This window comes from Symphalangus syndactylus, chromosome 6 (genome assembly GCF_028878055.3).
Source record: "Symphalangus syndactylus isolate Jambi chromosome 6, NHGRI_mSymSyn1-v2.1_pri, whole genome shotgun sequence".
Lineage (NCBI taxonomy): Eukaryota > Metazoa > Chordata > Mammalia > Primates > Hylobatidae > Symphalangus > Symphalangus syndactylus.
The window spans coordinates 131591888-131696978 of record NC_072428.2 but is presented as its reverse complement, the minus strand read 5'-3'; the positions used below and the strand labels follow the sequence as shown (position 1 = coordinate 131696978).

The window sequence follows — 105091 nt, the reverse complement described above, 5'->3', positions numbered from 1 at the left end:
TGGATTTTAGTTCTCAGCTTTCAACAGACTAAAGGATAATCTAATCTAATCAAGTTGTTTGTTAGTTGATAGATCATCATTAATAATTCTTGATGACAGAGCACTGTGATCTTTGTCAAAATTCCAAAGGAATCCAAAGAACTGTATAACGTTGTTAACGTAATTCGATTCATTGAATTTGTGTGCTTATATCCATAAAGAAATGAAACAAGGAATACAGCTGAGGTTGAACCCCATCTCAGCTGTAAATCACATTCATGTATTCTAGGATAAAGAACATTCTAATAAAACAACTTTTAATCATCAAAGAATTATATTAATACCGTTTTCATTATATACCAGTAATTACGATAACATTGGTTCTGGACTGAGCTAACAAACACTTAAGAGCTAAAAAAAACTTATTCCATTTATATTTTTTGTTGACAAGATAATGGGGTGAATGATTAAAAGATGTCAGGCATAATAGATTACATTATGATAGGATTCTTGGCTGAGAAGTGGTATGGAAATACAGAAGGAGAAAAGCCAATTTGAAATGTTCAACTACTACAGAACTAGCTCATTTATTTTTATAAATGAATGAAGGGTGTCAAATTGTTGTGATATTTAAATTGTACTGGATATGTTTAAAATAGTGATGTAACAGTTTTTATTTTAAAATACCAATATTTACACGACACCAGCAAATACATACTTTGTCAACTATTTAACTTTCCATGAAAAATTTTAGATGTCAACTTAGATGATGGGTGAGGGGACACATGATTTTTCAAAATACTTTTGGGGGCACATGAGCAGAATGCTTTGTGGGCCACTGCTTTAAAACTTATTTCTCCAAGTACGGTTGAGGGACAACTTACAGAATCACTTGGGAAGGGTGGGTGACTTTAAAAATGCATATTCCTGGGCCCCATCCCCAAATTTGGGTTATTTGGTTTGGGGTGGACCCCAAATAAATCAATTTTCAACATGTACCCCAGGTGGCTCTCATGCAAACCATTTAGGAAGCACTACTTAAAAAAATAAAAACTAGCATTTTCCAGTATTGTAGCCATGGCTGAAGAGGGAAACAACCTCACATACCTTTCTGGACTGAGGATAGAACTGAAATAAAAGCTAAACAGGAGCCGGAGCTCACAAAATAGCAGCACCCGTGGAGGAGCCTAGAAATAGGAAAAGGTCACCAGGGAAGGAATGCACTTTCCTGGAATTCCTAGCACGGTCAAAGAACAGAAATGGAAGGGCCTAGGCAGGCCAAGCCCACTGTGGGCTCCCCACTGTGGTTGCACTTTGGAATAAAACAAGAAAGTCCATTTCCATCTTGAACCAGCCTGAGAAAAGTCCGTGTTTAGGAGGGCCGACCGTCACACCAAAATAAAACATGCGCTAAAGGAAGCTGATTGCAAAGCAGGTGACAGAGCACACTTTGGGAAGCACTGCTGGAGTCGGGGCAAGAGGGGTACTTGCCATGAAAATGCCCTGGGGACCCTCTGACGACACTGTTGGGATGGCTGAGGCACCTGTTCCCTTTTGGTCCCACCGGTGGCCTAAAGTGTGGTCTCAGAGCTTGTCTTCTGCTGCTCACTGGGTGGGGCTTGTGAGCATCTGTTCTCTCTTCCTAGGATCACAGAAGAACTGCAGCTTCCTGGGGAGCAGTTTCACCTCCACAGGCATCGCTTCATACTCCTCACTGTCAATGCTAAAAGAGCCCCCTGCTCCCTGGGGAGAAGAGAATATTCAGAACAGCTCAAACCCACATCAGTGGCCTACTGGAGTTGGAGGTCTCACAGCAGCACCAGAAGAAGTTCATCATGGAAAGCAACATCCTCTCTTGAAGAGTCATCCTAATGTTCTTTTACAAAAAAAAATTCAGTGCCTACTATGATGGGCACAGTGCTGGTTCTGGAAACATCCTAATTCTACCATCCATGAAAAAGGATTTATTTTCTCTTTTTGGCCCCTATCTCCTCCCAGAGTATTTTGGGATTTGAACAACATGGTTATAATTTTCAAATATGTATTAAAAGGCAAGGGTCCTGCCATGTCTTTTAAGGAACTCATATACATAGTCCTGTATTATGCTAATCCTTCACAAATAAAAATAAAGACAGCTGATTCTCTTATGACAAGCTATTGTATCTGCTGGATCATTTTCATCATTCTCTAAGACTTGCTTAGCTTGATATGCCTAAGGTATATCATCAATAATATCATTACAGAGTCTATGAAACCCTTCCATAACTCATGCATTTAATTCAATATTTATATCGAAACTGTGATGCCAGTCACTATGGGGATACCTTCTGTTTACCTATAGTCTTGTCTGAATACAGTAATATCATGGCCACATGTCTTCAAAGGCATGAAGAGCTTCTTTTTTTTCTGTATTGCCAATTGAATAACCTCCCAATTCCAGATTCTATTTCCAATTTTTTTCACTTACATAGGTTATTCTAAGCATGGCATTTCATAATACAGAAAAATTCAGTGTTGAACTGAAAACTGCTTCCAGATCCTTCATAAAAAATGTTAAAGTAAAAGCCACTATTAACATTTGCCAGCTAGACAATTCTCTATATGTCTTAATGTAGTAACCTGCATTATTTACATATAGAAAAATAAAAAGAGACCTAAAACTCACTTTAGGGAAGAACCTTGGTTTGAAAACGATGGGAGTCTTCAGAAGTCCAACTCTAAATCCATGACTCCGAAGGGGATTCTGCCATCCTTTTCAGCTCCCCGCTACTATGACCCAGAGCCTGGCAAAATGCTTGGCACACAATACGTGCCTAAGTGTGGGTCAGCTAACAGGAAGGATGGGACACCGCAGAGGGGCAGGCCGATGACGAACAAATCAAATGCTGTGACTACCGACTCCTTCCCCACTCACCTCCGGGATAAGCAAAGTGCACTGGCTGGCTTGGAGACACTCGGTGCCCTCGGCGTGCAGCTTGGGGTTTCTCACCTTTCGACTTCTGTGGGCACAGGAAAAAGCAAGCTTAAGACCAGTGATGGCAACTGCACTAGATTGCAACAATGTAGCAACTTCTTTCCCCCTTTTTATGAGCTTACATAAGTGGACAGATGGTCTATTAAGCCATAGAGTTCTGTAAATAATTTTTCCAACAGTGATTCTTGCTTAGCATTGTGATACATTCTAGACTGAATGTAGAGAACTGGGCATGAAGTTATGACTTTCTCCGAAATGCTCTTAATTTGATTTAAAAATGGATTGATTTAAAAACAATCCTTCCACATGTACCTAATTCGTAGATTGTTAGTCTCAAATTTAAAAATCAGAATGAAATTCTTTAGGAAAAGTACTAAACTTCTGGTATTTGGTACTTCTTGTGATTTATTACTTGGAGAAAATATTTTTACTTTAATGTAGATATTTCTTTTATGTATATGAACAACTAGTCTTAGAAGTTCTGATAACCCTTCCTATCTGTGGGTCCCACTCCTGTGGATTCAACCAACTGAGGATAGAAAATACATATTTTTGCACCTGTCCTGAATCCGTACAGACTATCTTATCCCCTAGAGAATACAGTACAGCACCCATCCACATAGCATTTATATTATATTGAGTATTATAAATAATCTAGAGATGATTTAATGTGCATAGGGAGGACGTGCCTAAGTCTATGCGAATACCATGCCACTATATAGAAGGCACTTGACAACCTGTGGATTTCGGTATCTGAGGGAGATCCTGGAACTAATCCCCCAAGGATACCGTGGGATGACTGTATTTATAACACGGTCTACTTGGCATACAATACCTACCTTGACTGAGTGACTATGGAGTAAAATTTCCAGCGCATATACAGACACACACTCCACCTCATGCAGATATATCTTTTAGGCAGTGGAAATACAATAAAAGCTAATCCAAGTAAATCAGTCTATTATTTATCATTTATTAACAACAGTAACTCTACGAAACGGTATCAGAGTTTTCTAACGCAACTTCACAATGTTCTCTTCAGATATCCAGAGGAAACAGACATTACTTGATTTCACTTCCTGTAGAGAACAGAAGGACACTGGCTGCCACTGGTGCTAACAATGCAGAACATAGTCACTTCGCCTAACCTTAGCAATAGAATTGGGGTCTCTATTTCTGGATACCAGTATCATAAAGGAGATTTGAATATTGCTGGTCTCACTGGCCAGACTTGTCAATGAAGATTGTGTGATTTCTGGACATTCCGTAGAAGGAACAGGATTTTCCCTTCTTTTTCCTATAGATACAGCAAGAAAATCAAAGGCTGCAGAATCAGCTATTCAGTCTCTGAAGAATTTATGCCAAAGGCGAGAACAACAAACTTATGTGCCCATGTAGATAATGAAGTAGCCATGGAGACCAGGCCGCTGCAGCAGAAATGTGTGATCCCTAAATGGGCACGAGAGGGAGCTCTGAGACAAAGCACAGAAAAGCAGAGCTGAGCAGATTACCAGTTGGCATGGGAACACACCAGCTCCTCAGGTGCTCTGAAGGAGGATCTATAGTATTCTTAACCAATAAATTCTGGCAGAGGTAGGACTTAACAAATCACAGGACTTGGAAGGGAAAAAGGCCTGGGAAATGTCCAAGGTACTCAATACCTTTTCCAGTTTTTCATGAAGGCCCTGGGAATAGGACGACATGGTGAACTGACATAAATAGTAATGGATACTGTGAAGTGCTTCAAAATATAAAAAGGCTTGACACACATTCTCTTACTCAAGGCTGAAAGCCAGTCCTGAGATCGGCAGAGATGATTATTTCATTCTGTAGACAGGGAAAGGATTCAGAGACGCTAAATGATCCGAGTCATGACTTTGGGTAAGTGGCAGAATCAAAATTTGCATTCAGCTCTTTGACCCCGAAACCAAAGTTCTTGATGCTGTGTCATGCTCCATTGAATTCTTTGTTTTCAATTGAAAAACAAAGACTGCTCTTACATTCTGATCCCCACAAAATGAACAGTGATGGCCAGCATAGGAGAGGGGCACTATACATGTCAGCCCATAGGAAAGAAATAACATCGAAATTCCCAAACAAGACAAGGCTTTGGCTGGATTTCTGTCTTAGACTTCATGGGGCACTCTGAATAGTAAAATCTGAGAAAATCACAAGCCTCATTTCCTGTGAACCCCAGTCCACTTACCCTATAGTTATAAAGTCTCCTTTGCTGATGGTGTCGGGTTCAATGCAGATATTCAGAAAATCTTCTTTGCTCTAAAAAGGTTAAGAACACTAACGTCATTACTCTTAAAATTTGGCTAATGCAGCCTGTTGTCATCCTCAGCTTTGATGGTTCATAGTTTGAAGCTATGTATAGATAGGGGACTCTACCTGTAGTGATTTAATTCCGAACCTATTTTCAGTCTTTTTTTTTTTTTTTCACTAACAGCTTTACTGAGGTATAATTTATAGAAAATTCATCTCCATTGCTTGGCTTTTTTTTTTACTACATAAGCAAACAGAAAACTCAGAGTGGGAGGTTCTGGACGTCCTGTCACTCACTAGTAATTATTAGCTGTTCTAGTCTCTAGGATTACTTCCCTTGCAGGCCAAGCTTTCAGCCCATCCCAGCAATCTCAATGTTCACTGTACATCAGCTTCACATCACAGCGTGGAATCAGCTGCTTGGTGTGGAGAGCCGAGGTGCCTGTGCTCCTTTAATGCTCTACATACAAATTGGGTGTGTAACCAGAGTTGAAAAACAGCAATCCATTTATTCTATGGTAATGTTTAAAAACTTTCCATTTCCAGCCACAGAAAGCTCTGGATGATTTGAGCTACGACAAAATGGCTATAAAAACAGACTTGGTTCTTGGACCACTTCCCATAATTTGCTATCAGTCAGTGACTAGCCATACAAACCTAGCCCTCTGTAAATCAATCCCACAACTTCTATGTCAGCTTCAAATAGAGGTCTTGTTTCTTTTGGGGTAGGTTCAAAATCTTCAGGCCCAGGATTTGAGGCCTCTGAGAGCCTTAAAGCCTTTGCCTAAGATTAAAGGGTAACTAACAAAGAACTGTCAACTAAGAATTACAAAACTTAAAGTGGATGACTTTGAAAGTTCACCTTTTATTTAACTACTTACTGAGTGCCAATCATGCACCATGAACCCACGGAGCTTGGGTTACACCAATGAACAAAACCCACATGAATTTCTGCCTACAAAGAACTTACTTTCTACTGTAGAGACTGGAGGGAATAGATCGATCATAGTAAAACAGTAAATTATAAACTCTTTTAGAAGATAAGGATGCCAAAACTATATTAGAGTTCATTAGAAAATAAGATCAAAGAAGCAGAGCAAGGAACATGAGGTGGCGCTGATGGCAGTGGCTGCATTATAAAAAAGGGGGTCCCGTGGAGAAGCCTTGGAGAAGAGACCTGAAGGAGGTGAGGGAGTCAGCGATTTGGCCATCCAGGGCAGTGGTTCTCAAACTTTAGCAAGTGTCACTGTAGAGCAGGTAACACTCAGACTCTGGTTTTTGTTTGTCAACTAATTTTTGGCCAGGCGCAGTGGCTCACACCTGTGATCTCAGCACTTTGGGAGGCCGAGGTGGGCGGATCAGCTGAGGTCAGGAGTTCGAGACCAGCTTGGCCAACGTGGTGAAACCCCATCTCTACTAAAAGTACAAATATTAGCCGGGTGTGGTGGCAGGTGCCTATAATCCCAGCTACTCGGGAGGCTGAGGCAGGAGAATTGCTAGAACCCGGGAGGCAGAGATTGCAGTGAGCCAATATCACGCTATTGCACTCCAGCCTGGGTGACGAGTGAAACTCCATTTCAATCAATAAAAATAATTTTTTTTTAACTCAGACTCTGGCCCCATCCCAAGTTTCTGGTTCAGTAGATCTGGGGTGAGGCCCATGAATTTTCATCTCGAGCAACTTCCATGTGACACTGACGTGCTGATCTAAGGACCGGACTTTGAGAACCCCTAATCCGGGGATGAGCAGTCCACACAAGGGGAACTACTGGGGCAGAGGCCTTCAGGTGGTGGTGGGGGAACATGTCTGACAGCAGGGAACAGCAAGGAAGCCCGTGTGGCTGGAGCAGAGCGAGTGGCAGGGACAACAAGTGAAGACAAGGAAGAGAGGAGCTACATCAGCAGAGCCTCATAGACCATGGCGAGGAAGCTGGCTTTTAGGCTGAATGAATCAGCCACTGGAGGGTTCTAAGGAGGGAAATATGTTCTGGCTTCATTTCAATAGGATCACTCTGGCTGCCGTGTTGAGAATTAAGACAGGAGTAGTATTGGAGAGGGAGACAGTGGGCTAGGAATTAACATTATAGATAAATGTGTAAGAATGATCCAGGGTTCAGGAGCTCCCAGGAGAAATGATCTGCTCTGACAACAGGACATTGAGAGGTAGGGCTGGGGGGTAGTTAGAGAGGAGGAGGAAGAATGGGTTAAAGCAGTGACGAGTCAGGAGGACAACCACCAAGTCACCAGGCCCAGCATACAAGGGGAGGAAAAGAAAGAAAACACAGCCACTGCTTAAAGGCTGTGGGAAAGGCAGCGCCCAGGGGAGAGCCACGCTTCAGCTAGAACAGAGTCGGGAAACATTTTCTGTAAAGAGCCAGAGAGTGAACACTGTAGGCTTGCAGACCACGAGGTCTCTCTCACAGCTATTCAACTCAGCCATGGTGACTGAAAGCAACCAGAGACTACACTCAAATGAATTAGCATGCCTGTGTTCCAGTAAAATTTGACTTAAAGACACTGAAATTTGAAGACGTAACAGAAAAATAATCTTCTTTTGATTTTTTTCAATGATTTAAAAATGTAAAAAACATTGTTAGCTTCAAGGCTATACAAATACAGGCAGCAGGATAGTCGGGCCTGTGGGTTGTCCTTTGCTGACCCCTGTTCTAAAGCTTTTTTCTGGAGGCACAATTAAGTTACCTATAAAGAAACTGTGGTTCTTTGGAGGTGAGCCTTTAGCTTTGTTAACAGGGAACAGGGCAGCCTTTAGTCTAGAATTAATTTTGACTCACTAGTGAGGCAATACCTTTCCAAGGACACTACCCAATGCCCCATGTCTGAAGAGGATTTTCTACTCTAATTGGTTTGAACACGAACTATTCCTGGCTTTGTGAGAGGACTGACTCTCCTGAGACTGTCCCGCCTGCTCACTGGTAACTCAACCTCCATCTTGGGTGGTGGTTTCTCACATGCATGCACCTGTCAGTACTCAGCTGAAGATTCCAGAGGAAACCTCCGTAAACCTCTAGCTTGGTTCTGGGTGCAGCTCTCCTCTCCATGTGGCTCTCTTGTATCCTGCCTTGCAATTCTAGCTGCCTTGATTTCTCAAAATTCTCAAAGACCCCTCAACTGAGGTGGGGCATGGGCTCTGTGTGGGCTCCCTCTCAACAGGCTGTGGCCTCTCTCCAGCAGTCACCTGGGGCAAGCGTCAGGCTCACCGTGTTCAATTCCTTGCTCTCTGGACTCACTGTCCTATACTGCTTGTCTCATACCAATGTCTCATATAGTTGTTTCATAGATTTTGTCCAATTTTTAAGGCGTTTAAGGTATAAAGCTGGTGCTTTTTGCTGCATCTTGGCCAAAAGTCTCACATTAACATTCAAAAATCAATTCATTTTATTGCTTTGACAGATTAAATGAGGAAACTTTATTATCTCAATAGATGCTGGAAGAGTACTTGATAAAATTAAATATCTAAGATATTTAACATGAAAGATAAAAATGCTTAGCAACCTGGGAATAGAAAGGAACTTCCTTAATCTGATAAAGGGTATCTATAAAAAAAGAAAACACATTAAATACAAGAATGAAACAATGAAGACTTTCCTCTCTAAATCAGAAATAAGAAAGACGATGGGGACTCCTGTTATTGCTACTTCTATTTAACCATGTACTGAGGTCCTAGCCAGTGATCTAAGTAAAATGAAGGATTGTAAGGATAAGTATTTGAAGAGAGAAAACAAAACTTGCACTATTTGCATTGGCCATGACTAAATCTGTAGAAAATTTGAAAGAATTCATTGAAAGAAAGTTAGAATAATTAATAATAATTTAATTAGGTTGCTGATTCAGCATTGATATAAAAAATCAATTGTATGTCCATCTACTAAATCAGATAGAAAATGAAATTTTAAGAGATATTATTTAGAATAGCATAAAAATTAAGATAACTGGGAATATATCCAGCAAAAGACAGGATATTCCAGAGAAAACTATAAAACTTCATTGAAAGACACTGAAGACCTAAATAAATGAAGAGATACACCCCGTTCATATGCTAGAGGAGTCAATATTGTAGAAATGTCATTTCTCTCCAAATTGATCTATAGGTACAATGCAGTGAGATCAATATTATAACATTTTTATGTGGAATTTAATAAAATAAACATTCTAAAATATTTATAGAACTCAAATGAGCTAAGAACAGCCAAGAGACTGTGTAAAAAAAGAGAAAAACAGAACTTATTATAAAACTAAAATAAGAGAAGCAGAGTATTAGTATAAATATGAGAAAATGGAACAACAATAGAAGAAAGAGACTAGAAACATTTACATGTATATAGACATGATATACGGCAGAGGTTTATTGACGATCAGTGGGGGAAAATGGAGATTTCAATAAATGGTGCTTGGACAACTGGCTTTCTATTTGGAAAGAACATAAAATGGGAGCTTTTCCTGCATCATTCACAAAACTCACTTATAAGTGGCAGTATTTCCTTTTTAAAGAAAAATGGAACTATGTTGCAAATCTTTTCACCTATTTTTCCCATGTCAATAGACAGAAAATAATACATATATAAAATAGATATGATTTTTAATAAATGTACCAAAATTTATTCAGTCTGATTAGTTCATTGCAAATATTTTACTATTATACGGTGAGCATAGTTGTATAAGAGATCCTGATTTTCACACATTCTACACTCCTACAGCTTCTTTCATACACTGAATGTGCTGCTTTTAATAAGTGAACATTTTGAGCTATTACACGGGAGCTACATTGCCTTTATTGTATTGCATTTGCTTTTATTTTTATAAAGAGTTGTGCAAAAAAGAAACAAATGAATTTGCTGCTACTAGTGATAAGCAGCACAGTATTGTATACTTTTATAATAGGCACAAAGATAAAAAGCACTTGGCATTGTGAGTGTGGCTAATCTTGAGCGAAATCACATAGTCACTGAACTTAATCCATTCACTGGTACTCAGTCATCAGAGAAAAGAACAATGGTAAAGAACATGAACAAAATACTCGGAATACATATTATTAAAGACTTGGTATAAAGGAGATGTATAATTACAAATGTTATCTTTCTCTTTTAAATTCCTCTGGAACAGAATCTTTTTTTTTTTTTTTTTTAGCATTCACATATCCACTTTCACCAGTGTTTTTCAGATTTCCATTATGTAAAAAAGGACTGCCTACATTATATATTCATCAGGTTATTTCAGTAGGATAAATTCCTAGAAATACAGTTAATAGGGCCGAAGGTATGCATATATTTTAGACACCTCATATATACTATACCAAATTGCTGAGACAGGATGTTCCAATCTGTATTTCCATCAGAAACACACACCACCACTAAGCTTTTTTTTTTTTTTTTGAGACAGAGACCACTAAGCTTTTAATCTATAACATGCTTTTTAGTCATGACAATTCAATGTTACTATTTTAATTTGCATTTCTTTGCTGAAATCACTGTCTCCTTACCTACAAAATGCAGATACAGATATCTACCTATAAGGATTACATAATATTATGTAAAATTCTTAGGACAGTGCCTCACATGTAGTAAATAGTCAGCAAATATAAGCTATTTTTTCATATGCTTATTTCTTTTATGAATTTTCTATTCTTACCCCTTGCTCACTTTTTATATTAGTCCTTTGCCCATTTCTCATTGCTTTATCCTAAGAGCTTGTTATAAGGAAAGTGAATTCCTGGTCTATCACATGCTAATATTTTTCCCAATATGTCATTTAAAAGTTTGTTTAGAATGTCGTTTTAAATAAAAAGACAAATGCATCAATATGATTTTTGCCTTAAATGTCATGCTTAGAGAGCCTTGTCCTCCTTAATTTTATACTGATAATCACTTAGATTTTACCCTAATACTTTTTTTTAACTTCGAACTTCTATTTTAAGTTCAGGGGTACATACACAGGATGTGCAGCCTTGTTACATAGGTATAAACATGTGCCATTTACTCTAATACTTTAATGATTTTATTATTTTACATTTAGTTCTTTAATCAAACTAGAATTTTTTTATAGGGTGAAGGGAGCTATGTTTTCCAAATGTTTTGCAATGGATATGCATTATTTTCAGAGTTAGAAAACATCTTAATACTCTGAATATTAATATTAGAATCAAACTTATCACTCTATTAATATTGGAATCAAACTTTTCACGACATTCCAACTCCATCTGCTAATTTTCAGACTGGCCTAGACAACTGAACAGACTAATTTGCATATAAGCTGAATGTAATTAGTCCACAGTTAACAATTACTTTCCTATTGGCATTCTCATTGATATAAATTACCAAGGTTTTCTCTATACTAGGGTCAGTAAACTTTTTCTGTAAGTGACCAGATAATAAACATTTTAGGCTTTGGGCCATACAATCTGTCACAACTACTCAGCTCTCCCCTGTAGCACAAAGGCAGCCACAGACAATATATTTGTGAATGAATATGGCTGTGCTCCAATAAAACTTTATTTATGGATACTGAAACTTGAATTTTACATATTTTTCTGTTCACAAAAATTATTCTTTTGATTTTCTTTGTATCATTTAAAATTAGAAGATTCTTGGCTTCTGGGCTATACAAAAACAGGTGGCAGACCAGTTTGCCAATGCCTGCTTTATTTCAATACTTTTGGGTGTATCGTCTATAGTAGCACCACCCAACAGAACCTTCTGCACTGACAGACAGGCTGTATACCTGTGCTTTCCAATATGGTGGCTACTAGCCACATGGCTCTTGAGCCCTTGAAATGTGGTGAGTGTGACTTAGGAACTAAGTTTTGAATTGTATTTAATTCTAATTAATTTAAATTTAACTAGCCACATGTGGCTAATAGCTACCATATGGGATAGCGCATACCTATAGATTGGGCCTAAATAAATCATATGTAGATATAGATACAGATGTATGTGTGTGGGTATTTTTCTCCTGAGGATCTAATTTGACATATTTAGTATAGTCACAAAAACCATGGATATTTACTCAAGTAAAAGTTCCACAATTTTTTTCCAGTGACAAATGGGAATAGCTAATTTTCATTTCTAAAGCTCTCTTGCCCTAAGTTCTCTGAATGCCAATTAAGCAATGAGCAGAACATGTGATCAGAGCCCCAGAAGCATTTATGCCACTCCTGCAGGTGGCAGCTTCTCCTCATTGCTGTTATTCCTTAAAGGCACACCACATCCTCTTTCTCCTCTGCCTGCCCTCTCTATCTTCACATGGTAAAAATAAAAATAACTGAATTAGTGGGAGAGGACTATAGCTATTGTCACTTTTCTTAGGTACCAAATGCTTTTCTAATAAAAAAGCACACTTACTGTCGGGTCAAGCTGATTGTTTCGTGTTGTGATGGACAGTTCAATGGTGGACAGCTGCACATCTTTCCAGACCTCTGGGCTCACCTCTTGGGAAAGGGCTGTGGGAATCCATTAGATACAGGTCAGTTTCTTCCATTAACATTTCACCACCCACCGCAGACGGCTAGCTGCTAGCTGCTCAGCTCAGCTTCTCAACCTTTCTGCTGACTCTTTGCCTTCATTTTATTTATTTCATGCTTCTTATACAGAGGTAAAAATGCCATCTCTGTGCCTAAAACATCACTACCAAAAGCAGTCACATTAACAGAAAGACTGTGCAGAGACTGCTATGCCCATTGATGGCACATTACCTGGGCCTGCTCTGGTGGCACACAGAAGGAGGAATTCAATGATCCCTGAAAGGCTTCTCCTGCTCTAGTTAAGTCTCTAAAACTGATTTTGGAGGTCTACTTTAGGGAGGGCACTTCTGAACTGCCCAGCGCCCTCCAATCTTCAGACACCACATTGCTCACCATCCTGTGGTTGTGCCCAGTAGGATGCAAGCCTTCGTAATATTCTCCTGTACAAAGAAGGCCTTTGTACAGGGGTCTCCTCTGGTTCACTGGGAGGTCTCTCTGTAGGTCCCGTGTATGAGATAGAGGCTTGATGAGTCTGAGGCCACTCCTTTTAATGTGGAGAGAGAAAAATTTTGTTATGCATATACAATTCCACTCTGGGAGTTTCTCTCTGCAAAAGTTATTTATTTGTCTACCTATACCTGCTAGAAAGTGAACTAATAATCTCCTCTTACTGGATGGAATGCTAGTTTGGAGCATGGAATCCTCAAGCTTTCTTTTCCTCTTAAAGCTACATCTTAAAAATGATGAAGTCAGCAAGTACTGCCTCCATTGCTCCCCCTAAAATGGGCTAACCACCACCGTTTACACTTGTCCAAAAAGAGGGTGAATGAACATAGGGTCATCCATAATAAATTTATCTTTGGCTTACAGATGGTGATGCAAAATGAAACTGAGGAAATCCAGCTGCATCAAGTACCTACCTCACTTCTGGAATCTTATTCCACACACAGGCCAGAATGGTTTAGCCCAGGCTCACAATCCAGCCCAAGGCTTCTCACTTCTGCTTCAAAGCCCATCACCCTCACACTCTTAATTTTTTTTGTCTTCTACATCCTGGCATCCCAAGTCTAGTGTCATCCTGGATCACATCCTGACCGCATGAATAATTAAAACCCTACCCCAGCCTCTCAGCCCTTGACATCACCTCTGATTCACCACATCCACCCATTTCCATGGCCACATCCTGGCCCCTAATGTCACCCAGAACTACTCCACTTTGGAAATTTAAAACCCTGAGATCCTACTCTCTAATCACATCCCATATTCTTCTGGTTGATTCTTTTGTGCCCATTGTGTCTCTTAGGGTGAAATGCTTCCCTGTTCTCAAGTTTCCAGGTGGTGAATTACAAAGCAGTAGCAATACTGGCTTCTCTCACTTCACCACTGACTCCTCCCCAAGTCTAGAAGGACCAGTGCATGGATCTAGCCCTTTCATTTCTCTCTGACAGCAGCTGTCTTTGTCTCAAACGTTCACTGCTTCTTCTAATTTTCATGTGGTGAAAATTAGCTTCTTCTGGTGGTCTCTGCCCTGAAGGAGCTGTTTCAATGTACACCTTCAGTTCACAGTGTTAGGAGATCAGATAGAGACCACATATCTGTGCTTTGTCCTCCACTCCTGCTGACATTTATAAAGATGACATTTTGATCTTCATCTGCCTAGTTCCTGCATTTGTTTTCATACCTTGGTTCAAACTAAAACGAGGAAGAGAGGGGTTTTATTGTGGGCCCCTGAAGACCTAACTGCACCAAGTTTTCAATCACATTGAGGATTCTGCTCCCTGACCACTCTTTTTCCCTCAGTGCCAAACTGATAGTCAGTTACTTTCAATCGCTTGCTTTTTCCACTTACTCTTGGCTTTCCTGTGTCTTTATTCTTCTACAATATGTCCTAAAAAGCCCCAATTCTGGATCAGCCTTGTCACTAAGTTCCTGTACTCTTACATCATGGCTCAGTATTACTAAAGGAGAAAATGATACTCCTGCTGAGTATTAATACAGGGAAAAGCAGTCACCCAAAGGAGCATTCATGTCTACAAATTGTTAGCCTCAGGTCTTCAGTGCTACTTGATAATCCTAAGCCTCCTCCCACATTCATCTTTCTTCAGGATACCCCATACCACTACCCACCGCCTTTCTGCCAGGATCACTTTGCTTCCTACACTTCAGTGAGAACATCAGGGACATCAGTGAGAATACCTTAACTTTCTCTAATCTCATTTTCATCTGGACCTACCCTTTACTCCTCTCCTGTATCAATGAAAAAAGGTGTCTCTTGTCCTGTCCAGGGACAATCCAGTACTCTAGATCCCACACCCTTCTACCTGCTCTTGGATTTTGCCAATTCAGTCATGCTTTCTGTCTCCCTTCTCACCTCCTCACATTGTTTTCTTTTTCTTCAGTCTAGAAACACATGGATATTCTCCACTTTTAAAAACTCCATATTGACCCCATGTTTCTCTCAGCTTTTGCCTTCCCTATCTCCTTCTCTTCAAAGTCAGGTTTCTTGAAGGAGTAGCCCTGTCCTTGCTGTCTCCACTTCTTTACATCACTTTTCTTGACTTTCTTCAGTCTGGCTTCAGCCACCACACTTTGGAGGCTGCCAAATTCGATGGATACTCTCGTCTATATATTTAAAGTCTTTGCTTTTGCTTCTCGAAACTCTTACTTTTTTCTTGAAATTCTCTCTTCTACTGGCTTCTATGTTAGTATTCTTTCCTGCATTTTCTCTTAGCACTTCTCAGTCATTTTTGGTGGTTCTTTAAATGTTTATGTCCCTTAGGGATATTGCTAGCCATCTGTACTCAATGGTAATTTCACCCAACCCATGGTTTCAACACTGCTCACACGCTTATGACATTTGAATCTGTTTCTTTAGTCCAGACCTCTCTGCTGAATTCCAGACCTAAATCACAATTGTATCTTTGCTTGTCTGTACCACAGGTATGTTAAACTCTACATAGATTAAACTGAAAATTTCATCTCTCTTCACAAACTTGATTTACTCTAGTATTATCAACATCAGTGGAAAACTCCAGTTACCAAACTCTAGTCCCTCATACCAGAAATCTGATAAACCTACATTCTTCTGACTTTTGAGGTTCTAACTTAACAGTTCTTTAATCTGTCTTCTATTGTCAATACTCACTGTTACCTCCTTAGTCTATATGTCACTTCCCACCTGACTACTTTAAGAATCTTCTATCTCATGTCCTTGCCTTGAGCTACCCACATCCTGTTTTTCTGTTTAGAAAAAAACAATTTTTCTAAGATGCAAATCTGCTCATGTCATGCCTCTGCTTAAGACTCAATAACTCCCCATTGCTTTAAGGATAAAAGTCAAATTGCACATCAAAACCCGCCATAACCTGCCCTTACCTAACCCACTGGCTTCACTTCCTGCCATTTTACTGCATTAATCATAATTAAAGGCCATGTCACACCACTGTGACTTCACACAGCCTTTAAATGTTTCAAAATTTAGTGTAATTGTCACCTCCACTGGGAAGATTTTCTGACCCTCATTAGATTTGGATGCCCCTCCTCTCTGCTCCCTTCTTAGTCTTTCTATCTTTCTCTCACAGCGCTTGCCAAACTGCTGATTTACTTACACTTCCCTCCCAGCATCTGAATACTTCTTGAGGGCAGGAAACCTTTCCCATTTGACTTTGTATCCCAAGCATATATCAACTATTGTTTGCTGAATAAATAGTGGAAACAGTTTATATTCCATTTAAATATGTAGCTACTCTGTTTCTTCCTAAATGCACTCACAACTCCACCAATGAAATTATTCCCTCGAGGAATAACCGATTTTACTAATCCAGTTTGCCCTTTGTATATAAAGACCTTGCCCTGCCAAGTTCATTTTTAAAATCATATACATTTACTTCTAGTAGTTTAGTGATTTTAGGGTTTTACATTTAATTTTTTAATCCAGCCAGAATTTTTTTAAAAGGTAAAAGAAGCTATGTTTTCCAAATGTTTTGCAAGGAACATGTATTACTTTTATAATTAGAAAAACACTCAGTAACTCTGAATATTAACATTGGAACCAACCTTCTCACTACATCCAAACCCCATCTGCCAATTTTCAGATTGGCCAGCCAAACTATCAATATACCGCTTTGATTTGCATAACAGCTGAATATAGTCTGTAGTCCACAGTTAAAGATGACTTTTCTATTAGCATTTTCACTAATAAAAGTTGTTAGGCTTTTCTCTATGCCAGTATTTTTTATTGTATCGTACAGAGTAGCACTGCCCAACAAAACTTTTTCTGATCATGGAAATGTTCCATATCTATACTCTCCAATACAGTAACCATCACCCATATTTAGCTAGTATAGTTTGAAACCTACTGATATAAACACAAACCTGTACAATTAGATATTATATATTCAGATACAAGTCTTCAATTCATTTCCAGGTACTAACATAGACAAGCATACAAATAATCAGTGAGATATATGTCATTATGTTCAAGGTCTGTCGGGCAAGAGAGTGAATTAATAGCAAAGGGAAGTAGAATGCTTAAGAGAGATTAAATATGGGTTTGGTAGTAGAGGGAATGAATTGGTAGATGAAGGGTGATTGCTTATCAAAACAGGAATGCATTTTGTAATTGTATTTAATCAAACATGCCCTGTTTTAGTGTTGAAGCATGCCACATTCATCTGTAGCAAGGAATTAAAAAAAAAATACCAAATATATGCATTACAGAGAAACAACAAAATAACACAGCAAATTTCTACACTGTAAATCACATTTACCTTAAGAGTGCTGAAAAAGTGGGCTGCTTTGATTTTTAGAGGCCCAAGATACCAGTACCTGTGAAAAGACCAAGATAAAAATCTGATAAGAATATCAAAAGAACTATCATATGATAGATACCATTCACGGCAGACAATACATTAGAATTACATCTCTGCTATGAGTGGCTATTCTGGTAGCTAGGAGGTTATGGCTTAGTATAAAAGAGTATTACATTCAATTTTAAATCCACATTTCGATGCCTTGTCAAGCTATATGTAATTAGTTATGCAGTAAAGATTCTTGCAGTTTATGAGAGATATATAACCAGGCTCCTTGAGTCACTAAATTCACAACATCCTTTAAACACATCCCTTAAGCCATAGAATACAGTTCAGTATAGAGTTGTCCCTCAGTCCAAAGTCTGCAGATGTTCAAGTCCCTGATATAAAATGGCATATTTGCACATAACCTATGTACATTCTCTTGTATATTTTAAATCATCTCTACATTGCTTATAACACTTAACAGAATGCCTACACATCACTTTATTTGCACGGATTCAACACAGAACTCGGTGTGCAGCCAATTCCAGTTTTGCTTTTCGGAATTTTGTGGAATTTTTTTTCCCCCAAATATTCTCTATCTGTATTTGTTTATATCTATGCATACAATGGGTCAAGTGTACGTTCAAAAGAGCTATGAGTAAAGGATGATGCAGCCATACTAAGATGCAAACACTGCATGCTCTGATGTGCTGATCCCAAGCTAAACGACTAGATCCTGTACACGATGTCCTCTCACACACACAAATGCACATAGGCACACTCAATTAAAAACGTGTAAACCAGCATAATTTCACATTACTCATGTTATATAGCTCTAAAATGGCAAATGTTAAATCTGGGAATAACAAGAATCTATTGCATATTGCTAAATACGTAAAAGCTACTGGAGAGAGGAAGACACCTAATCGGAATTAGAAAACAGCATAAAATAGATTCTTCTCTTAAAACTTGTCTCTGTTAACAAATCATTCAACATTAACTGCTCTCTATTGGTTCTGATCATATACATTTATTTAGCACCCACTATGAATGTGGAGGAAACAGAAGAAATATAAAGTATAAATTTCCCACCTTTGAGAGCTTATGATTTGAGAAAATAAGACCCAAATAAGTAAAAGCAAACAATGAATGACTATATGGAAAAGCATAAACTGATCACTGCTTATTGGTAAGGGGAATCAAAAAGAGCCAAAAAATCATTAAGGGCCTAAAATCATTGGAGCAGCCATGCCTATAAAATGAATGGCACAGAATAAAGTCAGGGTACAAAACTTAGAGTATGGGAAATAGGATAACAGCCAGAGAAAGAGGGAAAAGCTTAGAAGTAAAGATACATAATTATATAATTAGGGGTGATGACAGAATAAGTTGGGCCTGGAATAACAGACAAAGAGCTTAGATATAATCCAAGAGGGAATGCAGAAACATTCTAAATTATTACTCAGGTTGATATTGTGCTACTACTAATGAGGCCCTTGATCATCTGATTTTTTGTGTTAGTATTTTTTAAAATTTACTTTATAGTTTGCTTCTTTCCCTAGTTAGCCAAGTAGAAGGTCATCTCAACGCAGGCAGTTACCTTCTAAAGTTTCCTCAGTTTCCTTCATCTCTACCAATAGTACATTTTGCCACTGTCTTTGTAATCTTCCTATAGCCAGCTAGGAAATGATTTCTCATATCTCTACCATTTCTTTCTTAATACAAAGAGCAACTCTGTGGATGGGCCTAGCCAAGGTAGCACATAATGACAATCAGAATTTTAAAATTCTTTGTTCAGAAACCAATCGAGATATGGGGCAAGTATATAAAGTAGTCCTGAAGGCGTTGACCTGTACTGTGCTTTATTGTTGCTTACCACATTTTGGAAAGCAATTTGTCCTAACCAGACTTTTTTAGGGAAAGCTAAGCAGTTTCTCTTGGTGAGCTGCTGGATTTGAGATTTCAGATCAAACACAAGGTAATTTGTGGAATCCCATAATCATGGCACACTTGCAAATAAAAAGATGTGAAATACTTTAGAATGCAAAGTGTAATATAATATGGTAATGTCTCTCTTTTGACATTCCACTGTCAGGAATCTCATTAGCAAGAATAATAAAGTGAAACAAGTGAGAGAAATTTCTGTTAAAAAAAAAAAAAAAGCATGGCAGGCTGGCCTATGAAGTGAAAGAGCAATTTCTTGAGAGCTATGTGTGAGATCAGCCACAATTCATTTAAACTATACTCAAACTGTAAGCCCTCGATTTTAAGAAAAGGTAAAGAGAAAATACCACCACCCACCAGGTATGAAGCGAATCTCACATGGTGTCCCCTTCAGTCCTGCTCAGCAAGCCGTTGCCTACTTTACCTCTCCACAGCAAACGGAACACGACACACCCTCTCTCCAAGCCAAGAGTTTCATTGCATACAATGGATTCTCCAAAAATAAGTCAATTCCCATGAAAAGCCAATGCTGGCCCTCTAATTAGCTCCTTGATAGGCCTGTTTCTCCCATCTCACAACACAGCCAGGCGCCGTCTTTCTTCCTCCTCTAAGAGCAGCGGCCTGTGGTCTCCCAATCTGCGAGGCCTTCACAAAAATACCTCTCAGGAAAAGTCGTCTGACTGCAACAGCTCCGTAAGGCTGTAGCCCAGGCAGTCCCTTCCACCTGGTACCCAGCTAAGCAGCTGCAGAATGATAGGCAATCCAGTTCTCCCTACAGCCTAGCTTGAGCCTAACCTATGCTCAAATAGTGTGTCTAAAAATAGAGACATACCCTTCTCCTCTTCAGCTACTGCCCAGCTAGTATTGAGGAAGCTGCAACTTTCCCCAGCCTTTCTGCATATAGGACATAAACCTCTACCTGATTGTTCCTACCTCCATTATTCACACATAATTCAGCTTCCAGGCCCACCAAATTTATTCCCAGAAGATTACTGTGAGTTAAAACCTGAAAGGCAGGGACAGAATAAGATTTTTTTAAAAAACATCACACATCAATATAGTAATCCTTTACTTGCTAACTTTGACGCCAGCATCTCTGAAAGATCCCCATCGGAGGCCGGTCATTGCAAACACAGGCTGTTCCTTTTCACCCTGGAAGTTAAATACATTTCATTTAAATTCATGATTACAATCACTCGGAACTCTTTACATGTAAGTACTCAACAAATGTTCATGGCCTACTTTTCATCAAACCAAAATTCTAGAAAGTCTGCTCAAACATTAAAGACATTAACCCTGTGAGTGCTTAGTAAAAATACTTGAATAAGCCACACTGTAATATGAAGGTAATTTTTACACAACAGGTTTCATGAATCTGCTGGCAGGGGAACATACTGTTATACTTTGGACTGTAAATTTGAGAGTAACTAACTATGTTACCTCTTCAGCCAGTCAGTAGTCAGGTCAGCTAGAATTTCTTTTCTTTCATGTACTTGTCCAAGGCAAAGATAACTTAAGCCTGCATTTTCCTTATAGGATCAAGAGCTCTCAAGTCAGATCAGAATCCTGGTACTCTAGAATGTTTCACCTGAATATCTGAAAATACAGTCAAATACGTGTTACAAAAAGTCGAAATAAAAAGTGATTTGGATTTAGTCCAATGCTTTATGGCCAAATACTGCATATTATAATCAGTGAGTTTCTAATAAATCAGTGAATTAAGCAATATGTAGAAAAAATACACAATACAGCCAATGTCCCTAAGAGTTTATACTCCACCCTGAACCTTCCTTAAAAATTATAAATAATCTAGGTACCAGGATTCTAAATGGAATTTTTCCTGTAGCTCAGAATTTCATCTAAAGTCTAAGAGCTGAAAACTGACAGGCACCCAGTGCCCCCACACTCTAAAGAGAGCTACCAAATGCTACATAAGACTCCACAGAAGTTGCTAAAAGTGGACAGAACCAGCTTGATTCCCACCACAGCCAGGGCAAGCAGAAGAATAGGAACTGGAGGCAAATCCTTGGCAGTGCAAGTCGCTGCCTAGAGAAAGCATGCTGTCCTCTCCGCAAGGGTAAGAGTGCTTCCCCCAACACCACTTTCACTCCTCTTTCCACTATGCCAAAAGCAAGTCATTTGCTTTGGAATAACTAGGAGAATCAGAGAAATTTCTAGGAGAATCAAACACAATAAAAGAAGCCTGCAAGGAAAGGATGCTGGCCTCTCATCCCTTTGTCGAGTATCTGCTCGTGCAGTAGACTTGCATCTTCACTCTCTGTACCTGCTTTAGTAAGGGACAAGGGAACCAGAGAGAAATGGCAGAGAAAAAAAGGAGAAGGTGCAGCAACTCAGTGGCTGGTACAGCAAGGACATATTAGTTTTCTGGGTGCCAGTAGATATTGTGGAAGATAACAGGGCTTTGAGTCATCTTGACAATACCCCATCTAAGAGCCTAGCCCAGGGATGATAGTATCCAAGCAGTGAGAAACTGTGGAGGGAGCCAAGCCTGGATGCTTTCCACAGGAAGCTGAAAAAGGTGGAGCTAGAACACATCTCTAACATCAGAAAACTATGTACGCCATGGGGAGGAATCCCAAAGAATTCACACATGAACCCATAAGACAGCCAGCACAGGGGCATCAGCAACCAAGAGGGAATGGTAAGGTAAAGACTTTTCTCTAATCATTCCTTTATGTACCAACAATAAAGGAGCTAGAAATAGTAGAAAGCAGAGAGAGTGGGATGAAAAAACAGCCCAGACATTGAGGGTAAGGAAGATTTTTAAATTTTGTTTTGTTTTTTGTTTCTTTTTTAGACGGAGTTTCATTCTTGTTGCCCAGGCTGGAGTGCAGTGGCACGATCTTGGCTAATTGCGACCTCCGCCTCCCAGGTTCAAGTGATTATCCTGCCTCAGCCTCCTGAGTAGCTGGGATTACAGGTGCGCGCCACCACGCCCAGCTAATTTTTGTATTCTTTTAGTAGAGACGGGGTTTCACCATGTTAACCAGGCTGGTCTCCAACTACTGACCTCAGATGATCCACCTGCCTCGGCCTCCCAAAGTGCTGGGATTACAGGTGTGAGCCACCATGCCCAGGATTGCTTATTAATATAAGGAGGTGATGGAGGATATCAATGATACAGTAACATTTGAACAGAGACCTGAAGTACATGAGAAATCCAAATGAGGCCGGAGAGGTCACAGGGACTGGACTGTGTTTGGCCTTGAAGGCCTTTGAATGACTTCAGTGTTATTCGGAGATGGGAAGCTGTTGATGGGCTCTGCGCAGAGAAGTGACATGCTCTAACTCCTGACCACACACTGGCTGTTGTGCTGACAACAGACTGTAGGGAGGCAAGGGGAGAGGGAATGATAAGAGTTTGAGGACTCCTGGAATGATCCGGATAAAAGATGAAGGCAGCTGGGACCAGAGTGGTAAGAACAGAGTGGCAAGAAGAAATGCTTGATTTTGGATATATTTTGAAGATAGAGCCAACATGACTTCTTGCCCTGAATGGGGGAGTCAAAGATGACTCCAGAATTTTGGGGTGTAATAAGTGATGATTTTATCAAAGTGTAAGTGATCATTTAAAGACTATATTATTTCTTAGGAATGTTACATGCTGACCACTAAAGATTTACAAAATGGTATAATAACGTAGACCAATTGTTTTAAAGTGAGAATCCTCACAGAATACCTAAGTGATCCTAGGCAAGTCACTTAACTTTTGAACACTGGCTTCTACCTCTGAAAACAGGGTCATCTTTTGCTTAAACAACCTTCTCTACATTATCTCCTATGAGTGTATAAAGGGGCTGTCACCACTGTAACCTCACCTGCTAGCAGTGAGTGGCCAATAGTAAATAAAATTTATAATAAATAAATACATAAAATTTAAAAATTACTATATTTAGTCATAAAATGAGGTGACAGAATAACCTCATAAAGCTTTTACGTGAGCCAAAAATATCCCTACCCTCACTGGAATTTCACAAATGTCACCTCTGACGTATCTGAAGACAGATATGTTTTCACTCATCCACTCAGTATTGACGGAACTCCTACTCAGCCAAGCATGGTGCTGGGAGTTGAGGACACAATGGTGAACACACTAACATACTCCCTGCCTCGAAGCACTTAGATTCCCTCCCTAGCCTTTATGCTCTCCAAGCTAAACGTCTAGTCTTTCCATTGTTCCGCCATGATTTTAACAGCCTCATTATCTTGTTTACCCCAACCCCTCTGTTGTTTGTCAGTGTCCCTCTTAATTCTGTCATCTAGAACTGAATCTAAAAATTGTCTAAATTAAATCCCACTTAATGCCTTCACCTTAACAAAATTGCTAAGTATAATAGTGTGGTAAGTTTTCATACACCAGGCTTCTGATTTATATTGAGATACCTATTGAGTATCAGGGAAGTAGGTACAACTGTACAATGGGTGGGGGGAGCTAAGGAGATGGATGGCCAAGGAAAATACAGATTTTAAAACAAAATGTAAATTATTATTTTTAATTGATAAATCACACTTGTATATGTTTATGGGGTACAATGTAATTGACATGTGTATGCAATGTGGGATGATTAAATCAAGCTAATTAAATATTCATCGCTTCATTTACTTATCCTTTTTTGTGGTGAGACATTTGAAGTTTATTCTCTTAGTTATGTTTAAATATACATTATTATCAACTATAGTCACCCTGCTGTGCAATAGATCTCAAAACTTATTCCTCCTATCTAACTGCAACTTTGCACTACTTGGCCAGCATTTAAAAAACAAGGTACGGCCGGGCGCGGTGGCTCACGCTTGTAATCCCAGCACTTTGGGAGGCCGAGGCGGGCGGATCACGAGGTCAGGAGATCGAGACCACGGTGAAACCCCGTCTCTACTAAAAATACAAAAAAAAAAATTAGCCGGGCGTGGTGGCGGGCGCCTGTAGTCCCAGCTACTCGGAGAGGCTGAGGCAGGAGAATGGCGTGAACCCGGGAGGCGGAGCTTGCAGTGAGCCGAGATTGCGTCACTGCACTCCAGCCTGGGCGACAGAGCGAGACTCCGTCTCAAAAAAAAAAAAAAAAAAAAAAAAAAAACAAGGTACTTAGATTAGGGGAGGTTGGAAAGAACTGGAAAGAAGAGAAAGGAGAGAAGAAAGTGATTCTAGTCTAAGGGAGGGAAATAACAGTATACGTCTATAGCATCATTTCCCCAAATGTTTCATAACATGCTAACAAGTGTTATGTCTGAGGACGCTGCTGCTGCTGCTGATGATGATGATAGAAGATTCCATGGTGAAATAAATTGGAAAATACCAAACTTACTTGGTTTGAAGCAAGTTATGTTTACTGCAGTTCTTCTTAGAGTCTTTAATATGTTAACGTACATTACACATTTCCAAAAGAGGAAGCGCAATATACAGCTTTCCTGAGTTGTTAACTGTGCAGTCCTTCTTTGGGAGGACATTTTTGCATAATTAATATTTCGTGGTAAATGCTGTTCTAAAGCATGTAGTGTAGGCAAGAAGTGCTGAGATAAGTACTGAGGGTTGCTGACTGATCCTCTAACCTTGTTTTCTCTTTCTTCATCTCAGGGGAAGAATTTTTAGGAACATTCCATTAGAATTAAATAAAAAGCCTTGTCACCCCAAAGTTCCACTGATGTGGAGTGCTGTGTCCTAGCAAAAGGTGAGAATGGCTCTTCACAACAGGAAATGAGCCAGCAAGAAAGAATATGTGTGAGCAGATCTAGAGAATAATTAGTATTCCAGATAGGCATAGGACTATCAGGATTCAGAAGAGCCCTGAGGACCAGTCATGGAGAGACTAGTCCCTGTCGGGGTACACATGAACACAGAAAAAGCATGCAAGGTCAGATGGACAAAGTAGAAGCCAATAATAGACAAAGTGCCACTGTATCTTAACCCACTAAAAGTCTGGGTAAGCAGTCAAATTTTGAGATGGTTGGGTCAGTAAACAAAAAGAAAAAGAAAGACAAACACACAGTCAGATCTTCACAGCAAAGGAGATGTGCTGCCCCAATTCACAGACTCCCCTAGAAAGAGTAAATCCCTGGGAGAAAATGGCCTAGGGTTTGTGGAAGAAAATAATGGAGCGAGCGGGTTGGAATAAACGCTTAAGGAACACTGAAAAGAAAACAAGTCCTATAAACTAGATAGATGCCTAATCTGGAAATTTCAGGGATCCTAGATAAAGAGAAAGAAACAAAGTAGAAGGTGTTCTAAAGGAGTTCTGAAGCAGCTTCAAGCATCATCTTAAGAGAATGATCAAAGCCAGGGTCTAAAAAGGAGTCCATGTAATTAGCCAGGAATGGCAAATAGGGAAAAGGGAAAGGTTCTAACTCCCCATGAACTCCCCTCTATGCCTTATTTGGTTCTGGGTTGGCAGGGTCTTAAGAATCTAGTTGAAAAAACAAAAAGAAAAAGCTAGAAAGAATTCTATAAACCTTCCCAGTAATTAAAGCCAAGTTATCAGGCATTGTAGATGTCTATATGGGAAAAACTGCCCTTCAAAAATCATGGAATGGTTTCAAGTATGATGCCACCTGGACAAAGCAGTTAAGTGGAAAAACCAACAGACTATGAGAAAGAAAATCTAAATTCTAGTTACATCTCCAGCACAACTCGTCATAATCAAAGGATTCTTTTTTTCCCTAACCTGTCAAATGAGGATACAAATCTCACCTCGACTTCCTCACTGAGTGGGAAATTCAAGTGAAATGTGAACATAGATTGAACAATCTAAAAAGCTAAAGATAAGGCATTATTGTTCCAAGAACCATTTCTTTTATCTTTGGAGAATCGTCAGACATATGTTTAATAGGGTTGGATTGTTCTTTAAAAGAAGAAAAATGTATCAAGCTTTATCTATAATGCTTATAGTACAAGACTTTGTCTATAATCTTTTTCCCCATATTCTGAAATTAATTTTCAGAAATAAGGAAAAAAGAGAAAATGTATCCAACTTAGTTGGGTTCCTTAGAAACCAGAGTAGAGACTGTTGTACCACGTTTTCTAGGAAATGCTTTTCAGAATTTTCTTTCTGGGTTGTGTCATCAATACACAGAGCCTGTGGTAAACTTGATACTGGTTTCATCAATTCACAAAATCAGTATATTTCAAAGAAAAACCTAAAGGAGACAAGAGACATTTAAATATAAGCACAGTCCGGGCACAGTGGCTCACGCCTGTAATCCCAGCACTTTGGGAGGCCGAGGTGGGTGTATCATGAGGCCAGGAGTTCAAGACAAGCCTGACCAATATGGTGAAACCCCGTCTCTACTAAAAATACAAAAATTAGCTGGGTGTGGTGGCACGTGCCTGTAGCCCCAGTTACTCAGGAGGCTGAGGCAGGAGAATGGCTTGAAGGGAGGTGGAGGTTGCAGTGAGCCAAGATTGTGCCACTGCACTTCAGCCTGGGTGACAGAGTGAGACTCCATCTCAATAAATAAATAAATAAATAAATAAATAAATAAATAAATAAATAAATGCACAGCAAGAATTTCCAGTTAAATCTCAGATACTCTGGGATGGATTACTTCTAACGCATATATAAGAAAGAATAAATCACTCAGTTATTAAGAGATGTATCCTGATGCACCCCCTTTGGTAATAACAGTATTTTAAATAATATCTCTATAGATAACAATCTGTAGTACCTTTCCTAGGCTGAAATTTCAGCATAGCCATCCCATTTTGTGAAAACAAGTTAGCTTTATTATATGCTAAAAGATCAACTGCAATTTAAATCACTTTTATCATGATCAATGACATCATAGTGAAAAGTCCAGACATCAGTGCACAAGAAGAAAAGAAAAGAAAAGGCAAGCTCATGGGTTCACCAATTGTAAATATACATATAGCAAGCTCTATGTAACTAACAGCAACTTTTTAGGATTGAAGTTTGGAATCATGACACAGTGAGGACCCTTCTTTCACAAATATCAGGGAACCTGAATGAATATAAGATGTTCATCCTGAATGTAGCTGGTACATTTTAAGGCCAAATCTAAGAACATGGGGCTCACTATTTATAGGGTTGTTTAACTTCGCAGTTCTCCCTTCCTAGGAATTTGCCCTTTCCAGAAAAATAAACGAGTTTAGATGAAAAAGGAATCGCTATGTAACTACTATCCAAGTGAGAATATCTGTTTTCTAAGAATTAAATTATTTTTTAATAGAGAACCCTGATCAAGAATTGACAATAGCTACTGGACCTTCTTACCCCCAAGGTTATTTTGGAAAAGTGTCAAACCAAAACAATTGTTAAATGGTACAATGAACACCATTTATACCTTTCACCCAGATTCACCAACTGCCAACATTTCCTCCACATTAGCTTTATCTGTGTGTATATGTTCTCCAGTGATGTTAAATTTGCTAATAAATTGCAGACTTCATGACCCTTTACCACTAAATATTTCATCTTGCATCTCCTAAGAACAAGAACATACACAGACATAACCATAACACCACTGTCCCTCTCAAGACATCTAACATCAATACATAATATTTAAGATATTATGTATTATTGGAACAATTTCTCTAATTGTTCCAATAATGCCTTTTATGATTGCCATTGTTTCTCATTTTTCCAATTCAGGCTCTTGTACTGCAGTTAGTTATTTCTTTAGTATTCCTTAATCCTGAACAGACTATCTACCTTCTTTTGGATTTCATGACATTGACATTTTTTGAGGAGTCCAATTTTTGCTTTTAGAATTTGGATGTCTAATTATTCATGATTATATTCAGTTAGTTAACATTTTGTGCAACAAAATACATAGGTGATGTTATATCCTTCTCAATATGTCACTTTGGGAGGCAGACAATGTCAGTTTATCCATTATTCGTGATGCTAAGTTTCATCACTTGGTTAAAGTGACGTATGCTAGATTTCTCCATTATCAAAGTATATTTTTCCCTTTTAAATTATTAAGTAATCTGAGATACTTTGAGACTGTGGGCTTTGTTTCCCAACAATCTTTTATCCAGTGGTTTCAGTATTCACTGATGATCGCTACCTGAATCAATTATTATGCAGGTGATTTAAAATATGGCGATTTTCTATCATTCCTTCTGCATTTACAAGCTGGCAATCCTGAAATGTCACTGGAAACTCATGGATTCTTCATTTTTAAGGCATTATGATCCATCATTATTGTTCTTTGTAATATTCAAAGAGTCCCAAAATTGGCGAGTGGGACACCTGCAGGCTACATCTTTTGTGATATCTCCATCAGCATTTGAGTACTTTCTTGCCTTGTTATTGCCCTGCGAAAGCCATCCCTTCACAGAGCCTTGGTTATTTTTATTGGGAATGGTATTTAAAACCACCTTCTGGGTGCCAGGTATGATCACTGCTATTAGGTATCATTGCTTCTAAGTCTTTTTAAAAAATATATTTCTAAAATAATTCATCAGTTCATGTATAAATCAGTAAGAAAACATTACACAATAAGAAAAATGGGAAATTCTATTCCCACCTAGCATGTAGGAAAGTACAAAGAACGTTGTCCCACCCTAAAAATGAGAAAAAGCCAGATAATCCACAAAATCATAACTTTAAAAAAGCTCATCAGAGAGCTAAGATTACAAGATGACCAAATAACCTGAATTCAAAAAAAGACAAGCTACTCTAATAGTGATGAGATATGAGAATAGGTGGCAGGGCATGAGAGGAAGAGGTGGCCACCATACACACAGGTAAAAATCACTGTCCTAAGTATTTTATATTTATTTACTCTTTTAATATTCAAAACAACCATATGAGGTGGATGAATTACTTGTTGACCAAAGGTCATCAATAGATGAACTACAGCCTAGGCAACAAAGTGAGACCCCATCTGTACAAAAAAACTTTGTAAAAAATTAGGCATGGTGGTATGGGCCTGTAGTCCCAGCTACTTAAGGAGGCTGAAGCAGGAAGATCCCTTGAGCTTTGAGGTTGCAATGAGCTATGATTGTGCCACTGCACTCCAGCCTCAGTGACAGAGTGAGATCCTGTCCAAAAAAAATAAGTAAATAAAATAAAGGAACCAAAAACAGCATTTCAATTATATTGAGAGGAGATAGAGAGCAATTCCTATATACCTCACAGATGTTGTGGGTTCGGTTCCAGACCACTGCAATAAAGTGAGTATCACAGTGAGTCACAAAAACTTTTTGGTTTTCCAGTGCATAGAAAAGTTATGTTTATATTATACTACAGTCTATTGAGTGTGCAACAGCATTATGTCAAAAAAAAATGCACCTTAACTTAAAAAAAATGCTAACATTAAATGCTAAATTAAAAAATGCTAACAATTATCTGAGCCTTTAGCGAGTCATAATCTTTGCTGTAGAGTATCTTGCCTCCATGCTGATAGCTGCTGACTGATCAGGGTGGTGGTTGCTGAAGGTTGGGGTGGATGTGACAATTTCTTAAAATAAGACCGCAATGAAGTTTGTAGTATCTATTGACTCATCCTTTCATGAATTTATCTGCAGCATGTATGCAGTTCGATAGCATGTGACCTATAGCAGAAATTCTCTCAAAGTTGGAGTCAGTCTTCTCAATCCCTGCCAATGCTTTGTCAACTAAATTTATGTAATGTTTTAAATCCTTTTTTTGTCATTTCAACAAGGTTCATGGCATCCTCACCAGGATTACATTCCATGTCAAGAAATCACTTTCTTTGCTCATCCATAAGAAACAACTCCTCAACCATTCAAATTTTATAAGATTGCAGCATTTCAATCACATCGTCAGGTTCCACTTCTAATTCCAGTTCTCTTGTTAATTCTACTACATCTGCAGTTCCTTCCTCCACTGAAATCTTGAACCCCTTAAAGTCATCCATGAGGGTTGGAATCAACTTCTTCCAAACTTCTGTTAACATTGTTATTTTGACCTCCTCCCATGAATCATGAATGTTCTTAATGGCATCTAGAATGGTGAATCGTTTCCAGAAGGTTTTCAATTCACTTTGCCCAGATCCATCAGAGGAATCACTATCTATGACAGCTGGGACTATAGGCCCACACCACCATGCCTGTCTAATTTTTTTACAAAATTTTTTCGTATAAATGGGGTCTCACTTTGTTGCCAAGACTGTAGTTCATCTATTGATGACCTTTGGTCCCCAATTTATTTATTAAATAATAAAACTTGAAAGTCAAAATTATTCCTTGATCCATGGGATGCAGGATGAATGTCTGTTAGCAGGCAAGAAAACAACATTAATCTCCTTGTACATATCCATCAGGGCTCTCGGGTGGTCGGGTGCATTGTTAATAAGCAGTAATATTTTGATAGGAATTGTTTTTTCTGAGCAGTGGGTCTCAACAGTGGGCTTAAAATATTACTGCTTATTAACAATGCACCCGACCACCCGAGAAGCAGTAATATTTTGATAGGAATTGTTTTTTCTGAGCAGTGGGTCTCAACAGTGGGCTTAAAATATTCAGTAAACTATGCTGTAAACAGATGTGCTATCACCCAGGATTTGTTTTGCCAGTTATGCAGCACAAGCAGAGTAGATGTAGCATAATTTTTAAAGGCCCTAGGACTTTTGGAATGGTAAATGAGCATTGGCTTGAACTTAAAGTCACCAGCTGCAGCAGTTTTTAACATGAGAGTCAGCCTGTCCCAAACTTTGAAGCCAGGCATTGACTTCCTGTCTCTAGCTATTAAAGTCTGAGATGGCACATTCTTCCAATAAAAGGCTATTTTGTCTATACAGAAAATCTGTGGTTTAGTACGGGTACCTCCGTCAATGATCTTAGCTAGATCTTCTGGATAACTTGCAGCATCTTCTCCATCAGCTAATTGCTGCTCCACCTTGCACTTTATGTTAGGAGGAGGGCTTCTTTCCTTAAACCTCATGAACCAACCTCTGTTAGGTTCAAACGTTTCTTCTGCAGCCTCTTTACTTCTCTCAGCCTTCATAAAATTGAAGAGAGTTAGGGCCTTGCCCTGGATTAGGATGTGGCTTAAGGGAATGTGTGGCTGATTTGGTCTTCTATCCAGACCACTAAAACTTTCTCCCTATCAGCAACATGGCTGATTCACTTTCTTTTCTTCTTCTTTTTTTTTTTGAGAAAAAGTTTTGTTCTTGTTGCCCAGGCTGGAGTGCAATGGCACAATCTCGGCTCACCGCAACCTCTGCCTTTCGGGTTCAAGTGATCTCCTGCCTCAGCCTCCCAAGTACCTGAGATTACAGGCATAAGCCACCACACCCAGTAATTTTGTATTTTTAGTAGAGATGGGGTTTCTCCATGTTGGTCAGGCTGGTCTCAAACTCCCGACGTCAAGTGATCCACCCACCTCGGCCTCCCAAACTGCTGGGATTACAGGTGTGAGCCATAGCACCGGGCCACACTTTCTTATCATTCATATGCTCACTGTAGTAGCACATTTAAGTTCCTTCAAGAACTTTTCCTTTGCATTCACAACTTAGCTGTATGGCATAAGGCCTAGTTTTCAGCCTATCTCAACTTTTAACATGCCTTTCTCACTAAGCATACCTATTTCTAGCTTTTTTTCTTTTTTTTTTAAATGCCCAGCTAATTTTTGTATTTTTAGTAGAGGTGGTATTTCGCCATGTTGGCCAGGCTGGTCTTGAACTCCTGACCTCAAGTGATCCACCTGCCTGGACCTCCCAAAGTCCTGGAATTATAGGCATGAGCCACCGCACCTGGCCTCATCTCTAGCTTTTGATTTAAAGTGAGAGACAGGTGTCTCTTCTTTATGTGAACACTTAGAGGCCAAGTAGGGTTATTAATTGGCCTAATTTCAATATTGTTGTGTCACAGGGAACAGAGAAAGGTAGGGAAATGGCTGGTTGGTGCAGCAGTCAACACACATTTAATTGTTTGCCATTTTATGTGGGCACAATTCATGGTGCCCCAATTACTATAGTAACATCAAAGATCACCGATAACAAGTCACCATAACAATATAGTAATGATGAAAAAGTTTGAGGTATTGTGAGGATTACCAAAATGTGACAAATAGTCATGAAGTGAACACATGCTGTTGGAAAAATGACACTGGTAGACTTGCTTGGGGCAGGGTTGCCACAGACGTTCAATTTGTAAAAAGCACAATATCTGTGAAATGCAATCAGGCAAAGTGTAATAAAATGAGGTATGCCTGTATAACAAAGAGGTCAAAGATAAGGTCTAAAACCGATAAATCAAAAAGTAGTTAAAATTAGCCAGTTGTGGAGGTGGGTGCCTGTAATTTCAGCTACTTGGGAGGCTGAGGTAGGAGAATCGCTTAAACCCAGGAGGCAGAGGCTGCAGTGAGCTGAGATTGTGCCACTGCACTCCAGCCTGGGAGATAGACCAAGACTCCTTCTCAAAAAAAAAAAAAAAAACAAGGCAGGGCGCGGTGGCTCACGCTTGTAATCCCAGCACTTTGGGAGGCCGAGGCGGGTGGATCACGAGGTCAGCAGATCGAGACCACTGTGAAATCCCGTCTCTACCAAAAATACAAAAAAATTAGCTGGGCGTGGTGGCGGGCGCCTGTAGTCCCAGCTACTCGGAGAGGCTGAGGCAGGAGAATGGCATGAATCCGGGAGGCGGAGCTTGCAGTGAGCCGAGATTGCGCCACTGCACTCCAGCCTGGGCGACAGAGTGGCGAGACTCCGTCTCAAAAAAAAAAAGTAGTTAGGTATACTTAACACTACTGAACTGTATACTTAAAAATGACTACAATGGTAAATATTATGTTTTTAGCCACATTTTAAAAATAGGAGCAAAAGCATATTAATTAGTGATAACAACTAGAATTAACAGGTAAAATTATTTCCTCTGGGGACTAATACTTGGGGTAGGAATGGAAGAGCAACTATTGCTTTCATTACAACCTCATTTGAACTGCTACATTTTATTTTCTTTAACATGTAAGCAAGTATTCTTTCACAATTTTTTCAATATGTGATGAAAAGATTTACCTTGATCTGCAACACATCAAGTGGAACTGTCTCTCCTTTCACAATGGCAAGTGTGGCATCAGTAATATGTCTAAAAGAGAAAAGGAAATTATCATATTGTGAAAAATAGGCAACACCTCCCCCACCACACTGCCACATGCACTCATGCACACACACACACACACACACATATTCTCTCTCATTCTCTCTCTCTCTCTCTCCCTCCCTCCCTGTCTCCCTCTCTCCTGCACAAAGTACTAGTAGTTTATAGGGACTCAAAGAGAAAGCTTTGGCTAGGAGAAGTTCATACAAGGCACTGATCATTTATTCATTTAACATTTACTGAGTCTCTACATTGTGCCTGACTCCTATTTACCATTGGAAAATATGATACTTAAATAACTTTTTTATTCATTGTAAAAAACTCAGGCATTTCTAAAAACAATATTTATTCTTGCTCTAACAGCCAGAAGGGTAACTAAAGGGCAGAATTTGTTACAGTTGTCTTAGCAAAATATAATCTGGAACCTGAGACATATTTCTCTTATTTTCCAGGACTACTAGGATGCGCTTCATTTTAATTGCTGATTCTTTTGAACACAGACCGTTCTTATCTACATTCTGAGAGTCATTTGGAAAGTCTATAGGTTAAAAAAAGTATCATCAAAAGGCATGAACTATTGACATCCATGTAGCATGTGAAAGGAGGGGAAGCAATGATTAGGTTCAATGATTAGGTCTCAGGCTTTAATGAGTCTGTCTCTGGACTTTGAACTTCACAAATGTTCCTCAGTTTTTTCTCTTCTCTTAGGTGGGACAGAATGGCTAGAGTGGGCTGGAATTGGCTTTTTCCCTTCTCCCACATGCAAGGCTAGAGCTGACTAGAATTAAGTATTTCCCTTCCCCAGTTAAACCTTGATAATAATCCAGCAGGGTGGGCTCGGGTTAACTTGTTTCTCCTGAGGACAGGCCTTGTTAAGAAGAACAGAATACTGTGGCATATTTCAAAATGGTTCCTTTTCCCCACCAGTGCCAGAAGTATAAGGCGATTTTTCTGATATTTATTGTGAGCTCCTGGTTGAGTTCCTGGAGGTATATCTCACAATATTGTGGGGGACTCCTTATGACTGGATCCCAGTAGACTGGGACTCCTCTCAGAGCTAATAGCACTGAGCTTCAGCAATGTATCAATTACAGGTCAGGTTTTCCTACCCTGGCACTGGTTTCCAAAGTAGTTTCCAGTGTGTGTCTTCGTTAAGTCAAAATCCCCTGTATTCCCCTGTCTCTCCAATCTTGAGGGTAGCAGTTTGCTCTATGTCCTACCTTCTCCTTCAGATACAAGAAGAGTTGCTGAGTTTTCAGGTTGTTCAGCTTTTCATTTATTGTTAGGACAGAGTGACAACTTCCAAGCTCCTTACATGTGGAACTGGAAACTGGAAGTATAACTTCTTTTATGAAGTTAGATTTATTGGGGTATGATATATACACAGTAAAATTCATACTTTTAGGTACACTGTTTTACAAATTTTGACAAACGCTGCAGTCATATAACTACCACCATGACAAATATACATAACATTTTCAACATCCCAAAAAGTTCCTTCATAGTCCTCTGTAGCCAACCCAATCCCTGCACCTTCAGCTCCTGACAATTACTATGTTTTCTGTGTCTAGAGTTTTGCCTTTCCCAGAATGTCATTAAGTAGAATCAAAAAGTATGGAGCCTTTCCAGTTCAGCTTTTTTCTCTTAGCATGAGCTTGAAATTCATTTACACTATTGTTTATGAATGGATGTATCAATAGACTACCCATATTCCATTGTATGGATGTACTGGAATTTGTTTATCCATTCACCAGTTGATGGACATTGGCTTTGTTCCCAGTTTTTGGCAGTTAGGAATAAAGCTACTATAAATATTCATGTATAGGTTTTTGTACGCAAATATATCTTCATTTCTTTTGAATAAGTACCTATAAGTGTGATTGCTGCTCATATGGTAGGTATATGTTTAATTTTATAAGAAACTGCCAAACCATTTTCTAAAGTGGCTACCATTTCGTATTTGCACCAATGATATCCAAGAGTTTCAGTTGCTGCATTTATTTGATGGGTTTTTGTTTGCTTTTTTTTTCTTGCTTATGCTGTACTAATAGATGCATAGTGGCATCTCATGGTAGATTTAATTTGCATTTCTCTAATGACTAAAGATTTTCTTCTACAAGCTTTATAGTTTTAGGTTTTATATACAGGTTTAGAATCCATTTTATGCTAATTTTTAGATATAGTGTGAGGTACAGGTTGAAGTTTACTTTTTGTATATGTTCAACTGTTCCAATATTGTTTGTTGAAAAAAACTGTCTTTTCTATTATACATCGAATGGCTTTAGTGCCCTTGTTGAAAAATCAATTGTCCATATGTGTGTGGGTTTAATTCTGGACTCTTTCTTCTACTGATTTATGTCTCTTGTTTTGCCAACACCACACTGTTTTGATCACTGTAGCTTTAGATAAGTATTGGAATTAGATAGGGTAAATCCTTAAACTTTGTTCTTTTTCAAAATTATTTTGATTATTCTACTTTATTTTTCTATATAAATTTTAGAATCAATTTGTCAATTTCTACAAAAAGCTTTATGAAACATTGATTGGGATTGTATTGAATTTATAGATCAGTTTAGGAGAGAATGACATCTCAGTACTGAGCCTCACAATCCATGAACACAGAAGTATCTCTATTTACTTAGGTCTTCTTGATTTCTCTCTTCACTGATTTGTAGTTTCCATCATATAAATCTTACACATATTTTGTTAGATTTATCCGTATGTATTTCTTGTTTTTGTAAAGGTTTATCAGTGTTAGTGTCCTATTGCCTCTATTGTTACATAGCTATATTTTGGAAAAATAAATATGGTAATTATTATTAATAAAGTAAAAAAATTATTTTGTCTGGAGTTTAAGTACAACTACAAGTAGAAGTCATTTACAAAGTACTTTAATGTCCGTTCAAAAAAGGGCAGTTCCTAACCAAACAGGGCCCCTCTTAATCTATTCTGCTATGTGCAGAACTGGTTGATACTGTGAATTTCATAGAAATTGCTGCCGTCCCATGGTAACTGATTTGAATGACTACAAAACATTCTTTCCTTTTTTAAACAAACAAGCAAACAAACAAAACTTTTCTAGGTGAAGCAGTTAGCAATGGAATATAGAGGCTTATCTGTTTTGATTTATATTTGTTTTAATTATAGAATCTAGAATCAGTAATTGTAGTCAACCTATTTATTTACTGTTTGTCCCCCCTAAATGAATTTTTAATAAACATGAATAAAGTCCACTTTACTAGGCATAATTACACTTACCTAACTAGACCTATTTTAGCTTTTTAACAATTTTCTGAAGTATGTACTACTAGTGTGCATTTGATAAACACATGTAAGAGAAATTGAGGTTCAGAGAGATTGAATGAAATTACCAAGAGGACAGAGCCAGCATGTCACAAAATGAAATTTGTCTCCAAAGATGTGCTAACATAACCTGTAAGGCTGCTTTGGAGGTATCAAATGGATATCAATGGATTCCCAAAGAAAAAATCCACATCTAAAATCTGGGTGCTCTACAGGCCTCCCCATCAATGTGCTCAGGACTAAATGTAAACACCTAAGGAATCAAATCCACCTAAACCAGTGTTTCTAACAGTTAGGTACAACTTAAGATACTTTAAAATCCCAAGATATACACATTAACTCAAATGCTTGGATTAAACCCTAGCTGAAACTATTATATTTTCTCATGTTTCTCTATCAACTCATTTTTACACCGTTTTTTTCTCTCCAATATAGATGCTACTTGGGAAGTAGGCAGCAGTTTGGAATATGAGTTTCAGTTTAGGAGAAAGTAAGCAGCATGCTCACAAGTTTAAGTTAATTTGATATGAATATATTAATTCTGAAAAAAGCTATCAGAAAGGATCCTAAAGCACTGTACTTACTCTGAACAGTATTTAACACACTGAGAGATTTAGTAAATGCCTTTGAGAGGCTGACCTTAAAAAAAAAATTGTTGTAACTCAAAAAGTCTTTTTATATTAAATTTTTTTCCTAAATTGCTTGGCAGAAGACAGCTAAAATTGCAACCTATAATTTATCATTCTCCTGCCAATAACTAAAAGTTCTAAATAAAGCAGCACTGTAGCATGGAATAGCACTTTTCGGATTATTTACTTGCAACATTCCAAATTCAAAATTCTTTTTTCCTCTGTAGTAACTATGGTACAACAAATCTCGACAGCAGTGCAAAAAGCAAAGCCTTGTTCTTTTTAAATAGCCTTAGGCTTCTGCCATTTTATGAGGCCTACAGAACTCTGAACTCAGGACAGACTTCCTTGATTACCTAAGAGCCCTGGGGCATGCTTATAAATTGTTTTATAATTTTTTAAATTATAAATAGCAGCAGCAACAACAGTAGTTTAACTACCATGGAAAATCAGTTACTCTCGCAGACCCTGGGGGTTGCCACACACTGTGTAAATTAGCTTTTGGACAGGCAAGGGGTCTCCAAGGAAAATGGTCTACCCTTAGATCAATGACATACGCTATTTGGAATACTCGCTAAAGCAATTCAAAAAATCTGCACTGACACAAGTGGAAGACAAGCTCTCTAATGTAACCAATACCTGAATCAGACAGGATTCATCTTGGAGAAGCAAAAATATGAGCAATTAACTGTCATTATCTACTGTCCCTCAGAAATTCTAAACTGGGGATAAAAAGTATGGCCAACTGACTCTGGGAGGCCAAGGCGGGCAGATCACGAGGTCAGGAGATCGAGACCATCCTGGCTAACACAGTGAAACCCCATCTGTACTAAAAATACAAAAAATTAGCCGGGCATGGTGGAAGGCACCTGTAGTCCCAGCTACTCGGAGGCTGAGGCAAGAGAATGGCGTGAACCCGGGAGACGGAGCTTGCAGTGAGCCGAGTTCGCGCCACTAAACTCCAGCCTGGGCTACAGAGCGAGACTCCGTCTCAAAAAAAAAAAAAAAAAAAGGATGGCCAACTGAAATGGCCTCTCCTGTAGTTAGGCCTCAGGATGGCTAATGAATAGCTGAATAATCCCCATTATATTAAGGTTTGAAATATGAAAGAAGTTTGAATGAAGATCTGACATATATATATATGTGTGTATGCCTAGTGTTTTGAAAACTGGACTAAGATGCTTAGTAAAATATAGAATTGTCAAAAGAGATACAGTTGACTCCTAAAATTACAATAGCAAAAATAAATTCACAAAAGCCAGCCTTATCAAAGAATTCCAAAGCAGAAAAAAAAATCCTTAACCAAAACAGAAAATCATTTGGGTATTATTATTATTTATTCTAGAAGATTATAACCAGAAAAATCATGAGAAAATTTTCATTGAATCATGCAACAAATATTTACTTATTGACTTCCTCCAATGTGTCACAAAGCTTACGTTAACCATCAGGCAACTGATCTCTCAGCTATCTCTCCATTTATTTGGGTCTTCTTGACAACTATTTGCTCAAAATGATGTTATTAATCACTGTCAAAGCTCAAATTCAAGATTTCTATCTTCTTGAAAGAGCAGAGCTTTGTTTACATAATGCCTTCAAGCAAAAAAAGAACAATAATACCAACAATTTGCTTGACTCTCGAAAACACTGTGAGACTCACAGCAATTTAATTTAGATGTCAGAGCTACACTGCTTTCCCTGTCTACTTTGTCTACACTGCCTACCACTTTAAGTATTCCCAAAAGGATGTGGCTATATTTACTTGTTTTAGCTATTTTTAATATCAAGATCATGAAGCCAGGCTACTAGTTCAGTCTTCACAAGGGACTTGTTATTTGTCATTGCGTATACTTAAAGCAAACAAATGATCAGCACAAATCTGTCTTCACTAAAGAATCTTATAATGTACAAGCACAAAAACGGTTTGGGTCAGGGATATTATCTTCATAACTGACAAAAGGACATCAAGTATTCACCTCCCTACCTGACCTGGAGACTTATTATAAAAGTCCCACAACCAAGTTGGGAAACTTCCCAATGACCTGAAAGGTTGAACTCTGATCTAGGCCCTCCTCTTAATTATTTGAAGTTTCAGGCTATCAAAACTCAAGAAAGTTATAGCATACACATAAATTTTTCATTCCCAGGCTCGCTCACCCACAAATGCTAATTCCCCACATTGACAACCTACTGGACTTTGTTTCCACTTTCGGCAAAGAGGGTATGACTCAAACTACTGGTCTCTCCCAGTGGGATAAATCCAATGGGAATCTTACTGAAGGTAGCCTGGGGGGAAAAAAGAAGAGGAAAGTTTTATTGTTATGATCAGAAAATCAGGCTTAATGGAGAAGCACAGGTGTGTCCACTATGACAAATAACTGACCCTGTATCTGCCTCCCCATCTCTTTTCCACATCCCTAGACCAGTAATCAAATAAAGCTAGGTGGGTAATTTCTAAAACAAGGCAGTCAATGAAAACAAAATGACTCAGAATTTGGAAGAAATATTTTAGTACTCATTAATGACAACTGTTTGAAAGAAATTTGGTTAAGATAATGAGGGTTTTGAAGATAATAGATCAATGCACTAGTGCAACAGAGACTGTATTATGTTGTCATACTATTTGATAAAGTTGCAGATAAAATTCAACTAAAAATGTCTACCATTTATACAGTGACCAACGACAGGTGAAGGTACTTTATAAACTATCTTAAGTACAAATAAGTCAAAGAGAATAAACATGTTCAAGTAACAGATGGTACTGGCATAGTAGTTAACTTAATTAAATGCCACACATACAATAGATACTATAAGGTTCAAAACAATTCTGAGCACAATGTACTATTACCAAAGGGACTGAGAAGGATCTTCTAGCTATTGTAGAAAAGTGCATAAAATAATGTTACAAAAACACCCGTGTGCCCACAACCTATATTTAACAAATGTTAACATTTACCTTTTTGCCTCATATGTTTCAAGAAATAAAACGATAGAGATACAATGAAAGTCCCTTCTAAAACTAGTCTCCTCTCTCCCTTCCCAGAGGAGACCACTATTCTGAGGTTGGTGTGATTCCTTTTCATCCACATTATTATTCTTTTGTTACATATCTAAGCATCCATTAACAATACATAATATTGTTTTCTGAATTTTAAAACATTGTATAAATGCATAACATATCTGGGCAACCTACTTTTTTTTTTATTCAAAACTTTTGAGATTTAACCATGTAGATATTTATACATTTAGTTCATTCATTTTAACTGTTAGATGATTCCCACTATATGAATATGCCACAATTTCTTTATGAAAAAGTTCTTTGAAAAAAAGATTCCATAACAAAATTTTAAATAACCATTGTCAAAGTTATTGGATACCATCAATTACCAAACCAGAAAAGTCCCCATGTGTTAATATACGTGTTCTATGACATGAGTAGCAGTATTTTCTTTTCTAAAATCCAAGAAAGCACAATTTGTACCCGTTTTAAAATATAAAATGGAAAAAAAAAGAAAGCAATAAAAAAGAACAGAAAAATAAAAGTTAAAATGCAATTACTCTTTCTTTAATGCTCACCTCATCTGTTCGTCGAAGAACTCCAGTAACAACCTACAAATGTAATAATAAAACATTTTTATAAATAATATGTATTTCCTTTACAATAAAAGAATTGGATTCAATTTTCATAGACCATAAACTTAGTCCTGTTTTCTTCTTAGAAGCTCTGTTAAAAGATGCACTGGATCTTAAAATATATAGTATTCTCCAATATAATCAGAGCTAAATTAGATTTTATTTTTGACCTAGGATCAACAATACAATAAAAGCTAAGATAAAATAATTATAAAAACTCCAAGTTGTATTAGTAAAAATGTGTTTTAAGTTCTATAAAATGGGTATAAATATGATGTACACATCAATTATACAGAAAACCCTAGTTTACTACTATAAAGTACACATACAGGAAAAAAGCGCTTTGCTATACTCAGAGTGTGCACTTAACAAATCGTTCTTATTGACAAATATGAAGAAGGATAGTATTCTGTAAAAACTGTGAAAAATACCTAAATAAAAAAAATTTTCTCATAATTCCACCATGCCAGATAACCAACTATTATTATTATTATTTTGTTTTTCTTTTGCAATGGAATCTTGCTGTGTCACCCAGGCTGGAGTGCAACGGCATGATCTCGGCTCACTGCAACCTCTGCTTTCTAGGTTCAAGCAATTCTCCTGCCTCAGCCTCCCAAGTAGTTGGGATTACAGGCGCCCACCATCATGCCCGGCTAATTTTGTATTTTTAGTAGACACAGGGTTTCGCCATGTTCGTTAGACTGGTTTCAAACTCTGCACCTCAGGTGATCTGCCCACCTTGACCTCCCAAAGTGCTGGGATTACAGGCATGAGCCACCACACCCGGCCCCACATAACCAATTATTAATCACTTGTTTATATTTGATATTTTCCCTCCAATCCTTTTTCTAATCAGTGCATATTTTTGTATGACTGTAATTATACCAAATACACAATTTCTTTGAAAACATTTTGTAAAGTAAAACCTGACCCAGGTCTCCTCCCTTCATCTTCTCCTGCCTCACTGAATTTCAGGAATAATTGGGGCTGTTGAGAGGTCTACTTCCTTCTTTGTAGGCATGCTATCAATATTCTTCACACTTCATTAAAAAGCCATAAAAACGATTACAACATCATTAGCACAGCCTTTTTAAAAGAAGCTTACTAAGACTCACGTAATGACTAAGTCAAACATAGGACAGTACTCTGCTGTTAGCTTCTGATCCCTGAACACTGGTAAAACCAACAAATGGGGACAACAGGCAATCAGAAATGAGGTACGAATATGAATTATAGTATACAGGATTGAATAATTAAGCAGTGCGTGGGATCACCTGCATTGGGCTCTTTAGGGGTTTCCAAAATATAATGAATGCACTACTCTGCTGCTAGAAAAGAAGAGTACTTGCAGGGTAACATACTTACTGCCCTTAATGGACCAAAGTAAGCATTAAGGGTATCTTTATTAATAAATTTTATGCTTTAATAGTAGTTTTAGGTTCACAGCAAAATTGAGAGGAATACAGAGATTTCCCATATCCCTCTGGCCCCCTATATGTGAACCTTCTGCCCATTATCAACATCCTTCACCAGAGTGGCACATTTGTTACAACTGATGGACCTACATTGACACATTATCATCACCCAAAGTCCATCGTTTACATTGGGGTTCCCTCTTGGTGTTGTACATCTATGGGTTTCCACAAATGTATAACACTTATACATTTGTGTATAACAAATATACACACACACAAAATTTGTGTTAAACAAATTTGTGTATAACACAAATGTATTCACCCTTACAGTATCATAATGAATAGTTTCACTGCCCTACCAATCCTCTGTACTCTGCCTATTCATCCCTCTCTTCAACATCTGGTAACCTCTGACATTTTCACTGCCTCCATAGTTTTGTCTTCTCCAGATATCAGATTGTCGGAATCACACAGTATGTAGTCTTTTCAGACTATCCTCTTTCACTTAGTAACATACATTTAGTTTCCTCCATGTCTTTTCATGGCTTGATAGCTCACTTCTTTTTAGTGCTAAATAATACCTATTGTCTGAATATATCTCACTTTACTTATTCACTCACCTACTAAAGGACATCTTGGTTGCTTCCAAGATTTGGCAATTATGAATAATGCTGCTACATGTGCAATCATGTGGACACAGGATTTCAACTCCTTTGGTAAATACCAAGGAGCATAATTGCTGGATTGTATGTTAACAGTGTGTTCAGTTTTGTAAGAAAACGCCCAGCTGTTCCAAAGTGGCTGTACCATTTTGCATTCCTACCAACGAGAGTTCCTGTTGCTCCACATCTTTGCCAGCATTTAATATTGCCAGTGTTCTGAAATTTTGGCCATTCTAATAGGCGCATAGTGGTATCTCATTGAGAAGATGCAATATTAAAACAAAAGCAGATGCATGTATACCTCTTCCTATTAATGTAGTATAATATTATATGTAATGGAAATGACATGAGAATGGATAGCTGAATATCTATTTGTTTATTTTATAAGAAACATACCTATTGATGGAAATTATGATTCCATTACAAACAGGGCTACTTCATAAGAGTCTTCAAAATATAACAAGATTATCCCATCCACCACCATTTTTTCTTCTGTTATATTCAATATTATCAAACTTAAATATGATAATACAAAAATCCTTCTATATGCTGGGTAGAGGGTTTACAAAAAGCAATGAAATGGAAGTGCATGAGAAAAATTTAAAGCTATACTAGCTTTAGAGAGCAACAATCCTAAAATAATGAATTAAAATAAAAAATTTCTTTAAATTACAACATACCATTGCTCTAGGATTTAATTTCCATTTTTCTCACCTTCAAAATAGTTTCAAAGAGAAAAACAGTCATACCTCCTGCAGTGTCCCATCTCCTCCTGCAACAATGATCACATCTGTGTTTTCCATCAGTTCCAGGAGTTTCTTGGCTTGTCCCTCATAATCTGTCTGAAATACCAAGGAAGACTTTGGTGAGTTTATCAACCTAGAGCCACAAGGTTAAAGGTTTAAAAATGTGGGATATCTTCTTTAAAGTTTTACATTGACTGTCTTCGTAAATTTTACATAATTGATAGACATGAAAAAATAGCTATCAAAGCAATTATGTATAGTTGTTACAGTTTTACACTTTTAGAGCCAGAGGGACCTCAGAAACCATCTAGTCAGCTCCATACTTTGAAAATAAAATTCAAACCCAATAATTTGCCTGCTACACAGCTAGCTAGTCAAAGGCATCATTTCCAGTCCAGTGCAGATTCTATTACATCCTTTATAGGAAGTCAAGTGTACATGCAAATAGGGACAAGCAGATGTAATAACAAGAGCACAGATGTCAGAGCCCAAGAAACCCGGATTAAATCTCAACTCTGCTACTTTTTAGCTGAGTGACCTTAAATTCTATGGATCTTAATTTCCTCATCACTGAAATAATGTGTGTTGAGGGAGGGAATAATGATAGCTTCTCTGTAAAACAGTTGTAAAGCAGTATGTAAAGCAACTGGTAAGGTAACTGTTCATAACTGGTATTGCACTAAATAAAAGGAGGTTATTATTGTTTTGTTATGACCATACATAAAGAAATACAGGTATGATTCAAAGTAGTCACAAAACAATGCCTAAGACTTACCATTTTTATTGATACCATTTTATTTGAGATACATACATAGACTTAAATGAACCATTTAAGCCACCAATAATATGTATACTTCTAAAACCAAACACTGAATTTCAATAGACATAATGCAACTAATATTAAAATAGGAAACACTCCCTCCAATTGATATCACACTATACATACTAATAGACAAAAATTAAATATCTGGATTTCAGGTGGGCTTAAGCACCTATGGCATAATAAAAAATATATATATATATCTGGGCCAGGTGCAGTGGCTCACGCCTGTAATCCCAGCACTTTGGGAGGCCAAGGCAGGTGGATCACGAGGTCAGGAGATGAAGACCAGCCTGGCCAACATGGTGAAACCCCATCTGTACTAAAAATACAAAAATTAGCCGGGCATGGTGATGCATGCCTGTAATCCTAGCTACTCAGGAGGCTGAGGCAGGATAATCGCTTGAACCTGGGAGGTGGAGATTGCAGTGAACTGAGATCACACCACTGCACTCCAGCCTGGGCAACAGAGCGAGACTCTGTCTCAGGAAAACAAACAAACAAAAAAAAACAAAACAAAAAAACATACATACATACATATATATATATATATATATACACACACACACACACACATATATATATACACACACACATATATATACACATATATATGTATATATACACGTATATATTTACACATATATACATATATACGTATATATACACACACATATATACATATATATGTATATATACACACATATATATACATATATACGTATATATACACATATATACGTATATATATACGTATATATATACACATATATACGTATATATATACGTATATATATACACACATATATACGTATATATATATAATATACACATATATATACGTATATACGTATATATATATACACATATATATACGTATATACGTGTATATATATACACATATATATACGTATATACGTATATACTCAGGAAATTCCAGGGGTTTTAGGAGCTCTGTGCCAGGAACCAAGAACAGAGACCAGACATATATATATATATATGTCTGGTCTCTGTTCTTGGTTCCTGGCACAGAGCTCCTAAAACCCCTGGAATTTCCTGAGTGATAAAAATGTCTTTTGTTATTCATGGCAAGGCCCTCTCAATCTTGCCAGTTTGTGCTAATGAGGTGATTGGTGGGCCCCTGAATAGCTTCAAGATGGGAGCTGGTCACCAGAAGGACCAGCAAAGTGATTAGAGGGTTGGAACTTTTAGCCCCATCCCTAACCTCCAGGGAGGAGCGAGGGGCCTGAGATTGAGTTTACTCACCAATGGCCAATGATTTAATTGATCATGCCTGCTTAAGGGAACCTTCCTAAGCAATGGAGTGTGGGGAGCTTCCAGGCTGGAAGCAAATACCTCAACATTGAAGTATTGAGAGGAGGCACACCTACAGAGGGTATAGAAGCTCTATGCCAATCCCTCTGCCCCCATACCTTGCCCTATGTATCTTTCCACTTGTTGTTCCTGAGTAGTATCCTTTATAATATACTGGTAAACTAAGCAAAGTGCTTTCCTGAGTTTGAGTTACCGAACCTGAGGAGGGGGTTGGGAGAACCCTCGACTTGTAGTTGGCAGGTCAGAAGAACAGGTGACCATTTCCCCAGGATGTGAGACTGGCGCCTGAAGTGTGGACAGTCTTGTGAAACTGAGCCCTTAACCCCTTGGAGTCTGCACTAACTCCAGGTGTTGGTGTCAGAATTGAATTGAATCAAATTGAATTGAATTGTTGGACATCCAACTAGTGCGAGAAAAGACTCCAGTATCTGAGCCAATAAGTCCTATATGACATTAATTCACAGTGAACACAGAGGAAAAAGGAAGCCTCCTTAAAATACTACCATCTAATTTTAGGATGAATAGTTCCACTTTTATTCTAAAAATAAAATTATGGGCTTTATAGTTACATATTCGCAAATATTTGACTTTTAAAAAATGTATATATGTCAATCCTGATGAAAAGGATGGTTCATGAACACCCAGAAATAAGTGATCATGAGGAATTAGCCTGTGTTCTCACTAAGGCCAAGTGATTTCAGACTGTCCTCATTTCCTTCTTTGACAGATTAGCTACATCAGTAGATCTTGGAAATTAGACAGACACATTACATCAGGTCTTTAGCAAGACGCCTGGCAAGTCACTTGATGATATCCCTGTGGTCGAAGTGAAGAAATGTGGAAACAACATGCTAGAAAACAAGTAAGTGATGAGCTACCAATTGAATATCTATGTCCAAAATGTGATGCTCATTGGAATGATGTCAAATTGCTGGAAGATTCCTAGGACATTTCATTAAGGGTCCCCCTTCAGCCTTTTCTTAGGCAATACTTTGTCAACAATGGAAGTGAAAGGTAATTTACTAGATACATAAATGATACAAAGCTGACATTTGCTCCTCCTTACTTCTTTAACCTCATCCTCTCTTACTCTCACCCTTTGCTCATTTCACTCCAATTACACTGGCCTCTTTATCATGCTTCAAATATGTCAAATACACACATGCCTCAGGGCCTTTGGATATGCAGTATCACAGCTCGTGATACTTCTTCCTCAAGCATCTACATGACTAACTCATTTCCTTTGGGTGTCTGTTCAAAGCTCATCTTGTCAGACCCACCTTCCTTGACCATCTGCAGTAAAATAACACCCCTATTAGCCTTTGTCTCCTTACCCTGCTTAATCTTTCTTCTTAGCACTCATCGCCATCTGACAAATTATATGTTTACTGATATATTTGTTTCTCACCTGCATTCTTGCTTTCAAACCTTGAAATGAAGCTCTTTAAGGACAGATAGGGAATTTATTTTGTTAAGACTATATCCCCAATACCTAGAACAAGGCTTAGCTCATAGTGGGCACTAAATAAATATTTGTAAAAACAAATTAATAAATGTGAAAAGGTATATGAATAAAAGAATAAAAATTTTAAAAGATCTTGACAGATTTGACAGACCATAATTTCAAAGATTAATAGAGATAATATTAATATATTTGAGGCTCTGATCTTAGGAAAAAAAATCCCAAATGCACTAAAAGAGGAAGGATAAAAAAGTGGCCTAACAGTTGCCCCCTCCCAGAAAAAAAACTAGACACTAACCTTACACTTTTCAAAAAACTAACTCAAAATGGATCATAGGCCTAAAGGTAAAATAACAGAGGAGGGAATTTAAGTGATCTTGGGGTTGGTGACGAATTTTTAGATACATCACCAAAAGCAAGATCCATGAAAGAAAAAAAAAATTGATAAATTAAAATTCAGTAAAATTTAAAACTTCTGCTCTATGAAAAACACTATTATAAGGATAAAAAGACAAGCCACAGCCTGAGAGAGAATATATGCAAAATGCATAGCAAACACCTTGCATCTAAAATATATCAATAACTCTTAAAACTCAACAAAAAGAAACCAGCCCAATTAAAAGGGCAAAGATCTGAACAGACACCTCACCAAAGATCTACAGATGGATAATAAGCATACGGAAATACACTCAACATTATATGTCATTAGGGAATTGCAAATTAAAACAATGAGACTTCATTATACATTTATTTCAATGGCTAAAATCCAAAACACTGACAATAGCAAAGACTGACGAGGATATGGAACAACAGGAACTCTGGTTCACTAGTGGTAATAATACAAAATGGTACAGCCACTTTGAGTGGCAGTTTCCGATAAAACCAAACATAGTCTTACCATATCATCCAGCAAAAGCACTCTTAGGCATTTACCCAAATGACTAGAAAACTTATTTATGTCCACCCAAGAACCTGTACATTAATGTTTATAGCAATTTTATTCATAGTTGCTAAAATGGAAGGGTCCAAGACGTACTTCAGTAGGTGAATGGATAAACTATAGCACACTCAGACAATAGACTATTGCTCAGCAAAGAAATGAGCTAACAAGCCATGAAAACACAATGGAGAAACCTAAAATGCATATTGCTAAGTGAAAGAAGCCAATCTGAAAAGACTGCATATTGTATGATTCCAACTATATGACATTTTAAAAATAGCAAAGTATGGTGACAGTAAAAACAGCTGTGGAGGGAAGGATGAATAGGTACAGCAGAAGAACAGAGAGGATTTTTAGGGCAGTGAAATTAATCTGTCTGATAATATAATAGTGAACACAATGCATTATGCATTTGTCAAAACCCATAGAACTGTGCAACACAAATGCAAATGAAAACTATGCAAATGAAAAGAGCAAATGCAAATGAAAACTATGGACTTGAGTTAATAATAATACATCAATAATGGCTCATCAATTGTAGGAAATGTATAACACTAATGCAAGATGTTAATGATACAGGAAATTGTGGGCGGGGGAGAGAAGGAATATAGGTATTCTGTGATTTCTCTTGAATTCTTCCTTAAACCTAAAACTGCTCTAAAAAATAAAGTCTACTTTTTTATAAAGTGGCCTGATGGTACATAGCAAACAAAATAATGAGTCCAATATGACTCAAAATATGATATATCAACAACAACAAAAGAGTCTGAGCTTGAGCTGTTTGAAAGAATAGTATATGGAACAAGAGACTTGGTGGTCTTGCTTTACTCTTCCTTAGATAGCCCATACCTCATTTCTGGGTACTACTGGAGAATATCTAAGAGAACAATCAGGAATGTGACAGATTTGAAACCATTACCCCTGGGAAGCAACTGGAAATGTTTAAACCACAGAAGGCTCAAGGGAGCATCAGGATAACATTCTTTACTATTCCAAAGACTATTTTGCAGAAGAAAGATTAGGCTTGTTTCACATGAACCCATGGGATAGAACCAAGCCTGAAGTCAATGATTCTTAATCCAACCACACATTATAATCACCTGGGAATGAATAAACAAATGAGCAAGTGAATGAATGAATGAAATTATTTTGTAAATACAGACTCTACTTCACATTAGTTATATCTAGGGAGTGTGACCTGGGTACAACTTATATTTTTAAACATTTCTAGGTAATTTGATATTCAGCCAGAGTTGAAAACCACTGACCTATGTGTAAAAACTCTTGGGCAACAGATTTCTTCTCAAAATTAGGAAGAATATTCTAATAGTGCTGTCCTAAGGATGAAAACAGGTTGTCTTGGAGGTTTCAGGTCAAATGGGAGACAAAGCCTAAGGTAGAAAGCACATGCCTTAGAGTAGATAGACCTGGGTTTAAATCAGTTCTGTCACTACTAATTGTATAACAGGGAAGGTTTCTGGATGTTTGTATCTTCAATTTCCTCATTCACAAAATAAAGATGATAACACTCAACTTCACCGAGCTTTATGTGACTTCAATAAAACCAGCTATGTGAAGTGCTACAATTCCATTTCTAAAAGAATGGTAGGCTAGGTACCCTGCCATTGAAAATTAAAGCTACTGAGTAAAATAATGAAAACATCTTTGATGCATCAATAAACGAGAATAAAGTAAGGAACACTAAATATAAAACTAGCACCTACACAGTAAATGTTTTGAGGGCATCTAGTAAACCAGGTAGATCTGAATGTTGGTTTTCAAAGTTTCACCAGGTTCTAGGAAAAGGAAACAAAAATCCCAGGACCTGCTCAAGATTAGTGAATCTAGTACAGAACCACACCCCACTATAAACCAGGACCCAAAAGACTGCATGTGCAGTTTAGAGAGAATAAAAACAAGGTTGACTCACTCATACTCCTAGACTATTCCCAGGGCACTGCAAAAAAACCTTCATCTTCTGAAATTTGGTGCTAAATGAAGGGATAAACATCTTCCCTGAGAATCCACAACTTTAGGCTAGTCCTTACATAAGTAACCCAAATGCATGCTACCTGGATAATCTGAAAAATCTCAAGCTAAAAATTTAATTTAAAGAGTTCACAGGACTCTTACATAAATTATGCATTGAGAAAGACACAACATTCTGTGGTACTTCCGCTAAACTACATAATCTGAATCTAATTATAACAAAACAGTAGATAAACCCAAACTGAAGGACGTTCTTAAAAAAAAAAAATTGAGGAATTTTTTTAAGTTGCCTAAACAAATATCACAACTAAATACAAAATGTGATCCCAGATTAGATGCAGAACAAGAAAAAGTGTTTTTTCTTTTGTTATAAATGGCATTCATGGAACAATTGGAGGCTGAGGCAGGCAGATCACGAGGTCAAGAGATCGAGACCATTCTGGCCAACATGGTGAAACCCAGTCTCTATTAAAAATACAAAAATTAGCTGGGTGTGGTGGCGCGCTCCTGTAATCCCAGCTACTCAGGAGGCTGAGGCAGGAGAATCGCTTGAACGGGGGAGGCAGAGGATGCAGTGAGCTGAGATCGTGCCACTGCACTCTAGCCTGGTGACAGAGTGAGACTCCGTTTCAAAAAAAAAAAAAAAAAATTCTACAAGATAATAGTACATCAATGTTAATTTCTTGATTTTGATAACTGTTTTTGCAGTTATATAACAGAGTGCCCTTGTTTTTAGGATATAGATATTTAGAGATAAAGGGATATTTTTTCTGCAACTTACTCTCAAACAAGCCAGAAAATAATATGTGTGTGTGTGTATATATATATATATACTATATATGTATATATATACACATATATACTATATATATGTATATATATACATATATAGTATATATATATATATACACACATTCATACATATACACACACATACATGTAAAGAGAGAGCATGTGTAAACATGGTAAAATGTTAATGCAGTATTTGAGGAGTTTGGGTGAAGTGATATGGGAATTTGAATATTTCTGTACATTTTTTATAAGTTTGAGATTATTTCAAAATAAAAGCTAATCCAAAAGAAAGAAAACTCTGTAAAGAGTAGTGGTTTCTACTGAGGCATAAAAAGTAAACATTAGTATTTCTATTTATTTTTTAATCTCATCCTTTTAAATGTCTATTTTCTGTATACGTAATGTACATATTAGTACTTGCATATAATTGATAAGTATCTTAAATTGGAAAAAATCACAAATACATGAGTCACAGGACATTTGATAGTATAAGATGGGGTTAGATAGTGTAAGATGATAAAAGAGAATCATTACTTTTGCTAAGTATGAAAATGGCTCTGTAGATAAATATAAAAGTATTCTTATTTGTTTAAAAATACACATAAAAGTATTTAGGGATAAAATTAGAGGATATCTGTAACTGACTTCAGGGAACCGAGCTACCATGTGAAGATACATAGTGGAGACCACATGAGCCAGGGGACAGCCAGCATCAACTTGGAGACATGTGAGTAAAGCCATCAAAGACCACCCTTCTTCAGCCACGCCACTATGAGCCCAGGCGAGACTGCTGACCAATGGAATCATAAGCAGAAAAACAGTGAGGCCGTTTGTTCTGTAGCAATAGATAATTGGTATAGAATGTTGGAATGAATTAAACAGTCAAGTCAAGAGATGAGAAAATGGCCTTTACAATATCCTGCTTTCATGCTTTTATCAACAATACATCTAAAATCTCAGGAGAGAAAAAAGATGAAAATAAAGGGATATAAAAATTATACCAGGCAAAAACTAAAATAAGCAAGCTAGTGTAAATTACCAATAATACTAGATAAGATAGACTATCACAAAAGGCAGTATTTGTGCTAAAAATAGTCATTCTATGACGGGGTCAAAATGTAAGAAAAATGAAATAATCTGAAACTTTAGTGCATCTAATAACATAGTCTCAAAATACAAAATGCAAAAATGGACAAATCTATGTAGTGAAATAGACAAATCCACAATTATAGTGGGAGATTTCTAACACCCCCTCTAGATAATTTATATAGTTAAAACGGTAGAAAAACTCAGTAAGGACATAGAAGATTTGAACCCACACAATTAACAGACTTGACTTAATGAACATATATAGAACATAGTGCCCAATAACTGATATATACTATTTTTAGGCATAGATACAACATTTATGAAAACAGAGCACATGTTAGACCATAAAACAAATTTCAACAAACTTTAAAATGCTAGAATTTCATAGACTACATTTTTTGGCCAAAATGCAATTAAGTCTGAAATCATTAACAAAGACAATCAGAAAAACTTTAGATTTGGAAATTCAAAAACACATAGATCAAGAAAAATCACAAGCAAAATTTGAAAATATTTAAAAATAATAAAAATATTATGCATCAAAAAGTAGCTGAAGCAGTAGAGTGGATCTGTAGTTTAAATACATACAATAAGAAAGAAAGGTAAAAATGAAATAAGTGATGAAGTTAAAATGTCAGAAAAAGCACAGCAGAAAAGATTTTTTTAAAAAGTAGAATGACTGAAACAATAAAAAAATCAGAAATGAATGAAACATATAAATAAGAGGATCAATAAGCCAAAAAATCGTTCTTGGCAAGGGCTAAATTGACAAACCTCTCACAAGATTACTGAGGGGAAAAAGAGAGGGTACAAATAAACAATATTGAGAATGAAAATAAGACATTACATATGCTATAGAAATTTAAAAGTTAAATAGAAGATATTATGAACAACCTGATGTCAATTAATTTGAAAATTTAGATGAAACAAATTCCTTGAAGAATTTACCTTACAAAAACTAAGTCAAGAATAAAACCTGAGTACTTCTAGAACTGTTAAAGAAATTTAATGTACAAAGAAAATTAAAAAAAGATAAAAAAGGCTAGGCATGGTAGCTTACACCTATAATCCCAGTACTTTGGGAAGCCAAGGAGTGGGGATCGCTTGAGTCCAGGAGTTCGAGACCAGCCTTGGCAACATAGTGAGATCCTGTCTCAACACACACACACACACACACACACACAAAAGAAAATCTCCCCTCAAGGAAAGCTCCAGATCCAGATGGTTTTACCTGTGAGTTTCACCAATCATTAGAGAAACAAACATCAGTCTCACATAACCATACTAGGGTCTCTCATACCTGCCACATTACAGGTACTCAAATATATGTTAGTTTTCTTCCCCTTTCTCCTATCCCCAGGGGCAAACAACTGGAAAATCATGACAGAAAAGTTGGAAAAGAGGGTTCAACATTGCATGGTAAACTAGACTAAATGATACTTTTTAACTTCTATGATTTCCTGGAAGTGTACAATATTAGAAATTGGTCAACAGACTTATAACCACAGTAAGAGAGGTTTTCACTATATACACATGTATGTACTTACCTACATATATCTCATTTAAAATTCAACAAGTAGAGTCCTGCATCTTCGAAATAGTACAATTCCTTGTAATTTATGCTTGCCTCCTTTTCTTCTTAACTAAATCTCACAAATTCTAAAGCTTTACCATTTAAAATTCTTCACCAAAGATAATTCCTTACCAGAGAGAAAATGGTTTACCTGTTTGTGGAACTACTAAGAAATTAAATTAATTACTCAAACTTGAAGGTTGTGTATTTTCAGGAAAAAGAATTCTTACAGCTATAACAACTTTCATCTTCCAAGAGATGTAATTCCACATCCTATCTCTCAGATGAAAGGTATCAAGTTCTCCAAGCCTCCATCCAATCCTATTCTGAAAATGAAAAGCTGACACTATTTGGAAAAAAACAAAACTACATTTATTAATTGTCAGAACAGGATATAACATTAATTTCTTTGCTCTTGTGATGAGCAATTTTTGCTAAGAAGCCAAGAGAAGAGGTTGTTATAAGAGGCAGCTGTTTGGGTGAAATAAACATTCAGGAGCCATTCTTACCTTAACAATAGTCACATCCATGCCGGATAAATGTAAAATCGGGGCAGCATTTTTTTCAAATAGAGTCCTGGCTTTTCTGTAAACAAAGGAAAAAATACAAACATTTTAACACAGGTTATCAAGAGGAAGAACAAAAAGCCTTACAATCTTCTTCAGGGCAGAATAAGAAAGACTATACAATACGAGTTTCCTTTATTTGTTCAAGTACAGAAAGTTTAACAACAAGTAATGAGTTGATATGAATGGAAAAATAGAACCTTAAACTCTGGGGCCTCTGAGAATTTGCCGTTTATCTAATGCAATAAGCTCTTATCCATTTGGGAGGCTTATAGTTCACACTGCAGTTCCTCTAGGGGAAGAACAAACACTAGATATGGTTCCATTCAGGCAACAATGCTTGATTCACTCAAGTATTCATTGAGCACCTACTGTGTGACAGACACAGGTGGAGGAGCTAGGAATACAACATGACAAAGCAGACAAAACTACTAATTCACCAGAAGCTTGTCTGAAACTCCCAGGCACTGTCATGCCTTCTCTGTGCTCCTCTAGTACTTTATACACATCTCTGTTAGTGACTTTCACACTGTATGGTGATTAGAGACTTCCAAGACTGTTGTCAGGGCTAGACTGGAAGCTTTCCAAAAATAAATACCAAATCTTATTAATCCTTGAATCTCCTGACCTCTAGGATTATGTATGGCATACTTAGAAAGTACTAAGTATCTGATGAATTAATGCACAAATGAATGAATAAAACTGCCCCAAATGTAGACACGTAAATTCTAAAGAAAAGGAAACAACACGATGTCTTATAAGAAGAGAAAAAACAGCCTTCAAAGAGTTTGCATATTTCAAAAGTATTATGCATATCATTCTGACAGTGAACTCTTGTCCAATTCAGGTCAGAATTCAAAAACACAGTCTAGGAATCTAGGGATGCAGAAGTTGCAAAACAATCTCTTCCACAAATGGCACAGTCTCAAAGTCAAACTAACGTTGAAACATACCAATTAGTTGACCTGTCTTTTACTCAAGTATTTCAACTATTACATAAGGAGAAAAAAAATCCAGTACTTTCAATCAATGTCAAACACCTAACTTTTATATCCACATTTACTCAGTCCTCTTTCTTATTTTTAAACTAAAGATGTATCCTTTGACCTTAAGGATACTTTATACAAGAACTTAAGGATATTTTATAGAACAGACATTGTATATTTAGCTACAAAGGCAGCTAATGAGGAACACGTATAGTTACGCACAGGCCAAACTCAATATTGTTTAAACTAAAAAGAACCACCAAATGGCATATAGAACACAAATCATTTCTTATTATGAATTAAAATAGAAATTGAGAGGCTTGCACAAATTTTCATAAGAACCATCCAAAAGAATATCTCAAACCAAGGGCCTGAGTGTATTATAAGCAAATTAAATATTTTCTACCTTTCTACTGCTCTGAATGATTATTAGAATGAACATAAAAGGGTAAATGATAATTTCTCCTTTCCAGCTCACCACTTCTGGGGGCTTAACCCAACATTGAAGCACTGAGCTAGTGATACTGCAAACAATTCTCCTTCCAGGGTTGCTTTCGTTACTAGATTGGTAGGAAAGGATCAGTTGGAAGTGGATCAGATCTATTTCCTAAAAGTAAAATTCTGAAGAAGTCTCAATCTGCCATATCAATCACAACAAATCTGTAACCTCCTCTGAGTTAGTTTAAGAAATCAGGTTAGAATATTTGGGTCTTTATTCACATCTTTATATGATGTTATGAGTTCAGAAAACCTTTAAAATGAAGGTGAAGACTTTTTTCCTTCTAATGTTCTATATAAAAGATTGAAAAACAAGTGTTACTAGTAAGAAATAAATTATTTATTACATAATTAAGGGTGAGATAGCACCGAGGCTAAATAAAAACCTTAGGTACTTATAGCAATTTCCAGACTCAGGCACACACAAAAAATAATTACTCTTTTATGTATTATTTATTAATGCTAAATACACAGTTATCTTATTTCTTAAAGCTCTTACATAGTTTTAAACCAGTACTACATAATGAAATAGCTACATGATAAATTATAAATTATGTGCCAGGACAGAGCCATGATGACAAAAATAGTGCAATTAAATAGTGAAATCTTTTAAAAGAAAAAAAAAGGATGCTGGAGAGTTTCAGACTTTCCTAGAAGCACGCAGGGATTCACCTTGCTAAAGGAGACAACGCCTTTAGAAAAGACTTTCCTTCAGTGGCAGTATTTTAGTTTACCTTTAGATAAAGATGTTATCATTTTAAACAAGAATCTACCTTTAAAAATGCAAATATATTTATATGTAAAAAGAACCTAAAATTGCTCTGAAAAATTTGCTTATTAATTTTAAAAATGTAGATACCTCTTAGAAGCAGGAACTCAAAATAACTGGCTATTGCTTAAACGAATTGCCATGTTTCATCAGAAATTGGCAAGTTGTTAATTTATTAGGTCTCTTAAGGAATAGAACAGTTACACTGAAGTAGGCCAAAGGAGAGGTACAAGAGCTTATGGGAAGGATGGGATAGTGAAGTGAAGACTGTTCTGAACCTAACCCATGGTCAAGAGTAACAATTTCAGCAGTTTATATTTCTTACATTGTGCGCTTATTATGAAACGGAAATTGTGCCTAATAAGCATTATCTCATTTAATACCAAAGGTCCCTATTCCACATAATAATTTTTAAAGTATGTACTATTGCCTTTCTGATTTTACAGATGAGTAAACTGGGGATTTAAGAAGTGAATTAACTCCCACAATATCACAGAGCTAGTAAGCAGCAAAACAGTAAACAGACCAGGTTCCTCAAACTCCCAGACCCAGGAAGAGTTCTCTGTTATCTTCAGCCACAGTCCACCACTGACAATTTACTTATCTTGGGTATTTTGACTATGTTATATTAGGGCTTGTTGATTTGTTGGTATGATTTAGTATTGATATTAAACAAAAATGATCAATAGGCATTATGACTGGTGCGTTTATGGGGGAGGGAAGCGGCTCTAACAAAGCCCAGCAGATATGATTCAGTTAGGCAGAATAGTCTGTTTAGACAACATGAATTAAACTGCTGAATTACAAAGAAATAAAGCAGGATGTGTCCTCCTGTCTGTGAAGTCACACTCACTGCCTCTCAATAAATGACTAGAAAAACTGACTTCGGAGACCCTGTGTTTTACTCCAGACAATATTATGCCTACCACTTACAATTAGCCCAAACTATCTTTCTTGTTGTTGTTCTTATTACCTTGATGTCATTTTACTTAGATCTTATAGAATCCAATTTAATACATACTTACTAATTTTCTTTTTTCTTTTTTTTTTTGAGAAAGGGTCTCACTCTATCGCCCAGGCTGGACTGCAGTTGCGTGATCATGGCTCACTACAGCCTCAACCTCCCGGGCTTAGGTGATCCTCCCACCTCAGCCTCCCAAGTAGCTGCAACTACAGGTAAATGCTACCATGTGTGTCAATTTTTGTATTTTTTCCAGCTAATTTTTGTGTTTTTGTAGAGACAGAGTTTCACCATGTTACCTAGGCTGGTCTCAAACTCCTGGGCTCAAGTGATCTGCCCACCTCAGGCTCTCAAAGTGCTGTGATTACAGGTGTGAACCACTGCACCCAGCCTACTAATTTTCTGATTCCCAAAAAGCCAAAAAGAATTGTTCTGGACATTAGGGACATAAGAGATATCACTTTTTAACACTCAACCCTTTAATTCTATTTTTTTCAAAATAAAATGATAATTATTTATTCTAAAGCCATCAAGGTCTTTGTATTCACCTTTCCAATTGAATAACAGTTACATCTAACATTGTAAAAAAAAAAGTTTTGCCTATTTTTCCTTAACAGACTTTGAGTCTCCACACATCCACTCCCCACCCCCACATACAGCCTCCCCACGTTTTAGTGTGGTTCATTTGTATAATCAATGAACTGCCATGATCAAATCATTATACACCCAAGTCTCGACTATTCTTCACACCTTAATTCCCACAATTCCTACATAACATTTCCAGGCCAGCCAGATCAGTTAAAGGCTGTCCAGTGTCATAACAAAGCCATAACTAGGTCACTCCTGTCTCCAGGCCCCTGCCCCATGGGCCATTTCCTCAGCTGAGAAGAATGGGTAGTCTTCTCCTGCCTGCTTCCTCCCAGGCCTAGCTCAAGGATCATCCCTTTTGGAAAGAACATTTCTGATCTCCCAAGCCCACAGTATTCTTGGCCATTTCTGAACATCCTGTGGACAGAGATGGCCTAAGGATTTACGCCCTAGCAGTACAGCAGTCGCTCCCGAGGGGACTACTTCCAAGCAAATAAGACATCTTTGTAGGTGTTAATCCTGGAACGATTATTAAACTTCAATTAGACAAGTTTGCTAAGCACCCATTAGTTTTATAGTTATTTCTCATTTAACTGTTATTTCTACATTACAAATGAATCTTATTGCTAGAAGAGTACTAAACCTAATTCTTCCAATTCCACACAATCTCACTAGCTGCCTGATAGTCTGTTATTTCTTTCCCCCTTAGAAAAACCAAGTATATAACAAGTCACAAACGGAACTACCCTTTGCAAGCTGCAGGATTGAGAAAAACAGTGGCCTTCTTCACTTGTGCATTGGGAGGAATGAGTTGATTGCCAAACACCTAAAAAAGAAAAGAGCAAAGTTTTCAGTAAAAGTCCATTTATTTGGTAAATGTCACATGTATTCTTTCATTCCAAAAAAAATGTACTTGCAGCACATATGGTATCTACCCTTGGGGAAAAATATTCTTTCATGATCTCATATTAACAAAAACGCCATCAACAACAACAAAAAGTAACATTATTTAATGACAATAAGCTGTATTTTGTATTGGAATAAAAAAATCCTGCTTTATCTACTAGAGGCAAATAACATTTATTTTCTCTATAAGATATAGCTAGGTTTATTATAACATATAATTAGTAAGGCCATAGTCTGTCAGGAGAGAAGTTTAATCTATGTCTTCAGTTTTCAGAGTACAATATTCTCTCCAGCTCATCACTAAAATCTGTTCATGAAGAATCTTTGTGTTACCAGTTAATCTTCATATGTTTACACACATACAAAATAAACCGAATACTCTATTTGCCTTCTCTTCTTTGCAACCCTGTATGATAACTAAATAGCAGCAACTGGCAGGGGAAAAGAAATGTAACTAATATATACCAAGCACCTTTTATTTGACATTTTTACACACATTATTCTTAGTTCTCAGAAACCAAGGAGGTATAAAATAATCCATTTTCCAGATTAGAAAGCCCAGAATCAGGAAGATTAAGTTCCTGAAAGTCACAAAGTTGATCAATTACAAGCCTGGAATATTACATCTTCTAATTCCAAAGCCTTTCTAAGCTCTAAAGAGAGGATCAAGGATGAGGTAGAATTAAAAGGCAGAGGACTAGATGTGAGGAGTCTAAATGAGAAATGAATGGGAACTCTATTATGTCTGAATTGGAAATGATGGTCAACAAAAAGAATAAGAATAGGAAAGTACCAAAATGGGCAAAACTTGGGGTCTTGAATGGTGGAAGTAGGCCTGAACCAAGAAAGCAGAATTCTAGTATGGAAGTACAAAGTGAAGATAGGAGGAGGAAAAAAAGTAATGCAAATATTTTTTATTGAATAACTTACTCTAAATCTGCTATCTCCCTGACAGTTCATTTTGGAGCCTTTCTTATTATTGTCTATTGCTTGCTTTAGAAACAAAAACAAAAACAAAAATACTTTTTTTCTGAAGTAGAGAAAAAGACACACTATTTCTTTGTAAGAAGTTTCTGGAACATTATAATTTCTATTCTGTTTTCATTCTTACTTAGACTTTAATATTTTGCTGCTAAATCTGCAAGTACTATAATTTTTCCTTTTTCTATCTATACTATTTCTGGAATGTGGCAGAAATGATATCACTAACCATTCTCTCTGGCCTACCAGATTCCATACCTATGGTAGTAAGATTATTCCTCCTTGCCCTCATTTCTTAGTGTCTAAAGTTTGTTCCTACTTGCAACTCAAATCTCAGATTCGCAGTGAGCTAAGGAGTTTATGTGAGACTACATTAAGTTTATGTGAGATTTGTTATTAAATATCATATTTTCAAGAATTTAGACTGTAAAAGGAAGTACACAGATAGGAAAATTAGCCAGCAGAGGCTATAAGGACAAATCCACTTCCATTTGTGAGATGGAAGGAACTAAACATGCAGGGGAAGTGGAGAATTAGAATAGAAAGAAATAAGGCCTGGCAAGGTGGCTCATACCTGTAATTGCAGCACTTTGGGAGGCCAAGGCGAGTGGATCACAAGGTCAGGAGTTCGAGACCAGCCTGACCAACATGGTGAAACCCCGTCTCTACTAAAAATACAAAAATTAGCCAGGCTTGGTGGCATGTGCCTGTAATTCCAGCTACTCAGGAGGCTGAGGCAAGAGAATCACTTGAACCTGGGAGGCGGAGGTTGCAATGAGCTGAGATTGCGCCATTGCACTCCAGCCTGGGCAACAGAGCAAGACTCCGTCTAAAAAAAAAAAAAGGAAAGAAAGAAAGAAATACATGAGAAGGAGAAAATAACTAAAGGAACATCATCCCTGAAAAAGTATGAGGAGAGAGAATTTAGAACAGAGGTGGAGGCATTTATTTTCAACAAGAAAGGGAGGGCCCTACAATCACACAGGTCTACTCTTCCTTAAAGAGAGAAAGAAAGGGGCCAGGTGTGGTGGCTCACACCTGTAATCCCAGCACTCTGGGAGACCAAGGCAGGTGGAACACAAGGTTGAGATCGAGACCGTCCTGGTCAACATGGAGAACCCCCATCTCTACTAAAAATACAAAAATTAGCTGGGCATGGTGGTGTGTGCCTGTAGTCCCAGCTACTCAAGAGGCTGAGGCAGAAGAATCACTTGAACCCAGGAGGCAGAGGTTGCAGTGAGCCAACATCACACCACTGTACTCCAGGAGGATTTTCCAGTAACTAATGACTGGCTTGGGACGGGGATCACCTTTAATTTAATATTAAAGTTTATTTGAATTGATTTCTAAAGCAACTTAGAGGCATATGAAAGATAATACATTTAAACAAAGAAGTAACCAAATTCGTAAAACACAGGTTTAGAACAGCTAGATAATAATCGCTAAAAAGAGGAATTATAGTATATACTGTAACAATTGCTAAAGAGAGGAATTAATTTATAGTATCTATTGTAACAATCGCTAAAGAGAGGAATTAATTTATAGTATCTATTGTCACTGTCATCCATTAAAACATTTCAGAAACAAACATGAGGTCTGCCACCTACTTCTATTACTAAATGCTTCACACATTTGCCACTTTTGATTGCCATGTTTCTATTTTGGTATTTCTGACATCATAAGCTCAAATGATACAAAACAAAAAGGAAACTCAGTCTCAGAATTTCACCTGCAAGGTATAATGTACATTTTTGCAGTGGGAGGAGCAAAAATGCTGTCTTATATTTGAAAGGATTTATAATCCAGCTATAATTAGCCATATAAATGAATATTTAAGTAAAATCTCATGGAATATAACAGTGTACATGATATGGATCAGTTGAACTTGGAGATGAGCTTTAAAAATATGAATCAACAATTTTAAGAAGATTTGACTTTTAGAGGTAACACTTGTTCTGAACTGATATCCTTGGGGGTTATTCGGATCAGGGATGATTCAGGGGTTAGCCAAATCTACAAAGACAACTGCAGACACAAATTCCCAGAGCTTCTACCAGTCCAGTTCTGTGTTCTTGGGATCAATCCAGAAACAAACAGTCTACAGGGGTGGGCGTCAGAACTGCTCTTCACCAGATGGTTAACTTCCTGGAGTTCTACTCAGAGTTGGCTCCCAGTGTGATTCATCCTGATAGTGCTAAAAAATAGCCAAACTGCACAGATGCAAGACACTGTGCGAGTCCCCTGAAAGAGCTTAAGTTTTCTGCACAAAGAAGATAAGGAGGGGCTTAATTTTATCACATTAAATAGTATTACCTGAGCTTCTTGACAGGCTGCTCTCCTTAGTAGGTTATCACTATCAAAGGAAGGAAAAGAGAATAATCATTAGCTTTAATAGATTATAATCCAAACAAAATTTGTGAGCTTTTTAATTTTTTAATATAGGCACCTACCTCTTCTCTAAAAACACCCTAGTGAAATTTCCTTAAAAACCTGATAACAGGCCAGGCGTGGTGGCTCACGCCTGTAATCCCAGCACTTTGGAAGGCTGAGGTGGGCAGATCACCTGAGGTCAGGAGTTCGAGACCAGCCTGGCCAACATGGTGAAACCTCCTCTCTACTAAAAATACAAAAATTAGCCGGGCATGGTGGTGGGTGCCCGTAATCCCAACTACTCAGGAGGCTGAGGCAGGAGAATCGCTTGAACCTGGGAGGCAGAGGTTGCAGTGAGCTGAGATCATGCCATTGCACTCCAGCCCGGGCGACAGAGTGAGACTCTGCTGAAAAAAAACAAAACAAAACAAAAAAACAAAAAAAACCTGATAACAAGTTATCATCACATTTGAAAAATACATCCTCTGAATAAAAGTTTGTGTTAAATATTTCCATATTATGGTAACCAGAATAATGCCGCATCCCCCCAAAATTTCCACATCGGAATCCTCAGAACTTGAGGATATGTTACTTTACATGGCAAGAGGGATTTTACAGACATGATTAAACTTAGGACCCTGACATGGGAGATCGTCCTGGATCATCCAGATGGGCCCAATCTAACCACAAAGGTCCCAAAACAGAGAGTTTCCCGATTGTGATCAGAGGCAGATGCGATTATGGAAGAATAGTCAGAAAAATGCAACCTTGCCAGCTGTGAAGATGGAAGAAGGCTCTGAAGAGTCAAGGAATGTGGTGGCCTCTAAAAGCTGGAAAAGCAAAAGGATTCTCCCCCAGAGCCTCCAGAAGGAACATAGCCCTTGCCACACTTTGTCTTAGCCCAGTGAGAGCTGCTTTGGGCTTCTAATTCACAGAATGCAAGACAAGAAATTTGTGGTGTGTTGAACCACTAAATTTGTGGTAATTTGTTAAGGTAACAACAGAAAACTAATATACATATCCTGCATTTTTCTTACCCAGTGGAAATTAGGTCATTTGCCACAAGTAAATTTGATGTTCAGTTTCTTCTGCTACTGTCTTATCTAAATCACTTGTTTTTGATATCACTGTCAGAAAATAAATCATAAATGGAGAATTTTGTCATGAGGCAAAATTTTGGCTTCCAAAAATGAAAGCATTCTGTCAGAATGTGATCACCTATTTAACATCAAGGTCTCTAAAATAGGTTTCTACCATAAAAGCATTTTAAATGGCTCCAGTCACCTACGGGGCTCTAGAATCTTCATCTAAGAGCTTGTGCTAACGCACATTGCTGGCCCTGCTAAGATAGTAACTTCAACGTGGTTAACAAAAATTAAGAAATCAAACACCCAGAAAAGATGAACAATAACCAATCTATAGAAAAACTTGAAAAAAGGTTATTTTGCTTATATTCTCTTTCTAGACTTTTTTAATAACATTGAAAACTTTAAATTTTGCATTTTCACAGTAATTCAAAAGGCAACAGGCTCCTCTGGGTGATTTGACATTTACAGTGAATGAAAAACAATAAGCAAGCTTTGCTTTTGCCAGAGTTGCTGTCAAAGGCTGCTGTTCAGTGATTCCATAGCCAGGCTGCCGAACAACACCTGAAGTTCACAAAGCAGGCGGCTTCACTAAGAGAACACCATCCACAGGGAAGTATGGATGCTGTGAATCTGAAATCTGAAACCTAAGAACCGCAGGGCACAGTGGCTCACGCCTGTAATCTTAGCACTTTGGGAGGACAAGGTGGGCAGATCACTTGAGGTCAGGAGTTCGTGACCGGCCTGGCCAACATGGTGAGACCGTCTCTACTGAAAATACAAAAATTAGCCGGGCATGCTGGTGCATGCCTGTAATCCCAGCTACTCGGGAGGCTGAGGCAGGAGAATTGCCTGAATCCAAGAGGCGGAGGTTGCATTGAGCCAAGATCACACCATTGCGCTCCAGCCTGGGCTACAGAGCGAGGCTCTGTCTCAAAACAAAACAAAACAAAAAAAACCTAAGAACAATGTTTTACTGAAATTGTCATGACATCAGTACCCCAAAAGCTGATGTTGTTCGATAACAAAGATTTTTAGGAGACTCATCGCTTGTGAAATCCAGCGCAAGTCAGCCCAGTCCCTACTGGCTTAAGTGACTCTGCTCCCCTGTGCCCAGGTGGCAAAGAGTGTTGTGCAACCTTCTCTTCCTCCGCACCCAGTATTCACAAATATTCAAGTTTTTTTGAATGACTCCCCACAGGAAATAACACACATTCATGTTTCACTTTTCTTCTTGCATCCCTCCCAATAAAATGCTCTCACTGAATCATTCTAACATCAGTAACAACAACAAAAATATACTACAAGATGAGGTAAATTCAGGGTAGAAACTAGTGAAATATCTTGAAAATAATTAACATGTCACTAACTCCTTATAGCTTATTGGATAATTTGCATTTATGACCTTATATACAATGAAGTGGTAAAACACTGAACCCACAGTAACCTCTGGATAACAAAATAATATGAGGTTCCTCATAGTAACCTGGGCGTTGTCACTGACCCTCCCCCTGGACTGTGCTGACCCCTAGTCCAACTTGCACAGGCCCTGGGAACGCAGCTTCCAGCCTCTCCGGACTGTGCTCCTACCTGCCACTGCTTTCAATGCTTTCCTTTAGTAGACTAATTACCTTGTACCTCCAATCTCTCCTACAAACTCGCCCTGTGGATTTTTCTGCCTAAGCCCTCTATGCTTCTGTAAAAGCTGCAATCCCATCTCTATATCCTGCCCATTTCCAGGCTCCTCCTCTACTGAAGGACAGGTCTCCGAAAGGCAACAGGCTCCCCTGGGTGATTAGTAAAGAACATCACCCTTGCCACAGCTCAGCCACACTGATTTCCACGGACCTAGCTGAAAAGACAATAGCCCTGAATATGCACAAGAATATGGGGTAGCACCTTAGATCATTTTTTTCCCTAAGTTCTTTGTTGCTAGAAGTAAAATTCTGATTATTAGCTTGTGATTTCATATATTATTAAAGATTTCAGCTCTCCTGAGTTTATTAATTTTGATTAATTTATCAGAATGCTATTCAAAATAAAAAGCTTTTGTGATAGTTAATTCCCTGAATTTAATGTGCCAAATGGAATATCCTGTCAATGCCACCTGTAAGAGAGCCAGAATATGTACCAATTTTGATATTACAAAAGAAAATCTCATTATAATCATACTTAACTTTGGGTCGGGCACGGTGGCTCACGCTTGTAATCCCAGCACTTTGGGATGCCGAGGTGGGCGGATCACCTGAGGCCGGGAGTTCGAGACCAGCTTGACCAACATGGTGAAACCTCATCTCTACTAAAAATACAAAATTATCCAGGCATGGTGGCACATGCCTATAATACCAGCTACTTGGGAGGCTGAGGCAAGAGAATCGCTTGAAGCCAGGAGGTGGAGGTTGCAATGAGCCGAGATCGCATCATTGCATTCCAGCCTGGGCAACAAGAGCGAAACTCTGTCTCAAAAAAAAAAAAAAAATCATACTTAACTTTGTTTAATATCAAAAATGGTGTTAACCATCTTGATCTTGCTATCTGAACCCGACTACTCCTAAAAATCAAACACATCCTCAAAGAAAAAAGATTTCTCCCATTGAGATAGTCTGATGATCTACAGCAAGCTCTGAAAACTATCTCAGCAAAGAAATTCCAAAAATATTTCAGTAATATCAGCATTGTCAGAATAAAAGACAAAACTTAAAATTCATAGAGCAACTACCTTGTACCAAGTACTACGGCAGTTGTTTTCATAAACCTTTAATCTTTGTAACAACCTTGCAAGGTAGGCATTATCAGGTAACAGAAAATATTCTCATTTTACAGATCAGGAAGCCAAGACTCAGAAGGAAAGTGAAGTGCCCAAAAACACAGAGTTACTAAGTGGTAGTGTCAGAGGTGTTTGAACCAGAGTGACTCCATCTTGAGTAAGGGCTGGGTAAAAAGAGGCTGAGACCTACTGGGCTGCATTCCCAGGAGGTTGGGCATTCTAAGTCACAGGATGAGATAGGAGGGCGGCATATGATACAGCTCATAATGACCTTGCTGACAAAACAACCTGCAGTAAAGACGCCGACCAAAATCCAGCAAAACCAAGATGGCGATGAGAGTGATCTCTGGTGTCCTCGCTGCCCATTATATGTTAATTAGAATACATTAGCATGCTAAAAGACACTCCTACCAGCACCATGACAGTTTACAAATGCCATGGCAACATCCGGAAGTTATGCTATATGGTCTAAAAAGGGGAGGAATCCTCAGTTCTGGGAATTGCCCATCCCTTTCTGAAAAAACTCATGAATAATCCACTCCCTGTTTAGCATATAATCAAGAAGTAACAAGTATAAGCACCTGAGTGGTCCATGCTGCTGCTCTGCCTATGGAGTAGTCAACCTTTTAATCTTTTACTTTCTTTTTTTTTTTTTTCCCGAGGCAAAGTATCACTCTGTCCCCCAGGCTGGAGTGCAGTAGCACTGTCTCAGCTCACTGAAACCTCCACCTCCCAGGTTCAAGTGATTCTCCTGCCTCAGCCTCCTGAGTAGCTGAGATTACAGGTGTGCACCACCACACCCAGCTAATTTTTATACTAGTTTCACCATGTTGGCCAGGCTGGTCTTGAACTGAACTCCTGACCTCATGATCTGCCTGCCTTGTCCTCCCAAAGTGCTGGGATTACAGGTGTGGCCACTGTGCCTGGCCTACTATCTTAATAAACTTGCTTTCACTTCACTCTATGGAGTCGCCCTGAATTCTTTCTTGTGCAAGATCTAAGAACCCTCTCCTGGGGTCTGGATTGGGACCCCTTTCTGCTAACAGTAGAGTCGGAATTCAGACCCATGCTAGCCTGGCCCTAAGCAGATGCTTTTTCTTCTAAACTTCAGACAATACTCAATGGGCAATTATTCATGTAGTTGTATGTTTTATAGCACATTTTTTAAATTGCATAGTCTCATCTTATTTAAATTTTTCAATTTATATTCACATAATATTTTTTAAAAGGTCAGGTGCAATAATGCTTCTGAAGGTACTTGTTGAAACAAACTCATTTAACACAAAGTGCTGCTTATGGCACATAAATATGATTTAGTCCTGCCCTGAAGAAGCTTAGAATCAAGTGGCAAAGAAGAACAGCTCTTGGTAAATATTGGTGGCATAGTAAAACGTGTTTCTTGATAAATAATATGCCAGGCACTGTGCTGGGTGTCTTGGACACGCTGGTGAATAAGCCCAACATTCCCTGTCCTAGTGAAGTTTATAGTTTAGTAGGGAACGATGACAATTCAACAGGTAATCATGATGCAATTTCACTTTTAGGTAATCCATAAAAGGGGCACATAATGGGGGCATCTAACCTAGTTTTGAGAGAATCAGAGGCTTTTTACAGGATATGACATTGAAGCTGAGATCTAGGGGAAAAATAAAAAGTAGCCAGGCAAAAATAGGGAGTAGAATCTAGGCAAGAGAAACAGCATGTCAAAGCCTGCAAGTGCTAGAACATGGCCAATTTAGGAAAGAGAAAGTAGTTCGGGACAGCTGGAGGCCACACGCCATGGGAGGAGCCAGTAAAGGCCAGGTCACCAAGGACATTTTCAGCTATTTAAGTAATTTGGATTTTATCCTAAGGGCCATAAGGAGCCATTAACAGGTTTTAAGAGAATTGATGTGACCAGGTTTACATTTTGGAGGGATTATTCTGGCTGCAGTGTGTGAAGAAGGCATTGGTCAGAGGTAAGACTGAATCTAGTGAAACTTCAGAGGCTCCCTCAGTGACAGTCAGTGATGATGACTGGAACTAGGATGGTGGCAGAGGGGACGCAGAGAAGAGGACAGATTCAGCAGATATTCAGGAGGTAAACTTGAGGGATGGCTGGTGGGAATTAAAGAAAAGGTGAGGGGTCAAAGATAGGGCCCACATCCTGCATTAAGCAATTGGTGGAAGGCAGTACAATTCACAGAGATGGAATGAAGTAGAAAGTGCAGGTGTGAGAGAGAGGAAACTGAGCTTAGTTCTGGGTCTGTCTATCCAAGATGGGGTGAGAACCTAGGTGGAGGTGTCTAGGCCACAGCTGGAAATGCAGGTCTGAAGTTCCATATAGCAATCTTAGCTATATGTTGATAGAAGGAATGAGAGTGGATATGATGATCTATACGAGTAGGGTGAGAAGTAGGAGGAAGAGATACCCTGATCATGGACAGTTGACAGAGAATACCAAATGAATTTCAAATAAAATGACCCTGTACTTCATTTGAAAGTCAAAGGAAAAATCAGGTAGATAACTGAGGAAAAATTTTCCTTATCTTCCACCATTCCCCCTTGATGCTGCTTCTGCTCTTCGTAAACTGCATGTTTTGCTGTTCTTAAGAGACACAACAAACTTTACATCTTCAAGGATTTGATCATTTTATCCCTTCCTTTTTAAAAAAAGGCCAAGCACAATACAACCCATGCCCTTACCCCACCACACAAAAACTGTTTTCCTTATCTTCCTTCCTAGATTATAGACTTCTTGAAATCATGGATAATTCACCATTTTCTCATCCACAGCCCACAGCACACTCTTGTAGATAGAGGGTACTTGGTAAATACTTGTTTAATAAATAAGTGGCAAATGTTTGAACAGGAGAGATTGACTCACTGTGCTCAGACAGGCATGCTTTGTCCTGCAGGAGAAACTGAAGGTTATTCTTTGTATGAGGATTTGGCATTCTGAAAGCACAGATGAGTGGGGATGGTTCTCCAGTGTGATGATCACCAAAGGGCAAGGGTAAGAGTCGTTATGGTGTAGTACAGGATGAAAAACTAAAAAATTCCAAATGCACAAAAACGTTACCAGATCAAGAAGCTCCCAGGGTGTGTGGGTGTGTAGAGTGTAATGGAAGTAGTACCCTCTAAAGAGGCTAAGCAGGGAGTTCCTTTTGACACACCAAGAAGCACCACAAGAACTGGCCCTGTAGCTAGAAGAACTCTGAGTGTGGACATCAGAAAATTCCAGATTACTAATGAGTCAAGAATCTGAATGTGAACTGAAGACCTCATTTCCAAGCCAACCAAAAAGAAAAGTACACTCTATAAATTCTAAGCCCATGTTCTTTCCACTACACCATGCTGTCTTCTGAGAACTGAAGTTAAATACAATTTAAAAGAGGTGCTACAAAACGTAGTCATATCAAAAAGGGTCCCTGCAGATCTGCTCAGTATTAAAATGCAGGTTCTTTGACAGAAAGAAATTAGAAGGCTCTGGATTAGAAAATGAAAAAAAATCTGCTAATGTCACTGTGCCTGAGGCTTGAAAAGAATAAGAACATGCCTGCTACTATAGGTAATGGGATGCTCTCAATTTATTCCAAGCCATAAATGTTTTATTTATTACTTTAGGACTGCAAAATAAGATAAGTTGTTATTCCAATAGCAACTTTACATGGAGAGAAAAACCACATTGATCCATCCTATTTCCCAAAAAGAATATTTCCCACTACAGTCTAGAGGCAAACTGTACAGCAATTTCTACCACCAGCTTTTCCCTTGGTGCATGCAAACACAGTCTTTGCTTTAAACAAAATAGATTTCAAGTTTAGATGTTTATAACAACCACTTCAATTTATCCAGGCTTCCTAGAATAATTAATCATGATATTGCCAGTGGCTGTGCCCATGGTTGCTCATGAAGCAACAGGAATGAAAGAAATGGAAGCAAAGACAAAAATGAATCTCAGAAGTATGTGCAGAGAGAGACAGCTTTTCTAAACTATATATTGCATAGCTCTCCCCATATCCCGGACTCCCTACCCAAACAGATAATGGCTGCACTGAACCTCTATCATATGTGGGAAAATAGTGACCAGCTCTGCCTTTCTGACAGAAAGACAGCTGATCCAGCAGGAGGAAATGCATCTTGCTAAGGGAGAATGCTTGATCTTCTGGGCCAACAGAATCTCCATTTGGATAGAAGGTACGCAGTGTAACAGGTCAGAAAACCAAGGGAACAATGAAAATGTTAATGATTTTTAAAAGGATTTTAGGGCCTACCAGTCTGGTCTTCCCCATTTAACCAAAGAAGGTTATCTCTTCTTGTTCTCCAAACCACACCATCATGTACTACCTGCCACCAAAGAAATTTGTATCTTCTTCCTCTCCCAAGCCCAGTGCAACAAAGGAGTTTCCTAATGTCATGAAAGCATAAAGGGTCAGGAAGAAATCCTATTGACAACCATATATTAAGTGGTGGCTGTCTTCATTTCAATGCCCCTTAGAGTGCTTAGAAGATGTGAGTGAAAATAAGGGCCACAGAGGCAATTGCATTAAAATTTCAACATCTGCATTGCTGATGGTGAAAAGTTCAGCAAAAGAAAAACAGCTAAAAATTCTACTATCAAATGCAAAGGACAAATGTACAGCACTGTCTCCTATAGTACTAAAAAGTATATCAACTTGCGTTCAGGAATTTTTAGGTCAAATGTGTGAACCCAAAATATGTGAGACAGGTCTCATTCAATGTAGAAAGTTTATTTTGCCAAGGTTAAGGACACAGCCACGACACAGCTTCAAGAGGTCCTGAGGACTTGTGCCCCAAATGGTCGGGGTACAGTTTGCTTTTATACATTTTAGGGAGACATAATAACAGCAGTCAATACATTAAAGATTTACACTGAGTGTCAGGCCTCTGAGCCCAAACTAAGCCATTGTATCCTCTGTGACCTGCACACATACATCCAGATGGCCTGAAGCAAGTGAAGAATCACAAAAGAAGTGAAAAGGGCCAGTCCCTGCCTTAACTGATGATATTCCACCACGAAAGAAGTGAAAATGGCTGGTCCCTGCCTTAACTGATGACATTACCTTGTGAAATTCCTTCTCCTGGCTCATCCTGGCTCAAAAGCTCCCCCACTGAACACCTTGTGACCCTCACCCCTGCCAGCCAGAAAACAACCCCCTTTGACTATAATTTTCCACTACCTACCCAAATCTTATAAAATGGCCCCACCCCTATCTCCCTTCACTGACTGTCTTTTTGGACTCAGCCCACCTGCACCAAGGTGACTAAAAAGCTTTATTGCTCACACAAAGCCTGTTTGGTGGTCTCTTCACATGGACACAAGTGATATTTGGTGCCATGACTCAGATCAGGTGACCTCCATTGGGAGATCAATCCCGTCCTTCTGCTCTTTGCTCCGTGAGAAAGATCCACCTACAACCTCGGGTCCTCAGACCAACCAGCCCAAGGAACATCTTACCAATTTTAAATCAGGTAAGCGGCCTCTTTTTACTCTTCTCCAACCTCTCTCACTATCCGTCAACCTCTTTCTCCTTTCAATCTTGGTGCTATCTTTCAATCTCTCCCTTCTCTTAATTTCAGTTCCTTTCCTTTTCAGGTAGAGACAAAGGAGACATGTTTTATCCATGAACCCAAAACTCCGGCGCTAGTGATGGACGCAGGAAGACAGTCTTCCCTTGGTGTTTAAACACTGCGGGGACGCCTGCTTGATTATTCACCCATGTTTCAGAGGTGTCCGATCACCATGGGGACGCCTGCCTTGATCCTTCACCCTTAGTGGCAAGCACCACTTTTTGGGGGGCAAGCAACCCCCACCCCTTCTCTCCGTGTCTCTACCCTCTCTTTTCTACCTTCCTGGGGGGCAAGCACCCACCACTCCTTCTCTTTGTGTCTCTACCCTCTCTTTTCTCTCCACTTTCTTGGGCGGCAAGCACCCCCCACCCCTTCTCTCTGTGTCTCTACCCTTTCTTTCCTCTCCACTTTCCTGGGGGGCAAGCACCCCCACCCCTTCTTTCCATGTCTCTACCATCTCTTTTCTCTAGGCTTGCCTCCTTCACTATAGGCAATCTTCCACCCTCCATTCCTCCTTCTTCTCCCTTAGCCTGTGTTCTCAAGAACTTAAAACATCTTCAACTCACACCTGACCTAAAACCTAAATGCCTTATTTTCTTCTGCAATACCGCTTGACCCCAACACAAACTCGACGATGGTTCCAAATAGCCAGAAAATGGCACTTTCAATTTCTCCATCCCACAAGATCTAGATACTTCTTGTCGTAAAATGGGCAAATGGTCTGAGATGCCTGATGTCCAGGCATTCTTTTACACATCGGTCCCTCCCTTGTCTCTGTTCCCAATGCAACTTGTCCCAAATCTTCCTTCTTTCCCTCCCGCCTGTCCCCTCAGTCCCAACCCCAAGTATTGCTGAGTCTTTCCAATCTTCCTTTTTTATGGACCAATCTGACCTCTCCCCTCCTCCCCAGGCTGATCCAGGTCCCAATTCTTCCTCAGCCTCTGCTCCCCAACCCTATAATCCTTTTATCATCTCCCCTCCTCATACCCGGTCTGGCTTACAGTTTCGTTCCATGGCTAGTCCTCCCCCACCTGCCCAGCAATTTCCTCTGAAAAAGGTGGCTGGAGCTAAAGGCATAGTCAAGGTTAATACTCCTTTTTATTTATCCGACCTCTCCCAAATCGGTCAGCATTTAGGCTCTTTTTCATCAAATATAAAAAACCGAGTTCATGGCCCATTTGGCAACAACCCTTAGATGCTTTACAGCCCTAGACCCTGAAAGGTCAGAAGCCTGTCTTATTCTCAGTATACAATGTATTACCCAATTGGCTCCCGACATTAAATAAAACTCCAAAAATTAAATTCTGGCCCTCAAACCCCACAACAGAACTTAATTAACCTTGCCTTCAAGGTGTACAATAATAGAGTAGAGGCAGCCAAGTAGCAACATATTTCTGAATTGCAATTCCTTGCCTCCACTGTGAGAGAAACCCCAGCCACATCTCCAGCACACAAGAACTTCCAAATGCCTAAACCGCAGCGGCCAGGCATTCTTCCAGGACCACCCCTTCAGGAACTTGCTTCAAGTGCCAGAAATCTGGTCACTGGGCCAAGGAATGTCCGCAGCCTGGGATTCCTCCTAAGCCATGTCCCATCTGTACAGGACCCCACTGGAAATTGGACTGTCCAACCAGCCCAAGGCTCTGACTGACTCCTTCCCAGATCTTCTTGACTTAGCAGCTGAAGAGTGACGCTGCCCAATCGCCTCGGAAGCTTCCTGGACCATCACAGATGCTTTGGGTAACTCTTACAGTGGACGGTAAGTCCGTCCCCTTCTTAATCAATACGGAGGCTACCCATTCCACATTACCTTCTTTTCAAGGGCCTGTTTCCCTTGCCCCCATAACTGTTGTGGGTATTGACAGCCAAGCTTCAAAACCCCTTAAAACTCCCCAACTCTGGTGCCAACTTGGACAACATTCTTTTATGCACTCTTTTTAGTTATCCCCACCTGCCCAGCTCCCTTATTAGGTCTAGGCATTTTAACTAAATTATCTGCCTCTGACTATTCCTAGGCTAGAGCCACACCTCATTGCCACCCTTTTCCCCAGTTCAAAGCCTCCTTCACATCCTCCCTTTGTATCTCCCCACCTTAATCCACAAGTATAGGATACCTCTACTCCCTCCTTGGTGACCGATCACGCACCCCTTACCATCCCATTAAAATCTAATCACCCTTACCCTGCTCAATGCCATCTAATCACCCTTACCCTGCTCAATGCCAATATCCTATCCCACAGCACGCTTTAAAAGGATTAAAGCCTGTTATCACTTGCCTGTTACAGCATGGCCTTTTAAAGCCTATAAACTCTCCTTACAATTCCCCCATTTTACCTGTCCAAAAACCGGACAAGCGTTACAGGTTAATTCAGGATCTGTGCCTTATCAACCAAATTGTTTTGCCTATCCACCCCATGGTGCCAAACCCATATACTCTCCTATCCTCAATACCTCCCTCCACAACCCATTATTCTGTTCTGGGTCTCAAACATGCTTTCTTTACTATTCCTTTGCACCCTTCATCCCAGCCTCTCTTCGCTTTCACTTGGACTGACCCTGATACCCATCAGGCTCAGCAAATTACCTGGGCTGTACTGCCACAAGACTTCACAGACAGCCCCCATTACTTCAGTCAAGCCCAAATTTCTTCATCTGTTACCTATGTCGGCATAATTCTTCATAAAAACACACGTGCTCTCCCTGCCGATTGTGTCCGACTGATCTCTCAAACCCCAACCCCTTCTACAAAACAACTCCTTTCCTTCCTGGGCATGGTTGGACACTTTTGCCTTTGGATACCTGGTTTTGCCATCCTAACAAAACCATTATATAAACTCACAAAAGGAAACCTAGCTGACTCCATAGATCCTAAATCCTTTCCCCATTCCTCTTTCCATTCCTTGAAGACAGCTTTAGAAGCTGCTCCCACACTAGCTCTCCCTAACTCATCACTCACTCCCTTTTCATTACATACAGCTGAAGTGCAGGGCTGTGTGGCCGAAATTCTTACACAAGGACCAGGATCGTGCCCTGTGGCCTTTTTATCCAAACAATTTGACCTTACTGTTTTAGCCTAGCCCTCATGTCTCCGTGCAGCGGCTGCTGCTGCCTTAATACTTTTAGAGGCCCTCAAAATCACAAACTATGCTCAGCTCACTCTCTACAGCTCTCATAACTTCCAAAATCTATTTTCTTCCTCATACCTGACACATATACTTTCTGCTCCCTGGCTTCTTCAGCTATACTCACTCTTTGTTGAGTCTCCCACAATTACCATTGTTTCTGGCCTGGACTTCATTCTGGGTTCCCACATTATTCCAGATACCACACCTGACCCCCATGACAGTATCTCTCTGATCCACCTGACTTTCACCCCATTTGCCCATATTTCCTTCTTTCCTGTTCCTCACCCTGATCACATCTGGTTTATTGATGGCAGTTCCACCAGGCCTAATTGCCACTCACCAGCAAAGGCAGGCTATGCTATAGTATCTTCCACATCTATCATTGAGGCTACCACTCTGCCCCCCCCCACTACCTCTCAGCAAGCCAAACTCATTGCCTTAACTCGGGCCCTCACTCTTGCAAAAGGACTACACATCAATATTTATACTGACTCTAAATATGCCTTCCATATCCTGCACCACCATGCTGTTATATGGGCAAAAAGAGGTTTCCTCACTACGCAAGTGTCCTCCATCATTAATTCTTCTTTAATAAAAACTCTTCTCAAGGCCACTTTACTTCCAAAGGAAGCTGGTGTCATTCACTGCAAGGGCTGTCAAAAGGCATCAGATCCCATTGCTTAGGGCAACGCTTATGCTGATAAGGTAGCTAAAAAAGCCACTAGCATTCCAACTTCTGTCCCTCACAGCCAGTTTTTCTCCTTCTCATTGGTCACTCCCACCTACTCCCCTACTGAAACTTCCACCTGTCAGTCTATTCCTACACAAAGCAAATGGTTCTTAGACCAAGGAAAATACCTCCTTCCAGCCTCACAGGCCCATTCTATTCTGTTGTCATTTCATAGCCTCTTCCATGTGGGTTATAAGCCGCTAGCCTGTCTCTTAGAACCTCTCATTTCCTTTCCATCATGGAAATCTATCCTCAAGGAAATCAATTCTCAGTGTTCCATCTGCTATTCTACTACTCCTCAGGGATTGTTCAGGCCCCCTCCCTTCCCTACACATCAAGCTCGGGGATTTGCGCCTGCCCAGGACAGGCAAATTAACTTTACTCACATGCCTTGAGTCGGGAAACTAAAATACCTCTTGGTCTGGGTAGACACTTCCACTAGATGGGTAGAGGCCTTTCCCATAGGGACTGAGAAGGCCACCATGATCATTTCTTCCCTTCTGCAAGACTTAATTCCTCGGTTTGGCCTTCCCACCTCTATACAGTCCAATAACGGACCAGCCTTTACTAGTCAAATCACCCAAGCAGTTTCTCAGGCTCTTGTTATTCGGTGAAACCCTCATACCCCTCACCATCCTCAATCTTCAGAAAAGGTAGAACGGACTAATGGTCTTTTAAAAACACACCTCACCAAGCTCAGCCACCAATTTAAAAAGGACTGGACAATACTTTTACCACTTTCCCTTCTCAGAATTTGGGCCCATCCTTGGAATGCCACAGGGCACAGCCCATTTGAGCTCCTATAAGGATGCTCCTTTTTTATTAGGCCCCAGTTGCATTCCAGACACCAGCCCAACTTGGACTGTGCCCCAAAAACTTGTCATCCCTACTATCTTCTGTCTAGTCATACTCCTATTCACCGTTCTCAACTGCTCGTAAATGCCCTGCTTTTGTTTACGCTGCCAGTTTACACTGTTTCTCCATGCCATCACAGCTGATATCTCCTGGTGCTATTCCCAAACTGCCACTCTTAACTCCCCCTTAAAGTAAACAAATAATCTTTGCTGGCAGGGCTATGCTGAACCTCCTTGGGCACTCTCTAATTGGATGTCCTGGACCTTCCCAATTCTTAGTCCTTTAATAGCTGTTTTTCTTCTCTTATTCAGACCTTATGTCTTCCGTTTAGTTTTTCAATTCATACAAAACTGCATCCAGGCCATCACCAATCATTCTATATGACAAATGCTCCTTCTAACAACCCCACAATATCACCCCTTACTACAAAATCCTCCTTCAACTTGACCTCTCCCACTCTAGGTTCCCACACCGCCCCTAATCCTGCTCGAAGCAGCCCTGAGAAACATCACCCATTATCTCTCAATGCCACCCCCAAAAAAATTTTTGCTGCCCCAACACTTCAATACTATTTTATGTTATTTTTCTTATTAATATAAGAAAGCAGGAATGTCAGGCCTCTGAGTCCAAGCTAAGCCATCGTATCCCCTGTGACCTGCACACATACGTCCAGATGGCCTGAAGCAAGTGAAGAATCATAAAAGAAGTGAAAAAGGGCCAATCCCTGCCTTAACTGATGACATTCCACCACAAAAGAAGTGAAAATGGCTGGTCCCTGACTTAACTGATGACATTACCTTGTGAAATTCCTTCTCCTGGTTCATCCTGGCTCAAAAGCTCCCCCACTGAGCACCTTGTGACCCCCACCCCTGCCAGCCAGAGAACAACCCCCTTTGACTATAATTTTCCACTACCTACCCAAATCTTATAAAATGGCCCCACCCCTATCTCCCTTCACTGACTCTCTTTTTGGACTCAGCCCGCCTGCACCCAGGTGATTAAAAAGCTTTATTGCTCACACAAAGCCTGTTTGGTGGTCTCTTCACATGGACATGTGTGACACTGAGGCCAAGGCAGGCAGATCACTTGAAGTCAGGAGTTCGAGGCCAGCCTGGCCAACATAGTGAAACCCCATCTCTACTAAAAATTCCAAAAAAATTAGCTGGTCCTGGTGGCATGCACCTGTAGTCCCAGCTACTTGGGAGGCTGATGCAGGAGAATCGCTTGAACCTGGGAGGTTGCAGTGAGCAGAGATCACACCACTGCATGCCAGCCCAGGTGACAGAGTGAGGCTCTGTTTCAAAAAAAAAAAAAAAAAATTTATGTTGGGGTATTCGATCTGGAAGGGCAGGACAACTTGAATTGAGACAGCCAAGTATAAAGGGGTCCCCGAGAAACCCCAATTGGCCTGTGCACTGGGCGGAGTACATACTGGGGTGGAGCCTCCAGAAGTTCCTGCCTTTTGCAAGGGGGAGACTGGCCTCTCCTGTTCTGGGGTGGAACCTGGAATTCAGTCTGCAAGGCAAGAAGGCTATGGTAGCAGGACTCTCACTCTGCTGACAGTCCCTGTTTCCTTTTATTTTTGCCTTTTTGCCCAATAAATTCCATTTTTCTCACCCTTCAAATTGTCTGCAAGCCTAATTTTTTGTGGTCAAGTGACAAGGACCCTGTCTTTAGCTGAACTAAGGAAAAGTCAACAGAACTGGGGGGTGGTTCTAGGTCACAGGTAGACTTAAACATAGTCTGATTGGCAATTGGTTGAAAGTTATCAGTAGAAAGCAATGTCTGAATTAAGATAAGGGATTGTGAAGACCAAGGTTTTATCATGCACATGAAGCCTCCAGGTAGCAAGCTTCAAAGAAAATGGATTGTAAATGTTTCTTATCAGCCTTAAGGTTGGCAATGATGTTAACCCTGGAAAGACAGAATAAGGCCTGTCCCTCCGACCCCTACTCTTCCTTTCATGGCCCAAACCAGTCTTTCAGGTTAAATTTCAGAGTGCCCTGGCTGAGGAGGGAGTCCACTTAGATAGTTGAGGGGGCTGGGGAGACCTTTGAATTTAATTTAATTTAATTTTATTTTTTTGAGACGGATTCTCGCCCTGTTGCCCAGGCTGGCGTGCAGTGGCGTGATCTTGGCTCACTGCAAGTTCCGCCTTCCGGGTTCACACCATTCTCCTGCCTCAGCCTCCCGAGTAGATGGGACTACAGGCGCCCACGACCATACCCGGCTAATTTTTTTGTATTTTTAGTAGAGACGGGGTTTCACCATGTTAGCGAGGATGGTCTCAATCTCCTGACCTCGTGATCTGCCTGCCTTGGCCTCCCAAAGTGCTGGGATTACAGGCGTGAGCCTCCATGCCTGGCCTGAATTTTATTTTTTTTTTAGATATAGTGAACTCCAAGTTTCTCTTCAAAGAATCAGTATGTCAGTATGTTCAGCTCCTTATTCTTTGATTCTCCATTTTAAGGTTTAATTTCCTGGTTCTCTTCGGCCCCTTGTCTCTACTCTAGTATCCAGTATCTAGTATCTAGTATCCCGCCAGTTCTAATCAGTAGTTCAAATCTGTTCCCCTGGTCATCTGCTTTGACCTGAGTTACCCCTGGTCACCTGCTCCATCCTGACTCATCCTGAGTCTCCTGTTCTGTAACTGCCCTTCCCGCCAAACTACTCACCCTGCCACTCTGGCTGGTACCCTTGCTCTCTTTAAAATAGCTGATCGGAATTAGCTTAGACTGTGTGGTCCAACCCTAGACAACAGGGGAATGACACAGCAGTAGGGGCTACCTGCGTCAGGAATAAGAACCCCTTCTCCTCCCTTGTTCAGGTGTGCTCTCACCATTGCTCCATCCAAGAGTCATACCCTTCTATAGAAGTAAAAATAGCCTTGCTGAGAAAATTAAATGTATGTTCCAGTGCTATTTCTTTGATGGCACTGAAAATTTATTTATATATTTTTGGTTTACAAATGGCTCCTCTGAATGAATTTCTTTAGTTAGTGGTATATTTAACAAGGCAAGGATCAACATATTTAATATTAATACAAAGCAAGCCAAGAGCATTTTTATTCCAAGAAGTGGGGAGGCATTAAGGAAAGAAGGGAGGAACTCAAGTTCATAGTTAGCAAGTTCATTGTTTAATTCAGCATTTAAATTGACAAAATAGCTATTCCAAGGAATGAGGAATGAACCAACACAAACAGGGCTGCAGCATCTTGTGTCTCAATAAAGTCAATCCTCCCAGCAGCCTTTTGCCAAAATATGTTTTACCTCATTACATGAGATTGTGATTGACCCCAGAGATATGAATTTGCCCACTGTTTAACCATGGCCTCCAAATATTTACAGCAATTTTCAGGTCTAAAATCCCTGTTTTTACTATCATTATTTTTATTTTTTGTGAAAGTTTGAAAGCCCTACAAGCAGCCAGGCCAAAAAAAAAAAAAAAAAAAAAGGCCTTTGTAAAAGGCATCTAAGCCCAATTTCCATTTCCTGGAAATCTAAATTTTTCAGATTGGAAGAGTCCTTAGAAATTATCTAGTCCAATGCTTGTCAACCTCTCCACACACCCTGAAACCCCTGAAACAAATATATGACAATATCCCATTAGTAACAAAGTTCAATACAGCAATTATTCTCATTTGGGCACACACACTGAGCACATGTAATTCTATAAGCTCAGGTCTCTAAGTGCCAAGTGATTCTGATATGTTCACTTAAGCAGGATACTGTCATCTCCTTAGAGCTCCCAGAAAATAACTAATTGACCTAGTCTGTAAAAGCATCTGGCCTGGTGATTTGCCCACTTGGACAGAAGTTATTAAAAGGTTTAGGTCTAGAACTGAAGTCTCCTGCTTCTCAACATGGCATGTTCCCCCTCAATACTCTGCTTCTCTTCTGTTCTCTACAGACATTCTCAAATGACAAAAATGCAATCAAGAAAGCACTGTCCACTGTTTCGCCATATGTACTGGCAAATGCCAAACTTACGGTCACCTCAATTTATGATTTATCACTATAGTGATTACTACTATTTTTCTTTCCTGCAAGTGGGTCTAGGAAAAAGCCCAGCTAAACCTAACCCCACTTGAATTCATTAATTCAAGAACACTTATTAGCCAAAACACCACATCTGCCCTCCATGGGAAGCCTCACCTAAAATAACCTAAATAACCTAATAACTTCACCTGAAATAACAGCTAAAGGCTGCAGTGAAGCTCCAGTTTGGTACCTATTCTTTCTCGCTCCCTGAAATACAGTATAGAAATCCCAAAACCACATCTTCCCTTCTTATCAAATCCCAACCACTGTACTCTACACTTCTATGCACTCAAGTGGAACAAGCTACTACTTGTGAATACTTCAAGTACCTTCTAATTTCTCAGATTTTCTCCACACAATTTGTTCCCTCTCCAGTTCGGGATGGGAAATGACTTAATGAAAAATGGTATTGCCTGGAGGCTTCTCTCACATAACTAAGCTAATCATTTTGGTCTGTTCTGCAGAATTTTTCATTAACCAAAGGATAGTTCTGCAGTTTATCCCCTTATTCTATTGACCAAGAGAAATGGAAGTGGAGGAAGCCTGTCTTCATAGCTCACTTTTTCTCCTGTTAGAACATGAAATTTTTCTATTTTCACTCTCTTATCCTAGCCTCAGGTCTCCACGAGATACCAATTTCTGTTCCTAATATTCACAGGAGCCCACGTTAGTCAGCTGAGTTCTGTGGGCACTGGGGAAAAAGTTCTGCCTCTGACTGGCTGCTATGTTTATGCTGAAGTCCAGACTGTACCACCATCAGGCAAAGCTCTGTGTACCACTAATGGGCATCCTTCTCTGAGCTTCTACCACCAGCCATTTTTTCAATGATTTCTACCCCTAATTATCATAAGCACTGACATTCTTTCACAGTCCAGTCACTTCTTCCATTTTTCTGCTCTTTTTTTCATTTATTTGCTTCCATCCAACACTCCAATTTAAATACTTTATGCCATATACTGTTCTTCCATATACTGTGTAACATTATCTTTACTGGGCAACGAAATTACTAGTTCTTGTTGTGCCATCAGCCATCATATATTTGCATATGCAATTATAAACAAATATATATAATGAGACTCAATTACATATAAGGTACCCAAATCTATTTATATTTAAAAAAAAAAAAAAGGAGAGAAAACAGATTGCATAGAGATCTTGACAGCTACTCCAGAAGAAAGAATAGAATGAGAGAGTCCCTATGTCCCTACATCCCTCTGCCTCACAAGTTGTTCTCTATAAATAGCGTGCATGAAATGATATTTACTTTGGGTTCCGGAATACATGACAGATCTGGACAACTTCCGGCCTATAAACACATAAGTTAGCAGCTACTACTGTCAATCTTGTTGCTGTTCTGGGACATGAAATGTTTGAGATGTCAGTTACTACCTACAGAGGGGCTAGTTTTAGCATCAGCTGGATTATTCTCTCTGTAACGCTTGGAACATGTAAAACCACTGATATAAAACTCCCTTAAAATGATGTGAAATCAACAAAACAGAATATAAATTAAATATACTGGCTGCCCATCTCAGCCCACCACTCCCAAGACAGAGAGGAGGAAGCAAAATAAATATATAGATTTTTTTTTTTTAAAGAAATCTGTTTTCTGGATAATCTAACAAAAGAGTTGAAAGAAAGGAAATATAATTAAACTTCATTGTACTTAAAATAAAAATTTAAAAAGGTTCCCCTATTCCTTATCAAATCTGGGCTGACAGGCATGTTATTTAATTGCCCATAAATGAGCTTCTTTAAATAGCACCCATTAATACCCCAATTTCAGCATCAGCCTGTGCACAGAGAGAAAAAGATAAACTTTGAAATGGCTAAAAAGCAAAACAAACTGCTTTCTTAAAATGTCAGCAGAATCTGAAATGAGGAAAAACCATGAGGGGAACAAAACCTCCCTACCTTCAGCTGTGGATGAAGCAGCTAGGCCCCAGACCATTGACTGCAAAGTCAGAGTCTAATCTGAACTGATGTCAAGGTAAGACACCTGCTTTGTCAGAAACCCCAAAGATACTGAAAAATGGAGCACAAACCATTATTGAAACCATAATCTGCACCAAAAGTAAATCTATGAGTCTAGTCAAGTGTGGCTCATGCATAATTTACCCCTGGCATCTAACACATTTCCCCCTGGATAGCCTGTTGGGGTTTCAAACTCAACATATCTAAAACAGAATATAAAATCTCCTCCTTAAACCAATTCTCCCTGGCAACTTTTTAATTTCTATATCACCAGTTATCCTAGTCTTGAAGCCAAAAAATCATTTCTACTACCTTCCTTTCCTTCAACCACATGCCCAGTCAACTACCTAGTAATAATAATAACTAGCATTTATTGAGGGCTAACTATAAGCTGAGCACAGTACCAGGCACTTGACATACCTATTTAATCCTTGCAACTAACCTGCCAAACAGGTGTAATTATTCCCATTACACTTATAAGGAATCTGAGGCTCAGAGGTTCAGGTGGTTAACTTGATAAAGGCCACATAGCTAGTAAGCAGCAAAACTCAAAGCAGAGACACCCCTTGCCTTTGGCACCCATGCTCATGTATTATTCACACTATCACGATCTCACATCCACCCATAAGTTCTTCCATTCGTAATGCCATCACTCTGGTTTAGGCCTTTATTATCTTTTGTGTAAACTATTTAAATGCACTCTTAACCTTCAGACTTTTTTCCTTCAAATGTATCCTGCACAGGTGTGCTGCATTAAACTTCTTGAATGCTACTTTGTTCATGACATTCTCTTCCCTTAAAAATTTCCACTGTTCCCCAAATACTACAGACTTCCTATATCCAAAGCCTTCCATCAACTGGATTTTCCCCCATCCTCTTGAAAACATGCAACTTTACAGTCAAGTCTAATTCTTCCCCATTCTCCAAAAATATGGAGTGAATTCCCATTTCCTGCTTATAATTAAGTAATTAATATCACCTAGAATACTGTCCAACTCATTCTGCAGGGCTCAACTCAAATGATATCTTTGTAAGGATGCTTTCTGTGATGAGGAGAGAAAAGACTAAAGAAGTAGAAGAAAAGAAGTGTTATTTCTGCTTGAGAGCTTTCTATCAGGCATTGTTCCAAAAAAAATCTGCATGACCAATGAAATGGATACTACTATTATCTCCAGTTTACAGATAGAGACTTGAAACATAGAGCAGTTAAGTAACTATCCAGGGTTGCTTTGCTGTGTAAAGTCAAGATTCAAATCCATACTATTGGGCTCTAGAGCCCCGTTTCTTAACCATTTTGCTCTAGTGAACTCTAAGAAGTGATCCTTCTTAACTTTCATGGATGGGTCAAGCTTATCACATGAGAATCTACTGGTCAATCTTAGTATCACCAAAAACAGGACACCTAGACAATATATGCCTCTTCAAGTTATACAAGTAAGCAATTCACCACAGGCCTATAAGCATCCTTGCCAAATAAACTGCACTGGAATCTAATTATGGCTCCACTCAGTGCTTCTCAAACTTTAATGAGCAAACGCATCATCTAGGGATCTGGTTAAAAAGCAGATTCTGACTCAGTAGGTTCAGGATGGGGCCTAAGAGTCTGTATTTCTAAGAAGCTCCTGGGAGATGCTTATGCTGCGGGACCACACTGCGAATAGCAAAGCTCCAGAACGTGGATCTAATCACCAGCTGACAAGACACAGGAGGGATAGAGGAGCAAATTAAGCAACACATGGCTGGGGCTAGAACACAATGATGAGGCACTTGCCTCAAGGGCACCATTTAAGGGTGTGCCAAAAAATACAGTAATGGAGATAAATATTTTAATATGTATTTTCCAAAATCAAAAATGAATGCAAAAAAGTTATAATGATATAATAACATAATTTTAAATAAAGTCAGGGCCAGTATCACTGGTTTTTCTTCTTGCCTCAGGCTCCCATATGGCTCTGCACAGCTATGCAGAAGCTATCTGCCCAGTCGAGGGTATGAAAAATTCTACAGGGCAAACATAGACCTAGTTTCTAAAACATGTAAATATTATCAAAAGAAGGGGAGTTATACTTTGAGAGACTTAAGAGACAGAAACTCATTTTGATACTGATTTGAACAAAATGTACTGTAAAACAATTTGGGGACAATAAGAAAAATAGAAACACAGACTGAATATTAGATAAAATAATTATTTTTGTTTTTTTCAAGTTCATGATAATCATAATGACACTGATTTTTTTTAAGTCCTTACCTATTGGAGTAAGGTACTGCAGTATTTATGGGTAAAATGATATAATATCTGGGTTTACTTTAAACTACTCCAGTAAAAAAAAAAAAAAAAAACAGTAGAGGTCATAGATGAAACAAAATTAGTGAAATATTGATATCTGCTATAGCTGAGTAATGTTACTTGGGGATTCACTATACTATTCTCTAATTTTTATATGCTTAAGATTTTCATAATAAAGTTTTTTAAATTAATCTTTTTTCTTCTTTAGGCACCCTTAACATTTACTTTGTACCCGTCAAACAGAACATAGCACATAGTGCCTTATATATCTCTAATAAAAATAGGTACTTTTTTTTTTTTTTTTTTGAGACAGAATCTCACTCTGTCACCCAGGCTGGAGTGCAATGGCGCGATCTCGGCTCACTGAAACCTCCGCCTCCCGGGTTCAAGCGATTCTGCTGCCTCAGCCTCCCGAGTAGCTGGGATTACAGGTGCCCACCACCATGCCCAGCTAATTTGTTATATTTTTAGTAAAGACGTGGCTTCATTATGTTGGCCAGGCTGGTCTCGAACTCCTGACCTCGTGATCTGCCTGCCTCAGCCTCCCAAAGTGTTGGGATTACAGGCGTGAGCCACCACGCCTGGCCTAAAGTAGGTACTATTTTTAATATGTGCCAGGAGCAGTGGTTAGTGTCACATTAATATTGTGACATATTGCACAGGTAAATAAAGGTGAAGTTTCACAGATTAAATAACTTGCCCAACATCACACATGCAGAAAGTGGCAAAGGCAAGACTGAAACCCAGAACCCCCTGGCTCAGAAGCTCACCCTCTGAAGCACTATGGTATAACAATTTCTCTTATTCCAAATGGGTTTTATGATAGAAGGTAATCTCAGCCTACAGTTCTTCATCTCTCTCATGGTCCTAAGACACAGTGGCCATTTTGAGAGGTTAGGATCAGGACTGTCTGGCTTTGTATGATGGCTCTGATACCAGCTGTGTGACCTTGAGTAAATTACTTCATCTTGCTGCCCCTAAGTTTCGTCATCTATATAGGGCTATGAATCTCACATGAGTATGAGATTAATAACCATCTCATAGAGTTATAAGGAAGATGAAATGAGTTAATAAATTTAAAGTGCTCAGAACTGTGCCTGGCACATAGCAATCACTGATTAAGTATTAGCTATTATTATTTTATTTTTGAGAGGGAGTCTTGCTCTGTGGCCCAGGCTGGAGTGCAGTGGCGTGATCTTGGCTCACTGCAGCCTCCGCCTCCCAGGTTCAAGCAATTCTCCTGCCTCAACCTCCTGAGTAGCTGGGACTACAGGTGCACACTGCCACGCCCAACTAATTTTTGTATTTTCAGTAGAGATGGGGTTTCACCATGTTGGCCAGGACGGTCTTGATCTCCTGACCTTGTGATCTGCCCGCCTCAGCCTCCCAGAGTGCTGGGACTACAGGTGTGAGCCACTGCACCCAGCCTATCGTTATTATTAGTAGTATATTCTCAATAAAATCAAATCACACTGAACACATCCCTCAGGCAAACTCATAACCATTTATTTTTACTGCTTCTAAGAAACTATTTTTGACCATAGAACTTGAAAGGTGGCTTGCAACAATGCTTAGAAAAGCCAATATACAGTAATCAAAATTAATGTTCCTATGTTTAGAGAAAGAAAACTCCAATATTAATTAAAACCCTTAAACACAAGGACCAGGACCATTGCTATAGTAGCACACTTGCTCTGCAAGCTTAATGTCAAGGAATTTATGGTGTCTGTGGATTTTAAAATCTCCAGGAAAGGAAAGTACCAGGATCCTAAGCTGAGAAGCTAGATGCTCCATAGAAATAAATGGGAGGTGCCGAGCATGGTGGCTCATGCCTGTAATCCCAGCACTTTGGGAGGCCGAGGAGGCTGGATCACTTGAGGTTAGGAGTTCAAGACCAGCCTGGCCAACATGGTGAAACCCCGTCTCTACTAAAAATATAAAAAAAAACTAGCCGGACATGGTGGCACACACATGTAGTCCCAGCTACTCAGGAGGCTGAGGCAAGAGAATTGCTTGAACCTGGGAGGTGGAGGTTGCAGTGAGCCAAGATCGTGCCACTGCACTCCAGGCTGGGTGACAGAGTGAGACTCTGTCTCAAAAAAAAAAAAAAAGAAATGGGATGGCCCTGGGTCACAGGCCGAGGTGGGTAGCAGAACTGGTGTCAGAAGCACTGAGCCAAAGGAGTAAACTGAGAACCATGTGCCAGAACTAAGCAGGAGCCAAGCTATTGTTAACTGCTCAGCCAAGGGAGTTAGTTGGGGAGTTGTGCCAAAGCTCACCAGCCAAAATCATGGGGAGACAGACCAGAGCTGGGAAGAGCGAGGATAAGGTCCCCAGTGATGCAGGAGTAATCTGAGCCCAAATCAGACGGAAAAGGCTTCCGACACGGCTTGCTGCTTTTAACCACGTATGGCAGGCCTCTTTTGTCGTTATGTTGGGTCAGTCTTGAAACTATACTTTTCCAAGCTGTCTTGTTACATATGAAAGGCGAAATAAACAAAAGGCTCAGACCTTAGACCACCTGGCAGATCCACATCTCCCTTCCCACTGGCGGTCTCTCAAGTCACTCACAACCCAGTCACCAGCAGCACTTGGTTTTAACTTCCACAGGGCTGAGTATGTATTATATCAAGTTTACTCACAATTACTAGCATTTATTGAACCCTTAAATCTAGCAGACAGGATGCTAACAGCTTTCCAGTTACGTCACTTAATCAATCCTTCAGTGACCCAATGAGATATTATTATTATCCCCATTTTACAGATGAAGAACCTAAGGCTTAGAGAGCGCTGGGTCACATTGCTAGGAAGCGTCAGTTCAGTCTGACTCCAGAGACAACTTTATACTCCACTGCCTCCTTTCTTATGCTACTTTTTATTAGCAGACTCTTTGCTACTAAAAGGACCAGAAATGAGTGAGAGACTATTGCAGGTAAACTGCTGACATGATAAACCGAACAACCTGGAACATAATCTTCCCCAGGGAAGCTGGAAAGCTTGGTAAAAGCAGTTGAAGAGGAATGAGCAATCCTTAAACTGTCTTTACTTTCAGCAAACAGGGTCATTTTCTCCTCTGCAATTGCTCTTCTCGAGTTGAGAGCAGCCCCTGCTGCTCCTGTCAACTGCTGCAACCTGCTGTGGGGAAATTATGCAGAGGGGAAAAATACCACAGATCATTTTTTTTCTTTGAAACGTGGGGGAAGGGAGAAAAAGAAGGGGGTGGAATTCTCAATGGAGAAAAAAAATTATCGATAAGTAAAAATGGAGTAGAACCTCCAAATAAATAATATCTGATATCAAAAGACAAACTAAGAGCAGTAATCAAAAGGGGTCAGATAAAAAGAAATTAAAATATGCAATTTTTCACAAATCTGTTACCAAAAAATATTTGTCTTCTATTCATACAAAATGTCAAGAGAAGCAGTATCTGGGCTAGAAAAATATGATGACTCCAAAATCCATATATCATACCTGAAAACAACCGTGTGGTTGTGATCCTTTAGAGAGTGTGTAGAATGAGAATGGAACATGAGGGACACTGACATTCAAGGCACAAACAAAGCAGGAAGATATCTAAAGGTACCTAAAAGGATAAGGGCCAAGAAAATCAAATGTGCTATGAAAAGTATCCCTTTAATTTAACAACTAAGAGGCCATTAATGACCTCATCAAGAGCAGGTTCAATCAGATGATGGGATACAAGCCATTTTACTAAGCTTATTCTGAAACGGAGGTGGGACTGCAAGTGTGAGGTACACTTCTGAGGATGGTGTCAATGGAAAATGAGAGCAGGTCACCAAACACATGGGAATACAGACTTGAGTGAAGATGTATGAGCAAGATTCTGACAAATAGGGGAGAGAGAAACTGAAAGTCTGAGACTAAAGATACAAGTGAGGAAATGGACAACCAACGGGAGGTGAAAGAATAGGATGAGAGTCAGAGGGGCTGACCAGGAGGATGGCAGCCTCAGCCACTGAGACAGAGAGAAAGAATGTCAATATGCACTCTGGGGTAACTGCCCATGTTTTTTATATCCTCTTTGAACTAGGAGTTAGGCTGTCTAAGAATAAGTATAGAGAAGATAGAGTGGGTAAGGAAATTCATGAGTATTTCAAAATAAATTTTGTAGAAATTGAAAGAGTAACCTATGAATTTAGGGCATAATTTCCTTCAGAAGGACTCAACAGCCTAGGTTTGTGAATTCCTGATGGTCAATCAATAAGGTTGATATTTGCCCTCTGCACACTCATCCTTTCATTCTCTTGTTTGTTCCATCTTCCATAAATAAAATGTGTGTCAAATGTCTTCTGTGTACTGGGCCTGCAGGACAACACTGAGCAAGACAAACAGCGCCCCCGCCTGTAGAGTCTTATGATATAACAGAAGAAACAAACAACAGAAAATAACAATAGCAGTGAATAATATATAGGAAGAGTTCATAGTACTATGGAGAAAATGTAAGACGATTGCCTAATCCTGACTAGAGGGGACAAGGAAGGCTTGCTTAAAGAAATCACATTTGAGACTTGGAGAAATGATAGTTGCCTAAGGAAGAAGAGAAAATCAGAATGTTCCACAGAGAACATGTGCAAGGACATTCCAAGAAATCCTGAAACAGAAAGAATATGTCACTTTGGAAGCTCGGAAAGGTCCACATGTTAAAGCATAAAATGTGGCAAGTCTAGAAATGTAGGCGGGGCCAAGCACATGTAGAAATGGTAAGAATATTGTGCTTGAGTCTCAAAGCAATAGCAATCTGTACTTACAAAGGATCACTCTAGAAACGGTGTCCAAAATAGATTAGGAACAGGCAAAAGTAGGTGCCAGAACAGTGAGGAGGCTATTATTAAGAACCCAAGCAAGCAACAATAGTAGTATGGACAAAAGCCATGACAGTGAGGACAGGAAGAAGAAACTCAATACATTAAGAGATGTAGAGGGAGCAACATCCTTTAGAATGTATGACCTGGATGCGAGGAATGAAGGAGGATAAAGGATGATGCTTAAATTCCTAGTTTGGGAATTTTTTTTTTTTTTTTTTTTTAAGACGGAGTCTCTCCTTGTCACCCAGGCTGGAGTGTGCAGTGCAGTGGTACGATCTCGGCTCACTGCAGCCTCTGCCTCCTGGTTTCATGAGATTCTCCTGCCTCAGCCTCCCGATTACAGGCATGCACCACCACACCCAGCTAACTTTTATATTTTTAGTAGAGATAGGGTTTTGCCATGTTGGCCAGGCTGGTCTTGAACTCCTGACCTTAGTTGATCTGCCCGCCTCAGCCTCCCAAAGTGCTGGGATTACAGGTGTGAGCCACCAAGCCTGGCCTGGTTTGGGAAATTGGATGGTGAGTGGTACCAATTACTCAGAAGGAACAGGTTTGGCAGGAAAACTTTTTATTTTTCATCTGTTAAGTTTGAGGCACCTGTGAACCATCCAAATAGACAAGTAGCTGAATGTATATACAGGTCTGGAATTCAAAAGAGGTCTGTATAGAGACAAAAATCTGGGATATGGCTTCATATTGCTGGTAACTGAAGACATCATGAGTGATAAGATCATGCAGGAAGAGGATATAATGTGAGAAGAAGGCCTAGGGCAGAGTCCTAGAGAACTACTCCTCTAATGCCTGAGTAGAAGGGCAGAGAAGAGTAACAAAGGAGGCCAGGCACAGTGGCTCACGCCTGTAATCCCGGCACTTTGGGAGGCTGAGGTGGGTGGATCACCTGAGGTTGGGAGTTCAAGACCAGCCTGACCAACATGGAGAAACCCCATCTCTACTAAATACAAAATTAGCCGGGCATGGTGGCGCATGCCTGTAATCCCAGCTACTCAGGAGGTTGAGGCAGGAGAATCACTTGAACCCGGAATGCAGAGGTTGTGGTGAGCCGAGATCGTGCCACTGCACTCCAGCCTGGGCAACAAGAGCGAAACTCCGTCTCAAAAAAAAAAAGGAACAAAGGAGAAGAAGAAGAAACAGCCAGAGACAGAGGAGAAAAAAACAGGAATTTGGGAGTCAAAAGACAAAGAAATGAAGCATTTCGAGGACAGTCAACTGTGTCTAAACCTGAGTGGTTGATATGGTTTGGCTGTGTCCCCACCAAATCTCATCCTGAACTACAGTTCCCATAATCCCCATGTGTCATGGGAGGGGCCCAATGGAAGGTACCTGAATCATGGGGGTGGTTACCTCCATGCTGTGCTCATGAAAGTGAGTTCTCACAAGATCTGATGGTTTTGTAAAGGGGCTTTCCCCCTTTTGCTCAGCACTTCTCCTTGCTGTCATCATGTGAAGGAGGATGTGTTTGCTTCCCCTTTTGCCATGACTGTAAGTTTCCTGAGGCCTCCCCAGCCATGTGGAACTATGAGTCAATTAAACCTCTTTCCTTTATAAGTTACCCAGTCTCAGGTATCTTTATTAGCAGCGTGAGAACAGACTAATACAGTGGTCAAGAGGAATGCAAAATAAAACTGGTGAAAATAATTATAATGAAAATTGGAGAGGATGTGGCATGAGTGGGAGATAGGAAAGCAGAGAGAACCTATTCAAAAAGTTTAATCAGCAGGGTGTGCTGTGATGCACCTATAGTCTCAGCTTCTCAGGCAGCTGAAATGGGAAGATCACTTGAGCCAAGGATTTTGAGGCTGCAGTGAGTTATGATCACACCACTGCACTCCAGCCTGGGTGACAGAGCGAGATCCCATCTCTAAACACAACAACAACAACAAAAACAAACCTTTAGTTGTGAAAACGAGAGGAAATGAGAGCTTAAAAAGCCCAAGAATGACACGTGAAAAATAGAGTTGAGGAACGTATGATGTGTTGGATGAAGGAATCTACGAGATGAAAAAGATGAAAAGCAAGGAAGAGTGATAGATTGGGAAGAAAACAGAGGAGCCAAGGGACAAGAAATCCTAATAACACTGAAGAGCAGAAGTAATGGAATGAAAAAACTGGAATAATAGAAGGTCGTAATGACAGAATGGGATACCGAAGTTCCATATTTCAGAAGTGGAACAGGGGCAAGTGATGATAAAGTTTAGCATTCAACCAATGAGAAGGGGGTGAAGTTGGAAGAAGGTGGAGTAGTGAGTCAAAGTCACAGATACAGAAGAAGTCAAGGAAAGTGGGGGCAGGTTGTTAGGTAGGTCATCCACATGGACACTCACAGTGTCCAGGAAGATAACAGGACTTAGAAATAAAATGACAGTGATAAGCCAGGTGCCAAAGCCTAAGCTGAATGTAACTGAGATCCCAGAAGGCTGGAAGATTTAGTTTTATTAGATAGCCAGATAAAAGTCTTGAAGGATGGAAGATGTATAAGATGGAAGATAAATGGTTTGGAATAGCTACTGAAGAGCCAGGAGAATCCCAACATCCTTACACCCTGATCCCATTTGAAAGGACAGAGATGGGAGCAAGATGACAGATAAAAGGCAGGGCTAATGTGCATTGCATCTCCCACCTGGACAGACAGAACAGTGTGTGGAGAATCACACTGTGATCTTTTGTTCCAAGAACCACCACAGGAATGTACCAGGAAAACTGAAAGAATTCACAGCTCCTTTGAAAGAAGCAACACACTGTTGCAAATGCTGCAAGACAGACAAAAAACTGTGATTCCCCAAAGTGTGAGGGGGGAAAACCAGCCTCTGAACACATATCCCCACTGGGGAATTTGAAAATCCAGATCATGGGAGAAGGATTTAACCTTACCTAGAGCTGGAACAAATTTAGGGAACTCTGTGAAATAAAAAAGTAGAAGCAGCAGCGGGCAGAACCTTGTAGGCACACAGTTTCCAGCTCAAGCCCAAAGATGCGATCCCTGACTATATCTTGCAGGAGCCACCAACATTGTGAGCAGACAGGGAGAAGCGTGGCCTGAAAGCCTTGCCTGCTTTCTCAGCGGGGAAGCTTATGACCTGGGGCAGGTCTGAGTTCTGTGCACAGGCTGCCTGGATCTAAACTTGGCACTGTTAGCAGAGCACTCTGGAAATGAGACCAGCCTCACTAAATGCGTGGGAGCTGGATGAGGCCTTTCACTACCAGTTATCCCCTACTTCCCTGGTGAACTATACGGCACAACAGAAGCAGCCATAATGCCCTCTGGAATATAACCCCACCGGCCTGAGAACCACCTCCCCATACCCCACAGTGGCCACAGCAAGCCCTCCCCAAGGAGAGTCTTGGCTCAGACCCACCTAACCCTACCCCCACCTGAAGGTATTTCTCTATGAGCCCTGGTAGCTGAACACAAAATATAGAAACTCTTGGGAGCTTTATGACCCCACCCATCGCCTGAGAAACCAGAATACTTGCCCCAACTTAGGGCAAGTTCAAATCCCACTATTACTACCGCAGCTGGTGTTCTCTTGCAAGTGCCACCTCCCGGCTGAAGGCCAACCAACTCAGGCCATTACCGCAACTCATGACAGAGTAACACTGCTCCCAAGAAGGAGAAAACAACAGCTAATACCACTGCCTGCAACATCCTGGCTAACCAAACGTCCTGAGTCTATCCATGTGACAACTTCACCGCTTGCATAACCAGCATTCAAAAAAGCCAGCACACTAAACCTACCTACAGCCAAGGATCCTCACAGAGGCTACATCATTCCCCTGCCACCTCCACCACAGCAGGTGCTGGTACCCATGGCTGAGAGACCTGAATATGGATTACATCACAGGACTCTTTGCAGACATTCCCCAGCACCAGCCTAGAGCCCGCTATCCCTGCTAGATGGCTAGATCCAGAAGACCGGTAACAATCACTGCACTTTGGTTCTCAGGAAGCCCCATCCCTAGGAGGAGCAGGAGAGCACCACATCAAGGAATCACCTCATGGGACAAAAGAATCTGAAGAGCAGGCCTTGAGTTCCAGATCCTTCTGCTTGTGGGTAGTTTCTCACAGCAGAGACAAAATTGCAGCACTGGACACAGTAGGGAAAGTTGCACCTAAACCCCAACAGGCAGGCAGCCTCTGTGATCACATAGGGCCTTGGAGAAGAGGTCCTTGTTCCCTACTGGCACTCCACCACAGAGGAACTCAAACAAATCAGCAAGAAAAAAACAAATAATTCCATCAAAAAGTGGCCTAAGGACATGAATAGACAATTCTCAAAAGATATACAGATGGCCAACAAGTATATGAAAAAATCTCAATATCACTAATCATGAGGGAAATGCAAATTAAAAAAACAATGAGATACCACCTTACTCCTGCAAGAATGGCCACAATTAAAAAGTTAAAAAATAACAGATGTTGGCATGGATATGGTGAAAAGGGAACACTTATGCTGCTGGTGGGAATGTAAATTAGTACAACCACTATGGGAAACAGTATGGAGATTCCTTAAATAACTAAAAGCAGAACTACCATTAAGTCCAGCAATCCCACTACTGGGTATCTACCCAAAGGAAAAGAAGTCATTATATGAAAAAGACACTTGCATATGCATGTTTATAGCAGCATAATTTGCAATTGCAGAAATACGGAACCAACCTAAATGCCCATCAACCAACGAGTGGCTAAAGAAAATGTGGTATATATACACCATGGAATACTACTCAGCCATAAAATAAAATGAAATAATGACACTTGCAGCAACCTAGATGGAGTTGGAGACCATTACTCTAAGTGAAGTAACTCAGGAATGGAAAGCCAAATATCATATATTCTCATTTATAAGTGAGAGCTAAGCTATGAGGACACAAAGCCATGAGAATGATATAAAGGACTTTGGGGACTCGGGGAAAGGTGGGAGTGGGGTGAGGAATAAAAGACTACACACTGGGTACAGTGTACACTGCTCGGGTAACGGGTGCACCAATATCTCAGAAATCACCACTAAAGAACTTATCTATGTAACCAAAAACCACCACCTGTTCCCCAAAAACTATTAAAATAAAACAAAATTTGTAAAAAACCATAATAAAATGACCTGATGGGGAGAAAAAAAAAGAAGAAGAAAGAAAGGATAAGGCAGCTTCCACTCAAGAAGACTACAGGGTAAGATTTTCTCAGGGTAAAAACAAGTTGGGTATAAAGAATGTGAGCACTGTTCTGTGAAAAGGTTGGAGATATATAGGCAAAAAAAAAAAATGGGGGGAGGGCAACAAAAGGAAAAGTATCACAGCTTAATAAAGGCCATTTATAATGAGCCCACAGCTAACATCATACCCAATTTTGAAATACTGGAAGTTTTTCTTCTAAGATCAGGAATAAGACAAAGATGTCCACTCATCACTTCTACTCAACATAGCACAGGAAGTTCTAGCCAGAGCAATGAGGCAAGAAAAAGAAATAAAGGCATCCAAACTGGAAAGGAAGAAGTAAAATTATCTCTATTCACAGATGACACGATCTTATATGTAGAAACCCTAAAGATTCTACACCAAAAAAAAAAAAAAACAGCTGTTAGAACTAATAAATTCAGCAAAGTTGTAGGATACACAACACACAAAAATCAGTTATATATTTATATCCTAAGAATGAACAATCTGAAAAGGAAATTAAGAACACAATCCCATTAACAATTGCATCAAAAGAATAAAATACTTAAGGAATAAACTTAAGCAGGTAGGTAAAAGACTTATATGCTAAAAACTACAAAACACTGCTGAAAGAAATTAAAGAGTACAATTAAATAAAAAGACATCCCATGTTCATAAATTAGAAGACTTCATATTGTTAAAATGCCTATTCTACAAAACAATGTACAGATTCAATGCAATCCCAATGGCATTTTTTGCAAAAATAGAAAAAACTATCCCAAAATTCATACGGAATCTCAAGAAATCCCCAAATATCCAAAACAATCTTGAAAAAGAACAAGGATGGAAGCCTCATACGTACTGAATTTAAAATATATTACAAAGCAATAGTAATCAAAACAGTGTGGTATTGGCATAAATACAGTTATATAGACTAATGAACAACAGAAAGCCCAGAAATAAATCCTCATCTATATGGTCAAATGATCTTCAATAGGGATGCCAAGACCACGCAATGGGGAAAGGACAGTCTCTTCAACAAATGGTATTGGAAAAAGTAGATATCCATATGGAAAATAATGAAGCTGAACCCCTATCTTATACCATATAAAAAAGTTAACTCAAAATCTGTTAAAGACCTAAAGGTAAGACCCAATATAAAACTCCTAGAAGAAAACATAGGGAAAAGCTTCATGACACTGGATTTAGCAATGGTTTCTTGAATATAACACCAAAAGCAGAGGCAAATAAAAGCAAAAGTAGACAAATGGGCCTTAACCAAAGTAAAAACAATATATATCAAAGGACATGATCAATAGTGTAAAAAGGCCAGCTACAGAATAGGAGACAATATATTCCAAATTCTATATCTCACAAGGGATTAGTATCTGGAATCCATAAAGAACCCCTACAAGCCAACCACAAAAACAAAACTCAATTAAAAATGGAAAAAGGACTTGAACAGACATTTCTCCAAAGATTTTTAAATGGCCAACATGCATGTGAAAAGATGCTTGACTTTCTTAATCATTAGAAAAATGCAAACCAAAACCACAATGACATATCACCTCACACCCATAAGGATAGCCCATATCAAAGAAACAGAAAATAACAAGTGTTGATGAGGGCGTGGAGAAACTGAAAACCTTGTACACTGTTTGTGGGATTGTAAAATGATGAGCCACAATGGAAAACAGTATGAAGGCTCTTCAAAAAATTAAAAATAGACTACCATATGATCTAGCAAACCCACTTCTGGGCATATATCCAAAATAATTAAAAACAGGATCTCCAAGAAGTATCTGTACACTCAAGTTAATTGTAGCATGTTTCACAATAGTCAAGAGGTAAAAGCAACCAAAATGTCCATTGACAGATGTAAAGGCCATACCTCTTTAAACGTAAAGAATATATCTTTACATTTAGAGATAATATAGGCCAGGCGTGGTGGCTCACACCTGTAATCCCAGCACTTTCAGAGGCCAAGGCGGGCAGATCACCTGAGGTCAGGAGTTTGAGACCAGCCTGGCCAACATGGTTAAAAAAAAAAAAAAAAAAAACCTGTCTCTACTAAAAATGGAAAAATTAGCCAGGCATGGTGCACACGCCTGTAGTCCCAGCTGCTTGGGAGACTGAGGCAGGAGAATCACTTGAACCTGGGAGGCAGAGGTTGCAGTGAGCCAAGTTCACAACACTGCACTCCAGCCTGGGCGACAGAGCAGGACTCCATCTCAAAAAAAAAAAAAAAAGAAAAGGTAAAGATAATATAAACATTATGGACATTATAAGTGAAATAAGCCAACCACAAAAATACAAATACTATATGACTCACTGACACAAAATATAAAGTGGTCAAATTCCTAGAAACAGAAAGTAGAATAGTGGTTGCCAAGGACAGCTGGGGTGGGGCGGGAATGGGCAGTTGTTCAATGGGTACAGAGTTTCAGTTTTGCAAGATGAAAAAGTTCTAGAGATCTGTTGAACAACAATGTGAATATACTTAACACCATTGAACTGCAGATTTACAAATGGTTAAGGTGAAAATGTTTACGTCCTGTGTTTTTTCACAATTTTTTAAAAAGGCTAAATAGTATCAAATCATGCAAGAGAACAGTCTGAGAAAAAGAAGAGCAATAGGACAACAGGAGTTTGCATTTGGGGCAGTAACACTGAATGTCAAGGGTGGAGACAGAGCAAAATGAGGCCTCCAGGCTGCCACCACACTTCTGGCTCAAGCTGTTTCAGATCCAATTTAGAACAAGGCCTCTGTTAGTCCTGAAGACTTAATGGTCCTTCTTTAAAGTCTCAAGGCTACATGGGCAAGAACTTATCATGGTTCCTCTAAAGACATCCTGAACAGAGTACACAGTTCCTCAAATCTTCACCTAGTCCTAGAAACAGCAGTAATCCTCAGTGGGTGGGAGTTTCCCCCGACTGACCTAGCCATGGCCTAGATTGGATGCTCCTGCAAAGGGGCCTTGAGGACTCAAGTGTAGTTAGAAAAAGGAGAAGCCAAACATTCCATGCTCCATTTGTTAAAATATCTGCTCCACCCTTTTCTTAATTACAAATTTTAAGCTTCTTATGTCTGCTTTTTTCCTTAGATGCTGGCTAATGGAATTTGAGTGCCTGGCCTTGACAATACTTAGAAAGAAAAGAAGGGGAATATATTGCAATTTTTCCACAGCTGCAAAAAAAGCAGACATCATGTTGTATCAAAGTTATTCTCACAGTGAATTGAGAGTGTTCACAAAATATCAATATGAATCTCTTTTCCAATATGGAGACTTCTAATTCAAAGAGTAACTGTTCTGATTTCTGTTCAACAAAGCAGTCATTTAAGACATCTGGATTTCAGTGTTGCTACATACTTAAAATGTAGTCCTTAATCTCCAAAAGACTGCAATTTGATTGGCTGTCTTCATAATTTGTATAATTTTTATACAAAAACTTCTCTGTGTATTTAAATCTTATTACCATATTAAACTAGAAGAGGAGCTCTGGCACTTTCTTCTCCCTCCATGCATGAAGACTAATAAAATCCATGACTCCTCTGAATTCTTTATTTAAACAAAAGGTTTGAAAGTCTGCTTCTCATTTAAATTAATGTAGGCTAATGGGATAGATGAGGATAGTCACAGGGGATGGAAGAACAAATTCAGCAAGTGTCCCTTGATGACAGATCAAGAGACTATAGTAAGAAACGGAAGGAATAAAATGCCAGTGAGACATGAGTTCCAGTCCTTGCTTACTACTGGGAAAGGAAAATAAATCTTGGGGCCCCCAAATCACTAAGCTAAAGAAAGTCAAGCTGGGAACTGCTTGGGGCAAACCTGCCTCCCATTCTTTTTTTTTTTTTTTTGAGACAGGGTCTCACTCCCTCACCCAGGCTAGAGTGCAGTGGCCCGATCTCGGCTCACCACAACCTCTGCCTCCCAGGCTCAAGTGATTCTCCTGCCTCAGCCTCCCAAGTAGCTGGGACTACAAGTGCACACCACTACTGCCTGGCTAATTTTTGTATTTTTAGTAGAGACGGGTTTCACCATGTTGGCCAGGCTGGTCTCCTGACCTCAAATGATCCACCTGCCTGAGCCTCCCAAAGTGCTGGGATTACAGGCATGAGCCACCATGCCCCACCGCCTCCCATTCTGTTCAAAGTCACTCCTCTGCTCACTGAGATAAATACATATCTGATTGCCTACTTTGGAGAGGCCAATCAGAAACTCAAAAGAATGCAACCATTTGTCTCTTATCTATGTATGACCTGGAAGCTCCCTCCCTACTTCCAGTTGTCTCGCCTTTGTTTCAAGTTGTCCACCTTTCCAGACCAAAACCGATGTTCATCTTACATATATTGATTGATGTGTCATATCTCCCTAAAATGTATAAAACCAAGCTGTGCTCAGACCACCTTGGGCACATGTCAGAACCTCCTGAGGCCGTGTCGCAGGCGCACATCCTTAACTTTGGCAAAATAAACTTACTAAATTGACTAAGACCTGTGTCAGATTTTGGGGGTTCACACTACTAACTTGGGAAAGGACTTATCTTTCTCTAGGATGTCTTAATTTCTTCAACTATAAATATAATGAATAAAAATAGCTTCCTTTCTGATCTCTCTACTTTATTCTCTGTCCACTGGATATGAGTATGCATGTAGTTCCAGCTCTGATTACAAGAAGTCTTTGTTTTTGCTTTGAATAACATTTATTTTTCTTTTACAGCACATGTTTTATAGGGATAAGCACAGCTGAGCAAGATTTTAACCTGAGGCCCTTTGGGGCTGTTTTGCTGCAGGTGCAAAGGTGGGATGGGCTGTCAGATAGTTACCAGTGTTTTCCATAGAGCCAATGGCCTCCCCAGGTCAGCAGGCAGAGCCCAGCTGTAGTTTTCTTCCAATGATTTCGAAGCGTTTTAAAGAACACCGTCATCTTCTAGAGATTTGCTAGGTTAGTAGAGGCGGAAAAAGAAAAAAATATAATTTATCCATGGTCTTCATGTAATGCCCCTATTACTCTGTCTTCCATTCTTTTATCCTCTCTCACTCCTTTTTTTCCCACTCACTCCTCTTCCTCCTTACCACTTCTCCTCTGGCCTCAGCTCATCTTCTCCCTTCTTTTCCCATCATCTTCATCTTCTCATCCACCCACACATCCACCCACCTTTCTTTCTTCCTTCACGTATTTCCACCTAACCTATACTTCTTCCCTCTCTGATCACTTTTTCTTCATTGCAATAGAAGGAAGAGGGAGGGGCAGAAAGACAGGAAGGGAATTCCAGGCTTCCTCTGGTTTCTCTAACTCCTTACAGCCTCACTGTACCACTGTTTAAGAGTATGCATTTGTCTATCCATCATAATGTAAATGTCCCAAAAAATAATAATACGAAGGGCGAGTTCAAAATAGAAGAAAATACCAGGTCCTCAATAGGAAAAGAAACAGAAAACATGGATAGAAAACTCAATGAAGAGGCAATGTACATGGCTATCTAAAAATGTTCAACTTCCTGAATAATCAAAGACATGCATATTACAAAGAACTATCATTATTGACCAAAATAAATTTTTAAATGATCATATTCACTGATGACATAATAAAACGATAGACACTCATACACTCCTTTAAAGAAGGTAAATTAGGAAGACTTTACTAAAAAACAGTGACACTATAGAATATCTTTATTCTTCATGACATTTATTATTTGATGATGCTTATATTCATTTGCTTGTTTATTAGCCTAATCCTACTGGAATGGAAACTCCATGAGAGTAAGGACAGAGTTCTGGTCACTGCTGTATCCCATGCCTAAAGTAAGATCCGGCACACAATAGCTGTTTAAGAAATTTGCTCAATGAATAAGTTAAATAGCAATTAAATATTTTTTTACCCAAAATTTTTACTTATGGGGAAAAAACCCAAAACGTAATGTTAAGTAATATTAGCAGGATAAAAGGCCATATATAATTGGCATTATCCCAATTATGTTCAAACATGAGTATAAATTTTAAAAAAAAAACAATACAATTAAACAATTTTTTTTTTTTTTTTTAGACAGGGTCTCACTCTGTCACCTAGGATGGAGTCCAGTGGCACAATCGTAGCTCACTATAACTTCTGGGCCCAAACAAATCTCCTGCCTCAGCCTCCCAAGTAGCTGGAACCACAGGCACATACCACTACACTTGGCTAATTTTTTTCTTTCCTTTTTTTGTTAGAGACAAGGTCTCACTATGTTGCCCAGGCTGGGCTCAAACTCCTGGCCTCAAGCAATCCTCCCGCCTTGGCCATCCAAATCGCTGGAATTATAGACGTCAGCCACTGCAACTGGCTCAAAAACAAAATTTTAAAGTAGATCCCTCTAGGTTGTGGAATGGTGGGTGATGTTTATTTTTAAAATTGCAATGTACTAAGTTTTTGAAAATGAACTTAATTATTTTCTAGATAAACAAAAATTTAAGCAAAATTTTTTATGACTATCTGTTAGTGAGGTATATAGACCAAGAAAAAAAAAAAAAAAACTGTTTCCACTTTAAAGTCCAGTTCTTTTATGACTCCCTTTAAATCTCATTGGTTAAAATTCCTCTCAAGGGAAGAAACATCCTAATTGAAAGCAGCAGTGAAGCCAGTGCCAGGGAGATCATCTTCCTGTGAATCCCATACACTGTCAGGCTGACACATGATTCCAAAGGCCCAACTAATTCTTGAACTCCTCTCCATCTGGCCCTAAATCACTCCTTCATTCAAGAGCCCTTTAATAAACACCTACATGGTAGGCTCTGTGCTGGGTGTGAGGGCAGAAAAGAACGGGTCTCATGCGTTCTTTCAAGTGCTCACAACTGTCAAACCCACAATGCTAACACAATTATACAATTATGATTGCAGTACAGTGGGATAAATGTCGAGGAGTCAGCACAAGGCTTTGTGAGAGTCTGCAAGAATGAACCTAACCTGGTCTAGGGCTGAGGGGGTGGTGCACAGTCAATGAGGTCTTCCCTGAGCCTTGAAGAATGAGGAGGAGTCACTAAAGTAACGAAGGAGTTTTGTGGATGCTACTGTCTGAATGCTGTGTTACCCAAAAATGGTGATGTGGAAGCCCTATCCCCAGTGAGATGGTATTAGGAGATAGAGCCTTCGGGAGATAATTGGGTCATGAGAGTGGCTCCCATGAAAGGGATTAGTGTCCTTATAAGAATAGACACTACAGAGATGGTCTCTCTGCATTGTGAGGATACAGCAAGAAGACAGATCTCTGCAAACCGAGGAAGAGGGCTATCACCACGCACTCAACCATGCTGGCACCTTAACTTTGGACTTCCAGCCTCCAGAACTGTGAGAATTAAATTTCCGTTGTTTAAGCCACCCAGTTTTTGGTATTATTTTTTACAGTAGCCCAAACTGAGAGTGTACAAAGGCATAAAAGACAGTAAAGTGTGTTGACAGAAACATACATAGATAGTTGAGGGGAGAATTAGGTTCATGTCTGAGACCCCTATAATGAGAGAGATTAACAAGAGAAAAGCATACATGTTTATTTAACCTAAGTTTCAGGTGACACAGGAACCTTCATAAGAAAATGAATACCCAGAAACAGGTAAATTCGTGTATTTTTATGCTAGGTTTGATGCAGGGTGGACAGCCATGGAGAAGTATGACTGGAAAAAGGGGGTATGATCTAACAGTAATACGCTGGGGAGAACTTAGCAAGGCCTGTTTGTTCAGATTCTTCTCTGTGTACCTGTGTCTTCAAAGATAAGGGCATTCCTTTCCTCGATCCTATACTTACAGGATGAGCACCTGTCACCGGAGGGTCTTATACAGAAGAAGGTCAAAGAATTCTTTTATGGCCTGCTTCAGGGGAGAAAAGTGGGAAGCCACAAAGTGACTTTCCTGCTTCAGTTGTTTCCTCTAATGCCAACAAGTCATATTTTGGGGCAGTGTGTCCTGAATTCCATCAACAGCGGAGTAAAAATTGGAGTGTCTAGAACAGGGGTTCTCAACCTTTAGGGCAGAACTTGTTAAAAACACAGAATCCTGGGAACTGCCCCCTCCCCCAAGAGTCTCATTTGTTCTGGAATTAAGCTGTCATCTTCACTTGTTAACAAGTACTCCCATGTTGGTTGTAATGGAGGTCACCACTATACCAGACTTTGAGAAACAGTGGTTTAGAGATAAAGGACTGAGGACCAGGCGGGATTAGAAAAGACCTTGAACCCACACTAAGGACTTTGGCTATTCTGAAGACAATGAAAAACCTTTAACAGGCTTTAAGCAGGTGGGTGATATAATTATATTTGAACTGTTAAAAGACCACTTTATAGCAGAATGAAAAATGAACTGGAAGAAGCTAAAATTAAAGCTAAAGAGAACCATGAGGAAGTTATTGCCATAATCTCTAGGCACCTAAAAGAACAAACCAAGATAAAGGATGGATTTGGAAAGCTTTAGAAAGTAGAAATTGGCAGCAGTTGGTGGTCCATTGACTGTAGTAAGTGAGAGAGGAGGAACCAAGCCAGGTTTTTGTGCTTGGGTGACTGGTTGAATAGTGATTTCAGTCATTTAGATTTGAGTGGTAGGTTTGTGGAGAAAAGTAGTGCGGTTTAGGAGATACTGAATTTGACACGCCTGTGGAGCATCCAGGTGGAAATTTTTTCTTACTAGATAGTGAACCCCTCATGGGCAAGTTCTGTCAATCCATCTGCAGCACCAGAACCTAGTAAAGAGCCAGAATGAATGAACCAACCAACCCATCAAATGGATCGGATACTATTGGCCCCATTTTGCAAAGGACTATGCTGAAGCCCAAGGGACGGAGTGAGGGAGGGTCCACAAGTTAGCGACAGCTCTGGGACTCGAACCCAGGACAGCTGACTAGCGCAGTGACCACGGGATCCGCGCGAGGCCCTCCCTCGCCGCGCCGGCCAGGCCCGCACCCCCTACCCTCAAGCCGCGCCGCTGCCTGCACCCACGACCCCTGATGCTTGGGTCCCCGCGGCTCTCGGCCCAGCGCGACTCCAGAGGCTCCGCCCAGCGCCCCGGGCCCCCATCCCGACTCCCGCCCCGCTCGCGCGCCCAGTCCCAGCGCCCCGCACTTCGCTCCCCGCCTGGGCGCCGCTGCACTCACCACGGCTGGTCCAGCTCGCGGCTCTGCCTTTCCTGTGTGCTCTCTCCAGATTCCCCGGCTCGTTCAAGGGAAACCGCTGCCGCCGCCCTCGGGTTCCGCCGCGGGGCTACGAGCGGGAACCGGCTCGGATGCTCAGGGACGGTGGGGGTGGCAGGGCCCTCCGCCTTGAGGCTGCCTTTCCCCGCGTTCCCTCGTTTATTGGCTCACTCTTCCTTTCATCCATCCATCCTTTGCGCAACAATATTTGATGGGAAGCCTGCCAAGATAACACTGTTTTAGCACCTGGAACTAAGTCGGAAAATAAATTAACGAAATGAACAAGGGGCCATTGGAGATGGTGCTCCGTGCCACGAAGAAAATGAAACGGGGTGATGGAAGGCAGGGCGGGTAGGGGGAGAACTGTGTGAGATTAGGCGGCCTGTGCTAGGCCTTCTGAGTAAGGGGCCATTGGTCTGAGACCTGAATGTCAAGAGGGAGCAGCTGAAGCAAAGATCCAGGGGAGAGAGCCTGGAGAGGGAAGGGCCTGTGCAAAAGCTCAAAAGCCTGGGGCACTCTGGCGAGTTGCAGGCCGGTGTGGATGAGGCAGAGAGAGCTAAGGAGAAAGGCCAAGCAAGGAAGCGGGAGAGGTGGAGACAGGCCACGGCGGCCAGGAGTTTGGACATGACATTAAACAGGGCGAGAAGGCATTGAGGGGGTGCAATCAGGGGCTGGTGGGACTGGTTTCCATTTCACGCATCTCTCTGGCCACAGGTGCTTGATTGGATTCTAGAGAACAAGAGAGCAACGGAGAAGCTAGGCCAATGCCAACCTCCAGACAGTTTACACTCTGTACTCGCCCCCCAGATTGGTGTGGGGACAAAGCCAGGTCCTTCGGTCCTTCTTCCTTCCAGCATTCAGTCAGCCAACTTTTTTTTTTTTTTTTTAAGACAGGGTCTCACTCTGTCACTCAGGCTCTAGTGCAGTGGTGCAATCTCAGCTCACTGCAACCTCTGCTTCCCAGGTTCAAGCAATTCTTGTTCCTCAGCCTCCCGAGTAACTGGGATTACAGGTGTTTGC

At 39.5% G+C, this 105091-nt stretch overlaps 1 protein-coding gene and 1 long non-coding RNA gene across 2 annotated transcripts; one reads left to right on the top strand and one right to left on the bottom strand.

Annotated features, from left to right (window-relative positions):
* Positions 1–294: 294 nt before the first annotated feature.
* Positions 295–104170, bottom strand: AGK (acylglycerol kinase). Its single transcript, XM_055284268.2, has 16 exons — positions 104036–104170; positions 99746–99860; positions 62430–62469; positions 58976–59055; positions 54371–54446; positions 43865–43957; positions 40982–41014; positions 39597–39691; positions 33392–33461; positions 20508–20587; positions 17465–17522; positions 13089–13239; positions 12577–12674; positions 5160–5230; positions 2894–2978; positions 295–1722 (listed from the first exon to the last, which is right to left on the bottom strand). Exons 2-16 carry the CDS (start codon positions 99844–99846, stop codon positions 1585–1587), a joined length of 1269 nt encoding a protein of 422 aa, XP_055140243.1. The 5' UTR covers positions 99847–99860; positions 104036–104170; the 3' UTR covers positions 295–1584.
* LOC129485096 (uncharacterized) lies at positions 46510–59456 on the top strand. The gene is made up of 3 exons (XR_008658618.2): positions 46510–46878; positions 57739–57856; positions 58939–59456. It is a non-coding gene; the product is annotated as an uncharacterized lncRNA (long non-coding RNA).
* Positions 104171–105091: the final 921 nt, after the last annotated feature.

Coding starts and splice junctions, on each gene's coding strand:
- AGK (XM_055284268.2), bottom strand. CDS start 99,846: ATGACGGTGTTCTTTAAAACGCTTCGAAATCATTGGAAGAAAACTACA. Junction 59,056..62,429: donor CAGCCTGTCAAGAAGCTCAG/GTAATACTATTT, acceptor TTTCTTTTTTAG/GTGTTTGGCAATCAACTCAT. Junction 17,523..20,507: donor GCTGGCGTCAAAGTTAGCAA/GTAAAGGATTAC, acceptor GTCTTTTCACAG/GTACTGGTATCTTGGGCCTC.